This window comes from Nycticebus coucang, chromosome 10 (assembly GCF_027406575.1).
Source record: "Nycticebus coucang isolate mNycCou1 chromosome 10, mNycCou1.pri, whole genome shotgun sequence".
Classification (NCBI taxonomy): domain Eukaryota; kingdom Metazoa; phylum Chordata; class Mammalia; order Primates; family Lorisidae; genus Nycticebus; species Nycticebus coucang.
The window spans coordinates 130,245,855-130,390,033 of record NC_069789.1 but is presented as its reverse complement, the minus strand read 5'-3'; the positions used below and the strand labels follow the sequence as shown (position 1 = coordinate 130,390,033).

At 45.0% G+C, this 144,179-nt stretch overlaps 1 non-coding gene across 1 annotated transcript; it reads right to left on the bottom strand.

Moving 5' to 3' along the window:
* Positions 1 to 143,577: 143,577 nt before the first annotated feature.
* Positions 143,578 to 143,716, bottom strand: LOC128597957 (small nucleolar RNA SNORA16B/SNORA16A family). The gene has a single exon (XR_008383490.1). It is a non-coding gene; the product is annotated as a small nucleolar RNA SNORA16B/SNORA16A family (small nucleolar RNA).
* Positions 143,717 to 144,179: the final 463 nt, after the last annotated feature.

Below are 144,179 nucleotides of genomic sequence, written 5' to 3'. Positions count from 1 at the left end.
GAAAGAGGTGCACAGTTATCGGCTGGGAGATTAGCTGTGGCAAACACGGCCTTACACATATTCCCAGCATCGCACTAGTTTGTGGATGGCCATGGAGAGGCGGCCGGACAGGCACAGGTGAGGGAATCGCCCTTCAGAACAAAGCCAGGTGAGACCTGAGGCAGTAAGCGGGGGGTAAGAACAGATCCCACTGGATCATCTTGTAAGGCTGGGGATAGTGGGGCCATCTTCTTATCTAGGCACGTGTGGGGACACCAGCGGGCTGTTTGGAAGCCAACCGAGGGACACAGAAATAAACAGGAAAAATCGCAAAAAAATAGCCGTGGTCAAGTTCCCCCAGTCTGTCCATTCAAAGTTCACATCTGACCAGTGAGGCCTCAAGGGACAGTGGAAGGGAGAAGATGGAGACAAAAGGCCAGTTTGGGAAGGTCCAGGGCACTGATGCTCCAGCCAGGCTGAGCCATCCCTCAGGGCCAGCTATGGTTGGGGGGTTGGGAGGACGGTGGTGTTAAAATGCAGAGGCCCAAACTGCCCCTGGTATGCCCACAGTTGTCACTGGAGCTATAGCCATTGGCCCACTTGCACCAGGCTCCGTGCAAACAGGATGTGTCCTGTGCATGCACTAATTCACATGCAGAGGAAGATCCCTTGAGGACGGAGACATGCCTTGTGATTGACAGAGGTGGCAAGCCTTGGTTTTATCTTCCCCCAGCTTGAGGCTGCATCAGGAGAATGAGCTGGTGTCTTTAGGAAAACGCCACTTTCCCCTGGAGACTCCTGCCCTGGACGTCTGTCCCTCTCTCTGAGGAGCTCACCTGGGTCCATGGGAGTTCCCTGCAGCCCTTCCCATGAGCTCAACAGGACACTTCCCGGAGAAATATATTTTTTGCATCTAAGAAATAACTACTAAACCCTGCTTTTTGTTTTCTAGCCCCCAAACAAATGTTATGTTAATGTAACACTCCTGGCCCGGTGCTATGGGTTTTAACAAATTTTGGAGGGAAAATGTCAGGCAGCTTTCTGAAAGCTCTGTGGTGGCTGCCCCCCATTCCCTCTTTCTTTTACTCAGAAAAACTCAATTGAATCAGAAAAGCCTGATTCCCCGCTAGAGAAATCATTTTTCCTTTCCTTCGGTGGGTTACGTTTGTGTAGGTGTGCACGGATCCTACACTTGATTAATCATCCCCAGCTGCCTTCTCCCCGCTCGCCCGTTGGGGCCGTGGAACCTCCAGAAAAGCATTAAGGCCCATGAGTCCCACAGCCACACGGGGCCCTGCTGTACCTTTGCACTCGTGTGCCATCATTTGTCATCAAATTTCTTTAAAACTCCCAGGTACGAGCCAATCTCAAATACTTGTTACAGATTTTATCTGTGACAATATCCCCACCTCCCACCCACCCACTCCCCAACCCTGCACACTATCCACCATATTTGAACTAATCCTTACAACCTGCCTCCCTTAAACAGAATTGGATGCGGGAGGCTTTGTGGAGCTGTGGGGAGAAGAGAGTGACCACAGGAACCCATAGGAAGAGGTAGAAGAACAGAGTGAGAGGAAGCCAGGATGGTAGAGAGTCCAAAAAGTAGAAAGGAGAAGGTGGGAAATGCATATTTGGAGAGAGAGAAAGAGAAGCTTTCCACTGCCCAGGGGCAGATTCCCAGATCCGGGTCCTCCTCCGTCAGCAGATACATGACGGGGGAACTCTGTCCCCTTCCCTGTGACCAGCGGCGCTGTTTTTTCCGCAATTCCACAAGAGTCAAAAACTCGACAAAGCGCATCGCGGGGCTGTAAAGAGAACACGCAGCTGGTGTCTGTGACCACTGTATGCAAAGCTTGGCATTAGTCACAGCCAGGCCGGCTGTGACAGGCCTGAAGTGAGGGAGATTAATGCGAGGCTGGGGCACTTTATTATTGTCATTCTGTTCTTTCAGACTCTGCCTCTGACTTTCAATTTTGCTCCAGAATTAATTGTCTGCTCCCTGCAGTATGACTGATGGAGAAGGATACCCACAGCCCAGGCACCTGGCTCTGGCCTTGACAGTCTCGGGCCGGGTGCGGGATGCATTGCGTGCGGTCAGGGCAGGGACGGAGGGGAGAGCTGGGCATCCCTCAAAGACACCGGCCTGTGCCACACCTGACTTCAGAGGTGACCAAAGATTACCCTTTGGTAAAAATCATCTTGGCATATAGGATTCCCAACCACACACCCACTCTGTCATTAGAGGCCCTCCCTGGAAGCCAGGGCGGAGGCAGTGGACGGAGCCCTCCTCAGCCTTTCCAATCTCCACGTTGCTTCCTTTCCCTGGTCCTGGCTAGTAAATTAGCAGCGCAGGCTCCAAGGTCTCAGCGCCCCCAGATGTTGAGCATTCTCGTGAGCACATCAAATGCAGTCTCTGATAATAGGAAACGCAGGGCTGGTGCCATTTTACGCTTGATGTTCAACACCCACCTCTCTCCTCTCCATTACTCACCCCTGTCCTCACTTCCTCCATTTCAAAAAAAAAAAAAATCATTATATATATTTACACCAGAAAGCCTCCTCCAACATCAAAGCCACCCACCAACCAGCAACATTCTCTGCTTTAGAAGGAGTTGAATGCCCAGGAAACGGTTGTTTAAGGAATAAAGGAAGGTGTGATTATCTACCAGGATAATATAATAGATAAACGAACAAGCAGATGGCCTAAAACAGAGGAAACAGAGAGAGGTGTATTGTCTTGTTATAAATAAATAAAAATCCTTTCTGGCCATTTATGTTTAAAGTCAAATTGAGATGTTATTCATTTTCTAGACCTCAGCTGGTCTCACTCAAGCTACAGAAATGTTCATGAAAACTTGAGTGTAATTCTTTTCTCTCTTTTAATGGAATTCTGCTTTAAATTTTTAAGAATTTGGGGAATGGAGAAAGAGGTCTTTGAGGAACACATTCCACAGTGTTAACTCCTATGCTGTCTCTGACGTGGTTTTACGCTGTGCACACTGATTTTCAACTTGGGGCCTAGAGCAGTGATTTTCAACCAGTGTGCAGAGAAAAATTTTAACGATCATTAATTAAATTATTTTCGAAAGAAGTTCAAAGCAAATAATTTTATTCTTTTTTCCACTCTTTTATTTTTAATCAACATAATTTAAGTGTGCCGTGGAAGTTTAACTATAGGTTTGAGTGCGCCATGAGATTAAAAAAAGGTTGAAAAACATCAGTGTAGAGGTGACAGTTTCGATGCAGGACACCCAGAGGTTTTCCTGGGCCCTCACACAGCCAAGTTTCAATAAAGGAAGAGCTCCCGTTTCCCGGGCACTTCTTCATCTAAGCCGGATGAGACTGACAGCTGAACTGAGGAAAAATCAACCAAAAACAGAAAGGGCAAGTGAGCCGAGCTGAGAACTGTTTAAAGTCTGGTTTTCTGTCGAACTTTCCGGAGTTCCTTCTAAATATGCTGCCTGACTGTAACCTGCAATAAATTATTACAGCTTTAACTCATCGGGCACTTTCACACGATTACGGTATTATGTTAAAGGGTACAGAAATATATAATATGCTCAACTGTCTCTCTAGTTGATACCAGAGGGAAAATTACCTCCACTCAGTAAAGAAGATCCAACCTCATTACATTAATGATTTATCACAATGGGAAAATGTGAGAAGTAACTAGTTGCTTTTATGAAAAGAGGCAGCTTTTCCCACTGGCAACGGCTGCAGGCTCTTCAACAGGAAGGATTTAGAAGGAGCCCTGGACGGGTCTCCTGGTTCAGGACTCCCGTCCTCAGCTCCCTCTGCGGCTCCAGGAAGGTGCGCAGCAAATGTTGGAATATCCTTCAAATTTGACATTAAGTATTCAAATGTTACTTAAGCAAAGTGTGGGCAATTAAATTAATCAATCTTCCCAGCCATGTACAGAACAGATGTTCAATAAATCCTCTTTGCTTACAGTGAGGTGGGGGGAAAGAGTCCACTTTTAACTGTCCTTCAGTGATGACACTGCTCAGGCGTCCTCTGCCGGCCTCCTGGGCCACCGTCAGGGGCTTCTGCTACGTTTTCCTTTATTATAAATAACAACAGGCCACCTGGACTACCTGTGCTACCTGTGAGCTCAAGTTTAATGATCCTTCCGACGCCGGCCCCCGCTTGCTCCTGATCCCCGGTAATGGGGCTGATGGGAACAGCCATAGAGTGACGGCTGGCAGTGACAGATGACTCCTGGCCAGCTTGGGCTGCTGACAAGCAGAGAATATGGGCCAGTGTTGTAGAAAGGTCAGGCTAAAAGTATTTGCTTGACTTTCAAAGTTTCTCCAGAAAAACAAGCAAACAAGCCAAAACCACCCAGACCTCCAAGGAGGTTACAAACTGCAGCTTTGCCTGGGGAGGGGCAGAGGGGGCCAGGTTGCTCTTAGCTCTGGGAAAGGGAGCAGCGTCCATCGGAAAGTACAGGGTGCCTGAAGACAGCAGCGGGGCGGGAGCCTGTTTCCTTCCCATGAACAGTTCCCTATAAGAAATGTCACCTCTGGGCTACCAGGGAACATTGAAAAGCAGCCCAGTAAGCCATTCTCCCTAACCCTGACGCAGTGCCCAGGCCCTGTAAGTATCCTTCCTGGCCAACACTCCTGCAAAAGAAGCCAACTTCCCATTAAAAAATAATAATAATAATTAAATCCACAAATGTGCCAGATTGCCAAAAATCGCAGGCCTTGACCTGTCTGCTGCAGCTTCTCAAACTCAATCTCTTATCCTGAAGGAGGGGACTAGGCGACCCCACAGAGCGGACAGGCACCCAGCCCCAATCCCACCCTGTGAGCCCCACCCCAGACCGGGGTGCTCTCCAGCCTAAAGCCTCTGATCACCACCCTCCATAACCCACCAGGGCTACTGACACTCAGAAATGGTGGTAACCATTCCTGCCCTCCAGATATATAACTTCAACCTTTTGAAGGCTGTCTTTCCATATATGGACTTCATCCCCATTTTAATGAGGCTTTAAAATCTCCAAGATTAAGCTGGTATTTTATGTAGAACTGCCTGCTTTTTATGATATGCTGACATGTTGTACAACATTTGGTGACTATATTGATCCTTATAAATTCAGCATCTCTATACAGTCATGAAAAGTACCTTTTCCCCCCGTTCGGGCCCCAAGATGATACAGCCACACATTTTCCTGAGCGGAGACAATAAAACTGCAATTGTCATGGTTTTGAGCGTACACAACGTTTCACTGTTTTCAAATTAAACCCCTTTTACCATCTGCTTGAAAACGCCTCCGAGAGGGAATGACAGTCCCCTTTCCAGGTATCTGATGGTGTAAGTGTCCCTGTTTCTCCTTCAGGTGAGGCCGTGATAAATCCTGAGGGCCCCGGCGAGGGCTTCCTCCTGGGTGGGACATTATACATCTTCATGCCCTCGTGTTTCTACGACCACAGAGACCAGGCTTCCCATGTTTCTTTGTCCCGTTTTATGCTTTTAATCTGAAACAAATGATTTCGAGGGGGGTGGGGTGGGGAGAAAGAGCATCATCACCTTGGCAAAACATCAGGAGTATAAAAAAAAAGAAGAGGAGGAAAGAGACGATGGGCAAATTCATCTTCAGCAGCTACAATCAATCTCTCACCTAAAGAAATACACAATAACTAGGCGGGAAAGAGGCAAGATTTATGACTCAGAAACATCTACACTGACCAGCATACACCTAGTCTTCTTGGCCCCCTCCCTAGCTGAATGGCTCTCTCTAACAGTTACAATGATAAACTGTCTCTCCCTACTGTTTTACAAGTACATTAGCTTTATTTAATGAGATCTCAGAGTAATTTAACAGATGTATATAGGACATAAGACTAGGAAAACTCTTGCTACTTGGATATTTTTGCCAAGGTATTCTAGGACGGCTAAGCGGAGGTATATGGCTTTATATGCTTAGAGAAAGCATCTCTTCAATTTCGGGAAGGCTTTTAAAAAATGATTTTTAATAGAAATATTATATTATAATCAACGAGGAGAGAGGGCCCTTTTCTTATTATTCACTTACATTGGGCCCATCAAAAGCCGGGATAAATGGGCTTTCTGAAGTCACAGAGACTCACTTACATATTGAATTGTCAGGAAGAGTGTCACTGTCAGAAATTAATAAATTTGTAAAAATGTCTTCCATTCACCCACCTCCCAGGACGAGGAAGAAGATGCCTGGGTGTGAGGGAAGAAAGAGAGGGAGATGGGGCTCCTGCCTCTCACTGATCCTGGGTTGGGGGCAGCTGGGGGCTCTGCCACCCTCCAGGCCCCCGGGCCTGGCCTGCTCACGTTCCGGCCCTGACCCCCGTCTCCCGGCAAGTTGCTTCCTTCCCTCCCTGACATTCCTTAACACTTGTTTCTCTGCGAACGGTAATGAGGAAATGACAATGGGATTAACTTTTTAAAAATTGCTTTAATAAACTGCCAATTTATAAGTGAGAAGAAGAAGCCTCAGGAAATTATCTGGTCGTGCTTAAAATAAAATTAAAGGGGGAAGGGAACTTTTTCCTCTTCGTTTCTCTAAAAGCACAGGATTTTTTTTTTTCTCTCATACACTAGGTGGTGATTTCCAGAATCAAGCCCTCCTAAGATAAAATCTGCCCTGCCTGCCACTGCATACCTGTCTATGACACTGTTAACTCGATTTCAAAGGGAATAGTATCCCAGGTTTAGTAAATGACTATAATAGAACACATTTAAACACCAAAACAGAAAAAAAAAAATAGCAACTCAAAATTCCACCCAGTGGTGAGACCAGATCGAACTGTGTTAGTAATTATTTAAAACAAAAACAATAGGAGGGAGGGGGGAGGTAGGTGGAGGGAGGGGGATTAATGGGATTACAGCTGCGGTGCATTTTACAAGGGAATATGTGAATCCTAGTAAAAGTGGAATGTAAAGGTCTTAGCAAAATAACTAAGAGAATGCCAAGAAAGCTATGTTAACTAGTGTAATGGAAATGTGTCAAATGGTCTATGAACCAAGTGTATGGTGCCCCATGATCATACTAATGTACACAGCTATGATTTAATAAAAAAAAATAAAAATAAAAAAACAAAAATAACAAAAGTCTTATTAAACTATGGATTGCGTTTTTGCCAAAACATTTATTTCTCTTTTAAAATCCGTGAAACGCTTTGTAACAGACTCCACCTGATATTTACAATTGTGTAAAAGTGTCCCATGTCCCTCTGCGGTGACCACAGACAAAGCCCTTCTGCAGAGCACCTTTGACAAAGTCACTTCTGAAAGTGCGAGACGTTCTAGTCCGTGTTCAGCAGCGGGCGGGTGTGTGGCTTCAAGAATGGGCTACGTGTGTGTCTAATCAAAGTAAACATGTTTATGGGTGTTCTATAAAACCCGCACGACTTTGTATAATGCTAATGGCTTCTTATCAATAATTTAGGGAGTCCCACTTGGTATTTTTAAAATACGATATTCACAAGTGAGCATAAAAACTCCGTCAAACAAAAGGTTGTAAAATTAGTGGTGGCCACATGAAATTGCAACAGGAAACCACAGTAAGCCAGCTCTCTTTGGAGGAAAGGGGGTCTAAAAGGCAGGAATGGGTGGGGTGGGGGGGTGGAGAAACACGTGATATTGTTGTACCAACAGGGCCAGAACACATCTACGGTGTAGAATTTCATTTCTCAAGAGCTTATACATCACGTTGTATTTGTTTAATGAGGATGGCACCAGAAAGATGCATAGAACATGTCAGGCCCCGGAACCGATGCGTAGCTGGGAAGAGATAGCATCTCAGACTGCGGCCACTGGCTTACTCTTCCAGCCAGCTCTTCTATCTGTTGGTTCTTTGGGGAGTAATAAATGAGAGGGCTGAAGGAACAAGAGCCAAATAATGAAAAACACACACGAAAAAAGAAAAATTGTAACACTGGCGAGCAAAGCAGAGCCAGATTTACTGACCTCACAACTCTACATAATCAAGAGAAAGTTATCACCGAAGAAACTTTTACGGAGCGAGTGATCTTAAATAACATGGAGTTCCAGTGAAAATTTACAGCACTTTTAAGATATGCAAATTGAATGCAAGGTATAGACATAAGGGTAATTAATTGTAAATCTAAGAATAATGTTTCTTTGTCAGGCTGTCTCCATGTTGCAGAATACATTCTAATGCGCCTTAACTTGGAATTTTTTTTTTTTTAAAGGCTGCTCTAATTATGAGATGTTCCAAATTTCAAAATACTGGTTATTCTTATCATTTAATTTAGCGGCTGTTAACATCTAGTAACAGAATTTACTGATTGCATGAAAATAGTTTAATCTTTCAAGGTTAAAGCACTTGGTTCCCAAGTCCAGACCGTCAGGATCTACCATGGAGGGAGTGTCGGGGGTCCCGCCCTGGTGCTGGCTGTGGGGGTCCCAGTGGTCTCTCACTGCTACTCAGCTGCCTGTCTTGGTCCACTGGCACATGCTCCTGTCTTAGAGCGATTTCCTTATGATGTTGGGAGCAGAGCAACTGGCTCAGGCTTCATCCCTAGTTCTTTCACCTGCCAACGAAACTCTCTCAGCTCTTATAGTGGAAGTGGTGGAGAGATTCTACAGGTCATAGATTCATCGAAACCTGGAACTGCAAAGACAGGGAGAGACATTTTCAAATCAAGGGTCTCTCTGACACTTGGCTGTCACCAAGAATCTCTTAATTAAGATGCACGTGAGGGGAGAACTGGGCGGAAGTGGTGGCGAGGGCGTCAGCCTAGCAAATGAGGAGTGGGGGTCAGAGGGAAGGCAGCGCCGTCTTCCGTTCACCCTCAAGGGTCCAACCGCTGAAGGGATGGGACACAGGTGGCCTCTTCCTCTCCGGTGAGGAACGGACTCTCTGGAATCCTACGTCATCTTTCTCAGAAAACACTTGACCAACAAAGGACCACGCAACATGCAGAATGGTCATTACATGCAGGACACTGCTGGTCAGGCCCTCGCCAGGCTGAAGAGCCCGTATGTTGACATTGGAGACTGTTTATTCACCTCCAATGCTGCTGTTATAGAGAAGTTGGGGAACTGGACTCCACGGTACCAGTCAAGGACCCAGGGCGCTCTGTGCACCCAGGGAGTGTTGAACAACTATGAATTTAGACCGGAGTAAGAATGCTTTTAAGATAGAACCACTTAAAAATAGGAAGATAGTGTGTAACTTGAAAACCTAGGAGCGGGGTCTGTTTAAGGCAAATTATGATGAGTAATAACGTTACTAATGTTACTTTTACTGTGAGGATGAAAATAACAATGGGAAACAGGAGGGCAGAGCGGCTCTTTGGGGAGAAATCCCTGCTGCTCTCCGGAATCCGTGGTTTTTCTGTAAACAAAAGTGAAACTATTGATTTCTCATCCGCTTCTCTGATTAGCTTGGGTGACAGGTGGACGACAGACTCCTTGGTATGGCAACACTATACCTGTAATATGTAAAGAATTTCTATGAATCAACAATTAAAAACCCTCAAAGGTATGAAATAGGGTAAGGGCTCGAATGAACACTTCACACACAGGAACAATAGGAAGAGACATCATCCAGATGAGAAGATGTTCAACGTCATTGATCACCAGTGAAATGCACACTGAGGGCTCAGCGCCAGTGCTCAGTGAGTAGGGTGCTGGCCACATAGACCAAGGCTGGCTGGTGGGTCCGAACCCGGCCTAGGCCTACCAAACAACAATGACAGCTGCAACAAAAAATAGCCGGGGTTGTGGTGGGTGCCTGTAGTCCCAGACACTTGGGAGATGAGGCAAGAGAATCGCTCAAGCCCAGGAGTTTGAGGTTGCTGTGACCTGTGACATTACGGCACTCTACCACAGGCGACATAATGAGACTCTGTCTCTACAAAAAGAAAAGAAAGAAAAGAAATGCAAACTGAAGCCACAAATGGGATGGTGTTTCATACCCAGTGCAGTGGCTAAAATCGAAAGATAGAGAGCCCCAAGTGTGGAGTGCCCAGAACTCTCACACGTCGCTGGTGGAGTATAAACTCAATCACCACGCTGATTAGGTTCTGTAAAGTTAAAACAAACACGCACCATTTAACCCAGAAAAATTCCACCCAAAACTGTGCAAAAAGAAAGAGAAGACTTTTATTTAAAAAAAGACTTGTTACTAGAAACAACCCAATTTCCGCTAATAGAGAACTAGATGAACAAGTTCTTTTATCGTGATAGAACAAGATACTGTTCAGAAATAAAAATGAAAAAGAAAACTCTGACATCTGCAACAACATGGGAGAACCTCAAAAATATTGCACTGAGTCAGACTCAAAAAAATGCACAGGGTACCATCCCTTTATGACAAGTGGCGTAGCAGGTGCAGGTCAGCTGTGGGGACAGAGTGGAGAACCGGCCATCTCCACGGGAGGACAGGGATGGACTTAGGGTGGGGCTGGCGGGAACTCTCTAGAGCAGCAGAGAGGGTCTATATCGAAGAGAAACAGGTTACCTGGTAGGGACATTTGTCAAAACTCTTCAAATTGCACCCTTAAAATGTGTGGATTTTATTGCATGTAAATTTGTTTTAAAAGGAGAATAAGGCTGGGTGTGGTGGCTGACACCTGTAAACCCAGCACTCTGGGAAGCAGAGGCAGCTGGATCCCTTGAGCTCAGGAATTCAAGACCAGCCTGAGCAAAGAGAGACTCTTTCTCCACTAAAAATACAAAAACTAGCCAGGCATTGTGGTGGGCGCCTATAGTCCCAGCTGCTTGAGAGTTTGAGGCAGGAGAATCGCTTGAGTCCAAGAGTTTGAGGTTGCTGTGAGCTATGATAATGCCACAGCACTCTACCTAGGGTGACAGAGTGAGACTCTGTCTCAATAAATAAATTAATTAATTAAAAATAAATGAAAATAGAATAAAAGAAAAAAAAAAACTACAAACCATTCTCCTCCCATAGATTTTGCTCAGATGGGGAAGGATGTGTCCTGAGAGTAAGGAGCTCGATACAGTATCTCTTTCAGACCAAGCACATTGGTTTTTCTCTCCCTGGGGACACCCAGCCACTGAGTATTCAGGGCTACTCCGGGTCTGTCACACTAACCCCCAAAATAGCAATTTGTGCAATGAAAGAGCAGAGAGGGTTAGGCCCTGCAGACACCTCCCAAAGTGTGGCAACCTGGGCTGGCTATCCTGTGTCCGCCCTTCTCTCAGCTGTGATTCCTGCAGTTTATGTGTCCTGGGCTGGCCTGCGGGATCACCGGAGACCCTGTCACTTAATCTGGGGATCCTTGATTCTCAGTGCCTCCCTAAATGTGCCTTCAGAATGAAGCAACAGTTTTATTCTCCACTCTTACTCCTCAGAGTAAGCAAGGGGCATTTCATCAGCCCTGTACCATCCGGGGACCTGGCTGGGAGGTCCAACAGGCAAAGTGCAAATCTCGGCTCTGCTCCCTCGCTAGCTGTGTGAGCTGGAGCACATTTCTGAACCTCTCTGTGCCTCGATTAACTCCCCTCCATCCTGGGCATAGTCAAAGTGCCTACCTCTCTCAAAACCGTCTTCCAAGGATGGCATCGTGGACGCACAAGGGTTAGAACTTTACCAGCTCTAAGTGGCTGGTACAGCTCATGAAAGTTAACTGCTATTATTATCCCATGGGGACCGTGATACAGACCTCCAAGATTCAGAGAGAAATGGAGGGAAAGGGGGTAACAAAAGAGACAGACAGGATGAATCAGAGAACAAGACTAAAGTGGGAATGAAGAAAAAGGCAGAAGCAGAGGAAGGCTGAGCCCAAATTACACTTCTCTGCCCGAAGCTTGGCCAAGCATTGCCCACAGCTTGCCGAGCATAATTTGGACTCAGTTATTTAAAAGGCCGTGGGATAATACAGTGGGAAGACAGGTCTGCACTGTAACTCACACAATTTATCACACAGGGAAGAGCCACTAATCTTTTTAGGAAACAAGGTATTCATGGTTATTTAAGGCTAATATTTATGCATCACCACACAGTGCGAGCACAGCTGATCTCCATCCTTGCACGGCCCAGGTCTGGAAGGTCTTAGCAGCAACATTCCATATTTTAAGCCCCTTATAGAAGTCGCATCTAGGAGTCTGAACCAGCTTGTTATTAACTGCATCCCTGCCTGAGGTATGTTCACGCGTGACACTAATTACAAGGGCAGATTTTCCCGAGGTGGATGAGTGCTAATCCAAGTCGGGGGGATACAGTCTTGCCAGAATTTCTTACAGGCCAAAGCTGCAACGTTGCCTTGCAATGGGTGATCAATTCCTCAAACTCAGAACCCTCAGGATATGCATAAATACAGAGCCAGCTCTCTTTATGAAAGAGGCTGAGAACAAAGGCATTGGAGTTGCAGTGTCACCCCAGCAACAACTACAAAGACCCCGGTCCCAGGGCATCCCACAGAGAACCTGATCTTGGCCTCATTTGGCCAGAGTTGACCGTCAGGTGCATTTGCTCCAGTCACTGCCAAGATTGCCCTCTGCCCCATTGGAAGTCCCCTTACTTTGCCGTCCATTTCCCACCTCTCTGCCCCAAGGGACTCAGCTTTATCCTGCCCCATTCTGGCTGGGCCATACCATTGCCTCCGACATTTCCTCTGCATGTCCTGGTCTGTGTCCTCACCATTATAATTCTCAGTTCCCTTAACCGCGGGTTCTGAGGATGGAATCTCTCCTAGACAAGTAAACCTCATTCCGGTCCATGTTCATCTCTTCCTAGGACTATCCTCCGTGTGGTATTGTCTCCAAAGACCTCTTCTCCACCAGGGAGAGGCAGTCAGGAAGAAGAGGGAAGCCTGAGTTGTGGCAAAACAAAGAGAGTTAGAAATAAAAAAAAAAAAAAAAGTAGAGAAATATGGTGGCCACATCAACCCAAGACCAGGATTTTTTGAAGTAAAGGCAAAACCCAGATCGCATGCTGCTCTCTTGCCTGGCTTCTGGGGAAAGCGATTCCTCTGTGGATGGGATGCTCACTGCCAGCCCTTCTAGAAGAAGTTGGAGATGTCCCGTGTCCTCTCCCTACCCCACCTCTCACCTCCCTCAGGTCACCCTCCTGTGCCCCTGGGGACCTGTCCCCTGGTTTCTGCTCGTCTGTTCTTGGTTCATATCTGGAAGCACCAGGAGGACAAGCCCTCCTCAGAGTCACCTCGCAGCATCTGCCACGTGGAAGGAAGCTGGCACAGGGCCTGGCCAACGAGCCTGGGCAGCATGGCTATGTGTCTGGACAACACAGTCACTTGCAGAGCTGCAAACAAAGGGAGCCGGGACCACAAAGGTGCATCTCAGGTTCCACAACCGTGTCTGCTGTGGGTTGGGGCCCCTGGGAAAGAGGGGGCTCTAAGGCAGAGTTGAGAGTGCAGGTGTAACTCAACAGCCGAGGAAGGGAGGGGACAGACGCAGGAGTGGACAGAGGGAAGAGGCAGTGAGCAATGCAGAGACGTGAGGGTGGCGCTGGCTGACTCTGGGCAAGACTCTGGGGGTAGCATGGCTCTTCAGCACTCTCCCGAGCTGGACGGGGCTTCAAACTCTTGAATCGACTCGCCCGTGTAGGGGGGACCCCCTGTGAACCACCATCTGCATGCTTTGGAGAGTGACAGTGGCAGGCTGCCTGCCACCCACTCTGCATGCCCCAGCAGATCCAGCCTTTCCATGAACCAGCCTCACGCTTTTCTACCCTCCATCACTGGTCACAAGGGATCCCCTCTACACCTGAGGGCCACCTGCGGAAGGGGCGCTGGCACGACAGTAGGGGTGATGCGTGTGTCGGGAAAACCTGCTGCTGCGGGTTACTCGTGCCATCCGGTCCTGCTCACACTCAGTCCCAGGTGTGTCATCTCCACCTTCAGATGGTTGCTTTCCAGGCTGACTGCACTACGGTTGCCGAGACCTACAATGAGCTCCTGACAGCAGCTCTGGACTCACGGCCACCTGGTGCCCCACAGTCAGGTGCTTTAAGTCCACTGGGTCCTGTAAGCACAATCAGAAGTTACTTTTCAGAGGGCGTATAATTCTCCCCAACAGATGCACCACCTTGACCCAGAACCCTAGCGATTCTCTCACTGGAGCCTGCCATAAACTCCACCTGGCAGGCTTTCCAAGTCCTGGCTTAGACCTCTCACGCCACTGGGTCTGCTGGGTTGTACAGCCCGAGTGGCGGGTCTGTGCACCCTGTAGCCACGTTGTGGAGTCCTTTCCTGTTCTAGGCTCCACTCAGATCAGACAGCCTTTCCTGACACCTAGCCCATGCATCAGTCTTCCCATGTACAAATTTTGTTGCCTCTAGAATCAAAAAGACTCTAGACCAGTGATTCTCTCTCTTTTCTTTCTTTTTCTATCCTTCTTCTTTCTTTTCTTTCTTTCCTTCCTTTTTCTCTCTCTTCCTTTTTTGAGAAAGAATCTCACTCTGTTGCCCTGGGTAGAGTGCTCTGGCATATCACAGCTCACAGCAACCTAAAACTCTTGGACTTAAGCCATCCTCTTCCTCAGCTTCCCAAGTAGCTGGGATTACAGGTACCCACCACCACAGCCAGCCGGTTTTCCTATTTTTAGTAGAGATGGGGAATCTTACTCTTGCTCAGGATGGTCTCGAACTCCTGAGCTCAAGTAATCCACCCACCTCAGCCTCGCAGAGTGCTGGGATTACAGGTTTGAGCCACCGGGCCCAGCCTTTGGACCAGTGATTTTTAACCTGTGTGCCTTGAGAGGATCTCGGGTGTACCATGAAAATTTTTAAAGATCATTAATTAAATTATTTTCAAAATAAGTCCAAAGCACAATAAGTATATCCTTTTCTCTTTACTCTCTCTCTCTCTCTTTTTTTGATCAACATAATTCAAGTGTGCCATGGAAGTTTAACTATAGGCCAAGTGTGTAGTGAGATGAAGAAGGTTGAGGGCGGGGCCTGTGGCTCAAAGGAGTAGGGCGCCGGCCCCATATGCCAGAGGTGGCGGATTCAAACCCAGCCCCGGCCAAAAACTGCAAAAAAAAAAGGTTGAAAAACACTGGCTAGAAATTGTGCTTCCTTTTGCATGGTGGGAGACACAAACACAAGGATTTCTACTCTATTTTAGATAGAATGTTGTGACATTCCCCAGACTGTTGAACCCCTAAATATTTTTTTTTTTGTACCGCCTTTTTTTCTTTACTGCCCTCAGTAGAGTGCCATGATGTCACAGGACTCACAGCAACCTCCAGCTCTTGGGCTTCAGCGATTCTCCTGCCTCAGCCTCCCAAGCAGGACTACAGGCGCCCACCACAACACCCAGCTATTTTTTTGTTGCAGTTCAGCCGGGGTTGGGTTTGAACCCACCACCCTCAGTATATGGGGCCGGCGCCCTACTCACTGAGCCACAGGCGCCACCCAATATTTTTTAATGGCATGGCGGCTTCCTGAATCTTCACAGGGTTTATCTCCCAAACTCTGGACCACATGTGTCTCACCAAGGCCTTCTTCAACCTGGTAAATCCATCTTGCCCGCCTATTAGCTTATTCTCTACACAATGGATTATTGTGACTTTGTGCTGGATATCTGCATGGGGCAGAATGCTTTGGGATTTATTATGACAGAGGGTGGGAAAGTTAGCATAACCCTGGGGAAACACTATAAATGTATTCCATTGTGTGTTCCATGGGAATGCAAACTCTTTCCAATAGCTATGGAAGGGATCACATTTGCCAAATCAGCACTACATACCATGACCTTGAGGCCATGCTAATCCGGTCTAGAAAAGACCCCAGCCACATTTGCGTGACATCTGTCATCAGGGTTATTTCAAGGTTGAATTGGTGGTAGTCACTGTCATTTTTCAAGATCCATCTGGTTGTAACAGGGGTTACACTTGTGAATTAAATGGAACCATGACACCAACCCCCTCTTCCTCAAGACACTCTAGAGCAGTGTTCAACTTTTTTCATCACACAGCACATTTGAACTTCCGTGGCATGCTTAAATTCTGTTGATCAAAAAAAAAAAAGAAAAAGAAAAAAGAACATACTTGCTGTGCTTTGAACTTCTTTTAAAAATAATGTAATGTAATGTAATAATGTAATTAAAAATAATTAATGATCTTTAAAAATTCTTGCGGCACAGCTGAGATCCTCTCGTGGCACACTGGTTGAAAATCCCTGCTTTAGATCTTTACGAGCGGGACTAATTTTTACCATTTCCATCACCTTGGAATGAGCCTGGGAAGTGGCTGAGGGAGGGGCATTTCCGAGTCTCCCGCACTTCCGTCACTATCCCAGCCCTTACTCTGCAGGCTAAGGGCCCAACATGGGAGTGGCCCCAGCTGTAAAGCACATCTATTTTATTACACAGAGACCAGAGAAATAACCAATGGGTAGGTGGTCTTCCCCCAAGACTCCACTTATCACCTAGTCCCACGTACCCCCTTGTATAGCAGGGCCATGACAGCCCCTCAAAGTATCAATACATCACCTCGGGTACCACGTCCAACGTGCCTTGAAATGTCTGGCTGCTCTTCTCTTCCTGGTTTACTTATAGTCACCCAAGCATCCCAAGCGTTTGATTCCAGCTCTCTCTGAGGAAGCCCTGGGGACCCGTCACCATGTACCCCTGCCACAGAACTGTGGGGCCCTTGCTCCCAGGGAAGTGGACTTTCCTTCAGTATAAGGGTTCCAGAAAAAGAGCTTAGCTCCAAAAACTGGGCACATTACACTGTAGTTTCATGGGGAGTTACTTTTTGTTAGCCTCCTAATCCATCATGATTTATTTCTTTTGAAATCAAGAAAAATTAAGTTGGCTCGGTGTCCGTCGCTCAGTGGTTGGGGCACCGGCCATATACACCAACCTGACCTGAGCCTGCTACACAACAATGACAACTACAACCAAAACACAGCCTGGCAATGTGGAGGGCGCCTATAGTCCCAGCTGCTTGGGATTGAGGCAAGAGAATCACTTAAGCCCAACAGTTTAAGGTTGCTGTGAGCTGTGACGCCATAGCACTCTACCGAGGGTGACATAGTAAGACTCTGTCTCAAGAAAGAAAGATTAGATGGTACTAACAGTATTTACATTGACTGGCCCTGAGAACAGCCATATTCTATTAACCTTCTCTGTATCTCTCTGTAGGACGGGGCAGCCTGGCTGCCCCACACCATGGCTACTCATTAAGATAACTGCGTCTACCCGGTTTCTGGTGGTCTCTACCCTTCTGTCGCAGTGAGCCCCTCTTCAATGCCTCCCCTCACCTCAGCCCTTGCCTGCAAAGGCACCACATGGTGCTCCTGCCCTTCCACCAGCCTGGCCTGATGGCGCTGATAACATGCACTTTCTTGGTCTTCCCATGGAACAATCTTCTGCTGGGTTTATCTGTCTTACACTGCACGTGCATTCAGCGTACCCACCTCTCTGAGTTTTTTAAATACGTTCTTCTGGCATTTGTGTCACGTAGAATGAGCTGTTGCTTTCTCCATCTTCTGAGGTCTTTGTCAGGGAGAGGCCTGGGAGAGTACAGAAAAGATCCCCCTCATCCCCTTATCAAACCTGCTGGGCTGAGCCTCTTGACTCACCCTTCTCGGAATGCAAGTCCCTCCGTGCTCCTCCAGCTCCCGTGGGCACAGGCTGCCTCGGGTGCAGGGGTCTCTAGGCCCTTTCCTCTATCAGGCTAAGCACATCCCCAGCTGGGCACTAACGCAGGTGCTCACACACGTGAGTAGCAAAGCCCAGAGAAGAATCTGGTTCACCTGCACTCCCTGATCCCCTTTGCACATCATTGCTGCCCAGAAAAAAGTGTGCCCCGATTCACCAACTACACGTTCACTGTGTCTCCGTTGGTTTGGAAACAGCAGCGGTGATGACATCCCCACCACCACCCCCAAAAAGGTTAATTCTTCAATGTTCTGTTGCATATAAAATGTGCTCTTGACTACTCTGAGGACATAGCTGAACCATCCGATGAGGTTTCAAACCACAGTTCAGACCATCTTGGAAGCACTATTCTGCTCCCACTCCGTCTCCAGTCACACCAGGCTTACTAGGAGGAGGACGTCCTCCTCCCAAGAGCTACTGTCCCACAAGAAAGTAGAAAGAAAGAAGGAGGACCATCGCTAAGGAGTGACATGCACTTCCCCAGCAAGGACGTTAGGAAATAAGTGGATTTCTCAGTAGTCCTCAATCCTCTGAGTGTAAAATGCCACAACAATTAGTCTGTGGGAGTGTGGCCATGTGTGCCGTGAACAAAGTCACGGAAATAAGAATGTGCTAACTGTTCAGTCAGCCCACACGCCTTTATGAAGCTGTTTGTAATGCCAGGGTTCTAATTCTGCCAGACTGGAGGGAAACTGAGGCACGGAGGGCAGGTGTAACAGGATTTATTCAGCCCGTGGGCGGCTGGTGAGCTAGGCCATGTGGGAGGTCTGTCCTAGCTCCTGGTGCCTGGAGAGATGAGTTACACATTGCAATCTGCAATCCGCAATCCACACAGGGCAAGGTCTTATGCACCATTATACCCAGGGAGACAAAAGTGGTAACACACCAAACAGGGGCTACGTAAACCTGACTTCACTGCACACTGTTATGGTTGCGTAGGAGCAGAAGGCCCCTTTCCGTGGGAGGAAAGCCCAGACAACTCCACCTTGTCCCACACCCAGGGCCATGGGAGAGAAAGCCCTAACACTCTTTCCTGACCCTACAGAGTGTACACAGGCAGGAGCACCACGTGGCTTGTTAGTTCATTTTCCTGAGTTAAAATCTCTGCCAGGAGTCTCTGGATGGCATTTGACAATGTCCGAGCCTTGTTTAATTCGCCTGTAAAATGGAAGGGCTGTTGTGAGGCGCAGGTTAGAGAATAAATATTACACAAAGACACTTTCTAAGTTAGTGATGCACTTGCTGTACGCCAAAGCCGGTTGCCCGTACAAATAAATAGCCATCTGGGAGAGAAAGTAAGACATTGAACAAAGAAAATGAGGGATAAAAAGTGAGCCAGGACCTGCGTAGGACAAACAGAAGAGTGAAGGAGGCGAAGCTGGTGCAGGTTCCCAGAGGCATGATCACTATTTACATACACTAGGCAACAAGTGTCATCTGTGGGGCAGGGGCTGGGAAGCAAGGCTGGGACAGCTTCATGAACGCTATGAAGTCTGAATGTTAGCCTGTAGCGTGGTCTTCCCAAGCTTCCGTCATTTATACACCACCCCATTATCTTTGCCAAATTCATAAGTTCCTTATTACAGAGTTTACTATTAACTAGTAATCCCTTCCAATGTTTACCCTAACTCACTTTTACTCACAGCCCTATTATTGCAAGGCTATCAGCCAGCGTACAAGTCTCATGTGCTAGGTCAGCATTTTTCTCACACACATGAACTATGAAATATTCCCTGGTGTCCCACCTGAAGTCTTGTGGTGTGTGACCGTGGTGAATGGGCCACCACAGGGTAAGGAAGCTACTGAGAAAAGGGAACGATTGATGTCCCCAGAATGGCTCGTTTTATGGCATCCTGTGTAAAATACGCGTGCCAGTTTGGAGGCTGTTCTGATGCCCAGAGCCTGGGGTGGGGAGGGTACAGCTGGGGGAGGCGTATTCCAGGAACAACACTGCTACAGATGCTTGGGTGGGAGGATGTGGGGCCAGGGAGGGCAAGAAGCCCTAGAGGACAGCAGAGCTCTGAAACTCAGATGCCAAAGCCCCTTGAAACTCCAGAAATCCCTTCATTAATAAAGTGAGAAGTCAAACTTAGAAATTAATAAAACTTGAAGTTAACATGAATTCTGGGTCACTTCTTTGGGAAGATAAGAGTAAATTAATGGGGTAGTTTATGTACATATATATAGGTTTAAAAAATATCTGAAACTGGCTTTTGAAACACCATGTGGTTTCACTCACTGAAGACCCAGTTAGGGACGTTACCACATCAGGAAACCATTTGCGAAAACCATTAAGATATCACAGATAAATAAATGGGCCAGGAACGGGACAAACAAGTTACAAAAGAGGAGGGATGAATGGCCAAGAAAATGTGAAGAAATACTAAGACTTACCAAGGAAAATGATGTCCGTTAAAGCCACAATGTGCTACCATTTTCACTATCAAACAAGCAACTTTCATAACCATGTTAGTCACTGGGACCCACACCAGAGATTTCCAGCTCTCTGTTCCTTAAGGGCGCCTGAAGGACTCCACCTCCTGGTTCTGCATGGTTGGACGGGTCCATGTGACTAGTTTGGGCCAGTGAGTGGTGAGTAAAAGTGACATTGGTCACTTCTGGGCTGGACGGCTTAGCTGCCAGTTGGAGATGCCCAGAGCTTCCGTTCCGTCTGCAACATTCCAGAGGGTGAGTGCTCAGGCAGTGGTCCCACGGTAAGGACACCTGGACGGAAGCCAAGCTGATGAAGAATTATCATGCAACATGAACAGGAAGTAAACTCAGATTGTCACAAGCCACTAAGAATTGGCTTACTTGGGGGTTGCGGATAAATCTGCCAACTGATTTGATGCTAAGACTCACTGCTGGCAGGGGAGAAATACATCAGGGATGGAATGGAAGTTTCTCTAACTCATTTGAGAATCATTACCCCCGTAGGCCCCAAATTCCACTTACAGACGTGCATCCCCCAAAATAAAAGCATAATATGGAAAAAGCTTTATAATCAAAGTATAGACTCATGGCCTAAACCATGGCTTTTGTCAAAATGATACCTGTTTGAATTCTGATGTCACTACTTGCTGTTACGTAAATTTGGGTGATCCTTAGTTTCTTTATCTGTAAGATGGGAGAGTTATTTTTTCACCTTGTAGGGTTACTGCAAGAATAAATCAGATGCTTCACACACACCTTAACAAGAGCCTAACTGGGTAGTGTCACACACACACAAACACATCACACCGTTACTCTGTCAGTTCGCAAACTTGGACACAAACCAAAAAGCCACAAAAGGGAAATAGTAAAGGACAGCAAACCCACAAGATAGAAAATATTTATGTGCTAATATTCATTTTAAAAGAATAAGACAAAATTGATTACACGATATAATCACAGTTGTGGAATTTAATGAGTAGAAGAATAATCAGTGGAAATACATCAAACTAATAATGAGTTGTGTTTGTAAAGAGAAATTATTGGTGATTTTTTTCCCTACTTTTTCTATTTTCTAACTTTCCTAAAATGAGGCATTTAGGTGGACCCTGAAAATAGGTGTCACTAGTTTTGAATCCTTAGCCCCTCAGGGGTCAGCTATGTGACCTTGGACGAGTTGCATAAGCTGTCCTAACTAAATGGAAGTCATGTGTCTATCTCATGATTTTGTTTTTTAGGAATAAATTGGATAATCTTCATAAAGTTATAAGCATAATGTCTGGAATTTAGTAAATAGTCAATAAATATTATCTGTTTTTATTACAACTATCATCGCATATTCCTTTTATACAATGAAGGGTTCCTTTTTATACAATGAAAGAACATCATTTTAAAATCCTAAACTGAAGTTTTAAAAAGCAGAAGATTGTACGTAGCCAGCACATTGAGCCTCCACTTGGCAAGTTCACGGATACAAGGCAAAAGACCCTAGCAGGTCAGGGCCAAGGAACAAAGCTGAAGGCAGTCGGCCCCCACCGTCTCCCCCAGGTCAGGAGAAAAGGAGAGACCCAAATGTCCTCTCAAGACAGTCACTTGGCTTGGAGCTGCCAGTCAAGGTCAGGGCCAGTGCATCAGAGAGTCCACAGAGCTCTCTCCCTGACAGCCGCCCTGCAGCAGCTGGCTCGCCCCGTGATGGATGGGAATTACAGCCGTTTTCAAGAGACCAACAGAAGGCGGCCCATGTACTGATAAGCTATAACAACAGTAGTAAAGTTCTAAGGAGACCAGAGGGTCTCCACAACCACGCACTTCCCGCGGCTATGGCTATAATTATGGCAGCGACATCTGGGCAGCCGAGGGACATGACTGGAATAGACTAAGGCATAGGCCATATGGTGCTGCTGGTGGGCAAGGCCAGCCCGCCCTGCCTACCCCACTGCCCAAGTTCAGCTGCACCCTGGGGCAGGACTGTCGGGAGGGCGCTGAAGAGATTGCAGGTGCCCCAGATCTGCCCTTCCCTGCACAGGCTGAGCCTCGGTGACACACTCCAGAGCTCACTCCTGCTGAGCCCTCCACGCTGGCCCACGCAAACAGAGCTTGTTCCAGTCATCCCCTTGGGGGTTACAGAGACCCCATTCCAGGTCTGGGCTTTCTCCAGGTGCAAGTGGTCCCCGGAACTGAAAGCACTTTGGATCGGCAGCTGCAAAAAAAGGAAGCTAAGCAGCAGCAGAAGAGCGGGGCGCAAAACATCAACATAGCAGTGCCGGGATGAGCCAGGTGTGTCAACAGGTGACTAGGACACACCTAAGTTTGCAGGCAGATGGAACACAGGAAGGTGAGAGGTGAGAGGCAAGCGAGGGGCTCTTCCTCATGGAGGAGGTAAAGTGCCTTTATGGTTTTCCCTCTAACTACTTTTTTCCTCACCCCAGCTTACTCCTATTTTATTTTTAATTTTAATTTTTATTTTTTGACACAGTCTCACCTTGTCTCCCTGGGTAGAGTTTGGGGGTGTCGTCACAGCTCACAGCAAAACCTCAAACTCCTGGGCTCAAGAGATCCTCCTGTCTCAGGTGCCTGCCACCACGCCTAGCTAGCTTTTCTATATTTAAGTAGAGACAGGGTCTTGCTCTTGCTCAGGCTGGTTTCAAACTCCTGAGCTCAAGCAATTCACCTGCCTCGGCCTCCCAGAGTGCTGGGATTACAGGTGTGAGCCACTGCACCCCGCCTTGCCCCGCCTACTGTAAATGTTTATTCATTTATCAGTTCATGTTTATGCATTTATAATGTCATATAACTCCTATCCCATAACAGTTCCCTCAATTCCATTTTTAATTGTATGCCTGGCAAGTGGCAAGTGCAAACATTACAATAAAGGGCTTCCACCTGCCCTGAAAATCACCCAGACTCATCTTTTCTCAGACAGAACGGCTCACTCACCTCTCTTCCCCTCTAGCTGTCCACATCTAAGATTCAGTGCACATCTAAGACCACCCCTGGAAGGCACATCCACCTGTCTCCCGTATAAGCCTCCTGCAAAGAGAGACGGTGTCTTCCTCATCTTAAGCTCAATCATTAATTCAATCATTGTTTCAGTACATTGAGTCTCTACAATAAGCTGTGGATCACACTCGGTCCTGATCAGGATAGACACGCCACCCCAGGACCAAGAATCAGTGAAGAGAAAGAAATGGGGCATCCCAAAGCAAAACCTTGGGAGTTGAGTCCATGGTAAGGTGCTGTAACATGTGGCAAGGAGACCTAAGCAATCCTTAAAAACCCAAAGACTTCCTACAGGAAGAATCAGGAGCTGTTAAAAAAACATGAAAATATAATAATTGTCTGTGGGGAGCGGGAGGTGACGGAGGAGCAGCCAGAGGGCTGCAGGTGTCACAGCCTGGGTAGATTGGGGGCCCCTTTGCAGGACCATTATTTTCAAGGCCATAGGAAATCTGAGCAGGCTTAAGCCAGAGAATGGCATGATCAGCTTGCATTTTTTTCTTTCTTTTTTTTTATTAAGTCATATATACATAGATCATGAATACATTTATGCCTTTATGGGATTTTGCAAAGAACAGTCAGGTGCCCTTTGGAGGGAAGAAATTGGAGCAGAGTAAGACTGGAGTCTGGAATGGGCGCTGGGTGTGTCCTGTCTTGGCACAGGGCCTAGAACATAACAGTTCAGGGCCTGGAATGTAATCATTGCTTTCTATTTGCTGACTGTTAACAAAGGGAGGTGGAAGCAAATGAACAGGAGCCCAGGTGCCTGTTTCGGGGTTTTACACACCCTATAAGTCAATGTGCAGGTAGCCCAAAAGGTGCCTGTGTTGGGTACCACCACCCTCTAGCCTGTGTGTTTACTTTGATTCCTGATCTATCGGCTAAGCATTTCGGGTGCTGCTGCTCAAGCCCTGAGTTTATACAGCCAAATTCCTCTATTGATGCAAGTTCAGTAAAAAAAAAAATGCCCTGGGCGTCCCCACTACCGTGACTCTCACTGTGTGTCCGAGACTGATTGGGCTTCCTGACCTCTCCAGCACCTGGCAGCCACCTGGCTCCAGCCGCTGTGCCCAGCAAGCTTTTCCTCATCATCTCTGTTCCTCAAGGGCGGCCATAGCAGGGAGGTTACAAGGCAAATTCTGTACACTTGCCCCAAATTTCAGCTTCCAAATTCCCAGGAGTCCTCTTCTGAAAACTGAAAAGTAATATTGGCCAAGGAGGTTTGTATCTTTCTGTTTACAGAATCACTACCTGTTCATAATAGAAACTGTCAAAAAACATGCACAGACTCATTCACAGCAGCAAGTAATAATCACCTACAATCCCACCCCTCAGAGGTGAACACTGGTAACGTTTCAGTTCATATGCACCCTCCTTCCAGGCATATAAACGCATGTTTGAACCTAGTATCTGTTTCACCTGCTACACTGGGACTGAGTTCATGCCAGTCAATTATTTTCTAGGACATCACTGCCAATTGCCATGTGATTTTCCTGAAGTTCAACCAATCTTCTTTGCACTATTATAATCAATACTATAATGAACATGCTAGAAATGAATTCTTAAAGAAGGGTTCATTTGATTTCATTAGAAGAAACATATGGAGAAGAATCCATTGAAAGGAATGTGCTTTTTTGGTTATCCATGGTAAAATCACATTTTGGATGTGTATCAATTTATTCTTCTACCAACAGAACAGTCTCTTTCTCTATTGAATACGCGTTATCATCTGAAAGAGACGGCAGCAGCATTTATATTACCGTCACCACTGAGTCACAAACAGTTAATATTAAGCTGGAACTTCTCCCCATCTTGGCACTGAGCAAAGTGCATTGAATATATTGTTCCTTTTGGGTGGTGCCTGTGGCTCAAAGGAGTAGGGCGCCGGCCCCATATGCCGGAGGTGGCGGGTTCAAAGCCGGCCCTGGCCAAAAAAACTGTAAAAAAAAAAAAGTTCCTTTTAATGGCAACTCTTTTATGTACAATGAGGTGGAACACATTTTTCTCTAACTTTCATTGGTCATTGTGATTCTTTGTTACAAAGTTCTCTGCTACTTTTCTTGGCCTGTTTTCTCTCGTGTATTTGTCATTTGACTGTTGGTTTGTAAGCACTCATATAATAAGGATATTAAAAGTTTTTGTTGCAAAAAACAGTTTCCCCCAGTTTGTGGTCTAACATTAACTTTCCTTTAAGATTGTTTTGACACAAAGAATTTTGTCATTCTGGCATCTTCAGGTCTGCTGGTCTCCGATTTTATGGACTCTGCCTTTATGTATATTCTTGGTACTTGCACACCATGAAATCATATAAATATTCATGTATGTTTCTTAAAATCTGTCTGTGGTTTTGAATTTTATATTAAATATTTTATCAATCTGAAATTCGTTACTGCACATGGTGGTGTAAAGATCTGTTTCTTTTTTCTGCGTGGTCAGCAAATTGACCCACTCTGACTTCCTGAATTCTTCATCTTTTCCCCCCGCTGATTTGAAATGGCACATTTATCTTACATGAAATTCATATTTACACGAGCGCTGCCTCTTCTCTGCTTGTACTGTCCCATTGATTTATCTGTCTATCCCTGCAATTAAACCAGGCTGTTTAAACAGATACAAAGCTATAAGGACGTCATCACACGTTGCTTCCCCAGTGGGGCAAATGCCCCCTCATCCTTCTGTTCTCTCAAAATGTTCTTGGCATTTTTTTTTTTTTTTTCAGTTTGTGGCTGAGGCGGGGCTTGAACCCGCCACCTCCGACATATGGGGCAGGCGCCCTACTCCTTTGAGCCACAGGCGCAGCCCTGTTCTTGGCATTTTTAAAGTACCAGATGAATGACAGAATTATTTTATAAAGCACTACCCACTCCAGAGGCCCGTTGGTATTTTCATTTGAATCTCACTAAAGTTCTAGATAAAAGAGAGAGAGAGAGAGAACTAGTAACCTTATATATTTTTTTATTTAAAACATTTTTTAATACAACTCATGTAATTTCCATTGTATATTAGGAAAAAACAATCACAAGTTTAGAAATAAGTTACGTTGCAAAGGAGAAACATGACATGAAGTTGAAGTAAGAAAGCTTGCAGTTAAACTTAACACTGAAATAATATTAAATATTTTCACAGGTGTGTCTATATTAAGTGGTGATCCCAAAGTAAAACTTCCAATTTTGTTTAAAAAATGTTTGCTAGTCTTAAAATGACACGAGTGATAGTTTTAAAAGGTGCTAATTATGATTACCAAAGTGTGTTATACTTAATTAGCTCGAAAGGCTGAATATTAAATATAATCCATCATAACATAACTTTATTTTGTAATATTTTTTTTCAAAATTTTAATTCCCTAATGTGGCTCATTTTTGCACCATCTTTATTCTTTTTTCATCACATTTGTTATGAACTTTACCGGAGATATTTTCTTATTTTTTTGGCTAATGTAAATGGCATTCTAAAAATCATTTTCTCACTGATACGTAGAAAAAACATTAACGTTTTATTTACATGTTTACTTTGACCAAATTTTACTTTCCAGCTCACTTGGCAGTAATTTTTCAGTTTGTTCCCTTCAGTTCTCTAGGTAGACAATTCTGTCTTATAAAGTGACAATAACAGAGTCATCTACGTTCAAATCATCAGCTCTCTTTGTTATTCTTGTTTTATTCAATTGGCCCAAATTTTAAAGCTAAGTTAAATACGGCAGAGTTGAGGGAGCCCTTTCCTATTTAAATAAAGATTCCTCTAGTTTTTCATCCTAAAGTAACTTTCAGCTATTGATTGGGAATACGATCTTCTTTCTTGATTAAAAAAAAGTTTTAATTTCTATCATATTAACAGATATTAGATTTTAAATTTTGTTTCTTGGGAATGAGTGTTGAATTTCACTATAAACCATTTCAGTGAAGATGTACGTGAATTTTGTCTCTTGATATATCTAATAAACTTAAGTCTATTAATATTATTCCTACCACTAAATTATATTAGAATTACATAACGGGAAAAAAAACTTACAGGGTTTGTACTTTTTTATCCTACGGCCAGATTTTTTCCATCATATTTTATTCACTATTTTCAGGTTTTGCTCAAAAGTGGGTTTCCCTTTTCCGAACTATCTTTATCTAGTTTTAGTATTAAAGTTACAACTTTGTAAAATGTATTGGGCAGTGCTTTTAGGGAAACTATGTTCTGAATCTGTTTATATTTTTAAAAATGTGCTTTCCATAAAAGCATCTGGGAGGGATTTTTTTGGTGGTTGTTGTAAGTAAACTTCTTTTTTTTTTTTTTTTTTTTGCAGTTTTTGGCCAGGGCTGGGTTTGAACCCGCCACCTTCGGTATATGGAGCCGGCGCCCCACTCCTTTGAGCCCCAGGCGCAGCCCTGTAAATAAACTTTTAATAACTTCAAATAGTTGTATCTTATTAGTTTGTTCAAGAGCTTCATAGCCTTGCATTGTTTCTTGATAATAGTTCTTGTTTTCTTAAAAACCAACAATTTCTATTTATATATATATATTTCTAGCTTATTTATTATAAAAGTAATATTTTAAAAAGGACTTGATTACTGTCGTTCTTCTCATGATTTATTTTTTACATTTCAGGAGGAAATTTTTTCCTCATTTTCTTGCTAACTATATCAGAAATGTGATATTACTGGTACAAAAACAGAGAACCCAGATATGAAACCATCCTCATCCTACCATCGGATCTTTGACAAAACAGATAAAAACATACACTGGGGAAAAGAATCTCTATTCAACAAATGGTGCTGGGAAATCTGCGTAGCCACATGTAGAAGACTGAAACAGCATCCTCACCTCTCACCACCCACGAAAATGAATTCGTGATGGATAACAGACTTTAACCCAGGGCAGAAAACTATAAGAATTCTAGAAGAAAATACTGAAAAAACAAAACTCTTGTAGATATCAGTCTAGGCAAAGAATTTTTTAAGATCCCCAAAGCAAGTACAGAAAATGAATGACAACAAAAATAAATGAATGGGTAGCCGGGTGTTGTGGCGGGTGCCTGTAGTCCGAGCTACTCGGGAGGCTGAGGCAAGAGAATCTCTTAAGCCCAAAGAGCTGGAGGTTGCTGTGAGCTGTGATGTCACAGCACTCAACCCAGGGTGACAAAGTGAGACTCTGTCTCTAAAAAAATAAAATAAAATAAATAAAAATACATGAATGGGATCTGATCAAAACCTTCTGTACAACCATGGACGCAACTAATAGAGAACAGGAGGAAATATTTGCATGCCATACATCTGATAAAGGACTGATGACCAGAATCTACAGAGAACTCAAGCAAATCAGCAAGAAAAACTCAACCCATCTCATTAAAAAGTGTGCAAAAGACAGAAAGAGAAGCTTTTCAAATGATGGTATATGAATGGCCAACCAATCAGCTCATGAAACCACGTCCAGGTCTCTAATCAGGGAAACGCAAATCAAAACCACAATAAGATACCACCTAAATCCAGTGAGAACGGCTCTTATCAAATAGTCCCAAAACAACAGATGCTGGAGTGACTGTGGAGAGAAGGGAACTCTTACACACTGTTTGTGGGACTGCAAACTAGTACAACCTTTTATGCAGAGTATATGGAGATACCACAGATAACTCAAGGTAGGCCTACCATTTGATCCTGCAATGTCACTGCTCGGTATGTACCCAAAGGAAAAAAAAGACATTTTATACATGTATAAAAAGATACTTGGCACAATTTATGATTACAAAGATCTGGAAACAACCAAGTACCCATCAGTGCGTGAATGGATTAATAAAATGTGGCTTATATGTACCATGGAGTACTAACCAGCCATTAAAAAAAAACAAACAGTGATCTTGTATCTTTTGTGACAATCTGGACGGCATTAGAAACCATTCTTCTAAGTGAAATATTCCAAGAATGGAAAAACAAACACCACATGTACTCAATTCTAAATTGAAACTAATCGATCAATACTTATGTGCACATATGGAGGTAAACTCAACAAAAATCAGGCAGGTGGGAGGGGGAGGCAAGAACGGGAAAACACACACGTAACAGGCACAGAGCCCACTACCCGGGGGAAGGGCACATTTACAACTTTAACTCAATGGGTTCAAAAGCAACTTATCTGACCAAAACCTTCGTACCACTGTAATAACCCAATTATAGCCCAAGATGATGGGGAAAGGGGAGAGAGAGGAGAGGGGAAGGGGGAGGATGGGCGGAGGGAGGGTGATTGGTGGGATTACACCTACGGTGCGTCTTACAAGGGTACATGTGAAATGTACTAAATGTAGAATATAAATGTCTTAACACAGTAACTAAGAAATGCCGTGAAGGCTGTGTTAACGATTTGATGAAAATATTTCAAATTGTATATAAAATCAGCACATTGTACCCCATGATGGCATTAATGTACACAGCTGTGATTTAATAATAAAAATTCTGAAATTTAAAAAAATTTTAAAAACCTTTTGTTTTCTATAGTGTGTTTTGTCCAAATTATGAGTGGTATTAAAAAATTTTTAAGAGATTCACTTATAGCTTTAAAGAATCAGGATTTAGACTTATTTATTAATCTTGCTACCGATTTATTTTTGTCTCAGAAATCATTTCTTTCACCTTGGTTGATGTAACGGTTAAAACAAAGAATTAGTAACACACTGACATTGACTTGTGGTTTATGCTTTATTTTCCTGAGTGTCTATATATAAGGTTTTATATATGTAATATATATAATTATAAGAAAATATGTATATAGAAGGTTTTAGATATGTCTATATAAGGTTTTAGATATGTGTTATGTATCATATGTACACATAGGTCATATATGTAAAAAGTTTTAAATTCAAGATACATTAATATTGATTATACATTAAATGTTTAATACCTATGAAGGCCTGTGTTTACCTTTTGTACTTTTTCTTTCATTCGCACCTTAATTTTCAATTTCTCTTCTAACATCTTACATTTAATAGTTGGTTTCTTCACATTGAAACTTTTAATAGTGAAAGGAAAGGGACTAAACGTTGTCTCAAGTTCAACTAGCAGGCACCCCTGTGTTTTGCTGGCTTGTGGTCTCTTCGTCACATCTTTCTACTATTTGTTGTCATTGTCATCCATATTATAAAAAAAAACAAAAAAAATTTTAAACCATCAAAAATCACAACTGACATTTTCTCCTATTTTGATTATTTGTCCTTTCCAGATAAAATGAATAAATGCATGTTATAAATAAATTCAGGGTAAAAATGCATAAGTTGAATTTGTATATCATAAGGTAATGCTAGTATTCATCACGTAAAAAATTAAAATTTCTCTACAGCAAAGGACACCAGGAACTAAGGCTTTTAAATGATAAATTATGAAAGCTTTCCCACCTATGACAAGGAGATTTCTCACATTAGTCAATGAGAAAAGCAAAGCAAAAATTTAGAAAAATAAGCTCAGCTCAGAATATAAACAGACCATCAGTCAACAGTCAATATTACTACCTCTGAGCTTTTTATTTATTTATTTATTTTTGAGACAGAGTCTTACTTTGTCGCCCTCAGTGGAGTGCCATGACCTCATAGCTCACGGCAACCTCAAACTCTTGGACTCAAGAGATCCTCCTGCCTCAGCCTCCCAAGTAGCTGAGACTACAGCCAAAAACCACCATGCCAGGGTAGTTTTTCTATTTTTAGTACAGATGAGGCCTCACTCTTGCTCAGGCTGGTCTCAAACTCCTGAGCTCAAGCAATCCTCCTGTCTTGGCCTCCCAGAGTGCTGGGATTACAGGCATGAGCCACCGCCCCCAGCCTACTAATCTCATGCTTTTTTTTTTTTTTTTTTTATTGCTGGGGATTCATTGAGGGTACAATAAGCCAGGTAATCCCATGCTTTTAAAGATTTAATTAACCAAGTCAAATAGAAGGACCGAAGGGATTAGATGATTCTTCTCTCTGCACTTAGCCCATTTTTTAATTCCTGCTCTTTTTTTCTTATTGATTTTAAAAAAACCTTTATGTGGTCTGATCATTAAATTTTATTGTTTATTTTGAAACATTTTTCATGATTTCTCATTTACATTTTAATTCTAAGTGCAATTTTCTGTACTGTTTTTAATTTACATAGTCAAATCAATTGGTTTTACCTATAACAAATATTACATACCAACTGTTGTAGTATTTATGTACTAAGCTTCTGTCCTAAACCCACAGGTTCAGTGTAGTTTTAATTCAATCACGGTAGCCAAAGAAAGTTGAAAACTCTAGCAGCTTCTTGAAAATTCCGTCTGTTCATTAACACCTGTTGATATTAATGTGGTGTAGCATCTAAGTTTTCTTTTTATAAGAATCATCGCGATTCCTCAGCAACTGTAGCCCAGATTGAAGGAGGGAAGAGGAGGGTGAGGGAAGAGGAGGGTGAGGGGAGGGGAGGGGAGGGGGGAGGCCAGGTGGAAGGAGGGTAACTGGTGGGACCTCACCTATGGTGCGTAGTGCAAGGGTAGGTGTTAAATCTATTAAGAGTAGAGTATAAATGTCTAACCACAACAATTTAGTAAGCGAGGTGAAGGCTACGTTAGCCAGTTTGAGGTAAACATTCCAAATTGTATATAAAATCGGCACATTGTACCTCATAAACGCATTAATGTACACAGTTACGATTTAAAAAAGAATTTTTAAATCGATTTTGCCATTTCTACAACATGTACTATGCATATGTCACCAATTTTTATCTTAAAACAATACATAACAGTGTCAAGAATTACATATTCTTCTGAGGACAGACTTAAAACGTCTGTTCACGTCTCCTAAAACTTGTATTTAAATTCAAAGGTTTTATGTCACTCGTGCAAGGATTTGATCACTGGATTCATCAAGTGAAATATGAAATTTCCAATCAGGCTTAAAACGGAGCATGAGAATACATAAAATGTGTTAATAAGTATTAACATCTTTAGGGCTGCTGAAATGGCATAGAATACGTTATACCTTCTGTAGGCAGGACGCCGAGGTTTTAGATACTCAAGTTCTTTTATAAATTCAGACCTCGTGTTCAATTTCACCAGCCTCACTCGGTATTGACAGACTACCACACCATTTTAAGGCTAGGTTTTTTTAATGTGTAAAATACCTCCATGTAATAATTACATCCCTCCCCTCCTAGCTCCATTATTCTTTGCTCAAGGTTGGGCACTTTCTGTTTTTTCACTTTTATTTTTCCAGGTAAACTTTAAGACTGTTTTGTCCATTTCGAAAAGGGAAGTAAGGAAGTGCAGAGATGGGGAAAGGAAGGAAGTACAGCAGGTTTTGAGAGACATCGTGTTCACGCTCAGAGAAAGTTAGGGCAGTTCTCACGGTCCTCCACGCCCTCCCTGCGTTGGTAACTCTTGCAGCCTCTATCAGCAGCTGATGTCCTAGTAATTACTCACCTGCTCGTTTTTCTGTGCTACTGTCCGTCTCCCCGGTAGGAACACATACTCCATGAGGACAGGGGCTCTCTCTAGTTCTTCCCCGCGTCCCCGGTATCTTGAACATAGGCTGTGCTCAACAAACGTGTCTCCCTCGAGTGTTTGGTGCTGAGTCTCTGAGTCTATTCTCCCCGGCTTTTCGCACATATAATCATATCATCGGCTCAGGGCCCACAGCTCAGTGCTGGCCACATACACCGAGGCTGGCCAGTTCGAACCCAGCCCGGGCCAGCTAAACAACAATAACAACTACAAAAATAATAGCCGGGTGTTGTGGCAGGTACCTGTAGTCCCAGCTACTTGGGAAGCTGAGGTAAGAGAATCGCTTAAGCCCAAGAGTTTGAGGTTGCTGTGAGCCATGACGCCACAGCACTCTACCCAGGGCGACAGAGTGAGACTCTGTCTTAAAAAAAAGAAAAATGTTATCATCTGCGAACAATGATGCACACCTTTTCAACCTTTCTGTCATTTCCTTTTTTTAACTTAATTTTCATTAAATCATAACTGTATACACTTATGGGGTGCAATGTGATGATTTGATATACAATATGGAATGCTCAAATCAAATTAATTAACCACCACCTCATTCACTTATTTTTATGTAATGCCATCGCCTCACAATTCCAGAATTGTATTAACTAATAGCAACAACTGATCACATACCTATTGTATTCTTGATTGTTTTAATTAAATCATAGCTGTGTACATTAATACAATCATGGGGTACAATGTGCTGGTTTTATATACAATTTGAAATATTTTCATCGAACTGGTTAACATAGCCTTCATGGCATTTTCTTAGTTATTGTGTTCAGACATTTACATTCTGCATTTAGTAAGCTTCACCTGCACCCTTCTAAGATGCACCGTAGGTGTGGTCCCACCAATAGCCCTCCCTCCACCCTAACCTCCCCCTATTTCTGATTTTAAAGAATGCCTTTCAGACCCTTTAGCATCTCGCCTGGTGCTGTTCTGCCATTTGAGAGAAACATATTTGTTAATCGCATTAGGGAAGGATTAATTCTAAATCTATTTTACTGAGAAAATTCAAGAGGAGCTTTTTTTAATGTTGCTAAATGTTAGATAATAGTGAGAGAGAAAACACCTGTGTCTTCTTACTCGGTTTTTTTTTTTTTTTGACTATAAATGTTTTGATTGTTCCTCCATTAAGTCCAAAGTTAGCTATTGTTTGTGAAAGAAATATTTATGTTCATTGTATTATGAGAACACTCTTGATTTGTTCTTCAAAAGTTTAAAAGCAAGGTAAATGCCTAAGCCAACAACCATTTGAAAGAGGGCCTTTAATAATTTTTTTTCCATTTTGACTACAATTATTTGTCTATGTAGCTTTTCTCTGTCTTTAATCAAGATTAATCTTCATCTTTCGCTGTAAAAATAGCCATTTGGTCCAAGTTTATACATCCCCATTTTACAAAGTGGTCTGTTTGGTCTTTCTATTTTCTGTATTTATAGTTCTCTCCTCGCCCCTCTACTAGCAGCACACTCTAATAATATTTCCCTTATTTAGGCTTTTAAGAAGTTTACTTGTTTTATACATTTTAATCCAGCTCTTAGTTTTATTTTATACTCCAATTGTTCTTCTGCTTTCTGGCTTATCAAATAATTTCAGGTTTTATCATTATTAGTGTCTTTTTCTATTTTGCTTGGGTTTAAGTTGTTGCTTTTTAATCAACTTTTTTAGTTGACCCCTTAATGAATTTAAGGTCCTCTGTGCTTTGTTTGATTCTTAAAGGGCAAAGAGTCTGAATTCTTCCGGCTCAGCACAGCCCTAACAGGAGATATTCTATAATTGCAGTTTTGATTTTATCTTCAGCCTTAGGGTTTGGGGATTTGTTCTGTTTTTGAAGACAAGTATTACTGTTTTCATTTCTAAATGGTTAGAATAACAAAAGGCCATATTTCTATTGCTCTCTGGTCCTGTTCTTAAAGTGGTCCAGGCATGTAGCTTGTAGTACATCTGGTGGTCTCAATGTACTGATATGTTGATGGCCTCACTTGTGTACAAGGAGAAGGGTGTGGACTCTGCTGAAGAGGTCAAGGTGTTGGTGGACGTCCCAACCTGCTTGAGGGATGAAGAGCTGAGAGATATGCATTATTACAGAGATGCCGTCGCTACAGCTGTGCTTTTTAATTTTAATTTCTCATTATTTCTTTACGTAAATTAGCACTTTCTAATTTTGTGCATAACTACCCATGACAACTGTTCATTCATTTTGAATCATTATTTCCATCATTCTGGGAAGACTCTAAGACCCATCATTACCTTTTTCTTTCTTTTTGAGACAGAGTCTCACCATGTCACCCTCAATAGAGTGCTGTGGTGTCACAGCTCACAGCAACCTCAAACTCCTGGGCTTAAGCAATTCTCTTGCCTGGGCCTCCCAAGTAGCTGGGACTACAGGTGCCCGCCACAACGCCCAGCTATTTTTGTTGTTGTTGTTGTTGTTGTCGCCATTGTTGCTTAGCAGGCCCTGGCCGGGTATGAACCTTCCAGCCCCAGTTTACGTGGCTGGCACCGCAACCACTGAGCTATGGGCGCCAAGCCTCACTATTTTATTTTTAATCTTTATGTAACAACCATGATACAGAGTTAGCTATGCCAGGAATCTTACAACTATTAGTTCATTTAATCCTCCACAACTGCCAATGAGGTAGATATCATCGTACCTATTATACAGATGAGGGACTGAGGCACAGAATTGGAACATGACCATGCTCCAGGCCTCACAGATGGTTGCTCCAGGACATTCTTCAGCCCAGGTTCCAAGTCCTCTGTTCTTTTATTATTTTTTTTTATTATTGAGATGTAATTCGCTTTACATAAAATTTTCATTTTAAGTAAAATATAATTCAGTGAGTTTTAGTACATTCAGTGTGTTGTGTGGTCATCTCTATTGTCTGATCCCAGAACATTTCTGTCTCCCCTGAGAAAAATACCTGTATCTACTAGCAGACAATACCAATCCCATGTAACCCCTAAAAAAAAACTGTATCCATTAGTTGTCAATACCAATTCTATTTAACCCCTAAAAAAAAAAAGGCCTGTATCCACCAGCAGTCAATACCAACCCTTATCCACTCCCCACCTTACCTCACCCTGCCTCAGTCCCTGGCAGCCAATCTCCTCTCTGTCCCTCTCAGCAGTGGATTTGCCTTGTTCTGGGCATGGCACATCCACAGAATCATATAACATACACACCAACACCTTGACCTCTTCAGAGGAGTCCACGCCCTTCTCATTGTACACAAATTAGGCCATCAAAATATCAGTACAGCGAAACCACCAGCTTATTATAACCACCAAATTATTACAATTTTAGTATAAAAATTATAAAGTAAAAATTGTATTTTACTTACACGTTTTAATAACCATGCTGAGTTTGTACCTTTTCATAGCTGCATAGTACTCCATCACATGGATATACCACATTTCACCAATCCACCCCTCCTCAGCCGATGGGCATTTGGGCCGTTTCCCCTTGAGGGCTATTATGAATCATACTCATGTGAACACTCACATATACGTTTTTGGATGAACATATGCTTTCGATTCTCCTGCATATAGACTTTGGAGTAAAATTGCTGGGTCATATGGTAAGTCTATGTTTAACTTTTTGAGGACCTGCCAAACGGTTTTCCACAGTGGATGTGTATTTCCACCAGCAATGGATGAGACAGAATCTGCATTGTCAAAGGCTGTAGTGTGTTACTAATCAGCGTTTGACGTGATATGTTTACTAATCAGCATTTAACGTGATATGAACCTGTTCAGATACCATTGCTATGACCTCTTACTTTATCTCTGCTTGCATGTTTATGGTCTCTGCAAAATGTGCACCTTCAAATTGGGTCATTCTGAGTGAATTCTCTCTCTTTAAAATAACCTGTGCAAACTTTGTGAACAACTACAAGAATATTTATCTATTAAATTGAGTATTACTAAGCAGATACATTTACTCATACCTTGCCACCTTTATTTTATGCTTTTTCTTTTTTAATATTCCTTCCCTCTTTTTCTTCCTTCTCTTTTGCTATATATATGATCTGATTTTTTTTTTCTTGTCCCATCTGGTAATTTGGATGTAGTGTAGTGAGATTATATTTCTAGTGGTGGCTACGTTTTTACTTTATATAAACCCTTTAAACATGTATTCATCAATTATCAGTTTCAGATATGGAGCAAGGTTTTTGAATACTTTCTATAAAAATTAAAATGCTGCCGACTACCCCTATCCCTGGCTGCATCCTCACCATACTCTGCTCTCTCCATCGGGATGCGCCGACATTTTCGACCCTACTAATTTTAGCCGTATTGTAATTATTTCTACTTTGTGCAGCTTTTGTCTCTCTAATAATATTTTGATGCTGTTTTGTGATATTAATTATCATTGGTATTTGGCTCCGTTCTACCGTTGATCCTTTTATAAAATCAGCCTCCTTCTTTGTAAGATTTTTACACGGTTCTCTTTTGGTTTGTGGAGAAAAAGGCAAACCGGGACTAGATCCTCTAAGTCCTTGCATATTTAAGACGTGAATTCCACAGTTTCAACTACAAGCCGGGTGTTGTGGCGGGCGCCTGTAGTCCCAGCTACTCGGGAAGCTGAGGCAAGAGAATCACGTAAGCCCAGGAGTTGGAGGTTGCTGTGAGCTGGGTGAGGCCACTGCACTCTACCGAGGGCCATAAAGTGAGACTCTGTCTCTACAAAAAAAAAAAAAAACCCCACAGTTTCAACTACAACAAACACGTGGACCGAATATCCTACAGTCACGCACGTGTTTTCCCATCCAAAATCTTGACCTGTGTCTCAGATCTTCTGGGATCCGATGCTGTTGAGGAAAAAACTCACCAGGCACTGCTCTCCTCATAGTTATGCTGCAATATAATTGAGCCTACTGATTGTAGCCATATTGTGCAGCTTTTTATTTATTTATTTATTTATTTTGCGATCGGCTTTTCAGATCTGGGTGTTTGTATTATTCACCCTTGAATTTTAGCTAATTTCGCTACGCGTTTGTGCTCCAGAACAGGGGTAAGCCCAGTCCCTTTTGTCCATTCAGCCCCCCATGCTCTCTGGGGTGATTTCGGCTGTGGAACTGCATGCTATTTTCACTGGCATCTGTTGGGCTCTCGGCCGGTCAGCCCACGTGTGCTGTGGGAGCATGCCCTGCTGGCCTCTGCGTCTGCCCCACTCGCTGTCCTTACTGTTATTTCCAAGAACATCCAAAGCCATCCACACTCCCGCAGCTCCCTAACATGGCTTCTCCCACCTCATTCCCTCCTTCTGTTTCCTAATGTTCTTGGTGGGAAGATTTTCCCCTCGGTTTCATTCCCTAACCTGCCAAATGTCTTTTATCTGCAGTCTGATATGTGATCAGGCGTCCTTTCTGGTTGCAGTTGACCAATTGAACACAGCTGCAGGAAACCTCAGGCTGGGCTGACCTGTGTCCACTCTGCTTCTCTGACCTCTTCCCGTGTTTTGTGATGGTGGGATATTACTGTCACCTCTAGGAGTTCGCATGCTGCGCTAAAGCTTCTAATCCTCTTCCGTCAGTGTTTGATGGTGGCTCTTTTTATTTTTTATGTCAGATGTGAGGGTACAATCAGGGTACCATGTTTGCATGTGTTAGGCAGAGTCCCTCCCTGTTGTAGTGGTTTCCCACCTCCAGGGGGTGTGCCCGTCAGGTGGGAGCTCACCCACCCCCCTCCTTCCTTCCCGCTCCCTCCCTCCTTCTCCCTCTGACTTGAATTGAGTTTTTCTCTTGTGTGGACGTGTATTAGATATTCAGCCATAAAAAAGATGGACACCTTACATCTTTTGTATTTACCTGGTTGGAGGTGAAACACATGCTTCTCAGTAAATTATTACAAGAATGGCTCAGCACCCGTTGCTCAGTGGTTTAGGGCACAGGCCATATACACCAGGGCTGGCAGGTTCCAACCCAGCCCGGGCCTGCTAAAAAACAATGACAACGGCAACAAAAAAGAAAAAATAGCTGGGCACAGTGGTGGGTACCTGTAGTCCCAGCTACTTGGGAGGCTGAGGGAAGAGAATCGTGTAAGCCCAAGAGTTTCAGGTTGCTGTGAGCTACCACCGCACTCTACCAAGGGCAACAGAGTGAGACTCTGTCTCAAAAAAAAATAAAAAAGGGCATCACAAGAATGGAAAAGGAATGTCCAGTGTTCTCAATACTGATATAAAGCCAGTAGGCAAGGTGACTCTGGATTCCCCACTTGGTAAAGTCAGGGCATTGGCCTCCTCCTCCTCCCTCCCTGTCCATTTTCCCTTCCACACACCATGGTCCCTGCCACCTTCGGTCCCTGCCACAACCCACCTTCCTCCTGCTGCTTTATAACTTTCACACTGTCACACACACACACACGTACGTATACAGGGTGGATACAAAGTCCGTGTGCAGTTTAAATAGTTTAACATAGTCAATTGCACATTTATGCCCATCCTGTATAAGTTTGTGTGTTTGGTTGTGTTTTTGTATATTCCTATATTCAATTTGCTCAAGCTTTATCACATTTTTGAGGAAAGTCGACCTGTAGTTTCCTTTTCTTGCAATGTAATATTTAAGCATATCCCCTGCCCTTAAAAAAAGTACTTGGGGCTGGTCGTGGTGGCTCGCATCTGTAATCCAGAACCCTGGGAGGCCAAGGCAGGTGGATTATTTGAGCTCAGGAGTTTGAGCTCAAATAATCCACTCTACTAAAAATATAAAAACTAGCTGGGAGTTGTGGCAGGCGCCTGTAGTCCCAGCTACTCAGGAAGCTGAGGCAGGAGGATCACTTGAGCCCAGGAGTTTGAGGTTGCTGTGAGCTGTGATGATGCCATAGTGCCTTACCCAGGATGACAAAGTGAGACTCTGTCTCAAAAAGAAAACACATTTGGATATATCATCTAGGAATGTGGGGGCTGGGCTAAGAAGAGAAAGGTGCTGATCTAGGGAACAGGAAGGCAGTGATCTGAGTTCCAGGGCGACAGCTCTGAGGCGGTTCAGGCTGGCAAGTGGTCTGTTGTAGGGTAGAGCAGAGGGTTCTGGGAAGAAAATGCTGGGACGTCACAGCACAGAAAGTATGATGGAGGGTTTTAAAAAAGCAAGACTTAATAGCCGGGTGTTGTGGCAGGTGCCTGTAGTCCCAGCTGCTTGGGAGGCTGAGACAGGAGAATCGCGGAAGCCCAAGAGCTGGAGGTGGCTGTGAGCTGTGATGTCAAAGCACTCTACAGAGGGCAGTACAGTGAGACTCTGTCTCTACAAAAAAATAAAAAAATAAAACAAAAAAGCAAGACTTGACAAAATCAAAACGTGGCTCAAAAATGAAAAAAAGAAAGTAATTTTGAACTCCAGAAGAAAAAAAAAACAAATATGGCAACGAAACCATTGCAAGAATGTCATCTATTCAATATACAGCCAACTTAATCTCCCCATTAAAACACTGGATGCAAAAAAATGAGATTCTATTTGATTTTAGTGCTAGGGTCTGAACGGTTGAGGGGCCATGACCTTGATGTTCTGAGAAGGAAGTAGTATTCCAGACCGTTCTTTGGCCAGTGTTGAATTGTGATAGCACTAATTAATGGGGTATTTTGGTTTTAGAGTCACGGTAAGAACAGAGTAGGGAAGACTTGGCTGCAGCTTCGAAATTTAAATATCAACTACTTCAACAGCGTACAAGTTACAGAGAATCACCACTGTCCACTGGCTTCATATTAGTACTGAATACATGGGACACTTGGCTCCCCTCTATTTCTCTTGCTATTTCTACCATATAGCACTCACTTCCTCCACTATAATCTTTTTTTTCCTACAGTATTTTTTTTAATTAAGTCATAGGTGTGTACATTAATGCAATCGTGGGGTACAATGTACTGGTTTTATACACAATTTGAAATATTTTCATCAAACAGGTTAACATAGCCTTCACGGCATTTTCTTAGCTATTGTGTTAAGACATTTATATTCTACACTTAGTAAATTTCACATGTACACTTGTAAGATGCACTGCAGGTGTAATCCCACCAATTACGCTCCCTCTGCCCAGCCTCCCCCCTCCCTCTCCCCTTCTTCTTGGTCTATAGTTGGTTTATAGCTTTCACATGAAAGCTATACATTTGTTTCATAGTAGGGCTGTGTACACTGAATACTTTTTCTTCCATTCTTGAGATGCTTTGCTAAGAAGAATATGTTTCAGTTCCATCCATGTAAACGTTAAAGAGGTAAAGTCTCCATCTTTCTTAAGGCTGCGTAATATTCCATGGTATACATGTACCACAATTTATTAATCCATTCATGGGTTGATGGGCACTTGGGCTTCTTCCATGACTTAGCAATTATGAATTGGGCTGCAATAAACATTCTGGTACAAATACCTTTGTTATAATGTGATTTTTGCTCTTCTGGGTATATACCTAGTAGAGGAATTGTAGGATCAAATGGCAGGTCTATTTTTAGATCCCTAAGTGTTCTCCAAACATCTTCCCAAAAGGAACATATTAGTTTCCCACCAGCAGTGCTGGATTAAAGATTTAAACTTAAGACATGAAACTATAAAAATACTAAAGGAACATATAGGGAAAACACTTGAAGAAATCGGCCAGGTGTGGGCAATTGAAGCAACACCAAAATACACTACTGGGACATGATCAAACTAAAAAGCTTCTGCACAGGCAAAAACACAGTAAGTAAAGCAAGCAGACAGCCCTCATAATGGGAGAAGATATTTGCAGGTTATGTCTCTGACAAAGGTTTAATAACCAGAATCCACAGAGAACTCAAACGTATTAGCAAGAAAAGAACAAGTGATCCCATCTCAGGCTGGGCAAGGGACTTGAAGAGAAACTTCTCTGAAGAAGACAGGCACATGGCCTACAGACATATGAAAAAACGCTCATCATCCTTAATCATCAGAGAAATGCAAATCAAAACTACTTTGAGATATCATCTAACTCCAGTAAGAATAGCCCACATCACAAAATTCCACTAAAATCTTGAAACCCTCAATGTCATTCATGAAGATTAGAATCAACTTCTTCCAAACTCTCCTTAATACACGTTGATATTTTGACTCCCTCCCGCGACTTATGAATGTTCTTAATGGTAGCTAGCATAGAGAATCCTTTCCAGAAGGTTTTTAATTTACTTTACCCAGATCCATCAGAGAAATCACCATCCAAGCAGATATAGCTTTAAAAAATGTGTTTCTTAAATAATAAGACTTGAAAGTCAAAATTACTCCTTGATCCGTGAATGTTACCAGGAATGAAAGTAATGCTCATCTCCCAGCACATCTCAATCCACTGACTAGGGACATTATTAATGAGCAGGAACATTTTGGGGGGAAAAAATCCTTCCTTCTGAGCCACAGGTCTCAGAAATAGATTTAAAGTAGTCAGTGAACTATGCTCTAAACAGGTATCCAGACTTTGTTTCATTTATAAAGTACAGTAACAGGTATCCAGACTTTGTTTCATTTATAAAGTTTCAGTATAAAGTACAGAGCACATCTAATGTAATTCTTGAGGGCCCTAGGATTTTCAGAATGGTAGTTTAGCAAAGTTACAATGTTCAAATCTGCTTCAACTTAAAGTTACTCACCACAGTAGCCCCTAAGGGGAGTGCCAGCCTATCTTTTGAAACTTTGAAGCCTGGCATTGATTTCTCCTGTCTAGCTATTAATTCCTAGATGGCAACTTTCCCCCAGATAAGGCTATTTCATTTACATTGAAGAGCTGTTGGTTGGGGTACCCACCTTCATCACAATCTTGGCGAGGTCTTCTGGATATCTGTCTGCAGCTTCTCCATCAGCACTGTTGCCCCACCTTGCTGGTTTATGTTATTATCAGATGGTTTCTTTCTTTTAGCTTTTGATGAACCCATGAACCAAGCTCAGCTGACTGCCAACTTTTCTTCTGCAGCTTCCTCACCTCCCTCAGCCTTCAAAGAACTAAAGAGAGTCTGGGCCACACTCCGAATCGGGCTTTGGCTTAATGGAATGTTGCAGCTGGTCTAGTTTCTCTTTATCAGCAGTAATGCTATTTCAATTTCTTACTATTCATATGCTCACTGAACTAGCACCTTTTTTTTATTGCTAAGGGTGCAAAGATCTAGGTTACACTAATTGCATTGGTCAGGCAAAGTCTCTCTTACAAATGTGTTCCTCCCCCAAGAGGTTAGCCAAACACCGTGACCCCCCACCCTCTTTCCCTCTCTCCCCCCCATTCCCCTACCCCCCACCAGGTACTAGGTCATCAATTGTCCTCATATCAAAATTGAGTACACTGGATTTTTGCTTCTCCATTCTTGTGATGCTTTACTAAGAAGAATGTGTTTCAACTTCATCCAAGTTAGTACAAAAGATGTAAATTCTCCATTTTTTTAAAGGCTGAATAATACTCCCTGGCATATATATACCACAGCTTATTAATCCATTCCTGGGTTGGTGGACATTTAGGCTGTTTCCTTATTTTGGCAATTGTAAATTGAACTGTGATAAATAGTCTAGTGCAAATGTTCTTATGATAGTAATGATTTTTTTTTTCTTCTGGGTAGATGCCCAATAATGGGATTACAGGATCAAATGGGAGGTCTAATTTGAGTTCTTTGAGGCTTCTCCATACTTCCTTCCAAAAGGTCGTATTATTTTGCAGTCCCACTAGCAGTGTAGAAGTGTTCCCTTCTTTCCACAGCCACACCAGCATCTGCAGCTTTGAGACTCTGTGATGTGGGCCATTCTCGCTGGAGCAGCACTTTTAATTTTTTTGAGAACATTTCCTTGGTATTCACAATTTGGCTATTTGGTACAAGAGGCCCAGCTTTTGGCCTATCTTGGATTTCAAGCCTGATTGCTTTTAGCTTTTGATTTAAACTGAGAGGTATCCAACTCTTCCTTACACTTGAACACTCAGAGGCCGTTATCGGGTTATCAGTTGGCCTAGTGTCCACATGGCTGCGTTTGGGGGAATAGAAAAGCCCAAAGAGAAGCAGGGAGACGGGAACAGGGGGTTGGCGGGGCAGTCAGAACACGCACAACATTCATCAAGTAGTGGTCTGCAGCATCAAAGCTCACAGATCACCATAACAGACACGGTAACAAGGACAAAGGCTGAAACGGGGCCAGAGTTTCCCAACACGACACTGAGGCCCCAACAAGCCCGGGCTGCTGGGAGAACGGCACCAAACAGATTTTCTTGATGCAAAGCTGCCACAAACCTCCAGCTTGTAAAAAATGCAATGGCTGCGAAGCACAATAAAACTAGATACAGGAGATCAAGGTACGCCTGTATGGTGGCAGCAAAGCTGGAAACACAAAGGGATAAATTTAACAGGATATGTGCAAGGCCTATCAGCTAAAAACTACAAAATATGGCTCAAAGAAAGTGAAGAAGACCTGAGCACACGGGGAAAGAGTCCATGTCCATGGAGCAAAAGGTCCAATTGTGTTAAACTGTCCGTTGTCTCCAAATTAACCTGTAGCTTCAATGCAATGCTGATCAAAATCCCAAAAGCATTTTCAGAGGAACTGGCAAGTTTCTTGGCCAGGCACTGGCTCACAACTGTAATCCCAGCTGTCTGGGAGGCCAAGGCAGGAGGATCCTTGAACTCAGGAGTTTGAGGCCAGCCTGAGCAAGGGCAAGACCCCATCTCTACTAAAAAACAGAAAAACTAGCTGGGCATTGTGGCAGGTGCCTGTATTCCCAGCTATGCAGGAGGCTGAAGCAAGAGGGTGGCTTGAGCCCAAGAGTTTGAGGTTGCTGTGAGCTGTTACACCACAGCGCTCTACAGGGGCACAGAGTGAGGTTCTGTCAAAAAAAAGAAAGGAAGGGAGTGAAGGAAGAAATTGGCAAGCTTCTTGTATTTATGTAAATATGTATTTATTTAAATAGAATTCAATGACCTAGACTAGCTAACACAATTTTTAAAAAGAAGAATAAGTTGGTGACTCATGATATCTGATTTCAAGGCTTATGAAAAAGTTGCAAGAATCAAAATAGTGGACACTGGTTGCAGAACAGACATATTTCTTTTTTTTTTTTTTTTTTTTTGCAGTTTTGGCCGAGGCTGGGTTTGAACCCACCACCTCTGGCATATGGGGCCAGCACCCTACTCCTTTGAGCCACAGGTGCTGCCCTGAACAGACATATTTCTAAACATAACGGAATAGAGAGTTCAGAAATCTACAACACAGAAATATGGTGAATTGATTTTTGACAAAAGTACCAAGGAAATTCAATGGGGGAATGGATAGTCTTTAAATAAATGTGCTGGGTAAATTGAACATCCACATGACAATAAGTAAATAGAGGGAATTACCTCACACCAGGCACAAACATTAACTCACAATGAATTGTAGACCTAAATGTTAAGAACTAATTCTATGGCTTGGCACCCATAGCTCGGTGGTTACAGCATCGGCCACATACACTGAAGTTGGGGGTTCAAACCTGCCCAGGGCCAGCTAAACAACACTGACAACTGCAACAAAAAATAGTGGGCGTTGTGGCGGGTGCCGGGACAGGTGCCTGCCTCCCAGCTCCTTGGGAGGCTGAGACAAGGAATCACTTGACCCCAAGAGTTTGAGGTTGCCATCAGCTGGGACACCATGGAACTCTACCGAGGGTAATATAGTGAAACTCTATCTCAAAAAAAAAAAAAAAGAACTAATTCTATTTATTCTGGAACAAAAGACAAAAGAAAGTTATTGTGACCCTAGATTAAGCAAAGATTTCTTACATATGCCAAAAAGGAAAGAAAAATAATAAATTGTATTTCATTATAATTGAAAACTTTTTCTGCTTACAAAGACACCATTGTGAAAGGGAAAACAAGACTGGGAGGAAATTTTTGCAAACCGATATCTGATAAAGGACTTGTACCCAGGATATATAAAGAGCCCATCCAATGCCCGCAATTAAGCATAATAAGTGAGCCAAAGGTTTGAAGGGCCATTTCACAAAAGAAGATACCCAGATAGCAAATAAGCACGAAAAAAGATGCTCAAGGTCATCAGCCATGAGGGAAAAGCAAATTAAAACCACACCAAGATTCCATTACACACCTATCAGAATGGTGTAAGGAAAATGACAACTGTCAGCTGGGCGCCTGTAGCCCAGTGGTTAGGGTGCCGGCCACATGTACTGGGGCTGGCGGGTTCAAACTCGGACCGGGGCCTGCTAAACAACAATGACAACTGCAACCAAATAATAGCCAGGTGTTGTAACAGGCACCTGTAGTCCCAGCTACTTGGGAGGCTGAGGCAAGAGAATCGCTTAAGCCCAAGAGTTTGAGGTTGCTATAAGCTGTAACGCCATGGCACTCTACCAAGGACGACATAGTGAAAATCTGTCTCAAAAAAAAAAAAAAAAAATACAAGTGTCACCAAAAATGTGAAGCGACTGGAATTCGCATCCGTGGCTGACGGGAATGCAGAAGAGTAAAGCCACGGTGTGGCAATTCCTTACACACATAAACTTACTCTGTGACACAGCATTTTCTTTCTTTTTTTTTTTTATTTATTTTTATTAAACCATAGCTGTATACATTAGTATGATCGTGGGGCACCATACACTTGGTTCATAGATCGTTTGACACATTTTCATCACATTAGTTAACATAGCTTTTGTAGCATTTTCTTAGTATTTTACACAGCATTTTCAATTCTGTGTATTTACTTAAAAGAGATGGAGCATTCATTCACAGAAAGACTCGCGTACAAATGATCAGAGGGGCTTTCTTCATAACATCCCCAAACTGGAGGCAACCCAAATACCCCTCTTCTGCTACATGGAGAAACACACCGTCTTGCATTCTTACCACAGAATACTACATGGTAAGAAAAAGGAATGATCGACTCACAGCCTAGACACTAAAAATGAATCTCAGAAGCATTCCACCAAGGGACAGAAACCACAGAACAGGACATATTGTCTGATTCCATTTATATGAAATCGCTGAGATGAAACAGGAGTGCTAGAGAGCTTTTTGGAGTGACGGAACTGTTCTCTATCATGATCAAACATATGTCAAAGCTCATCAAATTATAAGATTTAAATATGGAAACTTTGATTATGTGTAAATTCTACTCCAACAAAACTGATTTAGGAAGAGGCTGCTTAGCAGATAACCACATACCACCCTCCGCTTTTGCGTGATGGTTATGCTGTGTGTGGAATTTTAGGTCAGATTATTTTTTTCTGTTATCTTCTAGAATCCAAATGGTGCTTACAAAAACTCAAATAATGAAGTCCGATTCTCTTTCTTACGAGGTGGCTTTCTGCTCTTCCTTTAATTTTTTTATGATAATGATATTCACAAACCCTTACTGAGAGATTACAGGGTTCCAAATCCTGCTCTCCACACCCTATTCCCAGGGCCTTGGAATTTCTCAGTGATAAATCCAGTGGCGATATCTTTTTCATTGCTGTTGTGAGAACTCAGAGGATGGTTTCAATATAAAGACAGCCCTTTGGGGGCAGTTCCTGCTACTGTTTCCTGCCCACTGTTTTTCCCCATCTCAGCATTCTCTGTTCTCCACTAGTACTCCCAATAATGAGGGTTGGAGCTCTTGGGGATTAATCCTTTATTTCTCTTATCTTTTGTCTTAAAATTTCTCCTCTTTCCAGACCTTTTATTGCTTCTTTTCTTTTGGCAATCATATCCTTAATCTCTAAGACATCTCTTGTTCTCTGAGTGATCATTTCCCCTGGGCTCGAGTTTTTGTTCTTTGAATGTAACATCTTCTCAGGGAGGCTGAATGTGCTTTTCGGACATACACTTTATCCTGACTTTATACAGGGTTTGCTCTTCTAACTGCTGCGCACACGCGCACACACACACACACACACACACAAACACACAGGGGTCCTCAAACTGCGGCCCGCGGGCCACAGGAGGCGGCGTGATTGTATTGGTTTCTGTTTTGTTTCTTTACTTCAAAATAAGATATGTGCAGTGTGCATAGGAATTTGTTCATAGTTGTTTTTTTTTTTTAAACTATAGTCCGGCCCTCCAACGGTCTGAGGGACAGTGAACTGGCCCCCTGTTTAAAAAGTTTGAGGACGCCTGCAAGGGATGAGGTAAGCAGGTGACCCTCCTCTGTTCTGAGATTAGCAAGGCAAGTCTCCTTTGCCTGTACAAGTGAAGATTCTGAGCCCTTTGAGAGGCAGATGATGGCAGAAAAACTTGTGTGACAGGCTTTAGATTAGATGAGGAGGATGTTGGAAGGAGAAGGGTCAGTTGTGGGGCCTTGGGGTGATAAAGACCCCGGATACCACCAAAATGAGTTTAATCAGTCCTGTGTATCACCTTTCAAGCAAAGAGACTCAGCATTCTCGGGGTGATAAGTTCCACCTGCTCGTTTCTGTTCTGCACAGAGGCCCCCTTCTCCTCTTCCCTAGAAACGAACTCCAGCATCTTGAACTCAGCCCAGCAAGGAGAAGGTGGCAAAGGACTTGGTGCTGGGCTACGCCATGCAAAGACCTCCAGCCACGCCACCTGCTTCTCGATCAGCTGCACTCATCCGTGCACTGCTGGAAGGCCATCTCTGAGTCACCGTGACCCCAATTGCTTGCCAGCACCTTGTGAGGATTCTGGGCTGTACTCTTTCTGGATAATATCCTCCCCATAACTCCATCCTGGATCCCAAATACCATTTCACTGGTTGAAAGCCATCTCTCTGCTTTATTCTATTTTCTATGAGAGTTTTGTTGATTTGTATTTCACTTGAGTTTTTTGTTGTTGCTGTTGTTTGTATTTTTGTTCATCACCGTTGGATCTAAGGCAAACCCTGTGCTTTCCATGCTTCAGATAAAGGTCCCTTTCACCGTTCATCTGTTACCCACCAACACCTGCTAATGGACCCCATCACCACAGCCCTGCACGGATCCCACTGACGAAACATTTTAAAATGTCCCATAACCAGTTTAAGACATTAAAGTATTTCTGCATTCTTCATAAGTTCTACACATTTGTCAACCAAATTAAGATTAATTTTAAAATAACAAAGATGAATTACATAATCAATTTTCCTATATCCTTTTTTAGTCTGCTTCTTGATTTGCCAAAGAATGAATAGTTTGTTTAAATCTTTCACTCTAATTTTGGTTTTCCAATAACAACTTTAAAAATTGCCTTATACACATAAATTTAAATGCTGTTATTTGGGGGCCTAAAAGTTCATCACTATTCTAGTTTGATAATAAAGTAGATCTTTTATCACTGTAACATAACTATAATCTGTTAAATTCTTTTATCTTACATTTTACTTTTTCCAGTACTAATATAAGTTAATGCAGATTTCTTTAGGTTTATATGTTTCTGGCTGTTTTTTTTTTGTTTTGTTTTTGTTTTTTTTTTTGCAGTTTCTGGCCTGGGTTTGAACCTGCCACCTCTGGAATATGGGGCCAGCTCCCTACTCACTGAACCACAGGTGCCACTCTGATTCTGGCATATCTTTACCTGTCCTTTTATTCTTCTGCTTTCTCTGTCAATGTCCTTTAGTTATTTTACCAAAACAGGAAAAAGTCTTTATTTTGATCTATTTTTTTTTGATCCATGAAAAAAATTAACCCCATTTATGCATTCAACAAATATTTATCGAGCAAATACTGTGTGTTAGATCTGATATTCAGAAATAGAAGGAATGAACATAGTCCTATAACACAGTATATATATGTATATATATATTTTTTTTTTTTGCATTTTCTTCATTAAGATATATAAATTTTTGGTTTGTTTGCTTTTTACTTTATTTTTCAAATCCTTCCCTTTGGGTTAAAAGGAGGGAACAAAAAAAGGAAACAATTCAGTCATTATTAATTATTGAAAATAGAATTGCTTAGCAAACTAAAAATAGAAGCTATCTTCCTCAACTTGATAAATAATATTGATTTAAAACATACTATAGCAAATATATACTAAATGGTAAGACGGAAAACTTTTCCCCTTCAGATCAGAAGTGACAAATGGGATGCCCAGTTTTTCACTTCTACTAAACGTTGTGGGTTTCAGCACTGGAGGTTCTAGCCAGTGCTATAAAACAAGAAAAATAAATAAAAGACACACCAACTAGAAATACAAAAGTTGCCATTATTTACAGATGATACAATTGTGCACAAAGAGAAACTGAAATAATCTATAGATAACTAGAATTAATACAGAAACTAGCAAAGATAACTGGGTATCGTGAAACATACAAAAATGAATTTTATGCAGCACCTGTGGCTCAAAGGAGAAGGTGCCAACCCCATATACCAGAGGTGGTGGGTTCAACCCAGCCCTGACCAAAAACTGCAAAAAAAAAAAAAAAATGAATTTTATTTCTATTGTTATTGGAAAACCAAAATTAGTATCCACAGCAACAAAAAAAAAAGGAAAATGTTTAAAAATCATTAACACTCAAATTAGCATCAAAGAATGACAAATACCTAGAAATAAATCTAACGAAAAAATGTGCAAAACCTCTACCTTGAAAACTACAAAATAGTATTGGGAGAAACTAAAGGAAAATATAAATGAATGAAAGATTTGAATTATAATGACAAGAATCATCCCAAATTTCTCTATCTTTCTATGACTTTGCTACAATCCCAATAAAATCCAAGCAAAGGGATGTATGTGTGTGTGTGGTATGTAAATTTACAAGACTATACTTAGATTTTTATAAAAATTCTAGGGGTCTAGAATAACCAAGACAAAGAGGAGAAATAAAAGAAATCTGAAAAACTCACGTTAGCAGGTGTTGAGACCTTTAATAAAGCTACAATATAAGGTTAGTGTGATATTAGCACAAAGATAGACCAAAAACCCCAATGAAGTAGAAGAGAGAGCCCAGAAGCAAATTGCACCAATATTTAGTCACTTAATCTATAAAGAAATGACTCTTTTCAATAAATGGTGCTGGGTCAATTGAATTTCCGGATAAGAAAAAAATATCTCTTAGAACACCTCCCCCCCAATCTCACAGCATACCCCACACAAAAAAATCAATTCCGATGGACTAAAGGTCTAAATGTGAAATGTCAAAAAAATAAAAAATTAAAGGAAAACACATTGTAAATATGGAGTACACAGAGATTCCTCATAAGGACACACACCAAAAAATAATAAAAAAGAAAGGGGTAAAATGACCAACCACAGCACGTCAGAAAAAATAACACACGCTCCACCAAAGATCTGATACCAAAATATGTAGGTAATATAAAGAACTCTTACTAATGGATAAGAAAAAGAATTTTAAAATAGAAAAATGGTCCAAAGACAGAAACAGACACTTAACCTAAGAAGACTTCTAACTGGCCAATAAATGCTTTAAAAGGCATCTAACGCCACTTAGGGAAATTAGAATGTAAAATATAGTCAAGGAACCGTCAGAATGGCTAAAATGAAAAGAGAGAAATACCAAGGTGTATACACACAGTGTCCCAAAAGGAAATGAACAAGATACACCCATAAAGTCACCACCCTCAGGGGAAATGGGACATTGTGGCTAAATGTATCTTTATTTACAAAACACCCAGTACAAAGTTTTACAAAATATTCTCTACATGTCCACCTCTTTCTAAAATTTTGCAAAGAGCATTTTATAAATACATTTCACTACAATGTCCCATATCCCTGTGTATGGTGACTTCATGGTGACACGCTGTAGAACGGTGGAAACTCATTCACGGATTCTGGTGGTGTCAATTCCAACACTTCAGGAAAGTACACGGCAGCATTTTCCAAACCTGAACGTACGTGTGTCTTCGACTCAGTCGTTCCACTCTTAAGTACATTCTCAATCCAAATATGCACGCGTTTTTAACAGAGAACATGTACTCTGGCACCTGAGGTGGTGCCGCTGGTTTACGCCAAACAAGAAACCCCTCGAAGGCCCACCCCAGGAGGATGGAGGAGCCAGTCAGGGTTCCCTGGCCCAAAGAATGCTGTACAGGAAGGGAAACCAATGGAAAAACAGGACAACGCACTCTTGTGCATGCATGTTACTGTCCAGCAAAATCGAACAAGAATAAATACAAGAGAACTTACCCATCTCTATGTTTATAGCTGCTGATACCACACGCCAAGTATTGTATTTAGATATTGTTTGTAGAATGAGGCTCTCAATACTGTTCCCTTATACCCTGTGAAAATTAGGTCCAGTTGAGGTGTCAACTCTGGAGGTTCTACTGGTGTTGTAATTGCCAAATTATTTATGTTTCGAGAATTATTTTGCATTTTGTGTTATAGCCACATTTACCCCAAATTATATAGACTTAAATATTTTACTGGCTTTAAATGCTTATTTTAGACCTGGCTTATTGTACCCTCAATGAATCCCCAACAAAAAAAAAAAAAAAAGAAAGAAAAAAACAAACCAAAACAAATGCCTATTTTAGGCTTTCTGTAGCTCATATTCTCTATGCCTGGATTACAGATTTTGACTCACCTCTTGTTTAACCGGGAAACACCTTTCGAGAGATTCGTATAGAAAGGACTTCGTGATTTTCATCATATTGGTCTTTCTTCCATCGCTATCACTTTGTTTTCTGATTCCTGTTTGTGTTTTTTAAAAAATATTTTGTTTGTGAACCTAGTTGTGTTTGCTCTTCTTAAAACGATTAGTGACATGGAAAATAAACGTATTATCCTACCTACATTGTTGGGCTGAAATCTTCAGAAAATACCTGTGAAATTATTTTTCACTATTTGTCCTTGTTGAAAATGTACAATATCTCCTACAAATTCTGTGTCCTCTTTCTTAATGCCATCCTCTCTAGAGCTCCTAATTTGAGTTGATATATGTGGAATTTAAATATTTCTGTTAAATACCTTATTTTCTCCTTCACCTTAAACTCTATAGTCCTATTTAAAACAATAATTCTGAATGAATATTGTCTCCTTTCTGGTCTTCTGAGCCACTTCATCTACACTCCATCTTCCCGCTTCTTGAATCCTTTATTATTTATATGCCCTTCATTCAGCTGGGGAAATTCTTTGAGTATTTTTTTTTTTTAATGAAGGGCACGGGGGTGAGATATTTTCTAAGTATTTTTCATATTTCAAAATCTTCAAGGTTGTCTCTGGATTCATAGCTTGAAAGAATATAACATTGTGTTTTCAGTTAACAATAACCTTTTCTGATTACAAAGGCAGTGTACATACACGGCGGAAAATTAGAAAACAGAGATTCGTAAAAGTGAGACAATAAACCCACCACTTTCCCACCTGATTCAGTCAGAGATTACCACTGTTAACACCCTGGACCATATCCTCCCACAACTATTTCTATACACACAGATGTATAAGTATTTTTGTCAAAGTAAGATCATACTGCATACATTGTTTTATAACACGCTCTTATTCAATGAACAAATGTCCACCTTTCCGTGGCACTAAATTGGAATGACATTTATGCCCAAAGCGTACTCTAATTTCTCTAGTAGTTCTTTTTAGTTGGTTTGTCCCAAACAGGTGCAACCCAGGTGGCTACTCCATGAAATTGTCTCTAATCTAGAACAGGACTCTGTCTGGTATAAGGTTGCTGACTGGATGGGGACAAAGGCCCCAACTTCTAGAATTGTCTGTATCATTATTGCAGCAAAAAAATCATCTTTCTCTGAATCTCTGTCAACGTTTCTGCCAAGTCTCCTGTCATTTAGCAGCAGAAGAGAATTCAAATAGCAACTTTACCTCTCCCTCAGCTTCCTAGATGTTTTGCCCACCCTTAAACTCAAAATAAGGTCATAAGGCACTATCTTCATTAATTATGACTGGTCCTCAGGTGCTGGGTAAACTTTCATGTAAAAGCTAATGTTTTTACTGAGCTCAAAGACTTTTATTTCTGGTCTCCTATGAGATTTACTTTGGGAATTTCTGCTGTCTATGATTTGAAATCTCTTGGACTTGCCTCCTGAATTTGTCTCCTTAGTCGTCTTCACCCCCTTGTTCCTTCTATCTGAGTCAGAAGCGCTCATCATCTGTGAATAAACAGGAGGATGAAAGTCTCCATGTCAGCAAGCCACTGAGAAGAGATTAGCAACCCCAACCAGCAGTGGCTGAGTTCCTCCCCTGGGCCGGATTCTACCCACCAGGGTCCATGGTATTACCCTAACCCCATCTTGTAGGTGATGAACCAAGAAGATACACAACTTGGCCAACTGCACGGGTTATTGCTGGTGAAGCTGGTCCTCCTGCTCAGCACGGCTGGGAACCCGGAGTGGCCCCACCCCGTCTGTCTCAGAGCTCCCTGACCCTACCCAGGCCTCAGAGTGTGCACATGAGTCAGCAGCTCCTACTGAACTCCCCTCCGGATAAGTTGCTTAGCTGAATGTTCCCAGCCGTGGGCAAACTTGCCCTTGACCTAGTGCTTTGGGCTCCATATTTCATAGGAACATTGTCAAATGCTGTGACATGCTGGCTGCCTTTTCTGGTTTCCAGTGTGAACACAGATTTTTTTCCCCTCTATTCACATTGCCTTGGACATTTCAATGGAAACCCTCATGCTAAACGCTCACTAAAAGGGGCTTTCTTGTTTTCACCTCCCTTCCTCTCCCCACTTTCTCCTTTTTTCTCTTTCCTTCTTTCATCCTTATCTTCCCCACCATGACGGGAGCCTTGATTATTCCATCTCCAAAAAACCTGCCACGACGTCTCATCTCAGTAATTGACGTAAAATCCCTCAATTTGGAAATCGATCTGAGCACGACTGTCAACCCATGTAGTCCCTGATGACTTTCCAGTCTCATTCCCTATCACTCCCACTGATCGTCTATACTTTGGGAAGAAACGGACTTGCACGATACACTTGTTGGGCCTAACCCCACAGCCAGCACCACACCGTTTCCCCCAAGAGAAACACCCTTCCCTTCACCCTCCCATGGACAAGCCTTATCCACCTTCACTGCGCAGCTCCAATGTCAGCTGCCCTAGGGCACTCCCCCTTGACCCCACCGGGCCCAGTCTCTCCCCTTCCTTGTGTATTCCACAGGCTCTGCACCTCCATCATTCCAGTGACCTTCCCTCAGTCTTCATCCCGGCATACACCAGTGACGTGCCCCACCGAGGATGACACAGAAAGGCTTTACTCACAAAGCATTGATGACACAGTGTGAGTGGCCATAAAGGGCCCTCAAGGGTGAGTGTTGGAGCCACTATCTGGGCCTAACATAAAGGACATGAGGACATCCATCCTTGGGGCCTGGAAGGAGAGAATCCTGCAGGGTTTTGAGACAAGCAGAGACCTCATTCAGGGAAGTAACTAGCACAAGGCCACCACTGCGGGGGGAATCCAGCAATGGAACACTCTGACCTAAGTCCCTCTCCCTCTCCAGCAAAAGCCAGATGGCCCAGGACCCCTGGCTGTAATCCACACACACTGGTTCCTGCCACTGAGAAGGGTTAGACTCGCGGCAGTCATCTGCGGTGCAGCTTTCCCTCCAGCTGGTGAGGGCGGGCACTGTCACCCCGAGTCCCCCCCGCACCCACTGTCCAACACACAGGTCTGCAGCCTGTGCTCCGCCCAGCTGTGCCAGCTGGGAATATGACTCAGCCGTTTGTTTCATTATTCCAGAGGTCAACCAGGGTGGCCCGAAGGAGCCTGGTGAGGCCAGGGACAGATGTTTTGTGACATGTTTCCTGATTCCTTCAGACAGTAATCCCAGAGGTTGGCGGAACTGGCACTGCCTTCTGAATGGACCAGCCAAGCCAGATGCCAGCATCTCACCAAGCACAAGGCAACACCAGCAACCAGCCACTGGCCCGTGTCATCTCTGTGGTCCTGAGTCCTGCAGCCACTTGTTTGCTGAGTACTCGCTAAGCAGCTTCTACACACAGCCAGGGTTTCAATCCCACGTGGCATCACGGAAAACTGTTCTCACCCCACTGGTGACAAGCCCCAGACATATCCAGGCCAGGATCCACCCCTTATAGGAGCAGGAAGGGGATGGGGGGAGGGAGGGGCCGGGACATGTCTAAGGGAATAGAGCTAGTAAGTAGCCAAGTGGGACTTGAGTGTCATGTCCACTCTGTCAGGTCACCCAGATGGACAGGTTGGGGCCCAAGGAACAAAGCTGACTCTGCTCACGTCAGCGTGAAGGTGTCAGGAGAGGAAAGAAGCCCCAGTGGGGGACCCAGCACTGCTCTGCTATTGGTGGCCTGGAATGTGGCCCCTGTAAGCAGGATGAGGTCCCTGCATTTGCTCCCATATGTGATGTAGTCATGTCCAGTGGGCCCGAGGTGGTGACAATGCTTGGTCAGTGGTGTAGGATGTCCAGGCTGAGAGAGGGAGAGTTCCCATGGCCACCCACCCTACGGCCTCAGCCTAGCTGTGTCCCACCATGGACACCTGACTTTGGAAACAGGACATGTGATTCTCTGTTATCTGGATTAGAACATCAATGTGGAACAGCTGCGTTTTTTCCCAGGACAAAAAATAAATAAATAAAAACCAAAAAACAACTCTCCAAGCAAAGGGTGAAAGAGAACCACTGTTTACTTACGCCCCGTTCTTCTTCATTTCTGATATTCTTTTAGATAACTGCCAAGTCCAGATGGACACAGCTCTCCCGAGGTGACAGCTGACTTTGATCTGATAATCACCAAAGCTATTCTGAAGAGTTTCAGAGCAAAACCACTTGAACAAGGAGTCATACAATGGATGTCAGCCTAGACTTTCAGAAATGAACCCATACGTTGGTCTCGAAAGTTAAAATGAGCTTTTCCCCAGAAGTAAACACTTGTCATACAGACTCAAAATGACATTTTCTGTAACATCCCTTTTTTCCCCCCATAATGAGCATATATCTCAGACATGGGAGCAAATACATGCCTATGGCTGCCCCTGGAGCCAGCGCTGACCATGGCCTTGGCTTCACACAGATAACCTTGGGGCAGACTCTGACTGCACTACTCCAGCCTAACTTTAGCAAGACTTTCAAGTTCCCTGGATGATAGCCTGAACCACCTGCTGTCTAGGGTGATTGTATAATTCATTGTGCCAATTGGGTCACTTTGCAAATTTAAAGGGGCATTATTATATCAGGAAAATTAGCATTGACCTTGGCTGGCCTGTCCCAGTCAGTGTTGACAGCCATCCTACCTGAAAAGAATAAAAAATAAATAAAATAAAATAAAATAAAAACAGCAGTAGTATGGTGTATTTCTACTGAGCTGGCAGAGACCATTTTAGTCCAGACCACAACTCAGGAAAAGTGGCAGGAAATGGTGAGTCACTGGGGGGTAGGGGGGGTCAGTATTAGCTTTTGGCACATCCCATTCCAGGTAAAACCAAGGCCTGGGGTCCCAGAGTGAGAGACAACCCTCTTCTTACTCCCTAACGTGCCCCTTTGGGCCAGACCCTATACACTGACCCAAATAAAACCCACTATTTTTTTGAGGCAATCTCAAGCTGTCACCCTGGGTAGAGTGCGGTGGTGTCACAGCTCACGGCAACCTCCAACTCCTGGGCTCAAGCGATCCCATTGCCTCAGTTTTTCTATTTTAGTTGAGACATGGTCTTGCTTTTGCTCAGGCTGGTCTTGAGCTCGTGAGCTCAAGCAATCCACCTCCTCAGGCTCCCAGAGTGATAAAACCCACTTTTGCAACAATATTTGAATGTTCTCTCGCTTACTCTCTTTTCCATTTCAGTTAAATATGTATAGACTGTTTCTAGCCTTTCCATAAGCTTCCATGTCAACTAGTGATCTGGGCAAGGAGATAGCTGAAGAACTCTTAACCAGCTACAAAAATGACTACAGTGGCCACAGTCCTGCGACTCTAAGCTGGAAATGGCTGGCTGCATTTTGCACATTCGTTCTCAGCATCTACAATGCTCGGATATGCACAAGACGACGTTGCTGTTATTCACAGGATAATGATGCTAACAGGACCAGCTGATGTGCGTGAAGCCCCCATCCTGGCCCCAGCACGGCACTGGACGCTTAACTCCTAATGCCAGGGGTCCTCAAACTGCGGCCTGCAGGCCACATGAGGCGGTGTGATTGTATTAGTTCCCGTTTTGCTTCTTTACTTCAAAATAAGATATGTGCAGCGTGCATAGGAATTTGTTCACAGTTTTGTTTTTTTTTTTAAACTATAGTCTGGCCCTGCAACAGTCTGAGGGACAGTGAACTGGCCCCTGTTTAAAAAGTTTGAGGACCCCTGCCTAACGCTCTCCAATCCTTATAAAGAAGACATATCAATCTCCTTTCTTCAAGTAAGGAGGCTGAAGCTCAGAGAGGTTAGCTGTCTTGTTCAAGGTCACACAGCTGAAAAGTGCTGATGTTCACTGCCCAGGGATGAGCCAAAAGGTGATAAAGAACAAGTTTTTGCCTTAAACATAAGCTTGCATCCCAAGCAGTCTTGCAAATCATGGCTACTGATGGTTAAAGTTCATACAGGAGATTTAGTAAAGAGGGGTATGTCATGCTCTCTCCCTGAATATTGGGCAACAAGATGGTGAAAGCTTGTAGGCTGAAAATGTATCCTATAGACTATAGCACTTTCTTTTTTTTATTATTATTAAATCATAGCTGTGTACATTAATGCGATCATGGGGCACCATACACTGGTTTCATACTCCATTTGACACATTTTCATCACACTGGTTAACACAGCCTTCCTGGCATTTTCTTAGTTATTGTGTTAAGACATTTATATTCTACATTTACTAAGTTTCACATGTACCCTTGTAAGATGCACCGCAGGTGTAATCCCACCAATCCCCCTCCCTCTGTCCACCTCCACCCTCCCTCCCCTCTCTTTCCCCCTTCCCCCTATTCTTAGGTTATAACTGGGTTACAGCTTTCATGTGAAAGCCATAAATTAGTTTCATAGTAGGGCTGAGTACATTGGATACTTTTTCTTCCATTCCTGAGATACTTTACTAAGAAGAATATGTTCAGGCTCCATCCACGTAAACATGAAAGAGGTAAAGTCTCCATCTTTCTTTAAGGCTGCATAATATTCCATGGTGTACGTATACCACAGTTTATTAATCCGTTCGTGGATTGATGGGCACTTGGGCTTTTTCCATGACTTAGCAATTATGAATTGGGCTGCAATAAACATTCCGGTACAAATATCTTTGTTATGATGTGATTTTTGGTCTTCTGGATATATGCCTAGTAGAGGAATTATAGGATTGAATGGCAGATCTATTTTTAGATCTCCACGTGTTGTCCAAACATCTTTCCAAAAGGAATGTATTAATTTGCATTCCCACCAGCAGTGTCGAAGTTTTCCCTTTTCTCCACATCCGCGCCAACATCTCTGGTCTTGGGATTTTGTGATATGGGCTAATCTTACGGGAGTTAGATGATATCTCAAAGTAGTTTTGATTTGCATTTCTCTGATGATTAAAGATGATGAGCATTTTTTCATATGGCTGAAGGCCACGCACCTGTCTTCTTCAGAGAAGTTTCTCTTCAAGTCCCTTGCCCAGCCTGAGATGGGATCACTTGTTCTTTTCTTGCTTATACGTTTGAGTTCTCTGTGAATTCTGGTTATTAAACCTTTGTCGGAGACATAACCTACAAATATCTTCTCCCATTCTGAGCGCTGTTTGCTTGCTTCATTTACTGTGTTCTTGGCTGTGCAGAAGCTTTTTAGTTTGATCAGGTCCCAGTAGTGTATTTTTGAAGCTGCTTCAATTGCCTGAGGGGGTCCTCCTCATAAAATACTCGCCCAGACCGATTTCTTCAATGGTTTTCCCTGCACACTCTCCTAGTATTTTTATAGTTTCATGTCTTAAGTTTAAATCTTTAATCCAGTGAGAGCCTATCTTAGTTGATGGTGAAAGGTGTGGGTCCAGTTTTAGTCTTCTACAGGTTGCCAGCCAGTTCACCCAGCACCATTTGTTAAATAGGGAATCTTTTCCCCACTGAATATTTTTAATTGGCTTGTCAAAGATCAAATAATGGTAGGTAGCTGGATTCATCTCTTGGTTCTCTATTCTGTTCCAACATCTACCTCTCTGTTTTTGTGCCAGTACCATGCTGTTTTGATCACTATCGATTTATACTATAGTCTGAGGTCTGGTAGCGCGATTCCTCCTGCTTTGTTTTTATTTATGAATAATGTCTTGGCTATTCGAGGATTTTTCTGATTCCATATTAAACGAAGTATTATTCTTTCAAGATCTTTAAAGTATGACAGTGGAGCTTTAATAGGGATTGCATTAAAATTGTATATTGCTTTGGGTAGTATGGACATTTTAACAATGTTGATTCTTTCCAGCCATGAGCATGGTATCTTTTTCCATTTGCTAACATTTTCAGCTATTTCTTTTCTTAGAGTTTCATAGTTCTCTTTATAGAGATCTTTCACGTCCTTTGTTAGATAAACTCCCAAATATTTCATCTTCTTTGGCACTACTGTGAATAGAATAGAGTCCTTAACTGTTTTTTTCAGCTTGACTATTGTTGGTATATATAAAGGCTACCGATTTATGAATGTTGATTTTGTAACCTGAGAAGCTGCTGTATTCCTTGATCACTTCTAAGAGTTTTGTAGTAGAGTCCCTGGTGTTTTCCAGATATACAATCATATCATCTGTGAAGAGCAAAAGTTTGATCTCTTCTGACCCTATATAGATACCCTTCATCGCCTTTTCTTCCGTAATTGCGGTGGCTAAAACTTCCATTACAATGTTAAAGAGCAATGGAGACAATGGGAAATCTTGTCTGGTTCCTGATCTGAGTGGAAATGATTTCAATTTAACTCCATTCAATAGGATATTGGCTGTGGGTTTGCTGTAGATGGCCTCTATCAGTTTAAGAAATGTCCCTTCTATACCAATTTTCTTAAGTGTTCTGATCATGAAGGGATGCTGGACATTACCAAAAGATTTTTCTGCATCAATTGAGAGAATCATGTGCTCTTTGGTTTTTAATTTATTTGCTGAATTATACTTATAGATTTACGGATATTGAACCAGCCTTGAGACCATGGGATAAAACCAACTTGGTCATGATGTACAATTTGTTTGTTGTGTTGCTGGTTCTGTTTGTTAGGATCTTGTTGAATATTTTTGCATTTATATTCATTAGTGATATTGGTCTATAATTTTCTTTTCTTGTTGGGTCTTTTCCTGGTTTGGAGATCAGGGTGATGTTTGCTTCATAGAACATGTTGGGTAGTCTTCCTTCTGTTCCTTTTGAAACAGGTTGAGTAATATAGGTACTAATTCATCTTTAAAGGTTTGGTAGAATTCTGATGTGAAGGCATCTGGTACCAGGATTTTCTTTTTAAGGAGGTTTTGTATGGTTGATGCTATTTCAGAACTTGATATGGGCCTGTTCAACATTTCCACTTGATTCTGGCTGAGTCTTGGAAGGTGACATGCTTCCAAGTATTGCTCAATTTCCTTCAGATTTTCATATTTCTGAGAATAAAGTTTCTTATAATATTCATTAAGAATTTTTTGAATTTCTGAAGAGTCTGTTGTTATTTCGTCCTTGTCATTTCTGATTGATAAGATTAGAGATTTTACTCTTTTATTCCTGGTTAGGTTAGCCAAAGGTTTATCTATTTTATTGACCTTCTCAAAAAAACAACTTTTTGATTTTTTGATCTGTTGTATAATTCTTTTGTTTTCAATTTCATTTAATTCTGCTCTAATTTTGATTATTTCTTTTCCTCTACTTGGATTGGGATTGGAGTGTTCTTCCTTTTCCAGTTGCTTGAGATGTCCCATTAAGTTGTTAACTTCCTCTCTTTCCATTTTCTTGAAGAAGGCTTGCAGTGCTATAAATTTCCCTCTTAGGACTGCCTTTGCGGTATCCCAGAGGTTCTGATAATTCATGTCTTCACTGTTGTTTTGTTCCAAAAATTTGGCAATTTCCTTCTTAATCTCATCTCTGACCCAGCTATCATTCAGCATAAGGTTATTTAACTTCCATATTTTTGTATGAGTATGCAGATTCCTGTTGTTACTGAGTTCAACTTTTATTCTATTTTGGTCCGAGAAGATGCAAGGAATAATTTCAATTCCTTTAAATTTACTGAGATTAGACTTGTGACCTAAGATGTGATCGATTATGGAGTATGTTCCATGGGTTGATGAGAAGTATGTGTATTCATTTTTGTTGGAATGAAATGTTCTGTAGATGTCTGCTAAATCCAAATGTTGGATGGTTAGATTTAAATCCAAAATTTCATTGCTCAGCTTCTTATTGGAGGATTGATCCAACACTGCCAAAGGAGTGTTGAAATCTCTAACTATTATGGACCTGGAGGAAATCAAGTTGCTCATGTCTATTAGAGATTCTCTAATAAATTGAGGTGCATTATGGTTGGGTGCATAGATATTAATAATTGAAATCTCATCATATGGAGTATTATCCTTAACAAATATGAAGTGACCATTGTTATCCTTCCTTACTTTTGTTGATTTAAAGCCTATTGTGTCTGCAAATAGAATTGCAACACCTGCTTTTTTCTGATTACCATTTGCCTGAAATATGGATGACCATCTTTTCACCCTGAGTCTATATTTATCTTTTAAGGTAAGATGTGACTCTTGTATGCAGCAAGAATCTGGCCTGAGTTTTTGTATCCAGTCAGCTAACCTGTGCCTCTTTAGAGGACAGTTTAAGCCTTTCATATTAATGGAGAATATTGATAAGTCTGGTAAAATTTTGGTTATCGAGTTTTTCGAAACTCCAGTGGACATTTTAAATCCTTTCGCCAGTGTAGAAGTTGGAGTTTGATCAAAAGTTTCTGAGTCAGTTTACTTTTGTGGTAGAGGATCGGGCTGGTCATTATGAAGGATAGGTCTGAGAATATCCTGAAGAGCTGGTTTGGTTATGGCAAATTTCTTCAACATATGAATGTCATTAAAGTATTTAATTTCTCCATCATATATGAAACTCAGTTTAGCTGGATACAGAATCTGGCCTTGAAAGTTATTTTGCTTTAGGAGATTAAAAGTCGATGACCACCCTCTTCTGGCTTGAAAATTTTCAGCAGAGAGATCTGCAGTCATTCTAATATTCTTCCCTTTGTAGGTAATGGATTTCTTACATCTGCCTGCTTTCAGAATTTTCTGCTTCATATTAACTTTAGTGAAGTTAATTATGATATGCCTTGGGGATGTCTTATTGGGATTGAGTCATGCTGGGGTTCTGAAACTGTCTGCTATCTGAATTTCAGAAACTCTAGGCATGTCTGGAAAATTCTCTTTCATAATTTCATGGAGAAGGGCCTCTCTGCCTTGTGAGGCCACTCCATCACTTCCAGAGATTCCAATGAGGCGGATATTAGCCTTCTTTGAATTATCCCAGAGCTCTCTGAGAGAATGATCCATTTTTGCTCTCCATTTCTCTTCCTCTTTGAGAGTTTGGGAGCGTTCAAAGGCTTTGTCTTCAATGCCAGAAATCCTTTCTCCTGCTTGATCCACTCTGTTACTGAGGGATTCTACTGTATTTTTCAGATCTTTGAGGGCTGCAAATTCTTGCTTCAGTGCATCAAAATCTTTGGTGGTTTTGTCTTTAAATTCGTTAAATTCTTGAGACAACTTTTGAATTTCTCCTCGAATTTCTAATTCTGACTTTTGAATTGCTCCTCGAATTTCTAATTCCAAATTTTCCTCCATTCTATTAATCTTGTTTGCAATCCAAATTCTGAATTTGATTTCTGACATCCCGGCCAGCTGTTTCTGAATGGAATCTTCAGTTACATCTGCCATATCTTTCCTTGGGGGGTGGGGGGGTTGATCTATTCTGGTTATTCACGTTACCAGAGTTTTTCTACTGATTTCGCCCCATGATTGTTTTACACCGTTTGATTTTTCCCCTGGAGCTTTGTCGAGGACCCGTACAGTGCTGTGACCTGAGAAACTGGGAACCTGTTTGGTTTGGTGGGGTTAAGTGGTTCTGTCTTGTTTTCAGCTGGTCTCTGTTCAACCCTAGTGAAACAGTTACTCTGGGTTGAAGTCTCAGCTGTGGAGAAATACCAGCAATTAAGTCACCCCACCCACCCCCACAGGCAACAATTGGAAAAGGAAAATCAAACCTTCCTACAACCGCACACCCAGGTCACCACCTGAATAGTCATTGGGCGATTGGCTCACTTCAAAAGGTCCAAATCAATTGTCTCAGTCAGCACCTGTCTCAGGTGGGAGAGTTTAAAAGGTCTCTGGCAACTGGATCGCAGTGGTCTGGTGACTACTCAGATATGACTTGCTCCTGACTCCGTGGAGTCAGGAGGACCCACCCAGCAAATAGATTAGTCTGGGAAGGTTGATGCCTCCTTCCCCACCTTGCATCTCTGTCACACCCAGTCACTGATAGCCCTGCAGGGCTGTGACCCAGTTGCCTGTAGTGAACAGATACTCCTGGGGTTTGCGCCTGCCTGAATCACAAGGAAATCTATTTCTGCTCAGCCAGGCTGCTGCGCTCTGCCTCTATCTAGCAGGGGGAGGTGAGGCCTGACAACCACGGGCACTTGATGGAGGCTGGGGGGTGTTCACTCAGTTCCAGCCCCGCCTGTGATTGATGTTACTGACAGAACAGAACAGAACAACTTTGTGGGTATTTGTTTCTGTCCCTGTTAAATTCCCCTGTGGAAGAGAAGCTGTTGTGAGTTCCAAGAGCCTGTGCCTCAGGCCCTGTCTTTTCTCCTGCAGGTTTGTATTCGGTTACCTGTCAGTTCTAGCCTCATGTCTTCTTTTGTCTACAGGCTAATGATCCCCTGAGGGCTGGGTGCATCTTAGGCTCAGTAAAGTGGTCCTCTGGTTCAGCCCTGCCCTGGGAACTTCCCAGCTCTGCGTGTGCATGTCTAGTCCCCACGCTCCACCCAGGCCAGTACCACCTCAGGGAAACCCTTTACTCATGGGGCCTGCGTTTCCATCCCAGATCTGTTCCGTGGTGGTTGCCACCTGAGTAGATGCCAGGCCTCCTTTGGTTGCCCAGGGAGACGGGGGTGTGGCTTCAAAATATCCCGGAGTGAGCCCTATTGTTGCTAAAAGATGGCTGCTGCTCTGCGCTTCGGGGCACCGCCAGTCCGGTGTGGTTCCCTCTCAGCCGACCATCCTCTCCTCACTCCCATGCCCCAGAGTCATCACTGACCAGCTGCAGTTTAGGCCCTGTCCACACACCTTGAGAAATCCCCCAAGAATCTGGACTCCTGGGGGACAGGCTTCAGACCTCAGAGTGAGAGTGGAGGGGAGTGCTGGGAGCTCAGAGTTGCAGGTAGAGAATATATACAGTTTTATGCCTGGCAGGAGAATGCCGTGGCACCCTAGTAGGGGAGGTAAGTCCAGTTTTTAGAGGGTCTCTCCCGTGGAGTGTAGTGGGAGGACCTTTGAACTCTGCTAATTTGTTTGTGGGGCACTTTGAGCCGTTCTCATGGGGGAGGGGAATCCTGTCTGCTTGGTGATGGATTTTGTACCTTTTGTTTGTATCCTTGGGGTTGCAGCTCGCCTCAGCGGGGTTGATGTGCGTTCTTCAACCTTCTCTCTTGGTGCAGCTCTAATCCACCAGGTTACTTGCCAAATTTCTGTCCTTTAACTCTCCTTCTGGACGGGAGCCTCTGTGGAAAGCTGGCTTCAGTCAGTCATCTTTAGACTATAGCACTTTTATTCTGCCATCACATGAGTGAGCCCTTTAAAATACCCCATTCATTGAATTAACAAACTGTGGTGTGTTATATACCATGGAGCACTATTCAGCCATAAGAAAAGATGGAGACTTTACATCTTTTGTATGAACCTGGATGCAGTTGAAACACATTCTTCTTAGCAAAGTATCAGAAGAATGGAAAAGTAAGTATCCAATGTACTCAATTTTGTTATGAAGCCAGTATATGAAGTAATACACACCCACATAGGAGAAAATTTTAATTAAATTCAAGGTGGGGGGGGTAGGGGGAAAAAATGAGGGGGAAGAGGGGCAGAGAGATGTTGGGGTTCTCCCACTGAATGGGCACAGTGTAGGGGTGTATGGCACACTCTTTGGGTGTGCGACACAAGTGCAAGCAGAACTCTACCTAACAAATGCAAATCTTGTGACCTGGTTGTACCCTCATATTAACCTGAAATTTAAAAAAATAATAAAACAAAAATTAAAAATATATATATATCCCATTCATTCACCAACGCAGTGTGTTACAAGTGCAAAAGTGAGAAATACACCCCAGGAAAGCAGCTCTGTTTGAAAGCATGTGAACAGGGTTAATGATGAGAATTGCATTTTCAGCAAGTTTCCTCATGCTGGTGAGAAGACAGGGCCCTGCACAGACCCTCTGCTGACGTCACACACCTGAGCGCTGTACTCTTATGTAGGTCACACCTTCTGAGCCCCCCAAAGGCAACAACTCTCCCGGGGTACCAGCCTCTGGAGGGAACTAGCACCTGTGATAAGGACACGGGAACCTCCTTAGCAGGGTTTCCTGAGTGTCTCTACTCCCTTTCCCCTCCCCATCTCTGAGCCCAGGAGCCTGCAGGGTGAGTATTTAAGACTGCTGCTTTCCAACCAATGTGTTCCTGCAGCTTAGAAATGGACGCTGCTGTGGCTCAAAAGATCAGGGAAGATAAACACAGGCTGGATTGAGTGACTCCCAGGGTGAGTCAACGTTGGATGTCCTATTCTCCCGCGCTCAGCACAAAGGGTGCTTAAAACTTTAATGAATTGAACTCTATGAGTAAGGGATGTTAATCATTTTAATTACCCAGCAGCTTCAAATCAGATGTAACAGTCCAATAATGTATCTTTAAATGAATGCAACCCTGCCCTATAAAAAGAAATCCCGTCCAAACCCATTCTAATAATTTCTATTTATCTTTTCTGATGTTAACTGTTATCCAGCCCAGCCTGTCGACAGACAGCCTTCCCCTTGCCCTGGGTTGAAATGCAAAGCCGTCTAGTTTTTCAGTATCATTAGCGTCCCCCTGGTGGGCAGAGAGCAAGGCAGTGGCACCGGTCACACTTCACTGCTTTATCTCATATGACAAAGAGGGATGATGTGCTTCAATCCAGGCCAGCCTGGCAGAGGGGAAGGTGGCCTCAGAGAACTCCCCGCACTGCCGAGAAATACCAAAGGGGCCGCTGCATGTGACTTGCTAACAGCAGGAAGGGGCAGACAAATAGATTTTCCTCTATATTTATAACCAGCATCATTCTTCCTTCCAGAGCGTTCAGCGCAGGTAGCTGTTTTATATGAAATGAACAATCTTTATAGACGTACCAGAGCCATAACAAGCCTGATTTTCAGCGAAGCTGAGGTATATAACTCTTACCGAATTGTCAGGCTACTTGCTCAACAAATCAAGCCTAACTTATGATGTTTGAGGTGTAATTTTTATTCCTGTTTGACTAGCCAACTACCCGGTGGTAATAGGATGTTAGGAAAGGGCAGTGGCGATGTTTGTGCATGCTGTGATTGATAGGCCAGCTCGGCATTTTTCATTTATATCTCCCGATTCCAAATCAGTTAAGTTTAGGAAAAATGAAACAAAGTGGCAAGAAAAATGTTTGCAGATTGCAGACCGGTGCTCCCGCAGATCCGAGTTCAGCCCACATCTGCCGGGATTGTCTGGAAACATTAAGATATCTAAATGAAAATCAATACTATATGTGCCAGGCATTTACTACCAAGGAACAAGCATCAAGAGACCAGAGCTAATCAGACTTCCAGCTTGTGTCTCAGCCATAGACTGAACCCCAGGGGTGTCCTAATTGCCCAGGCTAATCATAGAAGAGTTAAATTTATAACCAAGAAAGACATCTTGTTTTTCTTACCAGTCATCACTTAGGAGCGGAAAGGCTCACCTGTGCGGTGGGTGCCAGATGCACAGTGGGAGCCCCCATTCGAGAGAGGACGGCTCTTCACCTGTCACGAGAAAGGGGAGACAAATTTACTGTCAGCCATAAAACCAGTTAGGCTCATTGCTCTGGGTGGGAGAGACTTCCACCCGCTCAGACACAACACTGCAGATTCCCTCATTCTGAGTCCTTCCACTTAACCCTCTTGTTCTGGAACATGAAAGCCTCTGCACACTTTGATACCTGGCCTGGTTTTTATTTTAAGGAAATGGCTCAGAAAAGCAACTAGCACCAGTGATGTTAAAAATACATGGATCTGTTTTTTTCCCTGAGTTGACTCTAGGCTTTTGTCCCTCCCCCACCTCCCCCCAGGGCCTCTCCAGGAGCTGATAACTTGGCAACGTGAATCTGCCTTAATACACTGCACAGACAAGTCACTGATAATATTCACACTCCAACAAACTACAAAGTCACACAATAGCTATTGGACGAGCCTGCATGATACTGCTGAAAAACCATAATGTATCAGGGGACTGGATTCCTAATATTTGCATTCTAGATGCCAACTGTGAGCATATTTTGTACTATTTTCAACAAATTACACCAAAATATGCAAAATGTTTATAAGGCTCTATCTTCTATTTTTGGCTCCGGTATATTTGCAACTTAATAGTCCTTCAGAGATTTGTTTGTCTCCTCGGGAGAAATAGGAAAGTAGGAAATGGAAAAAAAAAGAGAGAGAGAGGTTGTGGGGGAGGGAAGAACTGAAGATGCTTTGTTCATGAAAGTCGAGTTCTGTAAGTTTTCCAAAGAGAGCAGAGCCAGCTGTCCCTCGAGACCTTCTCCAACAAAATATGTAATAACATTATTTGGATTTTTTGTGCCCTGGATTTCAGATGTATTTTTAATGCACATGTCTTAAAACAAAACAGGCGTCGTCAAATGCTGTATTAGCCTCTCACTGGTTTAAATGGTTTCCTAGACAGCACGGTTCTGGGAGCGTTGTAAGGACTGTGACAGTGGAGATGGTGCCATGGGCTCTGTGGCTTCTCAAGGGTGCTTCCTATGGGAAGGTTTGTCACTTCTCTTCCCAGAAAAGGATTCTCTAGTCCTTGTGACGTGAATGCTGACAGCCTCTTGCCTCCTGTATCACCATCATAGTCTCCATACTCATGCAACTGAATGGAGGAATCTCTCCCTGATCACACTGAGAGACTATATCCCTGACTACACTGTGGCTGTGTAGCCATAGGGCTGACACGTTGGGCAGAATCTGCGGTAAAGGAAATTAAAATGTCCCTGGATTAAGGAGGGCTACAGTTTTCCAGTTGCCGGATGAGATGACCACGTCAAAAGTTTGCAACCCAGCTTCTCCATCAGAAAAGCTATCAGACAAAAGCAAAAAAAAAAAAAACTGAATTATTTTCTATATATTCTTTCTAATGAACTTAACCTAGGCATTGGGCCTCATGCCCTTGTTGTCTAACTAGACCAATCTTTCCTAAAAAGACTGAAGCTTCAGGCAAGTTCATCACTTACCCAGAATCTCAGAATGAATAAAGCCAGGGGAAGAAATATTTAATGAGCAAATCTGTGTTCTTGGCCGCCCTCCACCTGAAAAAGAGTGGAAGAAAGTGTCTTGCCTCCCGCATCTGCGAGATGCAGCAGGCTCTCCAAATGTATCTGTAGGTGGATAAATCAATGATTTGATTTATCAAATCATTGGTGGATGAAGCTGGACGTAGAGTCAAGAAAAGAAGCACCAGTCAAATGACAGACCAAGGCAGAGGTGAGTCCCAAGGCTCACCACCCACAGGCCAAAAAAAAACAGGATGTCCAGAGAAGGCTGGGTACAATCAGAGGCAGCCAGATCCTAAATCTTTCTCAAGAAAAGGTCAACAGCTCCTGACCCCAACCTCAGCCTATGTGGAGGTAGGCTTGACGTGGCAAAGTATGACTGACCACAGAGGGGAGGCGAAGTCGCCCCCTCACCACCCCTCTGTCACCTGCTCCTACGGCCAGGTGCTTCCATGCACAGAGGTTGTTATTAAATGGCCGAGGGGTGAGAAACCTCCTGGGGTCTCATTCGGGGTTGGGGGCTTCGATTGCCCGAACCCAGTTGAGCTGGTTTGATCACTCTGCTGGGCTGGAAAGTTCAACAGAGGCACGTCGGTAACCAAAATCAAAAGTGAGGGGGGACTGAGAATAAAACTGGAGGGGCACAGGCAGTGTCAGAACAAAGCAAAAGTAACCTGTACAAGTTTCAGGGTAGCAAAGAGACACTTCATTGAGGAAGAACAAAGAGCAAGTTTAGAGCATTTTCCAACAGTTGAAGTGGGCGCCTCTTGTGAAGGGGAGAAGGTAAGAGAGATGCAGACGTAAAGTCCGTGTGATACACACTCACTTTGAAATTGGCTGCAAGCCTCTCATTGGCCTCTCGGTGCCTCTAGGAGCCTCTCATTGGCCTCCCTTTGAAATAGCTGCAAGCCTCTCATTGGCCTCTCGGTGCTTCTAGGAGCCTCTCATTGGCCTCCCTTTGAAATGGCTGCAAGCCTCTCATTGGCCTCTCGGTGCCTCTAGGAGCCTCTCATTGGCCTCCCTTTGAAATGGCTGCAAGCCTCTCATTGGCCTCTCGGTGACTCTAGGAGCCTCTCATTGGCCTACCTTTGAAATAGCTGCAAGCCTCTCATTGGCCTCTCGGTGCCTCTCATTGGCCTCCCTTTGAAATGGCTGCAAGCCTCTCATTGGCCTCTCAGTGCTTCTAGGAGCCTCTCATTGGACTCCCTTTGAAATAGCTGCAAGCCTCTCATTGGCCTCTCAGTGCCTCTATAGGAGCTTCTCATTGGCCTGCCTTTGAAATGGCTGCAAGCCTCTCATTGGCCTCTCGGCGCTCCTAGGAGCCTCTCATTGGCCTCCCTTTGAAATAGCTGCAAGCCTCTCATTGGCCTCTCGGTGCTTCTAGGAGCCTCTCATTGGCCTCCCTTTGAAATGGCTGCAAGCCTCTCATTGGCCTCTCGGTGCTTCTAGGAGCCTCTCATTGGCCTCCCTTTGAAATAGCTGCAAGCCTCTCATTGGCCTCTCGGTGCTTCTAGGAGCCTCTCATTGGCCTCCTTTTGAAATGGCTGCAAGCCTCTCATTGGCCTCTCAGTGCTCCTAGGAGCCTCTCATTGGCCTCCCTTTGAAATGGCTGCAAGCCTCTCATTGGCCTCTCGGTGCTTCTAGGAGCCTCTCATTGGCCTCCCTTTGAAATAGCTGCAAGCCTCTCATTGGCCTCTCGGTGCTTCTAGGAGCCTCTCATTGGCCTCCCTTTGAAATAGCTGCAAGCCTCTCATTGGCCTCTCAGTGCTCCTAGGAGCCTCTCATTGGCCTCCCTTTGAAATGGCTGCAAGCCTCTCATTGGCCTCTCAGTGCTTCTAGGAGCCTCTCATTGGCCTCCCTTTGAAATAGCTGCAAGCCTCTCATTGGCCTCTTGGTGCCTCTAGGCAGTATTGCCTTTTTCTATTGGTTGTTGATTGTCTCTTTCTAATGGTCATTGGTTACCTAGGTTACTTCATAGCCATGCTCTTATGGACCCGCCGGACTGGCTGGTTTAGCAGACCAGACTTCCCTCCCACCCACTTGAAGCCACTTTGTTAGTGTCCCTTGCTGCTGCGGAGCAGGACAGGGCCGCCAGGGCAAAACAGTCTCTCCGGAGAGAGCCCAGGCAAACCACAATAATAATAGAGCTTCCGCTTTTCTGGAGGGTCTCCCACCTGCCAAGCACTACTCCTTACGTCCCACTAATCATTTAACCTTCACCTGTGAGGTGGGTCATTATTTTCCCGCAGGGGAGGCGAGTAATTGGGCGCGGTCACACAGCTGCTGAGGGCAGAGTCAGGGTCTGCTCTGTGCGGTCAGACACTGAGTCCAGAGCTCTCCTGCAGGAGGGGGTTTCTGGGGTCTCGGGGAGTGAGATAACAGAGCAGCCTCGACCCTTGCAAGACAGGAATCAGGCCATATTTATATTATTCATAAGATAAGCAATATACTAAACCCATATCCTGCTGCTGGGTTTCAAGGCAGCTGTTTGCCCTAAAATGGGGTTTCAGGCAGCTGCCTGGGAACGCGATTCTTGGAGTGCTGTCTCACTCAAAAAATGACCAGACACCTCGAAGTTAAGTAAGTGTGAAACAAAGTTTATTAAAGAAAGAGAAAGGGAGGTTTACAGAGTAATAGCAAGATAGCGGCTTACGGAGTAAGATACATTTGCCATAGACAGAGAACAGGCCTCTATTGTAGGGACAAGGGACAGAGGCCTGTGTTACAGTGGGTGCTTCTGTTTTATACCGTCTGCATTAGGCCCACCTCCTGGCTCAGAGATCACCTTGTATCCAGAGTCTTACTGTGCATGTGAACCTTCCACCACCAGCCTCTCTGAGAGCCCACAACCGGGCATGGACCAAAGCATAGACTGAAGCTAATGACATGGCGATTAGTCTTAAGGCTGTGCTGGGTCACCTTCAAAACTCTGCTGCACCTGTCCACAGGCCAGAAAGTCTTCCACACCCTTTGCAATCAGCAGCTAAGGTCTGACTGGTCAGCTGTTTCCTCCTGCCCAGGTGAGAGCAACTACTTGGGACAAAATCAAGGCGGACAGCCAGCGTCAAGGTTCCCCACCCTTGTCCTGCTTCCCAGGAAATCCGGACTCTTAACTGACTACCTATCCCAACCAAAAGCTTGACAGCGGATGTCACACCAGAACTGTACTTCTTAAGTGAGCTTCCTAGAAAAGGAGGCTCAAGAAGGCCGAGCGTCTGGGGCCTTTCAGCAGTGTGACAGTCACGAGGTCTTGTCCCCCATTCAGATGCTGGTGTAGTAACGGTATTCAATTACCAGTGTGTTTGGCTTCATCTCTCCAGCCTTCAAAAACTCTGTGGGCTCACTGTCATCCAGAAAAGCAGCAGGACTGCCTGCCTGCTCAGGACACCTGAGCCCCTGGATACCACTGTCACTGGCTCCAAAGGAGCGAAACCTCATCGGCAATGTTTCCCACAGGACAGAGGGAACATTTGCAAAGTGACCCTTCTCCTGCCTTTTTAGCTCTGGAGGAAAGGGGCCGGAGAGCAGGGGAAGAAAGAGGCAACGTGCGTCCTGTGGACTGAGTCAGGAGGAGGACATGGCTTGTTGAATCCTAATAAATCAGTGTGTCCCTGGGAGGTGGAAGCAACAGGGAATGGTGTGCAAGCCGCACTGCACACTGACCCAAGGCAGAGCTGGTAGAGAAATGATGTCCTCTTAAAGCAGACTCCTGGAGAGATGGTCTGCATTTCTTCTCACAAATTAGAAGTGCTCTGAATGCAACCATTCCTCAGAAAATAGGCCTGATTTAGCAATGAGCAGGCTGCCTTATCTCGCTGCATAAAAAGACCATTTAAGCAGAGAAGCCTTTAGAACACTGGCCCAGTGGAGGCAGCATTTCTGAAAAATTACTCACCTCAGCTGCCACCTTAAAACCAGTCACTTTGTAAGAGGAAAGCTTTATTTGCAACCTGGAAGAACAAGTGAGCTTTAATCAAAGGAAAGGCAGCTCTCCTGAACTCATGTCCTGCCCGGGCCTTCACCCCACCCCCCACAGTTCAGCCAAGTTGAGGGGCACCACTGTAGCTACCAGCTCCACCCCTTCCATGGTGGCCTGCCCTGTTGAGGGCAGCCGGAGCCCTCACGGTCCCCACTGAATACCAGAACGATTACAAAGCAGATCTGGTGACAAAGCTCGCAAGATGAAACTACACATTTGCACAAAGCGTTCATGTTTGAAAACTTTGCATGCAAAGATTACAACCTGTCATTATCTTCCCAAGAGATGCACTACCTTCTTAAAAAGTATCTCTAATGAGATCTACAAATCTATGTTGAAGACAGCTTACTTTATTGTGTTTGTAAAGATAAAAATGTTTTAAATAGGTTATGGCTCCTGGGACTGATAGACCCCCACCATGAGGGTAAGGTCATTGTGAAATGTTAATAAAAGTTTTCATAAAATATGACGGCTCTCAAAGAGTAATGTTTGGATGTAAAAAATAACTATAAAAGCATAATTTCTACCAGGGTGCACACGCCGCTTTTCTGCGTCAAGATATTTGCCCAATTCCTCACTTAACGGGGTTGCAGATTTTCCAGCTGTTTTAATGGCCAAGCTGGGGATTCGATCCTTATTAGTCAGAGCTGTGGCTGGTCAGACAACCTTTCCCAGGCCGGTCACCATACAAGCTTCCCAGTGCTGGGAAGTCCTATACTTCCCCCACCATTATGCTAATACTCAGCACTTAACCCAGGGGTGGCTCAGCTTACTGCAGGTAGAGCCAAACTCACACCCCAAGAAGCCAGACAAGCAGGCCGGGCGGGGCCGGCAGGGGAAGGTGGGCTCAGCCGGCACAGCCCCCGTCGTGACTCAAGGCTCCTGGGCTAGTCAAAGGGAACACGGCAAATTGGAAACATTCAGCTGTTTCCAATTTAATGAGCTCCTTCGCGTTTGAAGTTAACCAGCCCAAAGGAAATATCTCAGAAGCATTTTCTAGGTGATGAAATAACTAATGAGATCAATCCGTCCTCTCTGTTTGCCAGACCCCATCCGCTCAAATCAACCCCAATGTTTCTATTAGGGCATTTGGGGATACGTGGGGTTCTCAGGGCACTTGGGATCCTCAGGACCGAAGGTTGGGAACCAAACTCCCTGTAGGCACTCAGTAAAGAAGTTAAGGGCAAGCTAAGACATGCTGGAATGGGGGGCCATGAATTTGGGTCAAGAAAGCAGTGGGGCTCCACGCCCATAGCTCAGTGAGTAGGGTGCCAGCCACATACACCAAAGCTGTCAGGTTCAAGCCCGGTCCAGACCTGCTAAGACAACAATGACAACTGCAACCAAAAAATAGCCGGGTGTTGTGGCAGGTGCCTGTAGTCCCAGCTACTTGGGAGGCTGAGGCAAGAGAATCACTTAAACCCATGAATTTGATGTTGCTGTGAGCTGTGATGCCACGGAACTCTACCTACGGTGACATAGTGAGAATCTGTCTCAAAAAAAAAAAAAAAGAGGGAAGGAAGGAGTCACATCGGAGTCGCTTTGGAAACCTCAGCAAGAGAGTCCTGTCCTTTCTTTGTCCATATTAATTCCTATCACACAGCATTGCCATGGATACCACGGGACATACTCCAGCCCTCTTCACTGCCCCCCACTCTCCCTCACACACCCCAGGGAATGTCCATCCAGACTCCGGGAGATGGTTTGCATTCTTCTCCTCTATAGTTGGTGATGTAAATTTGAAGCCCTAAGCCCTTCAGACAAACCCTGGCTCTAACAAATCAGAATGCTTTGTCATCGGCTCAAGACCCATCATGAAACTTTAGAAAGCACCACTTTCTTTGCCCTTTGGTTCCTTTCCAACAATGTTTTCCTGAAGTGGGGTAGTGGACGCCACAGTTCTGAGATTCAGGGAGAGCTGGTTGGCCAGGGGTCAAGAAAGGAAGGAGCACCTAGGGAAATAAGGAAAGGAAATGAACCCTGGTTAATGACTCAGACCTTTATTGTGCTGTTCTCCCTCTGCTGGATGGATGGAATGATACCATGGCTCTATTTACAGCTCTGTTTTGTGTCACCTGCTCAGACAGGGCCTCCTGACCATCTCTCCCTCCCTTATTCTATTCTCATTCTTCTTAGCACCCATTTCCCTGAGATACTACAAAATGGACTTGACCGTTCATCAATTCCCACCCCACCCCATAGCCTGAGAATGGGAGCTTAGGAGGGGAAGAACTCTGCCTCGCCCCCTGCTGATTCCCAGTGCCTTGAACAACACCACCAGGTGTTCCGCCACAGTGGTTCCACAAATATTTGGGAATAAGTCAGTGAGTTAATGGATCACATGAACGGGACTCTGATCTATGTCTGGGTTTCCACATGGCTCAGGAGCTACTTAAAGCTGATGGCTAAATCAGCTTGTATCTGCTCAGAAGCTGATGGACGCTCTGGGCACGCAGCATCTGGTGGGAAAAATCCAAATTCAAACCCAGAACCTAGTTGCAAACACAGCATTGTCTGTGACACAGCCCCGAGGAGCCAATCAGAAATCCTGAAAGGTACCTTTTTTTTTCCCCTGTGTTCATTCTACAAAATTTCATATTCAAGTCTAAATGGAAAAAAAAAAAATCTTAAGAGCTGTTGCAGAGGCCAGACAGCAGAGCTTCCTTGGGAAAAAACCCTCAGAGCAGTATGCACTGTCTTTTACCAGGGTGTACTTTAAGGGGCTGAGTGTGCAGCTATTAAGAATGTCTCAGAAGGAATTCCAGAATGAGGAGGGGGTCAGAAAACAGAATCCAAGACTCCTCATGACTTTTATGTGTCACAATCCACTAGTGGTAGACAGAATAATGGACCCCCCAAAACCTCCACATGCTGGACCTTACGGGGAAGAAGGGCATCTGCAGATGGGATTAAGGACATGTATCCCTGAGATGGGGAGATTACCCTGGACTATTCAGGTGGGTCCAAACTAACCAGATGAAAAACAAGAGCCATTCCTGGCTTTGATCAGCCACAAAGAGAGGAAGAAAGTGCCAGAGAGTTGCAACACAGTTACCATCAGAGATGCTGGAAGGGTCCGTGAGCCAAGGCATGATCGGTGGCCTCCAGCTGGACGATGGGAGGATATGAACTCTCTCCTAGGAACACAGCCCAGCTGACCTACTGGGACCCGTGTCAGGTAAGCCCTTAGAAAACTCAGAAAACCACCAAATCAATGAAGTTTTTAAGGGTCCAATAGTCTAACACATGCCAGGGCACCCCATACAAATGAAAGAACAGATTGTTGCATCTTACATTTCTTTCTGACCAATTTTCAAAAAGCTCTCTGACAGCTAGGGTCCTGGGGACTCCAGAGGCAGCTAGTACCCATTTCAGAGTTTCCCTCCTCCCCATTTACTGAGTGACAGGAATGTCTTCCACTGAAGGGATGTAAGTCAAGAAAAATTTCTGCAATAAGACCAGGAACTGGACAATCCCCCATGACCCAGCAGATGCAGAGGTCAGGGTGGTGGGAAAAGACTATGCCTAATCTATGCAGGAAGGAGTTTTTCTCCATATCTGAATAAACAAAACAGAAACAACAGCTAATGGTACACCCCTAGGCCCTGGTAGAGACAAATTGCCCTCCCTTGGTATTCTTCGTGAACCAAGTTTTGTCAAAGCCACCAAGTCACAGGGTCATTGAGTTCCAGAAGTTACCCATTACAAGATAGAAGAATTTCATCTTTCACTGGCTTGAGTAAGCAGCACAAGCTGGTAGCCCAGACCTCCACGTCACCTGCTGCTGATGCACCAGCACATCTGCCCTCAGCTAACACCAGGGGACCACAGGGACTCTTATGAGCAGCTGATGGGAAGGAAAAAGGCCAAGCTTGTTTCTCAACTCATCTCAATATGTGAATACAAGTTGCAAAGAGACCTCTGCTATGCTACAGCCCCACACAGTCATGGCCTGGAAAGATGGTAGTGAGGAAACATTCTTCCCAATAGCTGAGCTTCTGGTGAAGACTGGTAATTCACTCTGTACAGAAGAAGAAGTGGCTGGACACAAGAATATATATACATAGAATCATAGGCAGTGGCAAATAGCTTGGCTGGTTGGTCAAGAGTGCTGGAAGGAGAACAATTGGAAAACTGCAGACAAGGGGTCCTGGGAAGAAGGGTTATGGATGGATCTATGAGAGGACACACATGGGATGGTCCTTGTATTTCACAGCAATGGAGGAAGCACTGAACAATCAAGTCGAAAGAATGCTTCAGCCAATCGACATCAGCCAGCCTCGTGAAGGGAGCTGGGCTCCGCTGGGCTTCCACAATGGCCTTGTGAATGGAGCAAAGACACAACAGCACAAAGATCACACATGTGCCCGGTATCAGGAACGACTGACTATTCGTGAAGACTAATCTAGCTACCACCACTGCCAAACACCCAATTTGCCTGCAACAAAGACCAATGCTGAGTCCCCGAGTCCCCAGCATGGCTTTACACCAAAAGAAGGCTGACTATCCACCTGGAGCAACTTGCTCCCACTGGATCCCTTCTACCTCAGAAAATGTAGCTATCCATATCAACTGGAATTGATACATACTTTGGATATGGGATTCCTTTCCTGGCTGTGGGTCTATAGCCAGTTCTGGTACGCAAGGGTTTATAACAAAACTAGAGCCCAGGTGTGAACATGACTGTGAGAGCCGCCAGTTGTATCACATCCATCCACATCATAAAGGGAGCTTCCAGCCCAGAGGGCAGTAGAATGGCTCCTTGGAGATTCAGCTCAGGCACCAAATGGGAGCTGATACCCTGGAGGAACAGGACATCCTTCTCAGGACCCATTATAAAATCCAAAGCAATGAAATTGTTTATGGTTCTGTGTTCCCAACAGGTTAAAGAGCGGAAGTTGGAGGAGTCCCACATGGCATCCTCCCCAGTGATCCTTTTAGGGAGTGTGTGTTTACTATCACTGTGACTTTAGGCCTTGTAGAGCTAGAGGTACTGATTCTAAGACAAGGAACTCTTCCACAAGGGAACTTAGCAGGACCCCAATCACTTTTTTTTTTTTTTTGAGACAGTCTCACTCTGTCACCCTGGGCAGAGTCCAGTAGCATCATAGCTCACAGTAACCTCAAACATTTGAGCTCAGAAGATCCTCTTGCCTCACCCTCCCACGTAGCTGGGACTATAGACACCCACCACAATGCCTGGTTAGTTTTTTTTGTTTTGTTCTTTCTCAGGCTGGTATCAAACTCCTGAGCTCAAGTGACCTTCCCACCTTGGTCTCCTAGAGTGCTAGAATTATAGGCATTAACCACCACCCCTCACCCTTACTACACTTTTAATTATAGCTGTCACCTGTTCATTTGGGGTTCTATTTAGCAAGAAAAGACAGGAGGAGAAAGAGCTGTCATAGGATGATGGAGGAAGCCAGCTGATTCCTTCTGACACCCTTGTCCATAGTGCCCTATCATGAAAGCAGATAAATGACCACAGTAGCCAGGGCTGGAGAAGGTCATGGTGACCAGAAGTATTATAACCTTTAGATATGAGAGCCTGGCTATTGCACCAACTTAGACCAGTAGAAGTGCTAGCCAAGAATGAGGAGGGCAGAGATAATGAAATATAATGTATAGACCAAAGACTAGCAACAGTGGTGGGGAGTATAGTTCGTCCTATTGACTCTTCTCTTATGAGCTGGAAAGAGACCAACCAGGATCCTGGGAGAGCTATTCACAAAATTTGTTATGTGAAACAAGGATAGCTACATGCTATAAGAGGCAGCTGTAGTGGTCTATGTGAAATTATGCATTCTAGCTCCTGAGAGCCCAAGACTGAAGAAAATGTGCCCCGGGTATATACCACTCTGCCGAATTAATAAGAGTGCCAACAGGTGTCAGGACAGGAAACAGCCGAGTCCCAGGATGGGGGCTACCAAACTTGCAGGCTCACTGGGCTGAGCACGAAGGCATAAAGGAAGCGAGAACCCCACCCACAGCAGGCGGCGGGGACTCTGCACCAGCCAGATGCCTCCATGAAGGATGAGCCCTTGTGTTCATAGATACCCTGATTGTTCAAAGGAATCCAGGACCGGATGGTGTATTTGTCTTTGATTTCAAAAGAGAAAGGAAAAACAAACCCCCAAAAAAGCAAACAAAGAACAACAACAAAAAAAAGGCATAGTGATTTTTCAAACAAAATATACCCAAATGGAGGCCAAGTTCGTGGGTTGTGGGAAGTTTGAGGTCAGAGGTCAGATGTGTGGTTTCTTCAACCTTACCGGGAGCCCACACACTGGGGCCCAGAAACAGCAGTGCCTCAGTTTCCCCATCTGTCCCACGAGTGGCTTGGACTGTGTGTTCTAGCTCTCACACTCTGCATGTCCTTCTGGGTATCAGGTAGAAATCTTGCTCGCTACCTAAACAATTCTCTCACCTGCAAACACATTATTTTCATTGAACAATTTGAAGCCAGCAACTAGAAGGGTGTTTTGCCAGGATTTCCATTTTTCTTTTCTTTTTTTTTTTTTTTTTTTTGTTCCTTCAAGGGCTAATTACGAAAGACAGGGGTAAAGTACCCACCATGCTCTCTTTCACATCTCATTACATTTATTCAGCTTTATTACTAATTCTTTGTTCATATAATTTTCACCCTGGGATCTACATTTTTGTCTAGTTACCCCGAGTCAGGAAACCCGCCTTAACTCACAAGGTCTTGATCACCTCATCCAGCATTCTTGGGATTCAGACAAGCTTCCTGAGCAGAGTGCATCTCTGAAGAGCATGCTGTTCTGTCCCTGGTGTCCCCAGGGGAGCTTGGGGCCTTGCTTGGACACTTGTGGGGAGGACTGCGCGTTAGAGAGGACACAGAAATTGCTGCAGGAAATGCATCGCTCCCCCCCACCCCTTATCTGGACCAGAAGCTATCGTTTCCCCGTGAAAATGTCCAGCCCTTTTCATAAATCTTCTCCCACCTTCCTGGCACACTGATCACACCACTCCCTGCTACCCCAGCTTGCCAGCCAGTAAAACCACCACTGTGATTACGAAACTCTGTCCCCAGTTACTCCACAGAGATCCAGGAAACAGGTCCCAGAAGAAGCAGAAGAGGAAAACTGCAGGAAATGTGCACACGTTCACCGTGAAAACACCAACCCAAAGAACGGACTTGGTCGTCCCACCAGTGACGCTCCAGGCCCACGGTGGCCAGCAGCAACACACTCCCGCAGACCTCAATCCATTTTTATCGTATTCAGGCCACAGTGCTGTATTTCCTGCCTCCCCTTAGCACCACACATACAGTGTACTTGAAAACAAAAATCTATAATATTGATCCCGCAATGTCACCACAATTATTCTTTTGAAACAGGCATTGAAAACAAATTACATCTGCACTGCCTTTTCATCCGCTGCTGCTGGTGAGCAATGCTCACTGCGGCCTCCAGTACTGTGGCGTTAGCACTGTGTCACCACCGACAGGACAGCCCCGGGCAGAGGGCTGGGGGAGGGATGTCGGCCAGGAGGAAAACAGATCAAAGGGCCATTTTAGGAGGGCAACTGGGTCTGCCTGGCCTAGGGCTGCCTCTTGGACGAGGCTGGACCTGGTGCCCCTGAAGCTCTCCCCGGGAGGCTGAGAAATTCCAGGTCTTGTTACTAGGGGTTCCTCCCCACTCAGCAAACCCAGTGCAGCTGTTGGTTGGACTGATTAAGTCAACAAAGATTGAGCCAAGGCCTCAGTTTCAAATACGCAGTTTAAAAATCTAAAGACAATAAGTATTAATGGAGGCACCATGGTCTTCACCTGATAGCACATAATTCTCCTGAGGAATTGCCTCTTTCATAGACCAGGGGCAGTTAAAGCAGGAGGGATGCCCTCCATCCTGGCTGTCCACATCTCTGATTCCACCCAAGAAGCCCAGGTTGTCCTCTGGCCCAGAGAGCTGCATGTCCAGAGTGCCCGGAGGCCCCAGAGACCTCCACTCGCCTGCCGTCCTGCAGCCTGGCACAGACATGGGATTCCAGCTCCTGGCAAGATCCCTGGTGCCCCCTGTAACGCACTGTCAAGTTGCCCTGAGAGCATCTGTGGTTGGGGCCTGACTGTTTTAGATTGTCATACTTAGAAAAATTCTCTCTGCACAGTAATTAAATTCCATGCCACCGAGTGGTGGGCAGAGGGAAATTCTTTTGTTAAGATTTGACCACACAAGTCACAGTAGTGGCTCTAGCAGCCGGGAAGTGATAACTTTGGAGCATTAAAAAAACCAATAGCCTTGTTGACATGGACATGGGAACCTAACCCCTGAAGCCTCCTGGTATGACGCATTGATTTTCCTGTCCGTGTACAGTTCTAAAGCCATCCATTCTGTATGGTCAGGACTCAAAGGGCCAGAGAGAGGAGAAAAATCTGTTCTTGCTGCTGTACCTCCAGGCAAAGTTGAGAAATAAATTCTACGTTTTGAGAGATGATTTGTTCAAGCCATGTTTAAGAGAATATGATTGCATTAAAAAGGGGGGGAGATATTTTGTTGCCCTGACCCCTGTAACCTGTAGCCAACTAGTGCAAAAGCTTGATGCCCAAAAAGTGGTTGGGAAGAATGTAGACAGCCTGGGTGGTGGGGGTGGTGTGAAAAGGGACTCAGACCAGGGAGCTTATTTATTATTCTGCAAATTATATCATCGGGCTGCTGGATAATTTCTCAAAGAATCCTAGCAGATCTCCCTGCCATTGCTCAGATCCCCTCTGTGACTGTTATTTTGCAAAGAGATGCTGTTCTTTCTTGTTTCAGGGCTCCTTGAGATATTGTTAAGCTCCCTGCTTGCTTTCTGAGCCTCTCTGATTCACAGCTAAGACAGGACAGGCTGACTCACTCTCCAGTGTCTGCCTGAGAAGCGTCCCAACCCACTGTCCCCATTTACAATGACAGCCAGGCAGGCTAGGGCACACCCCTCAACCCCGAGAGTTCCCAAGTATCTCTTCCCCTTCTCCTGTGCACCCTGGGGTCTTCATTCACAACGCCTCTGTGTAACAGAAACCCCTCCCCATTCTTGGCTGTGACAGGGAGGGACGCTGGGTGAAGGAGAACAAGCTTCTTGTTGGGGGGGAGATTTGCTGAGACACCAGAGGGGATTCCGTGTGCAGCCGGCTTCACACATTCAGTACTTTCTGAACGTTTAGCTATTTTAGTTCCAAATAAAGCAAGCTTCAGAGCTGGTCAGGAGAGAGAGCTCACAGAAGTGGAAGACCAGCATTTGAGCTGCACATTTGCAGCACTGTTCTGCAAAGTATTACATACATCATTTGCTGGTGCAGAAGAATATTGAGCTATTTCAGCGAAGCCCAAAAGGAAAAAGACCAAAATCATGCAATTCTCCTGACCTAGACAGAACTACAGACTGAGTACAGAAATAGAAAACGCTGGAATGAATGTTCTTACACGGTTTGTCTGTATAAACATAGCATCCTTAAGCCCTGCGTGTATACAGTGTGAACTTGCTATCAGCATTCACACACACTAGTGAAAGTCATAAACCCAGTCACACAAAACATTCCTACAGGATGATCCTGTCTCACTAGACCTATAGGAGTATTCTTAAATTAGGTTGGTGTGAATGCGTTTGTATATTTATTATTAAAATACTTACTGTTCTGCCTTTTGAAGTAGATGGACAAATGATTTAGGAGTGGAAATAGACTAGAAACAAAATTAATGCAAATAATGTGTTGATTTTTTTTTAGCTTGATTAGCCAAGCCAATGGAAAATTCTAGAAAATGTATACAATTATTTTAACTGTCAGAGGCTGGCAATTGTAATTGACATGATTTGTATGAGATGCAGTGTAATAACTGAATATATTAAAAAAAAATCTCATGCCTTGATTACCAGGAGAACATTACCAGTGCCACAATATTATTAACAACACAATTATCGTGGCATCCCCAGGATACGCTCTTAGCACTTCAATGCATTAGTGAACCTTTGCTAACGAAGAAAAAATTAAAGTACAGCAAATTTCAAAGCACCAGTTGTACCCAATATCATTAAAAATTTATAAAACTTCCCCTGAACATGACAAGTGTTTGGTTTAAATGAAGATCAGCCACAAGGAGAAAACAGAGACCTTGTTACTCTTTGTCTCTATCTTTCTCCCTCCCTCTCTCTCTCTCTCTCCCTCTCTTTCCCCCAGACCTCCCCCAACCCAGCACCACCTCCATACAGCTGAAATATGTAACCATTACAGAGTGACAGCTTGACACACAATGACCTGTCAGAACATTCATCTCGCAATGTTTTATTTTAGTGAGGAGCCAAACTGCAGAAAAAATAAGCAAGTTGTTTCAAGGCTTGGAAGAAGATCAAACATTCCTAGCATCCCCACTTACCAGACCTTTGATTTATAATGGACTTGTCAGAGCCCGATTAGACAGTGTGTGCTTAAAAACCTACAGAGGTTCCTCCATGCCCCAGCCCACCACCATTTCCCCCACAGACAGCATCCCTTTGTTCCCTGGAACCAGCAAGCTGGGCGGAACGTAGAACTTTGCACCCTTGCAAGAGGACCCAGAGACAGAAAAGGCAGTGTAGCTGCAATTAAATCCCTTTTGCCAAGGTAGAGAGAGAGAGAGAGCGACCAAGAGGAGGATGGGAGGAGGGGACTGTGAAACTGAGTTCCTTCCTCCACCTACCAAGTCAAAAGTTACAATCTTCCTGGGAGGGGGTAATCCCTGGCTTTGCTACCACCAGTAAGCTTTCTCAACCTTATTCAAATGAAAACTCAGAGCTTGGGGGAAAAAAATGAATTGGACCAAAAGTACAGGTGTTTAAAATATGTTCACGGTATTACGATTTTTGCTAGTAATTACAACTATGGAAATGGCTGGAAATATATTGTTTCAATTTGTATGGAGAACAATTGCAGAAAGAGAGAGAGCAACGTGCCTGGCGTTGGAACGCGTAATTCCTTAACCCTATGTGGCGGCACCAGGGCTGGCTGGAGCTAATTATGAATACATGTGTTTGGAGGGTCTGAGTAGTAAATTTGGGTTTTGTGCATCCGTAACACTCCAATCTGACGTGTGTGATTTATGGAATATTAAGTTAATACAGTATTATGAAATTAGCTTAACGTACGAAAGCTGTAATTCTAAAGTGAGAATGCCCCCAGACGTAAACAACATAACATTAGCATTTTTTTTTCTTTTTTTGTAGAGACAGTTTCACTTTACTGCCCTCAGTAGAGTGCCATGACGTCACAGGACTCACAGTAACCTCCAGCTCTTGGGCTTCTGCTATTCTCCTGCCTCAGCCTCCTGAGCAGCTGGAACTACAGGTGCCCACAACGCCCAGCTATTTTTTTTGTTGTTGTTGTTGCAGTTCGGCCGGGGCCGGGTCTTGAACCCACCACCCTCGGTATATGGGGCCGGCGCCCTACCCACTGAGCCACAGGTGCCGCCCCAACATTAGCATTTTTGTGAAAGCTGAAACCAATTCCCTCAAAATGTGTCTGGGAGGGTCACAGAGCTACTCCATCTAGCCAGGCCTAAGTCTCCAGAAAGTTTCAGACCCCCACAACGACATTCCCCCTGCTCCAGAAGCCAGGCTGCTTGCTCTCCACCCAAGGCCTGGTGTGCGGGGGCTGCAGACTCCAGCCAAGGGACCCAGTCCACCGCTGGTTGGAGTCTGCAGCCAGAGCTGCTCCTGCACTTATATTTCTAACCCACAATGACCATGACCCTTGTTATTTTGCCCCTGTTTCTAGGGATAAATCGCTGGGATCCCAGATCCTGGAATGAATGGGCCTCTGAAGTCAAGCAAATCCTGTTGATTCAAAAGAGCAAATCTAGGCTCAGTGCCTGTAGCATACACTGGAGCTGGTGGCTTCAAACCCATCCTGGGCCTGCCAAACAATAATGACAACTATAACCAAAAAATAGCCTGGGTTTGTGGCAGGCACCTGTAGTCCCAGCTACTTGAGAGGCTGAGGCAAGAGAAATGCTTAAACCCAAGAGTTTGAGGTTGCTGTGAGCTGTGACGTCACAGCACTCTACTGAGGGTAATGTACTGAGACTCTGTCTCAAAAAAAAAAAAAAAAAAAAAAAAAGAGCAAATCTACTAGTGTATTCCTAGGGCTCCCAGCAAAGCAACAAGGACTTGTGGCATGAATGGAAGCCAGGAGCCCTTGGGTTACACAGACCATCCCAAAGCCCAGGGTGGGTGGCGTCCCATAGGCCAGCCCAAGACACAAGGCTGGTGACTGTGAGAGTGTCAGGCTCCCCTCAGGGCTCCCTGTCAATGAGTGATCCTCACCCCCTCCCCCGCCTCACCCTCTCCCTGGCCTCACCCCCACATACCCTTGTACTTCCCGGGACTGAGGATTCAGTGGGACTGAGGAATGGGGACTCGAAAGCAGAGTCACTCCCCCTTCTGAGATGGAACTTGAACAGGCTGCTAACCCATTAGAAAATATCACAATGGCTTTCTTCTCTCTCAGCCAAGATTGCTTAGAAATACCCTACATGTTCAGCATCCCAAACTCGTGAGTGGATCTGTATGGAGCACAGATGTGGCCCCTTGGTGCCATTTTGATCCTCTGGCCCAACTTCCCTTTGCTGGTCACCCAGACACCAGTCTGCAGACCCTCAAGGAAATAGGATTAACGCACTGTGCCTTTGAACATCAAGGGCCTGGTCACCCCAGTTAACTCAGATTCCCAAAACTGAGGATTAAATATCAACCTCCAAGGGTAGAAACACAGCCAAATATACTGGCTGTTGCCAAATTGCTAAATTTCTTTTTTCTTTTTTTCAGACAGAGTCTCACTCCATCGCCCCAGGTAGAGTGCCGGGGCATCATCATAGCTGACAACAACCTCAAACTCTTGGGCTTGAGCAATTCTCTTGCCTCCGCCTCTGAGTGGCTGGGGCCATAGGCATGCTCCACCACACCTAGCTAATTTTTCTATCAAATTGCTGCATATTAAATGTATTTGATGAATAACCAAATTCCTGTCTGGGACCATACCCAGATCCGTGTATGATAGGAAGATAATCTCCCATCACCTTCCCTGGGGCCTTCCTTGGCAGAGGTCAGCCCCTAAACCTCATGCTGTTTTGAGCTGCACAGTGGAGGAGGCCCAACAGACTTGTATACTCATAAACACTGATAATGGGACTAAATATCCCATTTGGATATTTTTGTTGGATTTTTTTTTTTTGAGACAGTCATATTCTGTTGCCCTCAGCAGAGTGCCTTGGCATCACAGCCCACAGCAACTTCAAACTCTTGGGCTCAAGCAATCCTCCTGCCTCAGCCTCCCAAGTAGCTGGGACAGGCAGCTGCCACAACACCCAGCTAGTTTTTATATTTGTACTACAAACAGGGTTTCGCTCTTGCTCAGGCTGGTCTCAAACTCCTGGGCTAAAGCAATCCACCCACCACAGGCTCCCAAACTACTAGGATTATAGACATGAGCCATCGCACCTGGCCCTCATGTTAGATTTTTTTATGACACTTTCTTTTTAAGATTCCTGGCATGCGGGCGTTGTGGCGGGCGCCTGTAGTCCCAGCTACTCGGGAGGCTGAGGCAAGAGAATCGCTTAAGCCCAGGAGTTGGAGGTTGCTGTGAGCTATGTGAGGCCACGGCACTCTACCGAGGGCCATAAAGTGAGACCCTGTCTCTACAAAAAAAAAAAAAAAAAAAAAAAAAAGATTCCTGGCATGTGGCTTGGTGGGGTGACCAGGATCATTTCACGTATCTAACACGTTGGGATGTCTTCTTATACCCAAAGTCAAAACACGAGTGTTCTGCTCAAAAGTAATGAAAAGTACATGTCCAAGTTAGAGATGAAACAGTCGCCAGCATACACACTGGAAAAAATCCACAAATCTCGCAGCAAGGTCTGGTGCCTCCCCCATCTCGACAAAGTGCCTGGCTGTTTTCTGCTTGTTTGTTGGCTTTTGTTTGGGAGATGCTCTGCGAGCATTTCTATTACAGGAGCCTGTGAACTGAGAGCTGAAAGCCGATACTACTATTTTAATCCCATCAAGTATGTTTCAATTCCTATTTTGCATTTTGCATTAGGCACCCAAACTCAGTCAATACTTCACAGAGTCCCGGCTTGCAGCCAGGCACCAGGCCTTCACCTGAGCTAACAAAGGATTATGCCTCACAACGTGAGGATAAACGGGACCCAGAGTTGGAAACCTGCTCATTGTTCCTTTCCTGCTGCAGAGAACAAATACATTGTCTAGCCACAATACGTGTACTTAGGAAACCACCGTGTCTGTTGCTTTTGAGTTCCTTCTGAGGAACTCCCCTCTGCCCTCCTCCAGAAAATTATGAATCTTTAGAAATAACATTCTCCTCCATGGGAGGGCAAGATGTCCTAGCCCCCTGCAAAACCAAGGGAAGGCTCTGTAGATGCTCCATGGCCTCCCATCTCCACATGTGCTCAACTCTTCCCTGTGGCGTTAGTCACTCCTCCTCCCCAGAGCAGAGGACTGACAAAGCAGGCAGCTTTCTAGATTCTGGAAGATAAAGATGTTCCAAATAAAAAATTAAATAAAAAAACTACACATCTGCTCCAAGTTCAAATTGATATGTTTGGTTTACCCCTTAGAGCAAGAAATGGTCATTATCTTAGACTCTATTCTGAAACTTTTGTTTGTTTTCTTGGTTTTGTTTTGTTTTTTGCATTATAAATCCAAATATTTTAACTAGAAAAAAAAAAAAAGATAAGAACAGAACCAAAGGATCATGACACAAAGGATCAAAGTAAAAGGTTTCCTGAATTCAAAGTCATGTAACTTTAAAAAATTACACAAATAAAAAGTGTGTGGGGTATCTGTGTGTGTGACACAGGCACAAGGGTGGTGTGTCAAACAAAAGGGCTTCCCGAATTCTTTTGATTCTAATAAAACTTTCAAAGTAAAATCAGAATAGATGGCCTTCATAGCTAAAAGGCAGTTCTGTATAAAGTTTTTCAAAACCAGGCCTCGTTTTCCTCCCATGATCACACTGCATCAGAACAGCCCTTGCTAATTTTCTGGGAGGAGTTACTAATTCAACCTCAGAGCTGACAGTTGTATAGAGGTAGAATCTTTCTTGAAAACTCTCCCTTAATTTCTGCAGTGTTAGAAGGTTTACTTGTTCTAATGACAGTGTGGCAACATCTATGGCTCCAGAAGGGCCCGGTAATGGAAAGAAAAGTCATCTAAGATAGATTAAATGTCCCCAGACCCAAACTCTCAGGCCTTTCTCCGCCAGCAGGTACACGGCCTGAACTTCACCCTGCTTAGCAAATTTATGTATAAACAAATTGCCTTCCTGGACTGGTTCCCTCTGAATTACTCCTCGGTTTCTGAGAGGTTTTCCATCAGGACGAACCTTTTCCTTTCCCTTATGCACCAGCAAACATACTGATACAATTTAAAGGTCATGTTCTTTTCAAACTGACAGAGCCCTCCAAAGTTTTGACGAGAGGCCCTCTGAACCTCACACCCTCCAGGCAGAAAAGAATTAAGGAAACCATCAGTTGGTGGAAGCTCAATCACGGGAACTGATTAGAAAACGCATCCATGGAGAGGGGGCTTCGCAAGGTGACAGGCGGCTCATCCCGAAAAGAGATGTCACACGGGGAGGCAGCCAGGAGCCCCACACCACCGGGGCTGGGGGGGACCTCATGAGGGTCAATGAAAATATAACTACCTTCCCACAAGAAGCCTCTTTTTCCCAAATCCCCAATGAATGCCACTTAATTAGCCTCACATTTGTATTTACAAATAATCTAACTTTACCCCAAGCCCCAATGATGGAATTAACACAGTGTCATTTCATAGGGTCAGAAGGACATTTACTTGATAACTGGAGAATCACCAAGAGTTCAGATTCTGCGTAGATGTGCGTTGCATGCAGACGTGTCATGATTATTGACAGGTGTACTTGTATTATCAAAGAGATAGGCCATTCTATTATTTTCTCCTTTTTTTGTCTTTTTATTCTTCCTCTAGGACTAAAAGGAAATGATTCAGATATCACCCCATTGTTGGTGTTATGAGAAGAAGCTGTCCTCTGGGGATGTGATCATGGCACTGGACGGTGTTCTGGTATTATTGTTATTTGACATTTTTGCTTTGGTCACTTTGTTCTTTGACTAAAAACTTCCAAGGATCACCTGAGCTGGGATGCTGCTTGAAGGTCTGAGAGACACCTGATGTCCTTGGCCTTACAAGGTGCACAGTCATGACATCATCTGGCATAGAGAAGGGGACTTTGAGGAAGACCCCAGACCGGGAGGCCCTGGTTTGCACATCCCAACTGGGCTGCAGACTTCTGCCCACAGCTCTTCGTTTTGGTCACGCCTTCCTGCCTGGTTCATCCATCTGGGTGTCTCTCTCTTCAAGAGAGGCTTTCTGTGACCCCAGCCTTTATCTTTAGAAAAAAAAAAAAAAAAAGAACACACTACCCTACCTCCAAACATTTATGCACGAAGCACTGAAATAATTTAGCCCAGGGGAAAAGGGCTTTGTTTTGTTGTGATTTTACATGCACCCTCAAAGTCGGCCCAGAGCTTGCACAGCTTGTTAAATTTTTACCAGCATGACTTTCTTTTGAAGTCTCCCTCCTGCTGTAATTGACTGATGTACACAAGTCCACAGCCTGGGTCACCCCTGTCATGGGAGGCTGGGGCTGGAATCCTGGAATCTAGTCATCAGATAGGGTTCCTTGTCATTGTTGTTCTGTTGACTTCACCTCACCCTGGATCTTTCCAAAATGAAGTGCCCCCTTCCCTTGCCCAGCTGCTGCTGACGCCCTCGACCGTTTCCTCCAGCCATGCCCTCTCTGTCCTCACACCTGCTCTCATGGCTCCAGGTAAAGGTGCTCAGCTATTGACAACAGTTTTTCATCCCAATGTCCCCCCTACCAATGCCGCCCTGGCTATCCTACCCTGCTTCTCAGGTCTGTGTGTACTGTGAGTACACGTCCAACCTGCAGGACACAAAGAGGGCTTCCTAGAACTGACGGTCGTTAAATCCAAAATCTGGATGAAAGTGTGCACAGCAGTGTAGTCATCATGGGAAGCCGGTTCTGAAACCTTAAAACACACACACACAGATATTTTCATGAAGACAATGGAGTGTGTTCTTAAAGCTTGACCACAGGAACGTTTCGTATCACACCTTGGCATGGTCCTCTTGTGTGGGGGTTGTGATGTGGTGAGAGGTGATCAATTAAATGTGAATCAAATAATCAATCAGTATCAATTGAGCACCCTTTATTGCCAAACATTTCAGCTATTGGCTGAAAATGCTAAAATGTGATGTCGTCCAGCTCTCGATCTTTTAGTGTGACCAAAGACAGTCACCTAAATAAACAAGCAACTCCAGGGTCATCCTAGATATATTGCAGGTTAATCAAAATGACTGCTACACTGGTCATCAATCCAGTAACAGGGATGTCCGACCTTTATTCTTCCCTGTCACGCTTTGGAAGAATAAGACTGGTCTTGGGCCACACCGTAAATACAAAACACTATGGGAAGCTAATAAGCAAAAAAAAAAAAAAAGGAAAGAAAGAAAAAGGTCTGAGCATAGTTTTTGTGATAGCTGATGCCTCAGATAAGCAAAAAACATTCTCACAAAATATCAGCATGCAGCCAAGGAGCACAGGTTGGACATCCCTGCGTGTAGAAGGGTATGGAAAATGCTAAGAATGACCCATACATTCAAGACCCAGCCCCTTACATGTGTGCCTCCTAGAAAGAGGAGCTTCACCTCAAAGCAGGCCTGAAGGTGTTTCACACAAGTGGGCTCTTTGCAAACTTGCTAAATCAGTCTTCCTCCATTTCTGGAGGAAAAAATCTGCACGGCTGCTCACAAATGCCAGAAAGGGAATGAATCCAAGACCTTAAAATAGCTGAGGCTCTTTCCCTCATTTAAAACTTTTGTTCCTGGAAGAAGTTTAGGGGTGTTTTATAAAAGTTTCAAATGCATCGTGCGAAGGCAAAGCTCCTCCCTCATCTGGTGACATCAGGGTTGACCTCTGACTTCCAGGTAAAGCAGGGCTGGTTGTGACCCCTCCCTCCCAGACCCAGAAAAGGACTCTCTTACAACCTGGGCTGAGGGACAGAGCTCAGCTTGCCCCAAAGGGACCTTACAGAAGGCAGACCCAGGCTAACGGGTTTCTGTGTTTTTAAACCTTCCATGACACTTCTATTTATCATCAACAGCTGTCTTTTAAAATACTTTTCATGAAACTTTCATTTGGCTGTTTTCATGATAGGCAAACCCACACGGTGCTATAGCTGAGCTTAAATTAAGCATTTGAGGAAAAACGTCCTCAGTCATGACTACAAAGGGCTGAAATGAACACCAGATCATTTTAGCACAGCCAGATTGTCTGACAGTGAGAGACAACCCCATCCCTTGCATATTGAAATGTGTGTGTCCAAGACCCATTTAAGCCAAGAAGAAACTCACAGGTGTAGACTTGGCCTTGAAAGTGGTCTTCTTGAGTGGGGCCGCACCTGGGCTGCGTTTGTACCTTGGAAGACGCTCAGCTCAGGATCTGACACCTGGCATGTCTCCCATGGCTAAGCAAAGTGCCCCAGGGTGTTTATTTCACCTGCATGCAGACGCTCTGCCACTCAGATGCCACCGCAAGAGTTGCAGCCCGCCCCACCAACTGTCCACATCTGGAGGTTGGCAAGGAAGAGGCCATCAGAAACCCATTGTTTCTAGAGCTTTGGGTTAAACCCTGCCTGTTTCTTCAAGGATATAGCATCCATCGAACTGGTTGATATTTTCCTCGCCTGCACAAAAGCAATAAAAGCCTGCTGGCCTGGGCTGTGTATCCTGCCTGTGCCGCTAACAAGACACATTCCTTTTTGTTCATGGCAAGTAGTGTAAGTTTCTGTCTTATGTCACTGTTTCTGACAAGTGCTTGAGCACAAAAACAGTATCTTGGCACCAAGAAAATGACCATCACTTTAAAACATGAGACTCCAAGGACAGTGAAAGGGGAAGATTTCCTGGGAGATAGGCAGCAGAAGAGCCAGCCCCTCCCACGTCCCCATCCCGAAGACCATCCCCACAAATCATGTCAGGGTCATTCTGCTCTAATCAAACGTCCCGGCAGTCGCTGCAAAACTTTCCTGGTTCAAAACAAAACTCTCAGCCCAGAACTGATGTTTAGCACATCTGCACAGCTCATGCATTGCAGCCATGGCTGGCTTATAAAGAAAGCCTAACTCTGTACAACGTCGGCCCTTCTTCCACTTTGTACAATTATTTTAACTCTCTGTGTCTCTTCTGTACCCCTGAGAAGACTACAGCGTTTCTTTTCTCAGCCTGTACACTTCTGCCTCCAGAGTGCCTTGTAGACAGAGTGTTAGGATGGAAAAAAAAAAAAAATACAACAGCTTTGAATTTCATTCCATTACCAACTTCTTTCTTAAAAACATAACATGGGTTTGTTTAATAAAACCTGGCATCTACAGACATAAACATCTCTCTCAGAGGCACAGTAAGGAGAAGTCATATTAACAGAAAGCTACGCCTTATTCATGGATTAGGGCCCTACGTGTTAGAGGGTGCCGGTGACTCACCAGTCTAAAATCGAGGACTATTTAATCATAGTCACCATGAGGACAGAAAGGGAAGCAAAAGCTGAGCCTACAAGAGCAAAAGCAAAATCAGAAGCCCCACACTTAACCCATAAAGCCTTGGGTTTGGATGGGCGAACATTAGAGGGTAGCTGGGGCCTCCTCGGACCCTCCGGCGTCACCTTCGCATCCCTCAGTCTCCCTGATAGGCTTGGCCTCAGAGCCTTATAAAGTGAAAGCTGATTTGGAAGTCCAGGTTCTGTTTGTTGTTTTTCTTTTGATTTCAGGAGGGTACAAACGATTAGGTTACAATGTTTGTGTTTGTTAGGTGAGGTCCCTGTTGTAGCTGTGTCCTGCACCCGGAAGGTGTACCATGTACCCTTACCTTGTACCCATTGTCTGCCTCCCCTTTCCCCTCCTCCTCAGTCCCCCCACCTTGAATTGAATTGAGTTTTTCTCTTGTGTGAATGCGTATTAGTTCATCTATTGGGGTCATGTTAGTATTGAGTGCATTGGATACTTGCTTTTCCATTCTTGTGATACTTTACTAAAGAGAATGCTTTCCAACTAAAGTCCAGGTCCCGTTTGCAAAAGAACTGCCATTTGAGATAAAGTTAAGATTTCATGTACTGAGTCCTGGCGACACTGGGTATTGACGGGATATAACGTCTTTAGCTTCTGCTTTAAAAGTTACCAACAGCTCAATCGCCAAAATGTGGAAACAGCCTAAATACCCACCAACCCAGGAATGGATTAACAAACTGTGGTATATGTACACCATGGAATACTATTCAGCTATTAAAAAAAATGGAGACTTTACATCCTTTGTATTAACCCGGATGGAAATGGAAGACATTATTCTTAGTAAAGCATCCCAAGAATGGAGAAGCATGAATTTTATGTACTCAATTTTGATATGAGGACAATTAATGACAATTAAGGTCATGGTGGGGTTGGGGAAGGGGAGAGCAGAGAGAGAAAGAAGGAGGGAGGGGTGGGGTAAGGAAGATCAGGGAGAGGGAAGAAGGGGGGTGGGGCCTTGGTGTGTGCCACACCTTTTGGGGGCAAGACACGATTGCAAGAGGGACTTTGCCTAACAAATGAAATCAGTGTAACCTGGGTTCTTGTACCCTCAATGAATCCCCAACAACAACAAAAAAGTTACCAACAGCTGTTAAAGCTCAAATCTGACCTTCTCCTGCTTTCTCTGTGCAGCACCCAGCTCAGATGAAGTTCAAGTGTCCCCTTCAGAGACTCATGGAGCACAGGCAGCACTACAGAGAGACAGGACCCCGTCGCCCACCCACACCCACTAACCAGGAGCCAGCCCATCCCTCTCATTCCACCTGACACCTAAATCTGCACACAGGGGGTCCCCATGACTGGGGAATGCCCAGGCGCATCCTGTACCCCAGGCCTCTCCCACCCAGAGCCAGATGGAAACAGGTGCCCTGCACTGGGAAGTCTCATATCCCTGGGGAGACGTAACAACCCTGGCTTCCTCCTCACATGCCCATCTGTACTCTGAGAGGTGACGTGGAGCTGGGTGCAGTGCAGCCTGCCTGCTCTGCTTCTGTGGGGAGCACAGCATGGTCCCCCACAACCACCAGAGCCAACTCCCAGCCCCAAGCAGACGCCACAACTTTTATGGAATAAAAATGAGGCTCCTCCAAGCAAGGGAAGCAAAGGGGAGGACTCCAGCTGTCCCTTCCCCACGGAGCTTGAGCCAGTGACCTTGATGACAGTCTGGGTACTTGGCTGGGAGGGAATCAAGCCACCTGACTCCCCCCCTGGAATGCTAGGAAAGAGCGGGAGGTGGGAACACCTGGGGAAAGAACATCCCTGCAGGGCTGCAGACAAGGGAGGGGGGAGGCAGGGCGAGGAGACGGGCGTATGTGTGTCTGTGTCTCTCAGCCAGGCCGCTCAATCCCAGGTTATTTTATTTGACAAATAAAACTAAACTGCATATTTATGGACTAATGATGTGAGATATTGCTCTTTTATTCATATCCACTGCTGTTTAAAGACCAACTGTAAATATTCCCGGAACCTTTTTGCAAGTTGGTGGGACAGAGGCAGGCAGCCCTGAGCATCGCCCTGCAGCTCTGTTGACAATGGTGCTACCTCAAGGTCAAGGTCAAGGTCAGGATGTTACCTCCTTAAGCAAAGTCAGCTACTCATCAAGAACATCTCCACTCCAAAGCTACAAAATTGTGGGTCCCTCAGTAATTGTGTGGTCCCTCCAGAGCTGGCTGGAGGACACTGGTCCCTGGTGCTGACAGGCAGCCAGTCACTGGGCAGGGGGAGGGCATGCTGTGGTAACCCTCCTCCTGGAACACAGACAGGTCCCCATACCCTGCCCTCGCCACAGCCAATGAGTAGACGAGCACCCTTGGTGCTGCTGAAGGACAGTTTGTTAGCTGACAGCTGAAGGTAAGCAGTTGTAACCACAGTGAGTCCTCCGTCATTTGAGTTAAACACAGGACACAGAGAGAGAAGGAAGCCAGGTCACATTGTCTCTCGAGGAAAGAAAGAGCTCTGGACAGGAGCAGGAGAGGTGAGAGGGAGGGTCCCCACTGGCCCATGCGTCCTGCCCAGAGGACAGGTGACTGGGAGAGGACAGAGAGGAAGGCTGACCCTGAAGGCCAGTAGACGCAGGGCAGGTAGGAAGCCATAGCACCCTCTGACTTACGTGAGCTGCCTTCTGCTCTCTGCAGACAGGGGTGATCAGAGCTGGCTGTGAGCTCAGGTGGTTCTAACAGAATAAATGCCACATGGGGAACCCTCATGACCTCTCTCTATGGGCTGGAGTTGAGCTGGTCCACACCAAGGGCACGGGAGAAGCCACATAGGGGAGACCCCAGCCACACTTAATCTCGGGGGTCGTCTGGTAAATAGGAGCAGCCCCTCTTGGGGACATCTCCCAGCTGAGGGATGGCCCTGATGGACATCCCTGGAGCAGAACCTCTGCCCTGCGGAAACCCTACCAGAACCCAGGCATTTGTCAGTGAGGACAGCAGGCTCCACGTAGCATTCATATGTAAGAACCCCCTTCACCAGCAACTCCCGCCTTAGGATTAATCTATTTTTATGGCCCATGGTGATGCCCCACTAGCTCATCTAGGGATGGCTCTGGTCCCCTCACAGTCCTGCTGGGGTGGCCCTCAGAGACGCAGGGCCCACCGCTGGGCTGCTACACCTGTCTCCAGCCTCCTCCCTTTGCTCACAGTCTGAGTCATCCTCTTCCAACTGTTCACCCCAACCTGAAAATAGCTGGCACAGACAGTGAACTGCTCTCAATGGGTCCTTGAGCCAGGGCTCCTCCCAAGACCCAGAAGAGGCATGAGAAACCCAGCTCTGGCCCAGCAGCCTTCCTTCCAAATGAGGCACCTGCTGGCTCAGAGGAAGGCCCCAAGCGCGTGCGGTGCGCCCAGTACCATGGAGGCACAAAGATCAGCCCAACACGGCCCGAGGGCTGAGAAAGTCCACGCAAAGCCATGGGGGGTGGGGGTTTGAAAAGGGTGTTATCTCCAATGCAGGCATGTGGAAGACAGCAATGGATCCTTGCAGGGAACAAAGATTTCATGGAAAAGGAAGCCGTTCAGGTGAGTAAAATACCAGTGGGCAAAGAAGGGGGAGAGCAGCCCAGGGAAGGGAATGGGCAAGCCAGGTGGCTCCCTCCAGGTTCCAGGTCTGCGTGGCCCTGCTCAGCCGGCCCTTCCCGCTCACCCCCAGCCTCCAGCCTCCGTGTGCTCTTAGATGTCAGGCAGGCTCGCCCCACCCAGGGGCGAGGGGCACCTGGCAGGGGCACCGCTGGCGGAGGCCTTCCCTTCCCACAGCTTTCACGGACTTTCCGGCTTCATCTCCGAGACCTCCAGAGAGTTGGCTGTCGTAGTCGACTGCTGGGGGATTTTCTCCTGGGACAATGTGTCTTTCTAGGAGTTCGTAAAGCAGGTACCTGGAAGCCAATCAGAGCAGAGCTGATGGGCTCTGTGTGAAATCACTGCCCGTTTTCCACTGTGGGAGGGTAAGCCCACAGCTCACAGAGTGTCCCGAGACCCCGAGCCAGGTGGCTGCTGGTGGGATGATGAGAAGAAATTAGCCCTTGCTCCCTTGCAATGCTGATGATGGTCTGCCCTGGCATCGCTGCTGGGGTCTTTCATCTGGAACTCCAGGTGCCAGATCCTTCCAGAAAACAGGCTTTGGAGAGAGGCCGAGCCTGGGCTTCCAAAGCAGTGGCAGCACCACTGGCAGGGCCTGCGTGCACCCCAGTCACTGCTCCACTCCACACATGCAGGGGTACCGGGCTGCAGCATGGCCCAGCTCGGACTCACAGCCTCATCAGAAGCAGTGCAAACCCCAGATCCCTGCAGGAACCAAGGGGTGAATTTCACAGTTCACACCAGAGCTTCCGGTGAGACCCCGGGAAGTCCAAGCCCTTCAGAGAAAGGAGGTATCCAGGATGCAGAGAAGGGCAGAGGGAGAAAAGCCACACGGAGACCCAGGAGGCCAGAAGAGTGGTGACCTCGTGCCTTAGGAGTGGGGGCTTCTGGACCCCAGCGGATGAGATCATAGTTTACAGGATCACCTTGGGGTGGACCTAGAAACACTGGCACTTCTCAGCCACTCTGAGAACGCCTCAAACCACGGCCTCTGAGTTCCAGTTTAGCCACTTATAAGCTTTGTGATACTGGCCAAAAACTCGACCGTCTCAGTGACCTGCTGTTCTAATCTGAAAATACTGAGGCTGTCACAACCTGTCTTTGGATTACAAGGGTCAGTGTGCACTGCACAAACCTGATCAGTCTCTGCTCCTCCTCTAGTCATGGCCCTTCTTCCTAATAGCCCTAGAACCTCCCTTCTATGCCCTGTCCAACAAAAACAAGGTGAGTCCCTGTTTCTGATGGGTGAGCCCAGCTGGACACATCCTTAGGCACCCACATGTCCCATTCTGGTTGAAGGTCAAAGCCACTCACTCTGCTCACCTGTTCCTCTCCATCCTGTGACAACCACCACCCCAGGATTCTCCCCACCCCCATATTGCTACTGTGGGATTCTTTGCCTATTTCTTCCTCATTCCAAAAAAGTGGATGCTGGAGCCTTGCAAACTTTGCATCACGAGAAGCTGATCTTTGGGCGCACAGAATATCAGTGATTTGGGCCACACAACAACGCAGAAAATTCCCTTTTTTCAAGCTTCACATAGTTGCTCCTCTCCCAAAAAGGAATTTGTACATGGAAGTTGGCCAGTTAGCCACAGAAAGAACACTCCAAAACCACATTTACTGAAGTCTCATTTGACCAAAGGAGTGAGATGGAGTGGGAAGAGAAAGGCCCATGAGTAACTGTTGGCATTAACAAGGAAGCATCCCCCAGGCAGCCTCCCAGCATCCTGGCAGGAGAGGCCCCACAGCAGGCTGGCCTCCCAGCATCCCTCTTGGCAGGAAGAGGCCCCACCCCCAGGCTGGCCTCCCAGCATCCTCCAGGCAGGGAGAGGCCCCACCCCCAGGCTGGCCTCCCAGCATCCTCCTGGCAGGGAGAGGCCCCACCTGCAGGCTGGCCTCCCAGCATCCTCCTGGCACGGAGAGGCCCCACCCCTAGGCAGCCTCCCAGCATCCTCCAGGCAGGGAGAGGCCCCACCCCCAGGCTGGCCTCCCAGCATCCTCCTGGCAGGGAGAGGCCCCACCCGCAGACTGGCCTCCAGGCATCCTCCAGGCAGGGAGAGGCCCCACCCCCAGGCAGCCTCCCAGCATCCTCCTGGCAGGGAGAGGCCCCACCCCCAGGCTGGCCTCCCAGCATCCTCCTGGCAGGGAGAGGCCCCACCCGCAGGCTGGCCTCCAGGCATCCTCCAGGCAGGGAGAGGCCCCACCCCCAGGCAGCCTCCCAGCATCCTCCTGGCAGGGAGAGGCTCCACCCCCAGGCAGCCTCCCAGCATCCTCCAGGCAGGGAGAGGCCCCACCCCCAGGCAGCCTCCCAGCATCATCCTGGCAGGGAGAGGCTCCACCCCCAGGCAGCCTCCCAGCATCCTCCAGGCAGGGAGAGGCCCCACCCCCAGGCTGGCCTCCCAGCATCCTCCAGGCAGGGAGAGGCCCCACCTGCAGGCTGGCCTCCCAGCATCCTCCAGGCAGGGAGAGGCTGGGGCTTGGGGAAGTTGGGTGTTTCCCCCCAGGAAGCAGGAGATGAAGCGTCTGTGTTTTGTTTGAATTGATAATGATGTAAGTTTCAGTTATGGGCTCATTACAACAAACCTGGGACGTATTAACGGCTCTTTAATTGAATTTGGGAATAAGAAGGAGAGTTTTGAATGGTCTTATAAATAGTGGATGCACAGGCCTCCTTAGAGACCACCTTCAACATTAAATGGAGGGAGATGGAACAGAGGGTTCTGCCAAGGCTGGCCCCCTGGTATCCTCCACCTCTTCTCCAAATGCCCCCATCCCCACCCAGAGGCCGTCTTTACCAGGAGCCCAGGAGCCCTATGGAGAAAATGTGAACCAGGAGGAGTTCCCAGAATTCAAGCAGAGCCAGTGGGAAGCAACCTTTTATTTTTTTATTTCAAACAGCAACACAATAGGAGCCGCTGACTGTTCAGCTCTGGTAGAGGCTCTGCCCCCCAAATTGACCATGAGCTCCTCAGGGCCCACATGCTGCTACTTTGCTTCCCCACCTTCAGGTGCACTCCCAGGGGCTGGGGCCCCCGCCACATTCTCTCCGATTCCTAGGTGCCCAGCCCAGTCCCTGACAAAGGGAGTGTAGACAGTCACTAGCATGTGAACAAGTGGGGGGATGGCCCGCCACCTGTGGGCCTCCCTTTGCCCATTTATTCCCTCCTTCTCTCCTCCTCCATGCTGCCCGCTTCCCCCACTGCTTGCCCTCCTATCAACCCCTATGCAGCCTCTTCCAGAAAACCCTTAATTACCTAGAACATGCCCTTCTATATTTCTACTGTACCTACAGAACCACGTGCTAATACACGTATTCCCTCATACATGCACACATACATACAGACACACATTGTGTACACACACGTTACATAACTGGAGAGGGAGAACAGAGATTTGCCAGGCTTAGAAATGGAACATTTAACTGGCCATCCAGTTAAATTTGAATTTCAGATGAACAACAAATAACCTTTTTAATTGATTTCAGGTTAATTCTTGTTTATCTAAAATCCAAATTCACATTCATAGAGCATCCTGCATTTTATCTGGCAACCCTGGGTGGAGCGTAGTTTTATTCTTTTGTAAAACCTGATCACAGTATTCATGCCCTTTTCTGTCTTAGAAGCCTGTGGATATTTCTCCAAGTTGACAGGTACAGCCCCAGTGCTCCCTTTTTAATGGATGCCTAATATTCCGTGGTGTGGAGCAAAGACCTCTACATTTGGTTAACTGCCATTACAGTGCTGCTTTGTAAATTCCCCCCTTCAACAAAACGAACGGAAGACAGTATCACCGGCTCTGTCCTGCCTCATTAAATTAGCTGTCACAGAAAAGTCAGGCCAGAAGTCCACAGCTGGATGGAGCATTACTCACAAGTGCCAGCCCTGGGAGACCCCCACATCAGGTCCTCTGGGTGGGGAAGAGGGATGACAGAAATGCCCCTTTCCAACAAGGAACCTAACAGAGCTGCCCAAACGCCTCCACCTTTAAGCTGGAAATATGATTAAATGTTGAAATTCAGACCAACTCATTGCCAGAATCCACATGGATGTAAAAATTTTGCACAGGCCCTCACTCCATCCTTCATCAGGCATACCTTTAACTTCATCCTTCCTGCTGAAAACACAAAAATAAAAAATAAAATACATGGCAGCTCCATTGACATTACAGCAACAGCATAAGCCTCATTTTACCAACCATTTAACTGCCTCTAAGGACCCCGTTCAGAGACACGGGCACGTTGATGGGAGCTGTACAAAGGTCAGTGGTTTGGAGGTTCTTTCCGACAATTTGCCAGGATTTTGGCATTTGTAAGCATCCATAGGACAGCTCTCTAGCAAGCTGACCTTGACAGCGAATGGGATAAATAAACCTTCAATTTACCCCCTCCAGCTCTCTGTGAGCCCGGCCGGTCCCCACGGAGCCTTCACCTGTCCATACTGTTCAACTGCCTGCAACTTCCAACTGACGAACATCCACAGCTCCGCAGCCCAGTGACAAACACCATCTAACAGATAAGGCTTCTGAAAAGTCAAAGCCAATACTGCTTCCATTGAAAATTTAATGCCAGCTCCATCTTTGCCCATCATTCTTCCAGACTGTTGCCCGGGTCCCCAGAGGCCCTTGGAGCGAAAGCCCTGCTCTATAACAGGTAATGACGTAGCATTTAATGATACTGTCCAAAGTGATCCCAGTCTTTGGGAAGTAATGTGCACTCATGTACCAGATAAGCTCTGCCAAACGTACTGAGCTGCCGTATCTTTCACAGCCCTGTCACCAGATACGATGTGACATGTCCCTGGCCATCCTACCTGCTACTCCTGCGACCCTGCCATCAGACAAAACTCTCGCATTTTTAGAGCAGAGCTCCAAAGCGTTAAAGTGAATTCAGGCAGAGGTAGGATGGTAACATACCCTTAATTAAGTATTCACAGCCTTCTTAATACTTCACTGCTCTTGGGTTCGCTACTAAAATCTGTGAATTATACCTCATTGAAAAATGTCCTTAATCGACTCTGACATGTTTTATTGGAGGCAGAAAAAATGTTTCAGTATGATAGATAAGGTTAAAAATGTTACTACTCTGATCATTTACTCTAGTGCCTGACGAAAAAAACTCCAAAGCCAAAAACCATTTGCATCATTCATCGGATTCAGTGGAGAGAGAGAGAGAGAGAGAGAGAAAGAAAAAAAGCCTTATCTGACAGCCCACTTTAGCTGATGGGACAAAGTGTACATTTTCAATTTTCTGACAAAGTTATGTTGTTTATGTAGATAAGGGGGAAAAACAACTGTAACATTTCTACAGTGTGCCACAAGGGCTGGGAATGGGGATCAACGGATAAGTATCTCCAACCCCGGAAACCTCACCGTGGGGCTTCAGACCGGATCACTCATCAACCGTCTTCCTCCTCAGAAGCAGCTGAGGGTTGTCAAATGGCCCCAGAGGCCTGCTGGGCTGTGTCCTGGGGTAACTATACAAGTACAAAAAGTCTTTCTCGCCTCAGTGTTAGCACCAAGAAATGGGGAACCAGTAAAGCTGTGGAGAGAGGCCTTTTAGAAGGTGGCTGCTTGCCTTTTTCTTTGTCCTCTGCTGAGCTCCACACACCCCTCCCTAGGATGGCTTCATGTGACTGAACCTGGGTACACTTTGGACAATAAACTATAAATCCTGTTAACCTTCCACCAAGGGGTCTCCCAAATGCTACCTTCTCCCAGGCCACACGTTTCCCCTGGGCAGACTCACCACAGTTCCACTAGAATGGAAAGATCCCCAGCACAGCATAGAGGCCGTGAGGCTGGCTCCTAACCTGGGCAACAGAGGACAAGTCTCGGGTCCGTGGTGGCTACTTGCTCTTAGGCAAGTGACTTAATCTGCCTGTGCTACCATGTCCTAAGAGGGAGAAGATGACAACTGGCTGAAGGGCAGATCTAGCCTCCTAACAGGGACTGGCACATCCTTGATGTTGAGAGAACATCTGTTCTTCCTGTCTCCAGGTGGGGCAGACTCAACCTAGCTGACTGGCTGCTCCAAAACTTGTCACTAGCACTACACTGGTGTTTTCTAAAAGTAAGTCTCTCTTAGGCCAGACAGGATTGTTTACCAGACTCCTGCCCTTGGGGATTGAAGTTCATGATAAATTCGGCAGATGTTCACCTGCTCAGACCATGTCTGGGGGAAAGAATCTCAGCAGAAGGTTTCCTGAGCAAGGTTACCAGGGTTAGATAAAGCCAAGGATGCCACAGGAAATGATGTGATTAAACAGGAACAGAAGCCACAGCGAGAGGGAAATACACAAAGACTAAAATGTCGCCTTTTCCCAAATGCATCATCCTGAATATTCCCTGGCCATGCTCCATCTCTGACCCAAACGGGCTAAAGTCACATGGCTGGGTAGGGATTACAAACAAGTTTGGTCTGCCATACAGAGAACATACAGTTTTAAAAATATCCTACGTGGCCAGGCATGGTGGCTCACACCTGTAATCCCAGCACTCCAGGAAGCCAAGGTGGGTAGGTTGCTTGAGCTCAGGAGTTCAATACAAGCCAGAGTGGGACTCTGTCTCTACTAAAAATAGAAAAAAAGAAGCAAGAGGATTACTAGAGTCCAAGAGGTGTAGTTTGCTGTGAGCTGTGATGATGCCTCTGCCCAGGGCGACAGCGTGAGACTTACAGAGGCTTAACTTCCCTGGACCCGACCTTGGAAGGCAGCATTCCCACAGACAGGATGTAAATGGCACCCCTAGACTGGTGAGGTTCTGCCTGGTATCAGCCAGCATTTATTAACACTTAAACATCCAGAATTTTCACATTAAAAAGCAGTATCTTTTGGAAAAGAAGCATGACAGATTTTTTACCCCCTAGGCCTACTTCCTATTTCCATCAAAGTGGGAAGAACCACCTTCCTGGACAGAACCCACAGATAGGGCCAAAGTCATGGGAAACACGAGGACCCACAGATACGGTCAAAGTCAGGGGAAACACGAGGAACTACAGATAAGGTCGAAGTCAGAGGAAACACGAGGACCCACAGATACGGTCAAAGTCAGGAGCAACACGAGGATCCACAGATACGGTCAAAGTCAGGGGAAACACGAGGACCCACAGATACGGTCAAAGTCAGGAACAACACGAGGACCCACAGATACGGTCAAAGTCAGGGGAAACACGAGGACCCACAGATACGGTCAAAGTCAGGGGAAACACGAGGACCCACAGATACGGTCAAAGTCAGGGGAAACACGAGGACCCACAGATACGGTCAAAGTCAGGGGAAACACGAGGAACCACAGATACGGTCAAAGTCAGGAGCAACACGAGGACCCACAGATACGGTCAAAGTCAGGGGAAACACGAGGACCCACAGATACGGTCAAAGTCAGGGGAAACACGAGGACCCACAGATACGGTCAAAGTCAGGGGAAACACGAGGACCCACAGATACGGTCAAAGTCAGGGGAAACACGAGGACCCACAGATACGGTCAAAGTCAGGGGAAACACGAGGACCCACAGATACGGTCAAAGTCAGGGGAAACACGAGGACCCACAGATACGGTCAAAGTCAGGAACAACACGAGGACCCACAGATACGGTCAAAGTCAGGGGAAACACGAGGAACCACAGATACGGTCAAAGTCAGGAGCAACACGAGGACCCACAGATATGGTCAAAGTCAGGGGAAACACAAGGACCCACAGATACAGTCAAAGTCAGGGGAAACACGAGGACCCACAGATACGGTCAAAGTCAGGGGAAACACGAGGACCCACAGATACAGTCAAAGTCAGGGGAAACACGAGGACCCACAGATACGGTCAAAGTCAGGAGCAACACGAGGACCCACAGATACGGTCAAAGTCAGGGGAAACACGAGGACCCACAGATACAGTCAAAGTCAGGGGAAACACGAGGACCCACAGATACGGTCAAAGTCAGGAGCAACACGAGGACCCACAGATACGGTCAAGGTCAGGGGAAACACGAGGAACCCCTTGGCCTGGAACAGAAAAAGGGCATTAGTGGTAAAACAGGTGAAATCCCAGTGAACGCTATAGTTTAGAGATAAGAACATATATAACACTGTCACATGGCCAGGTAGGGCTTAAAAATGTGTTTGGTCTGACATGCCAAGAATGTATGTTTTTAAAAATATGTTTTGACAAATGAACCCTGGTAACGAGAGTTGCTCAAGTTAGGAAAGCCAGGGGAGGGGTGCACTGACACAGTCCATATGATCTTTGCAACTTTTCTGTAAATCTAAACTGATTGCAAAATAAAACTTTTTTTTTTTTTTTTTTTAAGTAAGCAGCACTAAACCAAGAGGCCCGTGTGCTTCTAACACATACCCCACTTCACTTACTGGTCTGCCTGCCCAGAGCATGGAGCCTCCCCTTTCACCCCCACAAAAACAGTTTCTGCGATGCCCCAGGTGACACTGAGTATCTCCTGGCAGGAAGAGTCTCGCTATTACAGTCGAGCCTGTCCGTGCATGGTTTGAGGTCTATGTGATGGGAGGGAGAAGGAATGAGTTAGGGGACACCTGTTTTCTGGAGTTGGTATTTCCCATAGTTATCACTGACTAATGAACATGAAATGGGGTGCCACTCTGCTTGGTGGCAGTGACTTTGACCCTGCTGCAGAGGTTCAGCAGCAGCGCAATGCTCTTCTCGGACCTGCCAAGGAGCCAAGTGGCTGGGACCAGATGGAGAGGGCAGGGCAGACAGCTGGGCAGGGTGATGGGAAATGTTATCAAGGATTCACAGACTCCTCGAGGGCTTGTGGAAACCTCAACCTAGAGCCTTCCATTCAGTAAGTTTGGGGCAAAACCCAAGAATTTGCATTTCTCACAGTTTCCAGGTAAAGCTGAGCTGCTGTTCCAGGGGTCACACTTAGAAAGACCCTGCCATACACAGCAAGAGCCCCACCCAACACACGGACAATTAATTCTTACTATTTCCAGAGAGCCCTTTGCTACAGCACAGACCATCAGCAAATGCTGAGTCCTGGGCTGGGGAGCGGTCTGGCCTGCTCCAAATGGGCAGTAGTGACATGTTCACACCAAGGTCATCCAGTGGTCAAAAGGATCAGACCGGGAGATCCCAATTTGAATCCTGGCATCACCACTCGTTAACTGTGACACTAAGTGGGAGACCCTGTATCACTGTACAGGATGTGAGTGCCCACCTGCCTTTGCAGGGGAAAGTCAACCCACGGGTGGACCTCACCCTCTGCTCTCACCCCTTCCCGCAGGCACGGACACTGAACACTTGCTAACGTTTCATTCCCACCACCTCCTTCTTCCACAGTCTCAGTTCTGGGCAACCCATCACCCCAGCTGCTCAGGCCAAAAGTACTGAGAGGTCATTCCACCAGCTAGTCCAATAGGGCTCACCCTGTGGTCTCAGCATGCAGCACCCTTGCTGCCCATCTTGCTCCCTAAGAGCAGGCTTCCAGCTAAGGAGCAGGCTTCCAGCTCTGCTTGCCCCAGACCCTGAAGGCTTTCTACAGAGCTGGGGAGAGCCACCCACTGCAGGTCCACCCATTACCTGTAAGAAAGGTGAGCACACCGGCTACTGGGGGAGGAAGCATGCATGTCCCTTCAAGCACCTCTCCCCAATGGAGAGGCCACCACAGCCTTGTGTTTGTAAGGAACATTGGCTGACCTGAGCCCAGGACCGCACAAAGCCCTGTCCTCCTGTGGCCAGCTCTGAGGCCTGCTGCAGCCTCCTCTTCCCAGCCAGACATAACCTTCAGATCCCTGTGGTTGGTTCCTCCTCCTTGCAGACCTCTGTGGTGGTCTTCTGCCACCAGAGGCATTGGCACACGTATGCCCACATCTTACTTTCTTCTCTTTGAATGGGATCATGCCTCACCCAAAGCCAGGGCTGGGCACAGGAGCTCAATCTGAGGACTTTGCTGCCTGACAGGACAGGTGTGAGGACACTGACCCAGCCGTGCTCTGGGCGGGGTGTGCAGGGCCTCTTGGCGAACACCAGGGGCAGCATGGATGTGATGTAAGCTCCTGCCCTTCTGGAGGTGACAACCCACCCCCCATACCAAGTGAGCAGCACCGCATGACAGGAGAGAAAACATTACCTGGACCTTCACCCCAGGACGGGGTCAGGTGTGGGGCTCAAAGTTCACTAGGACTTGGGGTAAAGGCAGACGTAGATGGTACCTGGGGTAACATGAAGGGGGTACGAGAGAAAGAGGTCTCCATAGTAAGGCAGGTATGAGGGCAGGAAAGGGCAGTGGTGTCCTGGAGGAGTGGAGACAGGTGGTGTGAGACGGCGCCCACCAGGAGAAGGGAAACTCGTTGGAGGGAAGGGGCAACAATGGGAGCTACCTACAAGTTCGACGTCTCCAGCTGCCTCCCCAGAAGACATACAGACAGCACTGGAAGGGACAAGCGTAATCCCTACTCCACACCCACACCTCAGGAGCGAGGGCCCCACGGAATTACATGATCCCCATAAACCCTGCTGTTGGGTGAGCTACAGCGGGCACCATTACCGTGATGGCAATTCTGCACATTCAAAATTTCAATTGTTTAAAAGCTGATCATCTCAAACCATCTTACTGGTTTTAATCCCATAACCTGGGTAGAATGCCCTGGTGTCATAGCTCACAGCAACCTCAAACGCTTGGGCTCAAGCCACCTTCTTGCCTCAGCCACCTGAGTAGCTGGGACTACAGGTGCCCGCCATAACACCTGACTAGATTTTTTATTTTTAGTAGAGATGGGGTTTCACTCTTGCTCAGGCTGGGTCTTGAACTCCTGAGCTCAAGTGATCTACCCACCTCGGCCTCCCAGAGTGCTGGGATTACAGGTGTGAGCCACCGAGTTTGGCTAAATTATTATTGTTATTAAAATTCGTGTGAAGCCTCTGACTCTAACCCAGTGAGTAGATGGCAGAGTCCAAATGCATGAGTCTGAAGCTTGGGACCACATGTATGCCTCTTTGTCCTCAGCTGTGAAATAACATCCACTTCACAGGACTGTTGTGAGATTGGAAAATGAGTGGATACGTGTTATCCATTGCTGCTCACAGACCCTTGTACCTGACTATCACTCAGGAGTGTCAGTGAGGCAGTCAGGACAAGAGACAGGCCCAGCAAACAGCAGACAGAGGTGGCTGGACGTGCATGTAGCAGCTGGTCTCAAGACCCTTACCAGCAAGCACGACCTCGTGGGAGTGCCGGCAGCATCCAGCTGTAAGGATAAGGCAAAGCATCCCAAGGTAGGCTCTGCAGAGGAGGCCCAGCTCAGCCCACTTCCCAAACTTGAGCCCCTTCCTCCCCCTGCCTGGGCCAATGGATGGGCAGCCGACAAGGTAGGGGTCCACCCGCCCCACCACCTGACTCCCAGGAATTAGCCCCGTCACTGTAGACTCCGCAGACGTTCCAGCTCCCCTGCTCCCCTGCAGACCTTCCCTGTATTTCCACCACATGGGCCTGGATTTTATGTAGCCTGTGCTTTGTTTTGTTTCAGAAAGATTATAATAAAATGAGTGTATCTTTCTGGTTATTAATTTTCTGACTTTTTTTTTTTTTTTTTGCTTATTTATCTAAATGGAAGATATTTTATGTCTCAACCAGCTGCTATATAAAGTGTGAGGAACAATTGGAAAGCTAGCTCTGTGTGTGGATGAAACCCTGTCAGTTGGGGTTGAAAGAAACATATTTTCCCCTTCCTGGAAGGGAAAAGAAGGAAAGAGAAGTGGGTAGGGTGGGAGGTGGCAGGGAGGGAAGGAAGGGCTGCCCATTGATCACGTTTGATTTGATCACCTGTTTCATTACTCAGGTGAGAGCTCCCTGAGTCAGACTGCCAGGCTGGGCCCCTCATCCTGGTCCCTTCCCCATGTTTATGAGGGCCAAGGGTACACAGTATTTGACTACCCTGAGGTTGCTGCAGATCTGGCTGTAGGACAGAGCACACATGGGGTTTGAGGCCGAGCTCCAGAGCCAGCCAGGGATAAATGGAAGGGAGAAGATGGGCTTCAGGATTCAGTTCAGGTCAGAGGTGACAGCCGGTCATTATTGGGACATCAGAGTTTACAGAGAAGTTGCCCTTGGACTCTGCCTTGGCCATGGGCTTGTGATACTGACTCAGGTCCAAGTATAGGCCAGACCATGTCCTCCTGGACAGAAAAGAAACCAAGAAGTGCTTCCCTTTCATCCTTAAGCACCTGTTCCCCACTCCCCAGGTGGGGAGGGGATGCTTTACAAATCTCCCTTATTTGATGGCTACACCTTGCAGATAAGTTTACTTGATGGCTACACCACCCACACCTTACAGATAAGGGGCTGAGGGTTCTGGTGTCCAGTCAAAGGAAAACCATGTGTCCATCCAGAGGAAACTCTTAATGTTTCTAATCCTACTCTAAACACTTCTTTAATTTTACATGCCAATTTGACTGGGGCACAGGGGTGCTCAGACAGTTGGTCAAACATTCTGGCTATACCTATGACAGTGTTCCTGAATATGATTAATATTTGAATCACAGACTGAGTAAGGTAGGTTGTCCTTCCTGATGTGGGTGGGGCTCATCCAATCCATGGAAGATCCAACAGAACAAAAGTCTGACTTCCCCAAGAAAGAGAGAATTCTCCCACCTGACAGCCTTTGAACTGGACTGTCAGCTCTTTTTGGTCCTACAGCAGCTGGTTGAGCCTTCAGACTCAAACTAAAGAGGTTGACTCAGCAGATTTTGAACTTGTCAGCCTCCATATTCACGTAAGCTAATTCATTATGGTAAGTCTATCTATCCATCTATCATCCATCTATTCATCCATTTATCCATCCATCCATCTGCATATACTTCCATTCATCCATCTATCCACTCATCCATCCATCCATCTGCCCATTTATCCATCCATCCATCCACTCATCCATCTACTCCATCCATCCATCCATCTACTCCATCCATCCATCCATCCATCCACCCACACCATCCAAATATCAACCCATCTTTCCACCCATCCATCCATCCACCTATTCCATCCATCCATCCATCCATCCATGTATCCATCCGTCTACTCATCCATCCATTCATCTACTCCATCCATCCATCCATTCATCCACTCCATCCATCCATCTATCCACTCATCCATCCGTCTGTCCATTTATCCATCCATTCATTCATCCATCCATCCACCCACTCATCTAGCTATCCATCCACCTATCCATATATCATTCAAATCACCCATCCATCCATCCATCCACCCACTCACCCATTCACCATCCATCTATCTATCCAACCATCCATCTATCCGTCCTTCCATCCGTTCTTCAATCCATCCATTTGTCTAAACATCCATCCATCCATCCATCCTATTGATTCTGTTTCTCTGGAGAATACTGACTAATACAACCTGAAAAATCATAGCCTGACTCTTAGTACCAGATTCTTCTAACCTCATGCCTCCATTGCTGGGTGGAGGGAGGGAGCATACTCAGGATTCTATCTTCTCAGCAGTCTCCCAAAACAGAGGATTTCCAACCATGGGAGCCAGGGCAGGGAGGGAGGGCACAGGAGTCCAGGGGAGAGGTTGGGGATGAAGCCACAGGAGGAAAGGGGCATGTCTTCCTGGAATTCACTTTGTATAATATAATGAGGCTCGAACTTTATCTTTATATTAAAGCAGACATTCAAGATCAAACAATAAAGTTTGTAAACTCATCCTAAAAAAACTGCTATATACCTCATTGCTGAACATCACTATGGTCACCTTCAAAGCACTCCCCTGGGAAGCTATGTGCTGATGCCAGTGCCTAGTCCATTTTTGGAGCTCTTTTTCTGGAATGGCAATCAGAGCTGTCATGGCATGAGGTCTGACAAGTTTTTGAATGCATCCTAGAAAAAGTGCTTTGAATGATAGACTAGGTACTGCCATTGCTGTCTAGCTTCCCACGGGGAGGACTTCAAAGGTGACCATAGTGATGCTCAGCAATGAAGTGTGTAGCACGTTCTCCAGGATGAGTTTGCTAACTTAATTGTCCAACTTCATAGATATTAATAAATACAATGCACACTTTGTGTGACTTCTTAAAAATAAATCAGAAGATGATAGAGAAACTTCACAACTGTGGTAGGCTGTGGACTTTGCCTTCAAGACTTCTTTTTCTGGCTCGGCGCCCACCTCAGTGGTTAGGGCACCAGCCACACACTGGGGCTGGTGGGGTTCAAACCCAGCCTGGGCCTGCTAAAAGCAACAATGGCAACAGCAACCGGTGGGTGCCTGTAGTCCCAGCTACTTGGGAAACTGAGGCAAGAAAATCACTTGAGCCTAAGAGTTTGAGGTTGGTGTAAGATGTGATGCCACATCACTCTACTGAGGGTGACATAGTGAGACTCCATCTCAAAAAAAAAAAAAAACATATTTCTTTTTCCCTGCACTGATGTGAAGTGATTGTTTGCCATTTCCTATCCCTGGGTAAATAACTGACCATAAGGGCAGGAGCCCAAGGCACAAGGGCCATGGTAGATTGGCCTGTCTGTCTAACCACATTTTATATACCAAAGCCAATTTCATGCTGGGGGCCCAGACCCAGGGCGTGCCCTTGACTCCCGACCTTGAAAGTCTTTTTCTCTGCCCTGCTTCCCACAAACATCCTCAATAACCACAACTTTTCCCCAGCAAACAAAGCATCAGAATGGGACAGATCTGGGAAGCCCATGCACTCCACAAGGGGAGGCCCTAAGTGTTCACTCTGCCCCTCACGTTCACCTTTCCCTGTGGAATTCCACCTGCTCTGGGTTCTGGTCAACACAAGACATCCGTGCACCTCACCTGGGCCCAGCTGTGAATGCAGAATGGAAACTCAAGCTTCTTCCTCTGAGCAAAGAGGAGGAAGCTCCTAGATGTGAGCCAATCTGTCTCAAATGCTAAATCTCTCAAACCATCCCTGAGGTCTCAGTTAGACCAAGAGCCAGATCTGAGTTGTGTGGACTTGGTCGGAATGCTGAATTCTTTCACCCCCACCCCCCTCGAATTCCATCAGAGCCACCTTGCAGGTATTCAGGAACATGGCAGGATGTAACCAGGAGTAATAAGACAGAGGCTGGCCATAGGCACAGACATCTTCATTGGCTGGAGGATGAGACATGGCCACCATGGCATTCAGGCCCCTCTTTATTTCACCTTCCTCAGTTTGTCATGTGTGCACAAATGCACAAAGACACAAGCACAGCTCTATATCACTCTCTGAAACTTCACAGGGTTGCCTGAGCCTGGTCATTTGAGATTGCCTTTCTCTGTAACTGTCCAATGGCCCCAGGGAGCTACATGGCCACTTCCAGGTGTGCCCACAGGGAGGCCTGCCTCCTTCCCCCAGCAATGCTTCTCTCTCTGTGGGGCTCCTGCCTTAGATCCCTCTGTGATCTATGGGGCTCAGCAAAGAATGCAAAAGGAAAGGGTCTATGGGGCTCAGGAAAGAGGGCAAAAGACTAAAGCCAGGAAATCTCGGCTCTGCCTCAGGTGCCAACACTTACCAGGAGTCAAACATCCTCCTTGACTTTATCCCTTCACCTTCTCAGTGGGGTCACCATGGGTTTTCTTGACATCTATTTTCCTCAGAGATCAAAAGAACGAATGGGCATTTTGTCATCTGTGAGTCTAAAGATTATTAGAGTTAACCGCTTTCTCTGTGGCAAAACACCCACTGAAAGATTACAGCAGCTTTCTGGGCTCTGTGCTTTCTGATGGCAACTCAGCACCATTATCCCCTCTCCCAGATTCTCCCCTCCAGCAAATGGACGCTACATCTTCTGGAACCTTGTGAAATGTGTGAATGACAAACCCTTACCCTGTATTTTGAAGGCAGAACCGTCTTATCCCCTACCCCAGCTCAGTTAGCATGGTAATTTTATGAGACAATGGTTGCTGGGCAGAGTCTCCATTGTCAAAGGCAGCTTTGGAGTGGAGGGAAAACTTGTTATTAGTTGAAGTTGCAAATTCAGGAGAAAATTAAGGGGAGGGGCGACCCTACAGCTCTGCTAATGTGAAACTGCAGTCCCAGTTGGGGTGAGTAATAGAACAACCAGAAATTTGATGTAGACATCCTGGGAAAGCTAAATAAGCTATCCACACATCCCCAGATGCCCAGAAGAACCTCTGGTATGTACGGGGAAGATTTGAAAGAGCCCAGCAGAAACTAAAACTAAATCTTAAGGCTGAATGCAAGTTAACCCACATATAAGTTAATCATCAGAGTATGGTGCCTTTTTGAGCCCAAGATACCTGAACAAAGCATCTTCCCAATCATTGTATGAATAATAAATTATGCAGACACAAGGGCAACTCTTAGGAAGCCAAGTCAAAAAATTAAAAATGATAATCTAAGAAACTAAGCAGACACATCAACAACCTCACATACTCAGAAGTTAGATTCCACACATCAAGTTCAGGCAAGTTACTAAAAACAATGAGCATGAGCAAGCCAAAAGCATGAGCAACAAAAAAAAAAAAACAAATAAATAAATTGGATTTTATCAAAATCAAAAATTTTTGTATATCAAAAGCAAGTATCATCACATTACAGAATAGGAGACAATACTTGCAAGTCATATATCTAATAAGCATCTAGCATGCAGAATATATAAAAAACACTTATGACTCAAGGAGAAAATATAAATTGCCAGTTAAAAATGGGAAAATTAATCAAATAGCCTTTACACAAAAAATGATATAGAAATGGTCAACAAGCACATCAAAGATGCTCAATGGCATTAGTCATTAAGAAAATGCAAATCAAAACCTCAAAGAGGTAACACTTCACACATCAAATGGAAAATAACATAGTGAGGACACGGGAGGTCAGAACTCTTCTATATTACTAGTGAACTGTAATGTGGTGCAGACACTGTGGAAAACAGTTTGGCATTTCCTCAAAAAGCTAAACAGAGAATTCCCATAGGTCCCAGAAATTCTGCTTATACATAAAAATCCAAAAGAATTAAAAACAGATATTCAAACAAATACATGTAGAGGCACGGTCATAGGAGCACTATTCACAGCAGCAAATAGGCACAATCAGCCTAATGTTCATCAGCAGATTAAGTGAATTAAAAATAGATATATATGTACAATGAAATATTGTTTAGCCATGAAAGGACATGAAATATTGATATATACTCAAATGTGAATAAGCCTCAAAAAATTATCATTTTTGTTTAAATGAAATCCAGAGAGGTGAAACCATGGACAGAGAACACAGGCTGGTGGTTACCAGAGGCTAGATGAAGAAGGGCATGGGGAACACTTGCTTAATAGGTATAACCTTTCTTTTTGGAGTGATTAAAATGTTTTGAAACAAAAATGTAAATGTACTAAATGCCACTTCATTGTATATTTTAAAATATTTAATTTTATGTTAAGGGAATTTGACCTTAATAAAAAAATTTTTAATTAAAATTAATTATAAGAAAATATGACTCAAACCAAGAACCAAAATAGAGAAATAAGAAGTATAAAAATAAACTAAATAAAAACTCTAGATGAAAAACACAATAACCAAAATGAAAATTCTCCAGATGGGTTGAACAACATATTTCAGATGGCAAAATAATCAGTAAATTTGAAAATTGATAAATAAAATTTATCTAGCACAAAGATGAGAGATGAAAAGACTTTTTTTTTTTTTAGAGACAGAGTCTCATTCTATCACCCTCTGTAGAGTACTGTAGCGTCACAGCTCACAGCAACCTCCAACTCCTGGGTCTAGGTGATTCTCTTACCTCAGCCTCCTGAGCAGCTAGGACTACAGGCACCTGCCACAACACCTTGCTATTTTTTTGTTGCAGTTTGGCCAGAGCTGGGTTTGAACCCACCACCCTTGGTACATGGGGCCGGCACCCTACTCACTGAGCCACAGGCACCGCCCAGAGATGAAAAGTTTTTTAAAAATAAGAAGAGATGCAAAGATTTGTGGGACAACATCAACCATGCCAACACATGTATAGTAGGAGTTCTAGAAATTGAGGGAAAAAAAGAAAGGTTTGTATACAGAATATTCAAAGGAATCATAGTCAAAAATATCCCAAATTCGATGAAATCCAAAAACCTCAAACCAAATGTTGCATAAATATGTAGTAATCAGTTTGTTCAAAGACAAAGACAAACAGAAAACTATTGAAAGCAGTGAGATGAAAATGACTCATCACATACAGGGGACCAACAGAGGATGAACAACAGACTTTGCATTAGAAACAGTAGAGGCCAGAAGACAGTGGAATGACATATTCAAAGTACTGGAGAGGAGGTGGGGATAAAGCTGCTAACCAAGAGTTCTACCTCCCCAAAACTGATCATTCACAAATGAAAATAAAATAAAGATATTCCTAAATAAATACTAAGGAAGTTGGTTGGTAGCCAACCAATCTAAAAAGAAATGCTAATAAGACATTTTTCAGGTTGAAAGGAAAAGAGGACAAATAGTAATGTGAATTCCCAGGAAGAAATAAAAAGCTTAGAAATGGCAACTATGTGATTAAATATAAAAACTGATTAAATATTTTTTTCTTGTCTTCATTTATTCAAAAACATAAATTACAAAGAGGGATTATAATTCTATATCATTGAGCTGATAACACACATAGCTATTATATGACAATTAATTCCTCAAAGGAGAGTGTAGAAATGGAGCCATATTATAGGAAAGTGTCTATATTTTACTAGAGTTAGACCCTTTCTATCCTAAAGAATGTTGTGGTACCTCAATATTTTAAACTCATAGAACAACCACTATGAAAATAAACTTTTGAAATATATACCTAGAAAAACAGAAGAATTAAAATAGTATACTGAAGCTCAGTGCCTGTAGCTTAAGCAGCTAAGGTGCCAGCCACATACACCACAGCTGGCGGGTTTGAATCCAGCCTGGGATGGGTGTTGTGGCAGGCACCTATAGTCCCAGCTACTTGGGAGGCTGAGGCAAGAGAATCATCTAAGCTCAGGAGTTGGAGGTTGTTATGAGCTGTGACGCCACGGCACTCCACCCAGGGCAATAGCTTGAAGCTCTGTCTCAAAAAAAAACAAAAAAAAACAAAAAATAGTACACTGAAAATGTTTAACACTAAAGAAGGCAAAAAAGGAGGGACAGAGGAACCAAAATAAAAGACATGAGACATATTGAAACAAATAACAAAATGGCATGTAAATTGACCATATCAATAATTACATTAAATATGAAAGAACCTTTCTAAACAAAAGACAGAGACTATCTGATTGAATAAAAAAGCAAAATTCAATTATATTTTATCAATAAGAGATACAATATAGACTTCAGGATACAAATAGAGAGGATGGAAAAAGATACAACATGTGAACATTAACCATAACTGGAATTCCTACATTAATAATAGGCAAAACTGATTTTCAGATGAGAAATTTTTAGAGATAGAGATATTTTATAATGATTAAAGACTTGATCCATCAAGTAGTATAAAAATCATAAATTGTGTATGAATCTAATAATGGAGCCCAAAAATATAAGAAGCAAAAAAATGATAGAATTAAAAGAAGAAATATATGTCAATGATTATACTTTAAAACTTCAATAACCCACTTTAAATAAAAAATAGAGGGCGGCACCTGTGGCTCAGTCGGTAAGGCGCCGGCCCCATATACTGAGTTCAAACCCAGCCCGGCCGAACTGCAACAATAACAACAAAAAAAATAGCCAGGTGTTGTGGCGGGCACCTGTAGTCCCAGCTACTCGGGAGGCTGAAGCAAGAGAATCGCTTAAGCCCAGGAGTTGGAGGTGGCTGTGAGCTGTGTGATGCCATGGCACTCTACCGAGGGCCATAACATGAAACTCTGTCTCTACAAAAAAAAAAAAAAAAAAAATAGAATTAGACATAAAAATCACTAAACGTATAAAGCACTTAAACAAGACTATCAACCATGCTGACCTAACTGATGTTTATAGAACACTCCAACAGAAGATGATAGTCTTTTCTAGTACGTGGAAAACATTCTTCAGAACAGAAGACATCTAGGTCACACACACCAAAAAGGGGGGGTAATGTCTCAATGAATTAAAAATGATATGAATTGTTTTCTGGCCACAAAGGAATTAAACTAGAAATCAAAAAAAAAAAAAAAAAAAAAAAAGTTCAAAGTTTGGAAATTTAACAACATTCTCAAAACAGAGAAGAAATCACAAAAATAATTAGAAAATATTTCGAACAGAATAAGAATGACACAACATAATAAAAATTATTGGTGTGGCAAGGGAGATCAAGTAGAAGGATTTCAGAAGATTATAAAAAGCATGAGAAGAATTTCAGAGATGACAGATATGTATATTATTTTGAGTGTAATTTCTTGAGCGTACACATACGTCAAAACTTATCAAATTATACATTTAAATCATGTGCAGCTTATTGTATGACAATTATTCTTCAATAAAGTTGTGCAAATGTGTACCTAATGGTAGTTTATAAGCGTTTAAAGCTTGTACTAGAAAAGAAGAAAAGTCTCAAATATATACTCTCAGCTTCCACCCTTAAAAAACTGGAAGAGAAGACAAAAGTAAACCTAAAGTAAGCAGAAAGGTGAAAATAATAAATATCAGAGCAGAAATAAATGAAAATGAAAGCAGAGGAACAATGAAGAAAATCAATAAAACAAAATAACAAAATTTAACCAGATGGACCAACCAAAAAAGAGAAAATACACAAATTACCAAAATCAGGAAGGAAGAAGATTCCATCACTACCAAATCTACAAAATGTAGAAGTTATAAGGAGAGACTATGAGCCACTTTAATCCCAACAAAGTTAGACAATTTAGATGAAATGAACAAATTTCTATTGTTCAAAATAGGACACAAATTACCAAAATGATTCAAGAAATGAAAATCTGAACACCAACTATATATCAAGTAAATAAATTGAATGAATAGCAAATATCTTCTCACAAGAAAAGCCCAGGTCCAAATGTTGAACTAATAAATCCTAATAATTTATAATAACATAAGAATAACATAATAACAAAATAATATTGATAAATCTTTATCAATGTTAAAGAAATAATACGAAATCTGCACAAACTCTTTTAGAAAATCAGGGAGAAGGAACTATTTTCCAAGTCATGTTTCACCCTGATGTGGAAAAAGATATCACAAGAACACAAACTACAGATCAATATTCCTAACGAAGATAGAAAAGAATTTCCCTTTTTTTTTTTTTCTAGAGTCAGTCTCACTTTGTTGCCCTCACAGGCAACAAACCTCCAGTTCTTGGGCTCAGGGGATTCTCTTATCTCAACTTCCCAAGTAGCGGGGACTACAGTTGCCCACCACAACATCTGGCTATTTTTTGTTGCAGTTTGGCTATGGTGGGGTTTGAACCTGCCACCCTCGGTATATGAGGCCAGTGCCCTACCACTGAGCCATAGACACCACCCAAAAAAAGTTTCTTAAGAAACTATTAAAAAAACTGAAACAGATACCAATAAAAAATCATTATACAATATTACAAGTGATATTGATCCCAGGAACACAGATTGGTTTCACATCTAAAAATCAGTTAATGCAATACACAATATTAATAAAATAAAAAACCAAGATCCCACATTAATTTTCTCAATTCAACAAAATGCACACCCATTTATAATAATAACTCCCTACAAAGTAGGAATGGAAGGGAACTTCCTCAACTTGATATAGGGCATCTATGAAAAAACTACAGCTATCATAATGAACGACAAAAAATCACATGATTGCCCCCTAAGGTCAGAAACAGGGAAAAGATGTCTGCTGTTATTTTTTCTATTCACTATTGCAGGAGAAGATGTAGCCAATGCAATATAGCAAGAAAAAATAAATTAAAGGCATGTCCTGCTGATCCTTAAACAACACAGGTTTGAACTGCATGGATCCACTGGTGTGTGGGTTGTTCAATCTCTGCTGCTCTGACACAGCAAGACCAACCCCACCTGTTCAATGTGAAGACAAGAATGAAAACTTTTATAATGATTCATTCCCACTTCATGAATAGTAAATATATTTTCCCTTCCTCATGATTCCCTTAATGACATTTTCTTTTCTCTTACTTGATTGTAATAATACAGTACATAATAGATATAACATACAAAATATGTGCTAATCAACTGTTCATGTTATTGCTAAGGCTTCTAGTCAATAGCGGGGTATTTATAGTTACATTTGGGGGAAACCAAATGTTATACACAGATTTTCAACTGCATAGGGGAGTGGGTATGCCTAACCACTACATTGCTCAAGAGTTGTCAAATGTATATTAAAAACAAGAAGTAAATTACTCATTATGTCATAAAAATCCACTAGAATAAAAGAATGCACCAAAGTCATAGATAATAACATCAATATACAAAAATCAATTGTATGTTTAAATATTTGCAAAAATTGTCATTTAAAAATTGTATTCACAATAGTATCAAAATAAATGCTTTTTTCACGTTAAATTTTTTTATTTATTTATTTTTTATTAAATCACAGCTGTGTACATTGATATGATCATGGGGCATCATTCACTAGCTTCACAGACCGTTTGACACACTTTCATCACACTGGTTAACATAGCCTTCCTGGCATTCTCTCAGTTACTGTGCCAAGACATTTACATTCCACATTTACCAAGTTTCACATATACCCTTGTAAGATGCACCACTGGTGTAATCTCACCAATCCCCCTTCCTCTACCCACCTCCCCCTCCGTCCCCTTCCCCCTATTCTTAGGTTGTAACTGGGTTATAGCTTTCACGTGAAAACCCTAAATTAGTTTCATAGTAGGGCTGAGTACATTGGGTACTTTTTCTTCCATTCTTGAGATACTTTACTAAGAAGAATATGTTAGTAAACAAAAGACTTATACACCAGAACTACAAAGTTACAACTGAAAACTTGTATGTCAAAAACTATAAACTATGACCTGAAACTGTGTGGATAAACCTTATCATATTATGCTAAGTGAAAAACAGACAGACCCAGAAGACAAGAAGCTATCAGCGCTGTGTTTTGTGAGGACATGGAGCAACCAGAAAGCTCACACTTGCACATGAGGTGTGAACTGTACATCTACTGCGGAAAAACCATGTCAGGACATATGGAAGTTGAACTTACATGTAAGTTAGTACAATTTTAGTTACATACTCCAAAGAAGTACATGTGTACATGCATCAAGAGATACAGATAATAGTATTCATGACCATGCTATTCATTGCACCAAAACTAGAAATTACCTCACTGTCCAACAACAGAATGGAAAAAAAAAAACATTGTAATATAGTCATAAAATGGAAAACTGCAGAAATAAGCTGTAGAGATTACAAAGAATGAACTGCAGCTCTATGCAAAAAACACAAAAGAACCGACCTATGTTCTTAATAATATAAAGTTTAAAAAATTAGCAAAACTATGCTATAATATTTAGGAATTTATCCTTACATGGTAATCTATAAAGCAAGGCGAGGAACTACAAGACATAAAAGTAAGCAGAGTGTTTTGCTTATATTGGTTTTGTTTGGATTTTTGTTTTGTTTTTTGTGAGGGAAGGGAAGGGAAGTGATTTCACATTGCTGGCTTGTAAAGTACACACGTGTTCCGTTTGTGGTTATTATTGAGCTGTATGTTTTTATTCTGTGTAATTTTCTACATGCATCGTATTACACAATGAAAAGGTTTTAATAACATTTGACAAAAATGTATTATAACATCTATGATAAAAATGTTATACCTTTAATGTGTAATCAGCTCTTCCAAATCAAATGGAAAACCATCAAGTATAAAAACAAAACAGAAAACTCAAAAACTAGCATTGCAAGTAACCAAACAATATCAACATGTTTAAGTAGTAAATCTCGGGAATTAAAGAAAGCCAATTTGAAATATCCAACGATAATAGGATTTCCACGTAAGAGGCAACTATTACCCATTAAAAGTGCTATTATAAATAATATTTATGATATGGAATCATAGCCATGACATAGTAAGTGAATAAATAAAGATTATAAAATTATTTGAAGATGGTGGGAAGGGGAAGCCCTTGTCTGGTATATTAAACAAAAAGTCCATGTTATAAAATACACTACAATTGAGATCCATTTTTGAGAAGAAATCTCTATGTAGACACGTATTTACGTAGACACATAGGAAACAGCATGATATATTTCAGAAGGTTGTGTTGCCGTCTCTACCGACATTACAGATGATTTTAGTTTTATAATTTTCTTTGTACATCTTCCAAATTTTTCACAGTGAGCATGTATTAGTTATGAATATGGAAAGAGAACATTCTTTAATAATAAGCCAAGAGTCATGGAGTGTTAGGACGGTCAAGCTCTAGGGACACAGGGCCAGGAGGAAGGTGGAAGTTTGTACCTGTCTCTCCTCATCTGCCACCCATATACCCAACGTGTTTGTAGGGACAGGTAAGGACTTAACTCCTGCCGTGTTGTTACCTGATTTCTGAGTATTTTGTGGTCCTCTCTTTCTTCCTTCCTTCCTTTCTGAAAAGTGATTTTCCCTGGTAGTTTGTTTTAATTTCTTGCTTTTTATTTTTTTGTGAATCTATTACATGTTTACTTTTATAATGTGAGGTTACCATGAGGCTTACAGAAAACATTTTATAACCCATTATTTTAAACATATGACAACTCTGCTTACAAACATATAAGCAGGCCAAGAGCAATCTAACAGACATTCTACACTTTAACTCCACCCCTTTCACCACTTGTTGACTTTTTGCTCCTTCCGTCTGTATCGTTTTATGCTGTCACAAAAGTCATTGTAGTTATTTTATTTCAGAATATTGGAGTACATGTTTCATTTACATACATTGTTTTTGCACAGATTGAGTGAAAATTGTCAGTGTGCACGTCACCCACACAGTGTGCACTGTACCCATTTTTTTTAATAAGTAAAATAAAGACCTACCCTATCTGGCAGAAGGGAGATGATTCTTTGTCCAAATCAGTGCTCAGGCAAAACAGTAAACATAAAAACCTCAGACAGAGCCCACCAAAGTGCAATAAAGCCAGTGAGTAAAGTGAAGACTTCCAGATACAAAAATGTGCACTTAACCTGTGTGTGGGACCAGTAAGCCAGCCAAAAAATCCACAGCAGAGATGTCAGGTGGAGCCACTACACAGCAAATCAAAATCTCCAGGTATTTCTCATTGCTGCTTTTTGCCATTGATCAGGTTATGTTTTCATTTTAATTCTGTATCACTCCTAACACCAGTGAATGAAGAATGCCCTCCAGGCCACCTGCCGGAGGGTAGAACACAGCTAAAGCCCACAACAAATTAGCACACCTTCCAGGCGTGGATAATGGCACCTGAGTCTCTTCACGGAGTTAATAAAGGCCCCCACTTAATTCCTTCACAAAGCCAAGGCGCTCTGTAGGAGGGCATCATTTGGTAATTATTACTCCCATCAGGTAAGTCAAAATTACAATTTACCTACATCTAATCACCACCCATCATCAACTTTCTCTCTCTCTCTCTTCTCAGTCTCTTCTGACGAGGAACGTCCCCGTGCCCTCTCCCTGGGACTCCTGCACTCAGAAGACACAAGAGCAGGAGGGACTCTGGTATCAGATTCACACCAGAAGAAACTGAAGCCCCAGAAAGACTATCTCAAAGAGTACAAGTCTCCCCGGTACAATACATAATTAAAAATCTAAATATGAATTAAGTTCAAGAAAATCCTGATTTATTCCCATGAGGGCCACTCTGATTTGTAAAGTATCAAATTTGGTTCTTGGGTTTTTCTCTTCCATTCCCCTCTTTGAAGTATCTTGGACCCTCTGCTTTTTAGTGACACCAGAATGGTTTATATCTCCCACCACCCCTTTGAAATAACCTCTAAGTTATACTTCCTGTCAAAATTCAATGACCCATCTCATGCCCCAAACTGAGGCTGATTCCTAAAATGTTCTGGGAAGGGAACACAGGCGGTCACGGCCAAGATTCAGTACCCCCAAAGCATCCCCATTTTGAGGAAACACGGGCAGGTGAATTTTCCTCCTGGAGGCATGCAGAGAGCAGCAATCAAGTTGCTGTTTTGTTGTTGTTTTCTTTTAGTTATAGACTTACTCCCCTATACATTTTTAAAAAAAGGAAAATAGTTTAGGATGGTTGGGCTTTTCCAGACTAAATGTGCAACCAAGAACACCTATTGTTAAGGGATACAGGGGATTGGACCTTGCCCAGTGACTCATGCCTGTAGTCCCAGCCACTCCAGATGCTGAGATGGGAGGATGGCTTGAGTCTAAGACTTGGAAGGTGCATGAGCCATCTTGAAGCCAGGGCACTCCAGCCTTGGAGACAACAGAGCAGGACCCTACCTCAAGAAAGAAGAAAGAAGGAAAGAAAAAGGGAAGGGAGGGAGGGGAGGAAGGAAGAGGGGATTGGGAATGAGGAACAGCAGAGGAAGGTTCAGGACAACCACTCGGCCATTAGGAGGCAGCTGCCTGGGATCACTACACAGGCAAGGAGCCCTTCCTACAATGCACCTGTCTCAATCGGAGCCATAGAGAAGCCTCCCTCGCCCGCCACTGGCTCCATTCAGGGGAGCACAGCCTGAGGTCTGATAGCCATCCTTGTAGTTCCACTGCAGCGACATGCTCTTGTGGCCCTAACAGTATTCTCTCATGGGCCAAAGGAAGTGAATAATAATTAAAGGGCCCTGCGGACAATATCCTTCCATCTGAGGAATCATATACTCAAATAATCTAATTTGTAAAACCTGTTCACTACCTTCCTGCCCAGCTTCCATTTTCTTTTGCATATATTTTCACCACTCAGCTAATGATGGATAGAGGAAATTAAGACATGGTTGACTGCATCTCATAAAGGCACTTGGACGCGTTTAGATCACTAACATCTTTTTTCTTTCCAGCACCTTCTAATGCAATGTGTTCTCTGAACACATGTGTAAGACACACACTGATATTAAAAGCTGTATTCTATACAGCCTAATAAAAAGGGTGTCACATCAAAACCCAGAGTTAACGTCTGACATGCACTATAATCATTTAAGAGATTAGAACAGAGGTTGATGCCGCCAAACTGCCTTCACTCACCACCTCGATCCGCAGGGGCAAAGCTAAATAGTCACGGAAAGAAGGAAGGGAGGCAGGGCCTGTCACTGCTTCCTCAAAGTATGAACAAGTGCGTCAGTGATGAAAGACACTCCGTGTGTTTTTGTATGTCCTCTAAAAGCAAAGGAAGAATGATCCTCTCCAGGACACAGTTAATACACATCAACCGTTCAACCTCGGGACACAAGCCAGAGAAATGGAACCTGAAATTGCCAGTTGTTGACGTAAAAAGCAAGGTAGGACTGCCGGTCGGGAGGAAGAGTGTGGTGGCTACGTGCTTGGGGTCTGCCACAGACTTCTGGGACCAAACTCTGCCTCTGCCACACTCTAGCTGTGTGATCTTAGGCCGGTTAGCCTCTCCAGCTCCCACTTTGTTCACTGTGAGAGAAGGTCACGGTAACAGCCAGTGCCCCCTAGGATTCCTGCTAGCTAGTTGAAGGGGCTAGTCCACCCAAGTTAGCACAGTACATGTAAATGATGAACAGGCATTAATCATGATTATTAGGGCAAAGAATAAATTCTAGGTGAACTTAAACTGCTGTGGAATAATGGGGATGTTAATAGCTAGCTACTCCCAAGAAGGAAAAAATAATAACCAGGTATGCTGGGCGCAGTGGCTCGCACCTGTAATCCCAGCCCTCTGGGAAGCTGAGGCAGGTGGATCGTTTGAGCTTAGTAGTTCAAGACCAGCCTAAGCAAGAGTGAGACCTGTATCTACTAAAAATAGAAAAGCTAGCTGGATGTTTTGGTGGGTGCCTATACTCCCAGCTACTCAGGAGGCTGAGGCAGGAGGCGCAGGAGACAGGCTGCTGTGAGTTGTGAAAATACCACGGCACTATACCCAGGGTGACAGAGTGAGACTGTCTCAAAAAAGTAAAAAAAAAATTTACCTGGCGAGTTAAGGGAAGGATGGCATTAAATGAAGTTGCCCCGGTCTCCACTTTCCTTGCAACTCTAGCAGGTTAAAGAGTTTGTGAATGTCTCATGATGGGCCCGAATTCTGTGAACTCCATTTGGAGATACGAGCTAAACAAAACCATAAATGAAAAGTCCAGCACATTCGAGAAGCTTCTCAGAGGGAGGACTTTTGTCAAAAGGGTGAGCGTGAGGTGGAAGTGGGACTGAATGAACCAGGATAATAACCCGTAAGCTGCCTCCAAACTCTGAAGGAGGCGTGGGAATTACAGGGTTCTGCTTAGATGAAGAAACAGACTCAAAAAGGAAGTGCAAGGAAAAAGATCTCCAAAGACAGGTAAGGATGTCAAGTGGGAACGAACAGAAATAGTGAAAACTTTATGTTGTCTTGTTCTCTCAAGGGATGGCGATTTAGAAGGAAATAGTGGGCAGTGATAATTAAAGAAACAAACAAACAACAACAACACAAAAAAAACCTGTGTGTTTTCTGATCTGGCTCTGAGCCTAAGGCCTGTCTTCCATGCAGCACCACCTGACCACCCACCAAATCCCACATAGAAACCTCAGTGCCTGGGTCCTTGGCTCAGTAACGGAGCCTCTTCCCCACTTCAGGGCTACAACATGGAAATCCAAGAACAGTTTCCAGACTCTGCGACAGGCAGAAAGAAAGCACTTGCACCTGCAGACCAATCCCTTCCTTTCTCTGAAGAGTGCTTTGCTACCCAAAGTGACCAAACGCAACTTGCCCACCACGCGAAGCTCAGAGCGGTATCTGGCCCTTCTGAAAGGCACTCAATATTTTCAAAGAAGGAAATGGGACCAGCCCAGAGTCATCCACTTAAAAGCAGGCATACTCCTAGAGGAACCCAGAGGAAGAGTCTAAAAATGCTATTGGCAAGAGCAGCTTCACTCTAACAGTACAGATAAGATGATTGCTGTGCAGGGGTCGGGGTCAATGCTCATTGACCAGTTTTAAAATATCAAGGTCTTCATTTCACAAGACTGCATTGAGCTCTAAATGCGAGACACCGTGCCTTCTCATTAATGCGTCTCAAACAGTCTCTATTTCTTTTAAAGTTCTATTGGAAAGCAAAGATAGTAGTTGGAAATCATGCCTCCTGTCTGAGTGGTCCTGGGCATCCTCAAGTAAGCTTCCCCCAAACCCACCTGAGTCAGACTTGAGGACGCATCTGGAACGAACTCAGAAGCAAAGACAAGTGCTCAACCCCAAAGTTTTAACTGCTGAGAAGGACAAAATCCTGATAGAAACGGTGACACCCCCAGCTTCCACCGTCTCCCCAGATGCAGCCAGTAAGATGCTAAGGAGGCCTGTTCTTTACAAAGCAATGTGTCTTCCTGCAGAGCAGCCCAAGCCGATTAAGACATTCCCCAAGCATTTGCTAACCTACGTACAGGCATCATCGCTCCCTTGGGCCTGGGGACCCCTCCACCTTCCCAAACGGAGAAGCTGAATAGGTAAATGGGTTATATCAGGCCAGGAAATCAATGCGTATACTGTGTTCGCAGCCACGGATGAGCATGTCGAAGCCGTTCTATTATAGCTCTAGGAGCTGTATTGATCCAGCTGTAACTACTCGGAGGCAGCCAACAATCCAATGAGCCCACATCCATCTGTCCATCCAGCCGCCTCCCCCACCCCCCAACCCCACCAGTAGTGCTCTGAGAGAGTAAGTGTTCACAGATTGGATTAATTTAATGTTTGCTTAATCAAAACTGACTACCCTGGAACCTCACTGCTATTAATTACTAAGAGAATCTGCACAAATCCTCTAAAACGGTGAGGCCAGGGAGGACCGGGCAGCTCTGCAGAGAACGGGGGCACAGTTACAAAGGGTTTGTCTGTCTTTCTTTCCAGATTCATCACCACACACCCACCCACTGCCCCTCCTAAAAAAATACTTGCTGCCTTCTCTCTTGGTCTTTGCAGGGCGTGTGCCTGGTGCACGTGGATGTGCCGGCTGGGTGCACATAGCCTCCGCCTCTCATGTCCCAGGGGCATTCAGCACACCCTTACCCAGCATGCTCTGCTCCCATGGCACCTGGTCTAGTTGTTGGGGTAGATGGCTCTCTCCTGGAGCACTGAGAGTCCTCCAAGACGGGGCTGTGCCTATCAATCTGTGACACCCCGGCACCTAGTGCCGTGCCTGCTACACAGCGGCCACCAATAGGTGTTTGCTGAACTGAATTTGGAGAGAAGATGATAACCCTACTAAGGGCTCTGGGTTCACAAAGCCCTCTGCTATGCAGACACCTCTCCAGGAACGCTCATGAGCTTCAACTCAGCTGACACCAGCATCTGGTCCTCCACCTTCCCTGTGTTTGAAAAGACGGGAAACTGTTCCTAGAACTACCCTGATTCCCCGAAAATAAGACCTACTCACAGGAAAGATAAGATGTCCCCTGAAAATAAGACCTAGCGCATCTTTGGGAGCACACCTTAAAATAAGACATTGTCTTATTTTTGGGGAAACAGGGTAGTATCTAAGGCCGATCTTGCTTATGGATTAAATGCAAAAAGGGTAACCCAGGACCCCAAAAGGCTATGCACATTCAGCCAGAGGGCCAGCATGAGCCGGGAGGGACACCACCAAAGCCTGTGCTTTGCACCACCATCCCAGAAGCTATCAGTGAAAAGACTGTGCCTCTGCAGTTTGGCTGTGAGCACATGGCTCCCTTCTTGAACATGTCCCCCTTAGCAGCGAGCGGTGCCAGGATCCCCCACATCTGTGCACTGTGCCTACAAGCCCACTGCTCTCCCAAGGATGTTGATTCTTGGCACCCAGTGACCACTGGGGGACTTACAGCTGTTATTACAGGCTCACAAACTCAGATGCCCACGGACACAGCAGGCAGAGCAAATGGCCAAGGCAAGCAGGCCACATGGCAATATGCAGAGGTGAGGACCACAGAGAATTTGGGGGGACATTCCCCTCCGGAAAGCGCCGCTGTCACCCTGCTCTCACTGGTTGCCTCCCTGCAGAACACAGGCTCAGTACGCAGACGTCTTCCTGCTTCCTGACAACATCGCCCTCCTGGAAATACTGACAGCCGGTTCATACGTCATTCAAATACCGTCTATCATTGGGTTAATAATATTGTGCCAATGTCAATTTCCTGATTCTGATAACGTGCTGTGCTCACCTAAGGTGTGATTGTTGGAGGAAAGCTGCAGAGAGAACACACAGAAACTCCTGGTGCTGTTTGCGTGACTTTTGGTGAGATTTAAATTATTTCAAAGTGAAAGTTACACACACACACACACACACACACACGCAACTGCACAGCTCAACAAGCCATACATTTCCTCCTTTAAGTTCCGTGACATCCCTTGGTCACATCACCCGTGCCTCATTGTTCAAGTGGAACAAAGACCTAAAACCCTGACCTTTGGACCCTCCATGCATGGCCAAACTTACCTGCTGACGTTTTTACGGAACCCGTCCCCTGGAGGTGACACTTGCCACAGAATGGGTGACTCCTGCCTTTCCTGGGTTTGTGAAACCAAATGACTACAGCACCACACAACACCTACTAACTCATGAGCATTTTCCACAAAAAGCTCTTGTTTGACGAATAGAGCACCAGACTTACGGTTCAGCCATGGTGTGGTAAATTACATCGTCCAGATTAACTGTATAAAGAACACGTCTCAAATACAGTGAGTTCACTCGAGCTAAGGAGGAGCAAGGGCCCTTTCTTTCATGTCCAAATTATATTTTCGATCATAAATATTGAAAATTACATTTCCGGTCACCGTTGTCACCTCATGAGTAGTGTGGCACATAAGCCCCACTGATGCACAGGTTTTCACAAAAGGGGCCATTAGCACACCCAAGCCACTTTGAGTTTTTAAGGGTTTGTTCCCCCAGCCCACGAGGTTATAAAACGATGGCACCCTTTGGAGTCTGCAGAGGCAGGGAGTGGTGGTCCTGTTCGCACATTGGTTATTAAATGTGGAATTATTACTGTAAAATAGTGGATGCATTTTGCCAGGTGGAAAAGGCACAGCCATTATCCCAGAGAGGCAGACATGAAAAGAGAACATTCCTCTGAGATTTGGGCTACAAGCAAAAGAATTATTTTAACGTAAGCTGTTGGCTGGTGAGCTCTTCCTCTCTGATAGTAACACAGGTCCACCTTGTCAGGGAGGAGAGGCCTCTCAAAGGTAAAACAAAGGGGTGTGGTGGTTGCGCGGCTTGGGAAATGGCAGGAGAGAGGCAGAGCTGCCCGGGCTGCCGACTCGAAGAAAGAAGAAAAGGATGGAAGAAATGCCTAGAAAGTGAGAGTCGGTCGGAAAGGCTGAGACAGGGGTGAGTTTCGTTGCAGGTATTTGAAATGAAAATGAAAATTGTTCATTTATAGAGAAGAAACCAAGCACCCACCTCAACGAGCGAATTGTACCCTTTAAGACGGGTGCCCTGAGTGTCTCTAGGAATAATCGACATTCAGGTGACCTCTCCTGGGCTTTCACCTACCTGTCAGGCAATAGTGGGATCCACCTCTCCACCCCACTCACTCACAGCAGAGATGTTCTGACCACCCGGCTTATGATGGACCAATAAGCCAAGGCTAAACTAAGCCAGGCAGAGTCACACATTGAGAATCCATGATTCCATATCGTAAGGGGAAACCCGGCAATGCATTCTTACAACCCTGCCTTGTAGAGCTTCCTCCCTGCAGGCAGTCCTGTTTCAAAGAACAGAGATTTTTTTGTGGGTTCTTTGTTTTTTTTTAAGCATAAAGTTTTGCAGACCCCAACATGATAGTATTTGCATGTTACCCCCTGTGCCCAGCCAGCCTCCACTTGGCACTCACAGGTCTGGTACACATGTCAGGGATGGTGGGTAGGAGCTGGTGGGTTAATACTCAACCCTCCCCTCCCTCAGGTGGAATGACATGGGCTTGTTTTACACTCTCCCAATGCTCTAAGCTGCCCAAAGCAGAAACCTGCCCATTAAATACATCCAGTATCACCTTCCTCCCCTTCCCTTCCTAGGCCAGATGGGATAAGGACCCAAAAACCACTTGTGTTACTCAGAGTGCTCCAGAGAAACAGGACCAATACGGTGTGTGTCCACACACCGAATGACACTGTCTCAGTCACTGAGGAGTTGCAAATACCACACTGTTCCTGTAAGATTATAAAGGAACTGTAAAATACGCATCATCCAGCCATGTCACAGCCACCACAGCTGTTACAATGTCACAGCAGAATGCATTATCTTTCCTCTTTTTAGGTATGTGTAGATACACAAATACTTCCCACTGTGTTACAGCTGCCTGCAATATTCAGAACAGTAACATGCTGCACAGGCTTACAGCCTAAGACAGTGGTTCTCAACCTTCCTAATGCCACAAGCTTTAATACAGTTCCTCATGTTGTGGTGACCCCCAATCATAACATTATTTTCATTGCTACTTCATAACTGTAATTTTGCTACTACTATTAGCAAATACCTGATATGCAGGATATTTATAGGTGACCCCTATGAAAGGGTCACAACCCACAGGTTGAGCACCTGGCCCAGGTGTGCAGCAGGCTATGCCATCTAAGTTTGTGTCAAGCACGCTATGAGGGTTACACAATGACATTGGCTAACCATGCATTGCACAGAAAGGATCCCCATCATTAAGCAACACATAACTGTAGGTAGAGAGATTTGTTTTTAGGAATTAGTTCGCCTGAGTATAGAGGCTGGCAAGTCCAAAATCTGCACACCAGTCCCCAGAGACCCCAGGAAGAGCAAGTGCGGCAGCTCAAGTCTGCAGCTGGGCTGCTGGCAGAAGCCTCTCCCGCACAGTGGAAGAGTTAGGTCTTTTATTCTCTTCAAACTTTCAAGTGATGGGCCGAGGCCCACCCACATTATGGAGGGCAATCTGCTTTGCTACAAGTCCACTGCTTTAAAGGCTAGTTTCATCCAAAACACTCTTGGGGGAAAAAAAAAAACTCCAGTATAATTTTGAACAAATATCTGGGCACCGTGGCCCAGCCAAGTTGACACATAAATTAACCATCACGACTCCCTTCCCCATGCCCCACCCGTGTGGGGCGTCCTGGGATCCCGTCCTGGGATAACCAGTCTAAGAAGCAACCTGCTCTTCAATTCTCTTAACAGGTTCTGCTCCCGAGGGGACCTAACTTAGAGACTCTGTATTTTTAGTAGACTATGATTTGGAAAGTAAATGAAAGCACGCAAACCGTCAGTCCTCTTTCAAAAGCCCAGTGACCCATGAAAATATGCTTAGCCCATAGTTTGGGAACCTCTGAGGTTTAAGGTTTAGAAAGCCCTGTGCAATCTCCAAGGCGACACAGACACAGATGTTTCCAAAGCATCGATCATGACTTTGGAAAGACCGCAGCCTCCCCAGCAGTGACGCAAACATCAGGACCTTGCTCTTCAAAGAAGGCCCACTCCTTCCCTTTACACGCCCTGCTCCCCAGAAAGCCAGTAATGTTCCGAGTGGGTAAAGATGTTCGCCAGGAACTCACCACGGCACTAAAACAGCAACAACTCCATGTACAAACAGCACCTCTATCCAAGGGCTTAGAATATGTCCACAAAGGAAACAATGCTTCTGGACATCCCTAAAAAAACAGGATGCTATCCTATGTGCCAAAATGAGAACAAGTGCCTCATCGAAGCCATAAAGGCAGCAAATGGAAATATTGTTGTTTTTGAATGAGAACTCCCAGAAGACTCGTGTCTGGTTGACTCTCAAGCACCCCAAGGCAGTTGTTTGCAGCCTCCCGACATGCCGATCATCTGAAGCTAAAGATCATCTCCCCCTTTGTAGTTCATTCGCAGAGATCGGGTTAATAAAAAGTTTAAAAGTTGACTGCCTTCCCGTCCCCCTCCTCCTTCCCCCGAGATTTATTTAGACCTCCTCCAAGGGATGAGCTGGGAATGGCAGCCGACACTCATTCTCCAGAGCTCACTCTGTCATCTCCGTCTGTGGTCCCTGAAGTCTGCCAATTAAAGACCTCCTGGATGACATTCTGCTGCTGAAGTTATGCACACATAAATCACTGTAATAAGAGAAGATTGTTATGTTAACCTCCGTCAGGCAACCCTTTTCCTTTTGTGAGAAATATGAAAAACATTCATTTGTCTGGCACAAAGGAAGCCATTTCCCAGCAGATCCCTGGAAGTCTTCCCCTGAGGCTGCCCCTTCCTTGTGGTTTGAAGGCCATGCCTCACCCACCCGCAGGCATTATTCAACTCAGAATGCAACGGGGCCTCAGACTGGGCAGCGTTATGTCAGAGGCAGGACGCTCTGAAATAAATGGGGAGCTGCTTCGATCTGGAGGAACATTTTCCCATGTCTAACCAAGCAAAACTAGAAACATTACTGAGCACATGTCTCAAAGGCCAGTTCTTAAGGAGACCAGTTCTGGGCAGGGGAGATACATACACTTTCTATAGCTGTGAAGGAACCCCCAAGGTGCTGGAGCCTCCCCGTCAGGATGAGGGCTGCTGTATGGCAACTGTGACTTCTGCTTTGATGTGAAAGATCACATCCCCCGCATGAGCCCCCGGGGTAGACAAGCACAGTGGCTGAGCACTCGAGGTGGCCACCCAGGCATGGTCCCTCACCTGCACTGCACAGATTCATGGGCTGGGCTCAGATTCTCCAGGGAGTCAGCGTTAACTTAAAAAAAAAAAAAAAAGCCCCCCCACCACCACCAAAGAGAATTCTTTATCAACAACAGAATAAATATTAATAGTACATGAATTACTTATATCTACATGTTAACTTTAGAAGGGGGTAGTAATGGAGAGATTTGAAAAGAATAACTCTAGGAATGAACTGGGCTGTTTCTCTCTATATTCAGCCCTCAACCCATTTAGCTAATCCAAGGCTGGGGTGCCGCCCTGTTGGGAGTGAGGGGAGACCTACCACGCAGGTGCAGCTCCCCCTCCAGAAACCAGCTCCCTTTGGACGGCTAAGTGGGGCATTAGCCTTGGTCAAAAGCCTCCTGCCCCATCCTAAAGGCCCAACTTTCAACGCCGATACCCAAGCATGTCCTCCTTTGGGGGCAAGTCTACAGGCAAGAAAATAAAAAATCAATTCTGATATTTCCTCTCAAATCATGTTTGTCTAAAGGAATTAAATACTCAAAGAAATGGACAGGGCATGGCTCACACCTATAATCCCAGCACTCCAGGAGGCCAAGGCAGGTGGATCGCCTGAGCTCAGGAGTTTCAGACCAGCCTGAGCAAGAGCAAGACCCTGTCTCTACTAAAAGTAGAAAAACTACCTGGGCGTTGTGGTGGGCACCTGTAGTTCCAGCTACTACGAAGGCTGAGACAAGAGGATTGCTCAAGCCCAAGAGTTGGAGGTTGCTGTGAGCTATGATGCCAGAGCACTCTACCCAGGGTGACAGAATAAGACTCTATCTCAAAAAAAAATTGAGAAATAAAATTGTGCATGTTGGAGAGGTTGGTATGAAGGGGACAGAACACAATGTTCCTTATCATTTATTTAACAATCAGAATGAAATTTCATTCACCCCAGAGCAATATACTTGCTCTTGGAATATTGATACATCCTATAAAAAAGTGTGCTAAAATAACCAAGCTGATTCTATTGAACTTTCTGCACCTGGCCATTTTTTTAAGTCTCTTTCTCCTATTTACTGTTTGTTTGTTTGTTTTTTAATCTCACTCTTTAATATTTAAAGGAATGAGGTGCTTTCCTCTTTCTTCTAGGGTGACCAACCATCCCTGTGTGCTAGGACTGGGGAGTTTCCCAGTACACGAAACATTCAGTGCGAAAACCAGTGAGATCCAGACAAAAGGTAAATTTGATCTCCTCCTTTAAGTAAACATGTACCCCTTCAAGCCTACCGAAACAGAACACATTATACATAGTTTTACAGTTGTGCAGATATAATAGTACACCCATCCAGCTATGGGAAGGGGTCCCACTGTGCTTCCAAGCCAAGGTCAGGCCAAGTCACTCACTGCCGAGACAGGTTTCCACTTAGTTCTGGAAGCAGCAGAAGCTCTCAGATGCTGCTGTACAATTCCAAAGCCTGAAAGGGTAAGCTTGAGGGAAGGAAATGAAAACAAGGGGCCCAGTGAGCAGAGCCTTCTCCACAGAGGGCTTGCAAATCCTTCCAATGCAGCAGTTAATACAATTTTTGCCAGTTACTCCTAGGCCCCATCAAAAGCAATATTTCACTGGAGTGTCCCCAACGAACCCCTCTCCCCAGCACATGTTGCCAGAGCACTATCTCACTGTAGCTCTTTTTATTTTTAATTAAAATATATATGAACAATTAAAAGACCAATATATCTTGACACTTACTTGTTATAGGAAAAAAAAGTCGAGTTTAGGTTTTTGTCACCTTGATGGCATTGAGAATCATCAAACTTTACAAAATCCAGTATCCTGAGTGTGTCTGCACACAGATACCGTGCATCACTCCAGGAAACTGGCCCTAGAGTGGAACCACATCCTCACTGCCCTCCCAGACCAGTGTTGTTCAACTGTTTTTATCTCACAATACACTTGATCCTACAGTTAAACTTCCACAGTGCACTTAAATTATGTTGATCCAAAAAAATAAAAAGAACATATATACTGTTCTTTGAACTTGTTTTTTTTTTTTGAGAACGAGTCTCAGTCCATGCCCTAGTTGAAGTACCATGGCATCGTAGCTCACAGCAACCTCAAACTCTTGAGCTCAATCAATCCTCCCATTTCAGCCTCCCAAGCAGCTGGGACTGCAGGTGAGTAGCTGGGACTATAGCCGCCCACCACGACACCCGGCTAGTTTCTCTATTTTTAACAGAGATGGGGTCTCGCTCTTGCTGAGGCTGGTCTGGAACTCCTGAGTTCAGGAAATCCACCTGCCTTTGCCTCCCAGAGTGCTGGGATTACAGGTGTAAGCCCCTGCACCTGGCCTGCCTTGAACTTCTTTCAAAAAAAGTTTAATTAATGATCTTTAAAATTTTTCATGGTACACCTAAGATCCTCTCACGGCACACTGGTTGAAAATCACTGTCCTAGGCTTTCAAAGGGAGCCAGGGATGACTTCATGAGAAATGGATTGGGGTGTTCTTGATTAAATCATATGGGTTTTTTCTTTATGCATTAAGTTGGTATTAACTGAATATCTACGTTTTTTTCACTAATCCCAGGTCCAAATTAGACTGTTCCCATCTAAAAATGTTGGGCTAGAATATGGGGAATACTAACAACAACCGGGTGAGGGGAGAGCCCGGAGGCACCAGGCAAGGGGCCTCTCAAAGTACATCATGCCCTAGAAACTGCCATTTCTGTGGGTCTGACTTTTTATATTGTCCAGCCTAGTACGTTGTCTCCCCTAATCCATGCAGATGCATCAATTCCACCATTAGTCTCTTTTTCCACGTAGGTAGACTGGGGCTCAAGTGTGCCAAAGAGCCTAGCCAGGTCTAAGGCCAGAAGCTGTGCCCTCCACAAACTCCCCTGAGCGCCGTCCATGACCCGATTCCCCAGTCCTGTCTCCTCCCCACCTGTAAGCTGCACACTGCCGATGACAGAGCATGAACAAACAGTAGCAGCAAATTGTCCCAAATGGGTAGTCACGTGCAGGTGACCACGTGCACAAGGGCTCAGCATGGGTCGCCCCAGGGCTCCCACACTCTGTGAATGTGTGTGCACTGTGCTCCTCGGTAGAGGCAAGGCAGAGCTCCTGGGGACCACTTGTCCAGGAAAGCCCTCACACTGCCGGCAGGGCCATGGAATAAGCAGATGATGGGGAGACAGACACCATTTCCTCCAGGCCACCATGGCCGACCACCCAGGCATCCACACCAACGAGCCTTCCAGTCTCATCCTAACCAGAGGGGCAGCCAGCAAACGCATCTCCATCTCCTTGAACATAAGTTTATTTAACAGTTTGGACCATGCCTGTTCAATCTTGAAAACATCTTAGTTCTGTACAGACTGCGTTCTAAAGCGCTTTCCCGGACACTCCTTTTATTAGTCACTTTGATCTAACTCATCACACACGAAAACCTCCAGGAAGCATGGAATCCTTTCAGGAGGGCGCGCTGAGGCAGTCCGAGTACGCCTGGGCCCGTGTTTCCCGCTGCTTGGGCCCTTGGTGCCACGGGTTCAAAAACGTAATTAAAAGAAGACTGTCAATTTCATCATTGTCAAAACACCCGTGTCACCCCCTGGAGGAGAGGCGCCCGTTAGTCAATTTCCCCATCCGTGCCAAAGTTTCGGAGAGACCCTTCACTTTATAAATCAACTCACAGCTTAGAGCATCCTGGCAGCCCCTTCAAGGAACCGATCGGAATGACAGGGAAAGAGAGGATAACCATCATAGCTTGACTGGATACAGGTGTTTGCGTTTACAGACGAGCCACAAACGCCTGGATCTTTGACAGGCGTTGATGCTATCACGGAATCACAGCTATTATTGGCTCCGGTCGCCAAGGGCTGGGGGGCTTTTCCCTTAGCAACATCTCTGAGGCTGATAACATTTGGCTGAACTTTTCAGATCTTAACCTCCCTTCTGACTCTCTGCAGTCAAGCCCTCCTAAACTGATCAGAAGAGACAGTCAGTGGGAAGACAAGTAAAATATTATTGACTGGACTGTTTCATGTCTATTAGGAAGAAAGAGCAAAAAGGGAGGGAGAACCGTACAGCTTGACAGGCTTCAAGATAATCAGGGGAGGAATCCAGGCCCGCACAGCAACCCTCAGTGAGGCTGGAAAGCGCGGGCTTACAAGAGGTCATTGCTCTGTGCTGGGGGAACAAACGGGGTGCCGGGAAAACAGAGGCACAACTATGAGGCTCCTCATGGGCAGACTGCCCCTGCCGCAGAGCTTGGAGTGGAAACAAAAACAGAAAGTCTGTGGCTCGAGGAAGAAGCGGGTCTTTCTCATGCTCATCCCGAAGCCTTTGGTTTCTGGTTTCAGCAGCCATCTATGCACCTGCCCAGCCTTTGTGCAGGGAAGGGTGGGGCACGTCAGGACAGATGGTGCTGCTGTGGTTGGGAAATTTGGCTTTGGCGATTGGCATTTGCAGTCTGCATTTCAACACCTTCCTTGTTCCCTTGACTTTACACCCTCGGCACCCTGGGTGTGTCCACAGTCTTGAGCCAGTGCGTTGGGAGGATGCTGGTTGTAGAGCTCCACTTCCAAGACCTAGATTCCACAAATGAGCTGTTCGACGGAAGACGTACTTCACACAGCCCCCAGGCCCACTGGAGAGAGAGCAGCAAACCCCACGGGATCACCAAGTGATCTGAGGTCTCAGACACCGAAACAGAACGCTGAAACAGTGAGGCTGGGCCTGAACTGCCCCGTCTCTCCCCACCCCTACATCCATTTTTATTCATCCTTTAGCGTTATCACATAAGACCACTAACAGACACTACTCAAGGAGGTCCCAGAAGAATCTACGGACGTTCCCCACCATCCCATGGGAATAATTCAGCTTGCAGCCATCTCTCTTTGGAGACAAGGCTTGTTTTTCCCCAACATATTTCCACGTTGTATTCTAGAAGCTTTGACATGTGTAAATAGTGTGCTCATGGCTGCCCAGGAAGCGCCATCCTTCCGTTGGGGGAGATACCTGAAGCCCATCAAAGCACATGACTTTGTCAAGTCCAGCTTCCCTGGCATTTGAGGAAGACACCAGGAAAAGGGAGACTTGGGATGAGACGATGGCTAGAAGTACTGGAAGGAACTAAGAAGTCACCTTCCCTGATTCTCTGTCACACATGTGGGGAAACCAAGGCACCAGGCAAAGAAGAACCACACACCTGGGTTTACTCAGGTAAATTTGGTAAATTCCCTCACAGCCTGCCTCTGCCCACCTGTGCACCCCAGCCTTGCAGCACACTCAGGTGCATGCCCATCTGTGCTCCAGACACCTCCGAGCAGGCCCCGCCCAGCAGGGACACTCACTGTCTCCCTGAAAGTCAGCCAGAGACCCTCAGCTGGACCTAGGTCAGGGACCAGGCAAGCCCTCTCTATACCAACCCAGAGGGACCTGCCCCTCAGTCCACTCCCTCCCCCTTCCTGACTGCTTGGCATGTCCTCTGTCCTCATTATTCCCCAGCAATTGCCCCCTACCCCGCTTGCCACAGAACCTTCTAGAACCCTGTTTCCACCATATCAGGGTGATGATGATGACTACAGCATCAGTTACATACTAAGCATAGCCCCGCCTAAGGCACCATCGGGCTACCTTGTCCCAGCCCAACAAGTTTCTGCCCTGATGGTAGCGGCACAGCCCTGTCACGGACACACCACCATCACTCCTGTCTGCAGGGGACTCGGAGACTGGAAGCATCCTGCTTGGGCTCACACAGGACAGCCAGGATGCTGAGCCTGGTGATTCTTCCACTTCAGCCACCCTCGCCAGAATCACCCCAGAAAAATGCCCAGTCCTTCGGGGCTAGGGAGCATCTCAGAATTCTCACGTCCCCAGAGCTGCCTCTCCTCCTGGGCTCCCGGCACCTGATGGGCCTCCTAGAGACCCCCAGGAGAGAAGTCCCGCCCCTGCCCCTGCAGCACCCCCTAACCCAGCTGTCCCTCTGCCCTACTCAGCCCAGAATCCACATGGGTTCATAGGAACTCAACACTCTCAGTTGGACACTGGGTCCTCTGGCCTCTTCCAGCATCTCAATGTCCTTCACCTACACAGTTTGAACCCTGGTCCTTCCTCCTCCTCTTCCCTAGAACCCATGTGGCTGGGCTCTAGTGGTAAAAACCCCCCACCATGATGCATCTGGGGCTCTCCCCTCCTGGGCTCCATCTCGGCTTTGGTCCCCTGTGTGGCCTGCCCACCCCCATTTTCAGCTCCCATCCTTCCCTTCTCCTGACGGCTCCTGCAAGTCCATCCTTCCACCTGCAAACCCAGCACACCCATGGTGACGCCACCCGGCCAGTCTCACCAGCAGCCCTGCTGGAGACAGACTGTCCCTTCTGCCCCTTCCTGCTCCCCTCAGCCTGGCGCTGGCGATGCCAGTGGGAGCATTTCCTGGTCAACGTTGTTCTCTTTCTCCTAGCAAATTAAAGGGTTGTTCCCAGCACCTGTAGCCCTGTCTCCTCCACACCAGTCTCTCCACTGGGTCGGGCTCTGCCACCCTAAACCCACAAAGACACCACCCTGGACAGGACAGCCTTGGCCCCCTCACTTGCTCCAGTCACCAGTGACCTTCTCTTAGCCAGATCTGAGGGATGCCTCAGTCCCAACACAGCTGGACCTCTCTGCAGCGTTTACCAAGCCTGGCCGCTCCTGCCATCTGGAGTCCGTCCGCCCCACAGCCTCTGCTTCTCTTCCTTCCTCCCCAACCAGCTCAGTTTTGCACATGATCCCCGAGATGCCCTGATGGGGGTCCCCAGGCTTCCACTGACAACCTGCCTGCTCCTGCACATACTCCCCCATCTCTGCTGTGAATGCTGCTCTAGGTATGAGGCCAAACTCCTCACACAGATGTCAGGCGCCAGGCTGAATCTCCAGGTGCTTTCAGTAAACAACTCTGCTTATAAGGACCCTATGTCCACAGCATTTTTCATGGTCATTTGATAATGTGGCTTCAAATTACTATCTAGCTTTCTGGGGTGACTGATCATGGGGGTAAAGTGTCCTGATAATGCCAATGGGTGCATTTCCAGGTCAAGGTTCTTCTCTTTTTTCATGCCAAATTAAAGGGTTATCTCCCCAGCACCTGCAGGTGGTAAGAGCGGTCTCAGCTCTGACAACCCAGGCTCTGACCCTGGGCTTTTGAGGGAGGAACAGAGTCAGCCACCCTCCTCTCCTGTGATACCATGTGGTCTTGTCCATCTGACCTTGCTCAAAGCTGAGCTCCGCTTACACGTGTTCTGACCCTGAGCTCTTGGTCTACAGAGGAGTTAAGTGCTGATGCACAGAGCCAGCCTCCAGCTCTTGTAGGCTCAGTGCTTCGGGGGAATTACGAGCACACAGGAGCCATAGGGTGGTTCCGTGGAGCAATAAGGGCCCCCATTCACATATACACCACTGTGAATGAGGCAAGCCCTCTAGAGGTACAAGGCGCAGCCTGAGAGTGGTGACAGGCAGCCCTTTGTGAAGATTTGATGCTACTCAGCTCTCAAAATCACTGCCCATGGTTTACGAGGTCATGACCCTGGAAATGACACCCAGACCTCGCTTCTCACTGCAGACACCCTCTGCTTCTTATGACTGCAGAGGGGCGGTGGAAGGACATGTCACCAGGACCCCTGCAGCCAGATGTCCCTCAGCTAGTCCCTCTCTCTTGCCTTTGGGAAAGTGACTGAGCTTTTCTGAACCTCAAGATCCTTATCTAGAGAACTTTGAGCACCATCCCAGCCTGCCTCCCCACAGGGCTGACCCGGAACTGCCGTGAGCACCCAAGGGCAGAGGATGTAGCCAGCAGGGGTGGCTTCTTTATGCCTTTACCCCATCCTGGTGTGGTTCCCTCTGCTGGCCACCTGTCCAGGGCCAGATCCTTCTCATCTCACAGGATTCAGCTCCTGGGTCACCTCCTCCAGAAGGACTCCCCACCAGTCTGTCTAGAGTAGCCACCAATTTGAGTCACTTTCTAAATGATGGCTCTGTTTTATTTTTTCAAGAAAGTATGAACAGAAGTTATCACCAACTGGAACTTTTAAAATGTATTTATTACATGTCCATCTTGTTACTGGGTTTCCAAACTATTGGTCTATCTTGATCTCTGAAGTAGAACATGGCTGACTCATATAATCTGACTCTGAATAGCCAGTAAAGGAGGGGTTGAGTTGACACCTTCCACCTAAGGCGGGGACACCAAGTGTTGCAAATCCCAACGCCTGGGTTTCAGTGGCTCTGCCTCTTGTCACTTCCTTCCTCAGTGATGTAAGAGGTCAGAGTTTCCTCTGCTGGACCTATTTTCACTGAATTGGGGGGACCCAAGACAATATCAAGTCTGCAATGGGCCCGGAGCCCCTTCAGAAGGACCAACCCTGAACACAGTCCCCCGGGTGCCCTTGTGAGTTTGTGCCCTATAAAAGACAAGAAAGCCTCCATTATGGACACCACCAGACCTTACCACTGAAGGGAGTTTCCACCACTGCCTTCTAGACATGAAGCTGGGACTTCCATCTTACAGAGTACGGACAGACACCCATCCCTTCACAAGCCCATCCTTCCCTTTGGTCTCATTTGATTCTCCCCAAATTGCTGAGGAATCCAGTGTATAATTTGACACATGCACATCCATCACTCCTGTCTGTGAGCGGTTCCACAGAAGCAACACGCAAACCTCCAGCTGCACAGGGACCCTCAGCTGAGCCTTCTCTGCACACTTACCCATATTCCCTCCCTACCTGGGCTGCAGCCCCTTCAGGAAGAGAGTCCGAGAAAAAAAAATCATTTTACCACAATGACATTTGCACTAGAATGTTTATCGCAGCTCAATTCACAATCACCAAGATGTGGAGTCAACCCAAGTGCCCATCAACCCATGAATGGATTGATAAACTGTGGTATATGTGCACCATGAAATACTATTCAGACATAAAAAGAGACAAAGGCTTTATATCTGGATGGAGTTGAAACATATTTTTCTCAGTAAAGTAGCACAAGAATGGAAAAGCAAGCATCCAGTGTCCTCAATACTACTCTGAAGCCAGTAGGTGAACCTTGAACCCTGCCCACACAAGAGAAAAACACAATTGAATTCAAGTGGTGGGCAGAGAAGGGGTTGAGGGGAGGAGGGACAGGAGTCAGTGTGTTCCCACCTGCTGGGCACAACATAAGGGTATACAACATACCTCCCGAGTGAAAGGCTCAACTACAGTTTAATATAAAACCCAGACGAAAATGAAATGCCTAACAAACACAATGTAATCTAATCATTTGTATCATCGTAGTCATCTGAAATTTTTTAAAAAGAGAAAGACAAGTACGGAGTCTGGAGCCCCTCCCTCAGCACCTCTCACACCGTGCTCACCACAGGTGGACGGGCCACCTCGCTCGGCTGGAATAGACGTTCACTGTGCACTTGGGCCATTCGGGGGGAAGGTAAGAAAGAAGAGAGGCTAAACAAGAGACAGTGAGGCAGACAAAATGGAGTGGAAAAACGCACGGCCAGGAAGAGAGAGGATGCAGGAAAAAAAAAAAAATGGAACACTGGTTTAAAGGAGTCCAGGAAAAGAGAGGAGAGCAAAGAAAGGTTAAGAGGGGAAATTCACTGAGATCTTTTAAAAAAAGAAACTCTGAATGCTGGTGTGGTTCATGGACATGGTGCTGAAGATTTGCAATTGGCAGGAGGATTTAGGAAGCCAGTCCCCAAATGGCCTCACTGATTCCTGGTCCCGCACAGCACCCCACATACCCTGACCCCCTGAAAAGCCAGTATCTGAAGTCATGCTAAGAAGCCTCGTCCGTGATAGTTGAGCACAGGGGCTGTGTGACCACCCCCTTTCACATTGCTCAGAAGTCCCGAGATACCATGTGTGGGGGGACAGTAAACTGAAGCTCGAGGGTCCTCTGCCCCTCATGATCCACACCAGAGTTCAAGGCCAGACCTTTGTGCACTACCACAGAGATCTCTAGAAGGTCCCTTTTGCCACCAAGAGCCTGCCCTTTCCTAATATTTTGAAGAGTTTTCATAAACCCAGCCTCCACCATCAGCAACTTTGAATTTATAAACAGTTCCTTTTATTCAGAAAAGCAGCGATGAGCAGTTTTATATAAAAGTTACATCTCCATTTAAGAAAGAATATATAATTCCACATTCCACTGTCCCTCGAACTTTATCCCCGTTTATGTAGATCTTAATACAGTTATATAGTCGTGGGGCGAACATCCCCTCTGGATGGTAATGAGGTCCTTTCGAACCCTTTAGCTGCTATAAAGTATGCAGAAGTTAAATGCACAGATGGAAAAAAATTTGTCTCAATTTTATACTTCTGCAAAATGGTAATTTTGTACTTAAAATGTACAAGATGGATGTTCAGAAATATAGGCTGATAGCCTAAATTATATTTGGTCATAATTTATGTAGTACAGTCCCAAAGAGATACAAAAAGGCATAGCATAATTTATCTGCTGGAATCAGCAATAGCTTTGCTAAAACTCCCATTTATTCCATCCCCCATAGTTTTAAGCAGGCTCTGTCCTCAGGGCTCACTCTATTTAAGTTCCCCATACTATGTTTGATCACATATTGTAGTCTATAATTTGCCTATCATCTGAAGCAAATTTAGGTCCCAGAAGTTATGATCTCTACATAGCAACCACTTTATTTGGTAAATGCAAAATATTTATAGCAATATAAAAAAACAGATGAAAATAAAATTCCTATAATCGTTGGAACATACACAATTTATCATTGGGGCTCCTAAGACCACGGGAGTAGGGCTAACATGTTTCCGGATGCAATTACCTTTGGACATGCACACGAATTTGCTGATGCTTGGGAACCAGAGAAACTTGTTCTCCAGGTCATCTTCCATCTTGCCAGTGGTGGGGAACACCTGGGTGTGGGCTTCCGCTAGAGTTGCCCCCAAAGGAAACCAGAGGAAAAGTCACGGTCAGGTGAGCCATCACGATGCCTTGCTTGTGAAAAGGACATTTGCAAGTACAAAGTGCTGAGCAAAGACACTTCCCTGGACAATGCCACCCCTCACCCTGCAGAGAAGTTGAGCAAACCAGAGACTGTTGACTGTAATCCCACCTTGGAGCCAAGATCTGTGAATTCCCTGCGTGGATCAGATGATGCGGCCACTGCTTGGAGCCTCCCCGCAATCTGGTCTGCTCCTGCCTTTGCCTTCTTTTGCGTGTGTGTTTGTATATGGTTCCAAATTGTTCCTTGGAGTTGTTTGGGCTGGAACCCACAACGTAACTGGACACGGTCCACCAGAAGCCCCTTTTCAAAGCAGCTGGCTCTTCAATAAAATGAGGAGAGGGGCAGAGGAGGCAGGAAATGCCAGGCCCTGAGCAGAAAGGGTCCCTGGAAGGCCAGAGAGAAGGACATTCCTATGGTTAATCCCAGGCCCCTGTCCAGGGCCTGCTCCCTGTGCGTCCTGAGGCTATATTCTCGTGGCTCCATGCAAGGTAGAGATCACATCGTATCAGTATTTGAAGAAGGCAATGAGACCAGGGAGGTCACCCAGTCAGATAAGTGGTACAGGAGAGACTGACCCCAGGACGGAGGCCACTCGAGCCAGACTTCCCTTCTCGTTTGTTTGTTTGGTTTTTATTTGTTTGCTTTTGATCTGAATGATCTCCTTGGTCCCTTCCTTTGGTCCCCAGAACTGTTAGGGTCCGACGGGCCTTTGATAAAGCCATAAGCTCCCTGTTAAGTGACCCAGATTGTTATGATATGTGTCACCTGCCACTGGATTTCCCCGGGACACATGTCCAACCCACTCCTAGTGGCCTGTGTTTGGTCTTGGCCTCAGCTAGCTACTTCCCCAAAGCCTTATTCTGGCTGACCATATGTGCAAGACCCCTCCTTTCTGCTGGTTTGTGGGAACACACCCATCCCAGAGAAGGTCTCTGGCTATACCAGAGGAATGATAGGTACAAAGAAACTGTATTTTCCCCCAAACATTGCAAATCAGTAACCACAGACAGAACGGCAGCCGTGGAGGGAAACTGTCACCCTGGGCTGCTGCCTTTTGACCACAGCAGCCGTGCGTTCTTACGCTTTCCATAAACCAGCCCAGAACACCAAGTCCCCTGAGGTGCCGGAGCAGGGACCCTGCTTCTCTGCCCCCAGGACTCTTTGCAGCCACCTCAGGCCCCTTCCAGCCAGCCCTCGAGGGTGCCTTCAGGGATGTGAAATGAACTAAAACCCCAGATGCATCTCCCTGATACAAACTTCAACGGAAGCCTTGTCTATTCTGGAGGTGCTAAAGAGCTCCTGGATCTTTGAAGATGAGTGATCATATTAATCATCCTCATCTGGACTATTTCCCCTTTATAACCTCGCCCAACCTCTCCCAACAAAGAGTCACCATGTCTGAGTCCCAGGCAGCCAGACCCTAAGCAATGTCTTAGATTTCTTTAGATAGGTAACCACCTCTTTCTTCCATATAACCCATCTTCAGTTTCAGCTTCCTACGTCTAAGGGAATCTCCCTGTTTATAAAACATGCTTGGGTAGAATTTACCTGAGCACATATTTGACTA